The sequence below is a fragment of the Pyxicephalus adspersus genome, chromosome 5, assembly GCF_032062135.1.
Source record: "Pyxicephalus adspersus chromosome 5, UCB_Pads_2.0, whole genome shotgun sequence".
NCBI classification, from domain to species: domain Eukaryota; kingdom Metazoa; phylum Chordata; class Amphibia; order Anura; family Pyxicephalidae; genus Pyxicephalus; species Pyxicephalus adspersus.
This window is the reverse complement of record NC_092862.1, coordinates 53,949,360-54,093,538: the sequence shown is the minus strand read 5'-3', so window position 1 is coordinate 54,093,538 and position 144,179 is coordinate 53,949,360.

Sequence of the window (144,179 nt, the reverse complement as noted above, 5' to 3'; positions counted from 1 at the left end):
CACCCAACACATTGCAACCTAGTCTTTATGCCATACATCCTCCGGAGGCTAAATTCTCTTAAAACAGCTTCTGTAGAAATAAAGTGATAAGAGAAAACATTTTATTTTTTTTAGTTTATTAGATGTTTGAATAAAAAAAAGAAAAAATAGCACAACACATTTATGTTGCAAAAAAAAAAAAAATAGGAACTAAAGTAGTAAACATCATTACGCCTGCTTTAAGATTCATCTGAAAAGCTTCCACACACAGAAAAAGCTCAAAGAGGGGGGGACAAGACGTGCTCACAGCTAATATTACAGTCAAGTCCCAATTTTACCTAAGGGAAAGCAGCTTTATTAAAACTCATGACTGAAATTGCGTGACAGGTGCCAATATCCTCCACCCTGACAGATGTGTCAGTTTGCAAATGCCATTTTCTTGTCAGCAGTCCCTAGATGGAGTTGCTCCCATCACCATTTGTCTCTCTTCCAGCTAGATCACACATGCCCGTCGTTTGCCTCCAAGCTGCGCTACGTTGTTTGATGTGTGGGATCTTCACAATGAGACTTATTAAAAGACAGTCCATTATTTTTATTTAGAGCATTTCCAAAACAAGCAGAGCGCATACAGAGATAATTTTAAGGAAGAAAAAAAAAAACAAGTGGCAGGTCATCTTCAGGCCACTGCAGCTGAGTTTCAAATGCATATGAAAGCTGATTCTCCCTTCATTTTCTTCTTTGTAATAAGCATGATTTGAGTGGCATTTAACCCAGGTATAATGGTTTTTACAGTTTATTGTCTGTATAGTCTCTTATGAGGTGTAATTCATTTCACACTGCTTGGCACATAATTTCAGGCAGATTTCTCGGACTCACTACTGATATATGTTTTTACTCTGCAGTACACTACTGTATGCAGCATCTTGGATTTTTTTGTGTTTGATGCTTTATAGAAACATTTCCAGCTGCAGGTACTCTATTACACCCCAGTGAAAACTGTCTGTCGTATGAGCAGCTAGTGAAGCTGTAACAATTGTCTTTCGATTTTGTTTTCTTTTTCATCTATAGTAAAGAAATGTTGTCGCAATTCCAAAGTGACAACACTGCAGCATTAAGGTGTTATACTGTGGGATGTGAGTGTCTGCAGTAATTATTAACCTACTTCCATGTATTTCCAAGGATGTCTTTTTCATTTAGGCATTCAACTGAGCAGATGCCCATTGCATAAAAATAGACGCCCATCACATCCCCATTTTCCTGTGAGTAAGGTTTAATTTTTGTTAGGGGTTCCAAAGGAACATGTGATCTGATTTGATTGCTGCCAACTTGCTCTTCAATATATTTGGCCATTCTAGACATGTCCAGACTTAATAAAGCAATTGGCTATCCTGGCTAGAATAATACAAGTATATACCTACTGGCACTCCATGCACTACTCATTTATTGGTTGAGGGAAGAAGGATAGTTGTTTCAGGTAAAATCTTTGATACTAAATATGCAGATGCAAAGAAGGTTTTGGCTCTGTTATTTAAATGAAACATGACAAATGGACGGGCACCCCAGGGGGTTGTTTAGTACTTTTCTATGTACCTGGATTACATGGGTATATAATAAATTAAAGTGAGAAAGAGAAGAGATAATTTTGATTTGGTGATATAATTGAAATTACAAATTATTATACACACACAAGCACAATGTACAATTCAACTAATCAGTACAACAACTAATTAAACTACCAGTATGTTTTTGTTGTGCGAAAAAAACCTATTGAAAATCCATTCAGATATCATCTTGGCCAAGATTCAAAACTGGTAAGGCAAACACATAACAATTGGTTCACTCCTGGTTGTATCTAAAGCAAATGTTGATGCACCCTGATGGCTGCCAGACAGTTTACACTGGATACAAATGGCAATGAACCTCTCCATTGTACATACCAATCCACTATATACAATGAAGGTGCTATTAAAGGAAGCTTAAATAATGCTGCTGTTTTGTTCTAACAGAACTAAATATCAGATATCAGGTCCGTTTTGGAATTATCCCAAATCCAAACAAGAACACTATTGCTGTACTACTGTGATAGAGACCTCTATCTAGAATCTACACCAGGTTCATTTATCCAGACTTCTCTAAAGTACAGAAACAAAGATCTAAATTTACATAGGTTAACCACAGTTTAAAAAAAAAAAAAAAACATTATTTTGTGACACTGCTACTGCAGTTACCCCAAGTCTAGACCAAATCAAACAATCCATATAACAATCCCCGGAATGGCTGCAGACGTTACCTCTCTGACATGTTTTGCAATGGTAACTACCCATCCTAATGAGTGGCGTTGGCATACCATTCATTGGACATCAGATTTGCCCCCACTGCAAATAAACCAGTGCTGTGTTAATATGTTGGCAAGCTGGAGTATTCTCTTCAGTCACCATTATATCTGACTGTTGATTTGGCCTGCAAAATTACCCGACTTTGTGTTGAAATTTGTTTTACGGAGAGCTTCTATTAGACGTCTAAGCTAAATTTGCTTTCTGATTGAGTTCGCCTACTATGTTCATGACCTGGAAATTCTACTTTCAACATTGCAAGTCTATCTCTTTAGCATTATTTTGTGCACCAGCAATGTACCAACCTACTATATTGTGCTTGCAGGAGACACGTTCAACGAAAGATACTATAGAACACCTACACAAATTGAAGTACAAAGACGCATTTCACTGTTAGTGCGAGAACTGGCAATCGTGTTACTTAATATATCTGTAATTCATATACACATGGGCCATTTCCCAGAATAGATTTAGCACTAGGTAATGCACCTCTTCTTACTACAATTCAAGTGTGACCAAACTTATATTTTTATCTGATCCCTCTCACACTTAATTTTAATTCACACTTAAAATGTGTCAGGGACACTGTGTAAACACCTAACCTTTTTTGGCTTATTTTTTCCCTAGACAAAACAATTTTAAATCTATGATCCTTTTTTAGACTGTAACATAGTTGGGGCCAATACCAAGTTCATTTGAGACACCCTTGAGGCCTTCCTGAGAGTATATTTCTGAAAAGTTATACAAATTAGGAAGTCTTCTGGTACAAAAGGTGTGGAACTAAACACAGATGTAAAAAAAATCAGAGATACCTTCTTAAGGATACCTACTTCTTCATTATGAAACAACATACAGACCATATGCTAGCTGTGCTTGCTGCCTCTAACTGAGAGTCCAACTAAAATATACCCTATATCTGTGTGACCACATTATTCTGACCTTCCCACCAGATATTCTATTAGAGTTTTTTTTTTCTTTTTAGAAAGGAATCTAAATGCCTCTAAGAACAGAACCATGAATATGAACATCCATTTTTTTATTTTTGCAAACCATCACCATTACCAGTCTATCATTAGAAGACAGGGGCTTTTTATACTCTGATCTCACAATTGCTGAACTAACAGATGCACCCAATGCTTTACCCTCTAACAAGCCTCCTTAAGCAGAAGGACTTCCAGCTGGGGTCTATAAATCATTCTTATCTACCCTACATCCACAACTTTTACATACAATTCAGAAAGTCAAGTACCCTTCCAATCTCCATGTATGAGTCCAGTATTAATGTTATCCCGAAACCAGAACAGTATTGATCTTAAATACAAACACCTACTGACTACTAATATTAAAATATTAGAAAAAAAACTAACAACATGAAGATCCCAAATCAGATCCAAATAGTTACACAAACCAAGTTTGAATCTTTACCAACAGGTAGACAATGATAAACATCAAAAGGGTGTTTCTTCACATACACTCTACGACAAAAAATACAGAAAACAGAGCACTTCTTTCTATTGATGCTGCCAAAGCCTTCAAGACTCTGGAATAAGATATCATGTGGGAGGTACACCACAAACTGGACTGAATTTACAAGATTACCTCAACTTTACAGCTTAGACATACATACTGCGAATTCTAAAATATGAGGGGTCTTCAAAAAGTTTTCTAACTTTTACCTAGGAAATGCTGAAGGTAGGATGAGTAGTGGAGATAATTGGCTGTGTCTGAGAGTGTTATGTGACTGGTCTGTCTGGCAAGCCAGCTGACCATGCAGTTTAGTATAAGACTTTGTAGTGAAGGTGGCACCATGGAGGAACAGGACAACACTTTACCCCACACTGCAGCCCACACATTGGAAACCCTCAGACAATTAAAATAAGAGGTTATGAAACACCCTCCTATAGTCCGGATTTAGCACCATGTATTTTCCAACATTTTCATAATATGATAATGTGAAAGCAATTGTGCATCAGTAGCTACGTTCTCAACGAAAAACATTTTTTTTTGCTGATGACATTAAAAAGTTGGTACAATGCTGGGAAAAATGCATTCCTAAGGAAGGTAACTCTGGACAAAGGATGTCATTTGTTTTTGAAATTCTTAATAAACAGAAATGAAAAAGTGAGGAAACTTGTATTAATATGTGGAATAAGGTAGGATCAGTGGGTTTGAATGAATTTCTTCAGAAGTCATTTGCTATTTGCTAGCAAATGTTTTGAATCCTGGACCAGATCCATTCCAAGTTTGCTGCATCACCCAGTTTCACTGATGAAAGTGTATCATCTTCTGCATTGGAAAGCTTTAATAAATCAGGCCAAGTGACTTTACTTTTCTTGAACCTCACACTCCCCCCTTACAACTTTAGCATCAACATCATGCATGAAACATATAAAGACATGAAGGACTCTCATCTTACACACCAAATTTACTTATTTATAGTTCCATCATATCTAGGAAGCAGGTGCACGCTATTTATAAACAAAATAGCCATTGCGTTTTTGTGCTTTTCAATAACTTTTGTACGTTGTACAATTGTATGCTTCCACATGATGTATTAATAACCATACTGATTGTGTACCTTGTTCTTTCTTATATCTGCCCTTTATTCTATGTGAAAAAAAAGAAAAGTCTCATGATGAAAAAAACAAAAATAATCAACATGCTAGCTTGATAAAAAATAACTTTTCAATTTGTGATGCCATTGTAGACTCAATTTATAAAAGACTTTAGAAGCATGTCTTACAGTGTTACTAGGAGTGCTCCCTGTACATTTTCTGGATAAAATAAGGGCATCTTCTGGGAAGCTTTTGAGTTTTGAGATGACCTACCGAGAGAAAATGACTTTGTATTTAGTGAACTGTTAAAGCACTTTATTAGAAGAATGTCCAAAAGGTGCCTTTTTCTGTGAGGTCTCTTAGCTTGGTATGACAACTATGAATGCCCAGGATACAATCATGTGCAGGACATTCATTCTTTATTGGGCTGCAATGGGTGAGACACTACATATAGTGCCCCACCTGAAAAAGTAATTTTGTGGCGTGAGAAATTGGTAATTGCACCGCAACCTCCCCCGCAAGCCTTATACTCCTTGGCTTTTGAGTCCACAGTTACCACTGATAATATGGACAGTTCATGTAAACCCATGAAAGTATTATTTTTTGTGCTAAAAGGGTACAGTCAAACTCATGCTTTGGGAAATTGTACAATAATTTATTTTAATTATTAAACTATAACGTATATATCAGGTTAGGAAGAAGGACTATGCCCACCCACAATGTATAGTTTTGCATTTCTCAAGTAGTATTCTTTGCAGTTTGTCAACACTGATTTTTTGTTTTTGTACAAATGCTCATATACTAAATCACTTTCTGGTTTTGAGTGGTTATAAGTTGTGGCTTCTTTTTGTAATAGATAAAGTGACATTACAGAATTGTTTTTATTAAACGTATTGTGGTAAGGGAAAAGAAATAAAGCTATTGTGTAATGGCAAATACCCACAACTTCTCCTTCATGCCAAACTTTAATTAATTTAATCCTAATACTACACATTCAGTCACAAGCTTCACTTATTTGAACTATGTCTTTCCTGTAGAAACCCTTCTACTTTATAAAAAATAGTACTCAGTATTTTTCTGAAAACTCTCCTTAACCTACTACCAGCTACATGCACTTTCTGAACTTTCCAGTTTGTAATTTGGAAAATATTTGTGTGTAAAAATGCGAGCGGCAGAAAAGTGAAGCTTCAGTTATCACCTAAATCAGGCAAATGCCGACAGGTAGATGGTTATACAGATTCCCCATTGACTTATTTCCTTGGACACAGATTATTTACAGCTTCTTATATTATGATACATATATATAATGTACAACGTAACCAACTCCATCCCTATTCTTTGGGGGATCTCGTTTGGGGAAGTTGTCAGGTGCCTTATTACAATGTTAGATAGATGCAGACCTGCTATGCATCATACTGCCACTTCTTATAGTTTTTACATAAAGCACAGGAGCTGAGAAAAATACACTGGCAATTTTTGAGGGATAGTAACTTAAAATTCTTTGCTATAGACAGTTCACATACCAAACAATCTTAAATCTCATCATTCTTTAAATGTTTAATACATCTATGAAGGTGATTTTTTCACATTAGTTTTTATGTATACAAATGAAGGAATGATTCACACTGAGGTTCTCTTTACTGAGCAATAGTAGTATTAAAGTATCATCTACTTGCTTGTTATTGTTAATCATTTTTTGATAATTTACCTTATTTAAATACTAGCAGGGTAAAAAGGGAAGCCCATAGTGCCCCCATAGTGCTCACCTTTGTTCTCACAGCTATTTGCTTTTATAAATAGAATCCTGATTGGGTGTTTTGGGTTACACATTTGTTCTGCTTACGCATCATCATTGCTTTTATTATTGCATTAATGCAATATTAGCCTAAATATGTCATTTAAAGCTGCAACAAATTATTGATGTAATCACTGTTTCATAATTACCCTCACTTTACATTTTTTTCACACATTATGCCTTACGTGATGACAGTACTTCTGTATACTGATATGTTTGGCACTAGAGATGGGAAAATAATCTGTTCTTTAGTTCTCCTAATTATTTTAAATATTGGGTCAATAGATTTAAATGTGAAATTAATTTGCAGTTTTTGAATGCCTGCCATTTATGGGAATCTTTTGTAACAGCAAACTCCTACAATTGCCAGTTTTTCAAACAATTTAAGGGTATGGACTATAAGTGTGATGTTTAATTTTTGACATACAGTAAACCTTTAATAGGAGAAAATTGGAGGCTGTGGTGGATAACCTCTAAAAAATACTATTTGCTTGGTGGTATGTCACGGATAGGAATTGTGACAGTTTAAATGAATATGGACAGGAATTATTAAAATTGTAAAAAGAAGAACAATGCAGAGACTCACAGGTAAAATTGAACAGTATAATATTTAATTAAATATTGACTTATAAATGTAATATTGCATTACAAAATAATTAGATAAATTAAAAGAAGTTCCAACCATTTTGATCCAATGACTTGGCTTCTGACCAACATATAGCAAGTTCTGGCAGACACTGCTATCTCTGCTAGGAGTGAAGCAGTCTTTTAAATTTCCTATAACAATGAGACAATAGTCAGTACTTGATCACTGCTATCTGATGATGATCATGGAATAGTCTTTTAAATTTCACAAGAAATAAGACAATGGTCAGTGATTGGCCAGTGCTGACCAATGATTATTCCTAACCAGTGTTTTACCTTACATGTATACCAGGTAAAAGATGTGTTGCATTCCTCTATAGTGACCTCATGTAAGGTATATATATATTGGAAGACATTATTGCAGTAGTGAGACATTAAAGCAGTGTTTCTCATCCAGAGCTCTATAGAACTCTAAGGTTCCTCCAGAAGTTGCTAGGGGTTCCTTGAGTAGTCTGTGACTAAAGTCAGTTCTTCCCACTGGACAACAATGTAAGAGGCATTCTTCCTACTGACCACCACACTGATGTACTGTGAACTGTAGATAAAAAGTAACTATAGAAGGGGTTCCCTAAAGACCTGAAAGTTATTTCAAGGGTTCCCCCATGTTAAAAGCTAGAGAAAAACTGCAATATTGATATCAAACAAAAATGTATCCCATTCATGAATGTAATGCTGATCTGTTCACTTTACTACATAGAAGTACCGTGGCAGAGCACCAGGGTTGGAAAAAGTAAATTATATTTAGAGAAATGTTGTCATTGGTATTTCTAAATAATTCAACCTACAAGCACAATTCCAGAACTGCTTCATCAGAGACAACTAGAATTTGTTAACAAATGAAGGTTAAAAGAAAAGACTAGTGCATTTTGAGGCCGAAAACAGAAATAAGAGGACATCAAAAGTTTTAAAAAAAAATGTTTATGTTCATTTAAACAAAAAGACCCTAATAGGCAGCAATTAATTGATTGAGGTAATAAGTCAAGACTATTACAAAGGTGGAAATAAAAAATGCTGCCCCCATTATCTGCCTTTCATATTACAGATTGGTTATAGGTCCAGTCAATCAGATATACAGTTTCAAAAAATAGTAATAAATATATTTTATTTCCTGGCTCAGGACAAAGCTTCCAAAAGTCCCAGCCCTAGGAAGATATCAGCATATAGAAAGGAAGATGAATACTATACAAAAATGTATCAAGGTTGTATGTTTTTTTGGATATGGTGGTTAAAGCATGGAAACCCCTGCCAGATTTATTCCATCTGTATTCTCTTGTGCAAATTTCCCTTTACTTCCTTTCTCAGAGATACAACAGAAACAATATGAAAATATCTATAAAGTGAGAAAAAAATCCCCGGATAGACTGTTGTTAATAAACAGCTGTCCTTATTAAACTTTTTCACCTAATCTTCTGTTTCAGTGACAACTGCAACATTTTGACTTCCCATCATTTTCTGTCCTGATGACAAGGATTACCAGGAAAAATGTAAATGGGATACAGCTAGCAAAGAAAACCTTGTAAAAATGTTTTAACTGTTCCCTTCTCTGCAAAATATACCGTATTTTTCGGACCATTAGACGCTCCGGACTATAAGACGCACCAGGTTTTCCGCACGGGAAAACAAGAAAAAAAAAATTAATTTGATTTCCCCTGAGATCCAGCGTGCGGCACTTGTGCCCGCCCATGAAGGCGGCGCCGATCGGCATTCATCAAATCAATCGGCGCTGCCTTCATGGGCGGGCACAAGTGCCGCACGCTGGAACACAGGGGAACACAGAGGAGGAACACAGACATTGGCTGCTATCTGCCTCTGTCTGTGTTCCTCCTCTGTGTTTCCCTGAGATCCAGCGTGTGGCACTTGTGCCCGCCCATGAAGGCGGCGCCGATCGGCATTCATCAAATCAATCGGCGCTGCCTTCATGGGCGGGCACAAGTGCCGCACGCTGGAACACAGGGGAACACAGAGGAGGAACACAGACATTGGCTGCTATCTGCCTCTGTCTGTGTTCCTCCTCTGTGTTTCCCTGAGATCCAGCGTGCGGCACTTGTGCCCGCCCATGAAGGCGGCGCCGATCGGCATTCATCAAACCAATCGGCGCCGCCTTCGTGGGCGGGCACAAGTGCCGCACGCTGGGACACAGGAACACAGAGGAGGACACTGGCTGCGGGGACCGGCGGGGATACAGGTAAGTAAAAAAATATGCATTCGGACCATAAGACGCACCCTGATTTTCCCCCCACTTTAGGGGGAAAAAAAGTGCGTCTTATGGTCCGAAAAATATGGTAAGTATGTTACAAATATGCCTTAAGCAATTGAAAGACAAAGGCTTCTTAATATGAACATAAATTCAGGATTAAAATATTTGAGACTAGAATTACAATTGTCACTAAAGTTTGAACATATATATATAGATATAAATATATATAAATCATTAATAGTTTACTATTCATAAAGTCTCTACTATTTATAAAATTAGAGCATTAATGATGGTTGTATATTTCTTTAGTTTTTTAAAACAAGTTTATTCATTTATTTTTTTTCTTATATGCTAGTATTAGCTCAGTGCATGAATTAAGTTTTGTCTGCATATACATAAATCTGGAACAAAAAACCTATTTTCTGGAGCCTTCAAATACGACAAAGAGTGGTTATCATTCCCGTATTCTAATAGAAAAAAAGGCAAAAATCTTCTATTAGTATTTGATAGGTCTAAACTGTTCTCCTGCAGTGTTCTGACATCTCTCTTTCCCTCCTCCCGCCGTCACGCAGTCATTGCTAAGATTCCTAGCTGGCCTTCAATAAGGACAGTATGTGTTGTGTAGCAGCTGCAAAAGGCCTCACAAATGCTGGCTGACGAGAAGTGACAGCTCTGTATATCTCTCACTGGCACTGACAGCTGACAGATGGATACCACTCACACACAGAAAAAAAGCCCCCAGGATGATTCTCTAACATTACTCTCTGTTCATAGGGGCCACATTTGATAGAGTGTTGCTCAGAATAATAAAGCCCTGTCAGATTATTTCAGTGCCAGCCTGTTCAAAATATCCTTATTCTTTTTCACAAACAAGTACACAGCCATATTGTGTAGAATTCTGATCTCTGCACGTACTGAACAATAAGGAAAGATATTAAAAAAAAATCATAAGCTACATTTCATGTGTGCAATAATCGAGTTCTAACAATCATTGCTGGTTCATTGATCCAAGTGATTAACATAAAATGGACAAGAATTCACATTGAAGGAGAGAATGAGAAGGGAAGGAGGCAAAGTAATACATAGAATTAGACAACCAGCTGTTGGATTGGAAAGAAAAAAGCAGACAAAATAAAACAAAAAAACTGAAATACTGCAGCTAATAATTACTGTGTCTTTAGATACGTGCACCTATAATATCTCCAGCAGTTAGCGATTCTTCCATCTTTTAGACAGCTATTTGAGCCTCAAGCTTTTAGACATCTTAGCCATTTTTTACCACTATAGAGATTAAACAATATTATGTTACTAGAAAAGGAAGTGACACCTTTACTAATATTATTATTATTATTATTAAACAGGATTTATATAGAATATATTTACATATATATATAAATATATAATATACATATATATATATATATATATATATGTATATATAATTTTTCCCAATATATTTGCTGATCTATAAAAGAATATTACAAATATAAATCAGTGTGCTGCTATCATTTAGTGATTGGTGTTTCAAATAAAAAAATACACACAGTGGTGAGAAGGAAACTACTTCCAGTCACCTACCACTATCCCTATACTATCCAATGTGTCCTTCCTTCTTGGTAACTAACAAACTTTATATCAAGTCAAAATAAATTTAATTTCAATTTTCCAGCAGTAGGGGGATTTTCAAAATAAAGACATTTCAAAGTAACCCAAAAATGAAATGTTTTAAATCATGCTTTAAAGAGAACATGCAAACACCTTATGGGCTTTATTTATTAAAACTCTCCAAGACTGGAGAAGATAGATTACCATGGGTGAACCTAGGTGATTCAGCAAAACCTATAATAGATTAGGTCCAGGATTTAAAACATTTGCTAACTAAGGGCAAAAGTCTTTTAAGAAATCCATTTCATGTTTGGTGAATCATCCAGGTTCACCCACGATAGTTTATCTTGGAGAGCTTTAATAAATCAGGCCCTTTATGTAAAAAAGACATCCAGGTTCAGAGTTCAGGTGATGCTGGACCCTAGATGGTGGATGCGGGATTTCGGCCAGACCATTTCTAATTGCTGAGGCTAGACCTTGAGTAGGTGATGCCCACCCCACTGGCTAAGGCTGGACATCTGTTTGCTGATTCCTGCTGAATGGCAATGCCGGAGCTGGCTGAAATATGCCTTTGCCTACTGCCACAGGCCTTGTGTGTCCCACTCCTAGAGTTCCAATATTATGTCTCGCAGACTAAGGAATAGTTGACTGACAGCCAGGGCCTGACTTCCACTTAGTAATGATTGCAGACTGCTACAAGCAGTAGTGTCCTGGGCCTACTACAACAGGTCCTGTGTGTCCAATTCCCAGCCAGAGCCCAAATAATAGGTCTCCCAGACTGAGTAATGGCTGGCTGATGGCTCTGACTGCAATTTAACAATGGCTGTACTCCAGCTGCTCTTACTGGTGATGTCCTCTGCCTTTAATCACATCCCAGGTCCCCTGTGTGTCCCACTCTAAGTGAAAGCCCCAATAATATGTCTCCCAAACTAAGTAATTGCTGGCTGACTACCTGACTCACATTTTGTTAGTGGCTGCAGACTACTACTGTTTTTCCAGTGTCTGTGTCTATGGAGCACCCCAAACCATCTCAGGGTGAAGGGGGCACCAATGGCTGTAAAGTAGGGCATGTGCTCAAGTGTGCCCCAAAGTAGTGCTACCCAAGAAAGAACATGGTTACTGATATCATGCCAGAAACATAATGTTGTAATAAATATAAATATAAAATTGTATTTGTAAAATTAATATTGACATTTTAACACAGTCTTTGTATAATACACAAATGGCAAAACCTGGTATAAAACAAGGTAAATAATTTAATGGCACAGGGTGTTAAGAACACTGTATGCTACTCATTAGGCATAGTATTTTCAAGTTATTAAAGAAAGAAACAAACCCAAGCATTACACAGTAAGCACTGCTGAACCCATTAGTATGTGTTCATGCAAAACATTCATTGCACCAGCAGATGCAGTGTGCATTAACTGTGCATTAGGCTGTAGCGGATTGAGAATGGGCCTAATGTTCTTTTTGCAAACTGTAACATGCCAGCAGCTCTTACTACATCTGTTCACAGGCTGAAGATTTCTTCTGTGCTAAGCCAGAACATTTACCCTCATATAGACTCTAATGGAAAGAAATCTGATACAAAAAGTAATTAAAAAACTTAATTAGCCTTATTCCTTAACTGCTACTACTATGAGATTAGTAATAAATTTACTGTAGATAGTTATAAATATACCATAAGATTAACTCACTAACCCCATATCGGTTTCAGACAATCAAATTAAAACTAAAGGCAAAGGGAAGACAAGCACTGAAAGATTATAGTAACACACTAGTAACTAGATTCCCTTTCAACCACAAACCATAGACACTAAATTCAGTATCTCTTGCAATGGGAATCCCATTGCTTACTGAACACACAGAAACATCCTCAGCGTGTACAGCATTATGTACAGAAAAATGTAACAAAAAGTATGCTGAATATTATAAAGTATATGATAAAATATATATATATATTGTAGTTATCTTCTTTGACATCCAGCCATTGTTATTTGTTATTCTGTACATGGGTGCTACCATTGCTTGAACTGACAGATCACCTACCCAAGTAGCCCTAGTTGTCAAAGTGTGAGTGAGGAGCAAACACTCTGGACTGCCTCTAGATACCATAATTATTTCTTTTTGTAAATAAAACATATTGTGATTGACTGAAGTTTAGGCTGTTTATGTAACAAAGTGATTTGTCACCTACCAAGTGAATTTTCACCTAGCTTACTAAATGTAGTAAAAACTTACTTTGCAAAGAATAGATAATAGCTAATCAAAAAAACAAACAAAATAAAATGAATATATATATATATATATATATATATATATATATATATATATTGTTTTCACACAAATAAATGGTTGAAGTTAGTATGGACTTTATCTCATTTGAAAAGAATATTTAATTTTTTTATACAATCTCCAGTATGCTTTTCCCTCAGAGATTTACAAGAATATGAGCCATCATCATATTTTATAGTTTTACTTCTGTTTGTAAAAATAATGTGATGCTGTGGAAAACACTAATTTACTTTTCTGTGCTTTTCTATGCCATATTATATTTTCATGTCATCACTTGTGTGCTCTCTGGTACCATGACAAAGCTGGGGGTTAAGGAGAGAACAGGTCCTGTGGACAAGACATGCATAACTGATGGTTTGTTGACCTTGTATACCGCCTTATTATCACAAATAACTCAAAGTAAAAGATGGGCTACTTCAGATAATATTTGGCGTTTTATTTATATTGATCATCAATCACACTATTATAAAAACACATTTTAATTCAACGCAACCCTTCTGTCTTGCATGTCGCTTTTTTTATTTTGGTTGATTTTTGCACAACATCTATGAAAATCAATAATAACAGACATGCAGCAAATGGTTTGATTTCAAGTGTTCATTTCACAGCGAGAGTGAATGTAATTTTCAAGTTCAATGGTACACACATAAGAGGCTTAAAAGTGATTTTAAGGTAACAGACTAACAAACAGTAAAAGCAGAAAATGTAATATACAGAGAGCTACATATACAGCCAAATGATAGACAAACTTTCTTTATCAGAGTTGATGCCCTGGGGTAAACTGTATGCTACTAAATGAAATGTTTTCTTTTATCAGAGCCACTTTTTTTTCCTGGCACCTGGAATTATTTATTTCATGCCTGAAAGTACAAAACACAGCAGCATGAGTCCTGCGGGATGAGCAAATGTTGCCATGGTCTCCTAACATATTGGCAGCTGATGTGCCATCCTTGTATGCCTGTCATTCAAATATCGCTGCTTGCAGATGCCGCATTAAGCAGCCATAAGTTCATCTTTTTGTTCAGTCCCTCAGTAAAAATACCTTATTTCAATGTAGGTTGTTTTAGTGTTTAAGTTTAAAAACAAAATAGGCACTAAAATTGCTTTACAAAAAGTAAAAAAGTTTCCAACTGTATTAGCAAAGAAAATATGAATGATTATGTTGCCTATACTTACATATGCAGTCTTCACATTTACATAATTACTACAATAAAAAATAGAAGACAAACTTGTTTCAAGGAGATACTACTATTTCTCCAAGAAAGGAACAAAATAACTAAAGACAGCTGTATACTTTATATTTGTATTTATCCAACTATCTATCACTTTGGATTTGTATGTATAGAGACAGCTGTGTATTTATTAATATGTCAAGGGCTTTGTTCTATCATGTGACCTCTCCAAACACTAATGGTTGCTTACTACCTTTTTTGAAATTAGCCTATACATTTAGTTATGGTATCCTTAGTCTTGATAACTACATCACCAGTAAAATGATGCTTGCCTCTCCAGCTCCTGTTTTGGTCCAATAAAAAAATGTACCTATGTGTAAAGTAAGAATAAAGCAAGGTAAAACATCTCACCAGGGCTAAGACATATATCCTGTAGGTTGTACTGGGCTACATTTCCCCCAACATTTTTTTTGTATGTACTTTATATAGTGCCCATATATTACACAGCGCTTTATAGAGTCAAAAGTAATTTCACTAACTGTGAAAGGTGCTGACAATCTAATGCCCCTACTATAGTCATACGTCATTAACACAGTCTAAGGCCAATTTGAAGGGAAGTCAATCTAACTGCATGTTTGTGGGATGTGGTAGGAAACTGGCCCTGAGGAAACCCATTGAAACCCATGCAAATACAGGGAGAAAGAACTGATTCAGCAGTTATAGGGCACTGTAAGTTAAATCCACACAAATCTTCTATTGTGTACACCAGTTAAAATATACATTCTGAGTGTACACACATTTAGTCATAGCAAAAGGTAAGTGATTACATATTACAATGTATATGATCTGTACCCCGCCTCTTCCAATAATACAGGGCAACAGGTAATGGCTGAAATAGAGTGCTTAGGTATATGCTCATGTTCCAGTACATAGGAACCAAAAATTTTTATAGCCTTCTTAGGAACAATCAAATAAAAAAACATGACCTTATTAACAAAAGCCCAAAACAAAACAAACATATAATTCACATAAAAGAAATTAAAAAACAATGGATTTGTTAGCACTATAGCAGTTGATCAGGTATGAAGGACTGAAAATTCAATCCATGTAGCATTCTAGTTTTCAATTTAAAAATCCCAAATATTTTACACTGGAGTAGCTGGCGATGTAAGTCTCCATCCATAACTCAATTGTAAAGTTTGCAAAAAACATTCAATGGAGTCAGCAGAATCATAATGATTGCCATTAACTATTGGATTGTCAGAAAAATAACAAAGTTGGGCCTGCTTTCATGTTTCTCTTGAGCCAGCTTTGATATCCTGTCTGCACCTTCATCACTTCATCAGTTTTAGTTTATTCTGTCAGACATATCATGAGCAAATTGTGAAATCAAATGATCTTTGGCCGCCCTTAGGCTGCCCATGTATGTCACCACCAATAAGAATTATAGTTGTTCCACTGCCAACACTTTCTCATTCTTATGAGCTGTGTCCTCTAACTTTTGATAACTTTGTTTACATTGACAATCTTTATACATCTTCATACTGACTTTGAGGTCCACCTAGTGTAAATTTTAAAATGTCTTTTATCAGTTCTGCTAAAGAGAAAACAGATACTGCGACAAAAGAGTAGTGACTGACATTGATATAGACACATAGAAAGAGTGTTTGCAGTAGTTAGGTAATTGGGAAAATGAGCACTGTTAGTGTTGCAGGAATAAGTAGTGGAATAAGTCACAGTAGTCACTATTGCGATTGGATGCCTTGCTCCAGAGGGCCTGTAAAGCCTTCCACAAGGTAAATGTTTTGACCCCTGTTTAGTCACAGACCAATAGTAGCTCATCTGCAAGTGTACCTTCAGTGGATGCATTGCTGTAAACAGAGCCAGCAGAGGTCTTCTGTTACTAACTTCTACTGGCTTGTGCTGGAGAACGTTAGGAGATCTCCTCTATTGGCTCTGTCTATAGCAATGAGTGTCCGGTTTAATTGTACTCAATTGTGAGCTGGTAGGGGTCTGTGTTGGCAGATGTGAAGGTGGTGGATTATTAATATGAAAGAGGAACTTTGATGTAAATAGGACTTAAATTTGGAGGGGTTATACTTCTGTTCTGATGTAGGGTTTTTAAAATGAAGGGAGACAATATATGAAGGGGGGCTTCTGATGGAAAGAGGGGAATCTGATGTGAAGGGCTGCTCTTGAAGTAAAGGAAGGGCTTTCAGTAGTGGGGGCTCTTATGTGAAGGTTGAGGATTCTAATGTGAAAAGGGTCCGGCAGCTAGGTTAGACAATATAAGAACAGAAAAAGCATATTTTTTTGTCTTGCAATAAAGATAGGAGTAAATTATTTCAGAGAGAATAGCCAGTACTATTATTTATTGGATGAACATTATATAAGCAGCTTAGTTAGGCTGCAATACAAAAGGAAAAGTAGAAGGCAGGTTTGAAATTCCAATAAATGTTGTGTGTGTATGACTTATGGAGAAATAGACACAAACACTTTAAAGTGGATAAAAAGTATGTAAGCAGCTTGGTTAGGTTTAGAAATAAAAAGGGAAAATGAGACAGGTTTTTATCTTTTATTAAAAAATAAGTGTGTTATCTAACAGAAGACGGCCACAAACTTTTAGACGCAAAACAGGATTGATTTTAAATATTATAATTTGGCAGTAGGAATGACCAAAATCGCCAACATAATTTTTTTGAATTTGGAAAGCAGAAATTCCAGAGAAATACAATGGGTAATGGTCAATGTGAAAAACTAAAAAAAACACTATCACAAAAAGTATGGGAAGCTGGGCACTGCCATGGGAAACGTGTCAATGCAAAATAATTGTTCAAAAATGTCATCCAGTAGAGAGAGGGTCTGTTCATGCACATTTACATAAATAACATACCTGGGTGATAAATTAAACATTAAACAAGTGGGGTTCCTGTTAACCAAAATTCAAGATCATTTTCAACCAGACCCTACTGTGTTAGTAGCATAGGGAATTCTGAGTGACACCAGTGACCAGTTCTAATTTATGTTATATCTAAATTTGGTCAAATATGTTTCTCAGGGTTCTAAGACAGAAGGCAAAGAGAATTCTCTTTAAAAAAAATTAGAGCTTACAGTTTTATTTGTTTGAAGAAAGAATGTCATGCGTTCTTCCAGAAGCTGAAGACGCTCATTGGCATAGTGTATGTGATAGGACTACCTCTAGCCAGAATTCAATCTTTTTTTTAACTAGTCTTGCCAGCCCTATTTATGGTTGCTTAAAAAAGACAAAGATGGCCTTAAAAGGAAATTATGAAAATTTAACAAAACATGTAAATCTGTTTAACAAACAGTAAAACAAATATTTAACAAAAAAAATATTGAATGAAAAAAGATGGGAGTGGAAAAATATTAATGTGGCCCTGGGACATGAACTAGAGACGGGGAGCTGTTTTTTGTAACTACTGTGGGCAGATCTCAAAGACAGTTTGCCTAGACTGTGTGATACTTGCATTCATTGAAGGACGAATAGTGGACACCAGCTTTCCTAATGGATGGTGGTTGTGAGAACTGGGACATCTCTCCCCTGGACCAAGACTAACAAAAAAGGGCAAAGAATATGGCAATATAAAATATTCTTCCAAATGTGGTGGTCTCATGTAATCCAATTGGAACAATTTTTGCAGTATCCTTTTCATCTGCCAATATTTTTCTGAATTTTCACTGACATCCCTGTCTATGTTTAAGGAACAATTGTACATAGAAATAAATTAAATGTAACCTAAAAAAAAATACAAATATAAAAATATATATATATAAAAAACAAAATATTGAAAACATGTAAATAAAATGCATTTAAATAAATGTTTCACAATTATAGTTGTGTCTTTAATAGGGGTTCTAATGGTGCAGCCATTTTAGATGATGAGAAACTTGTGGGGTAAGAAAACATCCCAAAGCCTCTCCCATGTGTCCCATACTGACACATAGGAATAAATAGGTACAAAACATTTAGCCTAGGGCATTGCAGATGATCTTATCTATTGCTGTTTCTGGACAAAGGATTAGGAGAATCAGAAGAAGGGTGTACAGGTCACTTTCACAAGAGTAGTAAAAGTAGCTATGTATCATTTTCTCTATCACGGAACAATTAGACTGTTTAGCTACTCGCCCTTCTCTTATTAATTTATTTTGTTTTAATTTCATGTGTATCCATTTTATTTTATTTTCTGCTAGACTAAAAAAAATTGTATTGGGGTTTTGTGGCAAATATGTTAAAGGCTGGAAAAAAAATTGTTCTCCTTTTGTAAAAACCTCTACACCATTTAATAATGTAAAATGCTCAGAGACTTACAATGCAGTTGCTTTCAAATGCGGGAATATTCAGCAAGTAGCACCGGGGTGTTTGTAACAAACATCTAATAGCCTATGGTATCCAACACTTTGAAAGTGGCAATGCTGTATGGTAATGTGTTCGCCACTTGGTGATCATCTTATAAGTGGTGATTAGGTTTAATGTAATGTAAAAACATAAGGCATGTGACCTGCTTCTGGAGACCTGGCCTGAAAAAGATTTGATAATATATACAATAATGTTATAAATTATAATAGAATATTAGAAGGTAAAGTACTAATTTGTTATGGAAACTAGGGAGTAACACAAAACTGAACACTATCTTACTTGCTATAGCTAGACACATGCTTTTCTTATTGAAATTATAAGAAGTTAATATTTTTTATTAAAACTTTTTTTTGTCTTCGACCTTTAACACAACATATATACAGTCATTTTACCAATAAATATTTAATGCTTAACAAAGGGTTCCCAGGGCACTATATGTTATGTAACAGAAAAGCTTCCCCCATACACAACACTGGCTCATGCTAGTTAAGTAAGCAATAAGCTTCTATCAGCAGAGTTATCATGAACGTGTATAGGGGAGATTATGGCTCCTTCTGCTAAATAGGTAGATAAAAGACGGAATGTGTATGTTATACAAGCATATATGATTTACAACACAGGAACATAGAGGGGTCATCTTTAAATGGTTAAATGAGCCCTAAAAAAAAGCTCTCAGGTGCCTTCCTTTATTTTTGTTTTCATTTTTATTTGGAAGATTTTAAAACTTGTTTTACGTAACAGAGGAATAAAATACATTTAAAAGTGACAAAAAATGATTTTTTATATCAGTTTTTATGTAGGTTGAAATTTTTTCTTGTGAGACACATTTCAGTAGAAACAGGGAAAATACATTTTTAACACACCTTCAGCATCAGTCTTTTATTTTCATAGAGCTTATGTCAATTTCCTTTTTCAGTAAACATGGACTGCGCATTTTTAGTATAAACAAATATAAATGGCCAAACAAATAACATCGGACAGTGAATGATCCATTTTCTTTTGTGTTTGATATTGATTACACTTACTGTATTTCACCTGATTTGCCTTTTGCTGTATCAATCTGGTAATTTTCCATCTGATTGAGTGTCTGTAACTTCCTTGTGCAGCAGAGATTGAATAAATCACCAAATGCTGGCATGTTCATTATTTTTAATTTGTACACATTACCCTCTAAGTTTGTATTTGGTGTACAGCATATATATTCATAAAATTCCTGTTGGAAGTGGTAAAGTTTACGTTACTCAAGTCATTTTTAGGATCTAAAGCAATCAAGTGTCAATAAAGAGACCCGTCTTCAGAAGGAACAGACATTTGTTATATCTATATACTTGTTAAAGAGAAAGAAAATGGCTTTTCTATACCTTTCCTGCAGTACAGATAGATAACCATTGTTGTTATATTTGGTTATTGTTGCATTATTGCAAAGTAATTTACTTCATTATTATGATACACACCAGCTAGCTAGTACCCTAGGTACTTTTTCACATGTTTAGATGGCTAGATAAGTCAGAGGACAGAATAATTTCCCCTTCTTTTAGAGAACCAGTAATGCATAGCTATACTACTATTATAGGTGCACCATATTGTACAACCCTTAATAAAATAAGAAAAAACTACAGAAGGTGAAATGGCATTTTTGCAGAATAATACAAAATAAGCATTACGTTTGTTCTTTGAGAATAAAGACAGTTGAATTGAAAACAGGAAAATATGTCAATTGGCAGAGTTGTTTACTATTATTTTTTTTGATGGCAATCACTGTGGGAGTGTATGCTCCAGGTATCATCACCATTTTCCTCTGTTTAAAGATGCTACTGTGCCAATATGCATGCATGGTGACGTTGCCATTTTCAAATGTGAATGGAGTGTCAGGGCATCCTGCTGTTAATTTAAATCCTGAGTATTGCAACTTGACTGGGACAGCTGCCTGCTAAAAGTCCCAAATAGTTATTTTTCATTAGGTGGGCCCTCTTTCGCTATCAGATATTAAATTGGTCAGTTATTTACTGAATCTTTCTCGTTTCTCTTGCTGATGCTGTCCTTCCACTAATCAATTTCTAACAAACTCTAATAGTGTATAGGGGAGGTTGCAGCGCCTCAAAGAATAATGCATTTGTCTAGCAATGGGACCACTTTATTATGGATGAACTTGCCAAAATGAACAGGCTTAAATTTTAGTGCATGAATTAAGAGATCACAGATGATACAGCAGCATAAAAATGGCCATCAGCAAGACACCTATCCAGAGTATCCCTAACTTTCATTTTATTGAGGAAAATCCTGGAGTGAAGTGACTGTGAGTGATAAAAAAGGCAACTACAAGACCAGATGATTAGTAAGTACACCACAAACTACCTAGTAAACCACCTAGAAACAAAAGCCTCCTTTTTCCCTATCCCTAAAATAAACAAAAACCTCAAAATAAGTCCCCCTGAAAAAAAAGAATTGGTAACAGAACCCTATAGTAAGGGAAAACTCGAACTTTATACCTAATTAGAAAGATACAGTTTTTAATAATCCATTATTTGGGCTTTCACCTTAAATTCTTGAATTTTTGTTATGCATAGATATGGGAGAGAAGGGGTGGGAAGAAATTTATATTTTGCAGTGTGTACAGCTCCTGACCTTCTGTATGTCTTGTCACATAAGATATACTCCAAAAAATAAGCTGGCTTCTCTGGTTCATTGAAATTAAGACCCTGATTTATGAAAGCTCTCCAAGGCTCTACCAATTATTTTTCCTGTGTTGTTCCTCCTTACACAAGGAAGAAGTCTAATTTTGATGCAGCTACTAGTTTTGGTACATCTTAGGCCCTGATTTATGAAAGCTCTCCAAGGCTGGAGAGAATACACTTTCAGAAGTGAACTGGGTGATCCAGCAAACCTGGAATGGATCTGGTCCAGGATTCAAAACATTTGCTAGCAAATAGAAAATGATTTTTAAAAATCCATTCCATGTTTTCTGGATCACCCAGTTCACTTCTGAAAGTGTATTCTCTCCAGCCTTGTAGAGCTTTCATAAATCAGGGCCTAAGATGTACCAAAATTAGTAGCTGCATCAAAATTAGACTTCTTCCTTGTGTGAGGAGCAACAACACAGGAAAAATAATTGGTACTAAACTTGTAATCTACCTCATTGGCCATATAAAAACCTGAAACCTTTTACGCCGCTCCCGATGTGCGCAAGTAAAAAAACAGTTGGGGTATTTGGGAACATTTCCCCTCTGGTTTTCCACAAGATAGCAGGGAAATGTTTAAACCAAGGCCAATTTCTTTCCACCACAAACTGAATGAAGATAGCAAATTACAGGAAGTGTTGGCATAGTGCAGTTTGTTCAGCTTTAATAATAACTGATCAGATTTCAGTTTTCATTAGTATGACCAATCTCTGCTGTTGGGAACTGAATTAGAATTGATTGCCAGGGGTTTCTAAATGACCTTGCTCTTTATAAAAAGTTACTGAGCTGTTAAAGTAAACCTGTCAAGCATGATACACTTTTAAAGTTAGTCCTATCTATGAGCAGGCATTACAACGCTGTTATTTTTACCATAAAACCCACTCTTGACCCCTCTAATTTTGGAGCTATTATTCATTCTTCATAACCAAGGTGTTTCCAAAACCAATTAGGGTATCCTCATTGGACAGTGTTGGGTGGATGAGTGCTCATATAGCTTTGACTTTTGAGGAATATTTATTTATGTGATGGGAAATAACATTTACATAAAGACAACTTGGTTTTCAACATATGGTTATTGATGTGTCACATCTTTTGTATTTGTGTAACTGAGAATTACCTGAACTATTTAACAAATATACAGTTGTTTTTTTACTAGGATCCTAGATCTCTGAAAAATAGAGTGTAACTACAATTTGGACAGCTGGGATTTCCAATTAGGCCAAAGTTATCTGCAATAACAACACAAAACTCAAAGAGTTTCAAAGAGACTATACAAAAATCTATATAGGAATACTTTTAAATGCAATCAGACCTTACATTTAAAAAAGTCCATATAAAATTGTTATTTAAATATTTTTTGGGCCATACTGGGTTGATTAGTATTTGGCTTTCTAAATGTTTTATGCCTCCTATTAGGGAGATTTCCCTGTACTTGGATGCCACTGGATCATGTTAAAGGGAATCACCTCCAAAGACAGTTGCCACCAGAAAAAATGTCCGCATAGGAAGACTTCTACTAACCTTTTGTTTTAGTGACAGCTCTAAAATTCGGATTTCCTCATGATATTCTGTCTCAATTACAAAAGCCCCCACAGCTAATAGAAAGGGCCAATATACCTTAAAGGGACATATATATCAATAAAACACAGTTATTACAAGAAATGAGCTGTAAATTTACTTTATGGTCTGACTGCAGGACAAAAAAAGTACTCTAGCAGTGGAGCTACCCCCACAGTGCAAGGGTTAAATGCTCATGTAGTTCTAGGTGGAATGTTGGAGCCTATATTACTTATTTTATTCCTTCACTTTTCTAGGTTCTTACTAATTGGGACTGGTCCCCTTCATCATTTTCCAGACATGGATTTCATCCCCTCAGGAACAGTAGTCCTTTCTTGTGAGGATGCTGGGGGCCTGTTTGTTGTGTCCTCTAGATCTAAAAATATACATTAAACAGAAAGATGATGAAAAATATGAAAACATGGTGGAAAACCCCACTAACTAACCATTTGCAATGATTGTTTTTGTATCAGAATACGTTATAGAGTTATTTTTATGGACTGAATACAATTGTTATTTGATGGTGTCAATCTCTCCAACCACCTGCCATTTGTATAGTTGAGTTTGAGGATGTCTGTTATTATGTTGCCTCTTCCAAGCCAAAGCCCCTATGCCTCCTACATGTTAAACTTTTGATGTCTGACTTGTCACGTCTTATAACCTAGAGCTTATCTGTAAATAGAAATAGTTGAGAAAAATATTTGTCACTTCCACTCTGTTAGGATGATTGATGTCAGCCTAGAAATAATGTGACTCGCTTTTAAACAGATCTTTTTTGTTAACATTGAGTGCAAATGTTGTCATGTCATTTAAATTTTGTAGCTTGTCATACAGCAGTGTATTAGATATTCTGCCTTCATTTCCATTGGACACTGTGAAATTGTATTACCAGTTAAGATATCATTGTTTGTATTTGACAGTACAATACAGAACTGAAGACAAGTAGATGAAAATACAGTCAAAAGCCCTCTCCATACACACTGAAAGGTAAGCATTCTAGAATATAGTAACACCTCTATGGACATAGAATATACTATAAAATAGGAAGAAACACAAAAAAATAATACATTTGGTATGTACTGCATGTCATATTCATAACACTTATAGGACAGCAATTGATCAAAAAACATCAAACAAAATTATTTTGCCCAAAAATCAGCCAGTGTATGAGCACTATGACATGCTGTATATGTAATGCAGTGAGAATATATTGTATGATGCCTATGTATTGTTTCATTCTCTCATACATCAACTTTTTCAATGTGTTTAGCTGTTTGCCTGAAGTTTAGCTTTAGGCTTACAGCATGTTTTTAACACTACAAAACGAATCACCACGTTTCTTTTTACAAAATGTCAAAGGGCTGACTAATAGCCATCCTGTCAATGCAACACATTCTAACTGAAATAGTCCTGTGTTTAATTAAAAAAATGTGCATATATATTTTTTAATTAAATAATTCAGGGAATGCGTTTTGATGTGATTAAAAGCGCAGAACTTTTCACACTTTTTATACGACATGTAAATCTCATAAAACAGGCAACGATTTCCTTTTCATAAATCAGAAAGTTTGTTTATGACAAATTCTTGCAGCTGCATGAGATGGCAACATGGCAGCTTAGCGGGTTATTAATGGGACTGACAGGCCACAAATCATTTGTAGGAATAGTAATTTGTGCTATGTTAAAAAGCAGGAAAAGCTAGAAAATCTGGGGAATTAGAGTAAGAAAACAGGCATTTAAGCCAAAGAAATAAATTCCAACTGTGTGCTTCTCAAAAACATTAGATATTTGTTAGTCGCCAAAACTTGCAATTAATTGATTTTTTATCTTTTTATCAAAATCATTATAGACTATTGTATTTGCTTTTTAATGCAAACTACAAGTCAAACAGAATTTTTGTTGGATCACTTGATTTGATGATTTTTTTGTTAATGTATCTTTTAATTGATTTAAATATTTAACAACTGTGTTGCTACAATATAATATTGTAGCAAAAGCATATAATTAGCAAAACTGTATATATGCATTTATATACACATATGCATTACAATTGTTTGTCACAAAAATCTGAGTTTAATTTTACACACACACACACATATATTTATCTGTATAGGAGGATATATATATATATATATATATATATATATGTAAGAATAACTGGAGTATTGATTATATATTAACTATAGCACTAAATACTATTTAAATCAGGTTAATAATAAATGTGCAGTTTAAATAGCATGACATAAATATGTACAATGATGCAATCAGTTATAATGTAATTAGCAAGCACTTTGAAAAGAATATATTTAAAAGCTATCTATTGACAAAAAACTATTTGTATCCCATGTAGCTAACTTAGGTTAGCTTTGTAATGAGTTATCCTCTTGTTCATATACCATAAGCCAGAATAAGGGGGATATCTGTACCAGGCCCCAGTCAAAAGAGCTTGATTTTTGCAATACTAGAACATTTAGACATGAGGAAGGAAGGCCCAGTATGTTTACCTATAATGGAGCCCAGACATTTCTGATGGTGGTCCTGCCTATATATTCAGGCTATAAGCCACTGTTTATTTCAATTTTTATTTAGAATTTTAATTTTAACTTTTCTGATTTTAAATTTTGCACTTACAAATTTACCAACCAGCAATAGATTTAACAATGGCTTTTGTAACTAAAGTCTTCTCTTCTCTTAATAGGAAATAAATTATATTAATAGCTTAAATTGTACATTTCCCAAATGACAAAAATTAAAAAAAAAAGAATGTAATTTTTCCATAAATAATAGAGAGACTTCTTTAACATTGGCTAAATATATACAACTTCTTGTAGTGGCCCTTTAAGTTTTTGGCAAATTTTATTTGCACATTACTCAAAATGTTCTACTGCTGAAAAAGGAGTACAGTTAGCTACACACTAAGCCCAGTGCTCCCTCTTATCTTTCTCTTGTTTATCATAAAATCTGGTTTTGCTCAGGCAAGTAATACATTGGACAAAGGTTGCATTCACAATCAGACAGAAAATTACATAAATTTCTTTTTAAATAAATAAAAGAATGTAACTGCATTACAACATTGCACTGCCTAAGTGTTCTTCAAGAACACATTTTACAGTCTCTAAAGTAAAAGGTCAGATATCAAATTAACATTTTCTCTTTTTTTCCTAAACAACAATAAGAGCACGTCTATCAAATTGGCAAGTTGACATCTTTTGCAAATACATGTGTCTGAATGAGTGAGCAGCTGTCAGAGCAGCACCTTGTCCGGATGAGAACAAGTTTTCTGAAGAGGACACTTATAAATACCCTTGAAAATTTACATAAATCTTATATCTGGAAATGAAAGCTTATCATTCTTCCATCTATTATCCAGTAACTGTTACTGTGTGTATTGTTACTAGACGTTACCTAATATTACATTGCATGGTTTGAATATTTATCATAGGCATCGTTATTTACCCAGTGACCTAATGGCATTTTAAAAGAAAACTATATCTTGTTTTTAAGTGTGGTAAGTAAGGCACAATACTTTTGATTTTTTTAAAGCTGATGATTAGAATGTTCACCAGCAAAGTTCTAGTATTTCTGGAAAAATAATGGCAATATTAACATTCATGAAATTGGAGACTAGTAAGTACGATTGCCACTTGTTGGAATGATTGTCAACTCATGAATGAACTGGCTGTCATTAATATTTGCTGTTTTTTTTTTTTTTACTGCTACCACTACCTTAATAAAAATCACCACATTTAAATTAAAAGTTAATAAAAAAATAGAGAATAATGAAGGGGCTTTCTGCTAAATGGGTCCCATTGGGTCATTATTGCAATTATCAGGATATAGGTTTGCATTCACCATACTGAAGACAAAGCATGATAAACATTATTTCAGATTCTGGAACCAACCTCATGAGAATGTGTGTGCATACTATGCATCCTAAAGTATTTATTACCCTGAAAAAGTAATAAGTGTACTTTAAAATCATTCCTGACTTATGTATCTGTAATTTTTAATTATTATTTTTTTTTAAGTTTATTGAAAGCTATTTTTCTATACAGAGCAGATCCTGTCAGCCCTCAATCGTAAACAGCCTACATATGTTTCTAACTTGTTAGAAGCCGGTGCTTGTTGTGATCTGTTATGTTTGGATCCTTGAGAAGACATAACTTCACATTATAAGATCAAGTATTAGAGAGGTTTTTTTGCTGATTGGCAGACTGTGGGCAATTGTGTTTCCTTTAACTGTGCTTCTGAAGTGACAACTGAGTTGCATACACAGGAGCCCTGATTTATTAAAGCTCTCCAAGGCTGGAAAAGATACACTTTCATTGGTGAAGCTGGGTGATCCAGCAAACCTGGAATGGATCGGGTCCAGGGTTCAAACCAGTTGCTAGCAAAAAGCAAATGACTTTGAAGAAATACATTCCAGGTTTGCTGGATCACCTAGCTTCACTAATGAAAGTGTATCCTCTCCAGCCTTGGAGAACTTTAATAAAGCAGACCCATGGTTGGAACACCCTAAAGTGGACTATAAATTTGTGATCTCTACACGAAGAAGCTTGGAATCCAGTGTTTGGTCAATTTACACTACTTACATATTTTATTCATTATAATATGAGTTCATTTATCAATAGTATAGTTGAACCAGAAGAGCAGTGATTTGCTATTTTTATTGCTACGCGTGTGAATCTGAAATTTCTCAGACCATTCTTACAATTTGGAAACAAATTTGCTTACCACTACTTTTAGTGGAGCAAGTTTTAAGAACTTATATACCGTATTATGAGAGCAAAAATGAAGCATATATGTATAGGGATTGGTCCATTTAATGCACCATCATAAAGAATTCAAAATGCTGGCTAGTGGTGGAACTTTGCATGTGCACAAACATATATACACTTACTGTATGTGCAATACAATTCAATGTTCTTTGTATTTTATTCTGTGTTAGTTTTGCAATTGATAAAAAATAAAACTTTTTTTTTTACCTTTAATAATGACACAAAAATTAAGTTTTCAGTACAAAGCACGACAAATCTATTTGCAAATGAGAAAAAATGCTTATGTTGTTTAAGTTTTGCACATTTTTAATGCAACAATAAAAAATACATGGAAAACTTTAAATGCTAACATATTCAAAATGAAGGGTCAAAAGGGAATATACCTTATCTAAAAAAAAAAAGTTATTTCTTTTTGGCATATGCATTTGATCTTCATGTGAATGAAATTGTGACAAATATATACTAATTGTTTTATTCTATTTACTCGACAACACTTCCAGATATTTTCAAAATGTGATTTTACGAAGTCAGAGGCTCTTTCTATGTGATGTATAGCAAGTCCCCTCTGTCAGAAATCTCTGGAGCAGGACATAGGAGATGTTTTAGGGTGTGCATTGTGTGCCTGGGTTTCTCAAGTAATTAATGGTAGCAGTGCACACTTAAAGCTGTTTTAGTCCCAAAACTGCTCATGCATTAAAAGGGTAAAAGTGTTGGAAAGTGTATTTTAGAAAGCCACAACTATATGTTGTAAATTTAGACTCAGGAGCTTATATTCTATAGCAACTATTAATAGAAAACTCATGCTATGTACACTGTACCATCATGGGCCCATAGGTAATACTATGAGGATATCAGTTGTCCCTCCCTGATCAGTGTGTCAGAGTATCTGCATGTTTCTTAGTAAATCAGACAAAATATGGATTGACAGCTATAGACAAGATAGATACCAGTGATGTTTGACCCTCACCCAACACAGATTAGTATTGGGAGGCTGTGTGCCTAGAAAATAAAATAAATATTTTTGATTGATTTTAGAGCAACCTGTAACAAACATTTTAAATAGTGCCACTTTAAGGCAAAATATGCATTATTACTATATAAAACATATGTGCTAGAAAAAGAAATGTTTAGTACAGAAAAATAAAAACAGGTCATAAGAGGAAAACGGACAAAAATAGCTGCCTGATGAAAATAGAAGATGTAGGTATGTTTAATGTAATAAGCAGAGTGACTGCAACACATTTATTTTAAAGGTAATGCAAAGTAATTGTATTTCACTGATAATACTGATGTTGAGCCGTAAATCTGATTTATTAAATCTGCTAGTTAGCTGCCATAATTAGCAGCATATGGATTTCATTTTTCCACTTCTGTTATTTTGACTTTAGAAGAAGTTGTGCTGATCGGAATAATGAGTTTGGGTGTTTGTTGTAAAAGTAGTTGCATGTTAAAGTAAACAAGCAGATTGGGTAAAGTACCACTGTCAGCATTGTTGGCAATGAAGCAGTGACAGTATGTCGAGCTCTAATTCTTTTATATTATTCACATTAGTGGGCTCAGCATAAGATCAGAAGAGAAGAGAAAAACAGTTGAAGTCAGTAATGACGGGGGATAAATTCTGTCACAATGCTTTTTAACAGACACCTTTCTAAGTATAGCTTCATTAGAAATTAGATTCCCCAGTCTACTGCCATACTAAATCCTGTGTCTCTTATATTAGATGTAAAGGTAGAATTTACATTTCTTTTAAATGCAAAGCAAGCCTATTGTCATAAATAGCTAACAAATATTAAAAATACTGGGTATATGTTTCTTGCTTTTCTCTTTTTATTCATGTTAAAGGGATCATCTTCACCCAGCTATATATTGGCTTATGGGGCTAGTGGGAAGTCAGAAACACTGTTTTGGAGATATTCTTATTAAATTTGTTAGTTTTTTTCTAAACCAATGTGCACCCTTTTGGATTCTGCAAAATTGTTTTTGAACTTCTAGTTACATGGTTGTAGAGAACTGAATGAGTGGCCAACATAAACTAAAAAATATAAATGGATAACTAGGTAAATGTGTAAAGCTTTACTAGATGTAAGTTATGAACCCAAACCATTGTAGTTTCCCTTTTTTTCTCTCATATTTAATAACTTGTTGCATTATTACCAGTAGTTCCTCCTATACGATGGGGTGCTGGGATGTTCCTGGCTTTGCCCAGAAAGAAGAGAGCCAGAGTTATCAAATAACACATATATTCAACATATTCCCCCCTGAGACTGATGCACTTGGAACAGCGTAGTTGCAGCTTTTCTAGGCCGTTCAAATATCCTTCGGTTGGGCCGCAAACCAGCTCTCAGCAGCATCGTTGATGTCAGAAATGTCCTCAAAACGTTGCCCCTTCAGGTGTTTCCTCAAATTCGGGAACAGATGGCAGTCTAAAGGGGCCAGGTCAGGTGAGTAGGGGGGATGGTGGACAAGTTGGAAACCTAGGGTGTTCAATTTGGCAGCCACAACGTTGTACGTGTGCGCAGGTGCATTGTCCTGCAAAAAAAGGATCCCCTTGCTCAACTTTCCATGGCGTTTTGTCTTAATTACCTTCTTCAGCTGGTCCAGGAGGTTAGCATAATACTGTCCGGTGGTACTAGAGCCCTGAGGTAGGTAGTTCACCAACAGAATACCGTCTTTGTCCCAGAAAACGAGCGCCATTACTTTTTTGGCTGATTTCTGGGTTTGGAACTTCTTCGGCCGCGGGGACCTGCTGTGGTGCCATTCCTTTTGACTGTTGGTTTTGACCTTGGTTTCAGGATCATAGATGTGGAGTCAGGTTTCATCCTCAGTCACTAACATAACCAAAAAAGTCCTGTGCAGCTTCAAAATGGGCCAAAACGGCTTTGGATGCTTCAACTTGTTCCTTCTTCAGATCACTGTTCAAACATTTCGGCACCCACTTCGCTGAAAGCTTGCGCATGTTTAGGATAGTGGTAATAGCAAACCCAACTCCCCCGTGAAATGTCAAGTATCTTTTTTGTGGATATTCGATGGTCCTCATTAATCAGCTCATGGACAGCAATGCAGGTTGCCTGGTCAGTTGAGGTTGGGGGGTGCCCACTGCGGGGCTCATCTTCAACAGTGAAATGCCCAGTCTTGAAACGAGATATCCAGGTTTTGACAGTGCTGTAGGAAGTACATTTCTCCCCCAGTGTTTGTGACATTTCAGTGTGAAAGTCCTTTGCTAATTTTCCCTGGAGAAACAAATTCTTCATGACGCCCTGTAATTTTAGCGGTGCATGCACTGTCTACCGGTGGGCCATCTCTAGTAGACATTTGGTATTTTATCGTGGGCTAAATATAATTACAGTGCGGGCCAGATTTGGCCTGCAGGCGTGAATTTGACACTCCTTTTTTAGAGTGTTTCACATAACTTTCCTCTACTTCTTCAGCAAAATTACAATTGGGTACAATATCGCATAGTGTACATGCTGAAGATTCTTAACTAGTATCAGTAATACCCAGAAAACAACCAACTTATTTGCCCCTTTTCTGCAGTCTGTCTACGTCACCCGATGCACTGCACAGGTGCAAGATCGGGTGACATAGCCTACAGTACATGGGGAAAAGAGTGCCGATCTCACTATGCATGTGTGAGATTGACATTTTTTCCCCATTAAAGAAGAAGAAGCAGACAGAAGCCTCCTGCGATGTATGACTCAATTATCCCAGAAGGGGATGGGCGTTTATGTATGGTTAAAATTTTAGGAAGCAGCACTAGCTACAGCATCTACAAACATCAGAACTGAACGACTACTGGGTATCCAATATGGGCCTGCCTGATGCAAGTGTCTTATGAAAGGTGACTGAAAGCATCGTATACTTGTCTACAGCCAATGTCGACCATCTGACATTTACAAAAATTAACCAGGCTTGGATTGCTAATGACGTCTGTCCCTACTCTGGTGGCATCAATTAGAAAAGGAAATGTTTTAGGAAAATCCTTGTTGTCCTCGTTAAAAATGTTTTAAAGTCTTACACATGGCCTCTTGTCTCAGCTCTGCGGCCCAATTTGTCTGAAAGACTCCTTGAAATTTTCTGATCTTTGAGGATTGTAGTCTATTGCTGTCTAAATGTGGTATCAAGAAAGCCATTTGTGTTTTCATTGATATTCATATGCCCTGCATCATCCCACTTACTGTCATATTTCTACCAGTTGTGCACCTATAGCTGTCTGTGTTCTTTTACAATCATGTTTTAGGGTCTGGTTCGTCTACAGAAGGGTGTTAGTGAAGAGAAGTGAACCATGGTTTCCTGACACTTGTGTATCACCAGGCCAGATAACACAAATATGACCCACAGGTGACAGCCTAGGTTTTTATTTGGTAAGGTGAAGAAAAACAAGAAGATCTGATTTTGAAATAGATACATCTGAATTATCTGAAATATGTATATACAATAATTTCAAAACTATAAATGCAAATACTTTTCAAAATTCCAAAATTCTAAATGATTAAAACGTGTGTATTAGGTAAAAATATGTTTGTAAAAAAAAAAGTTTGAAAAACTTAAATGGCAGTTGACATTTTTATTGGACTTCATACTAATTCTAGGATTGTTGCTCTGCTTACAGTTCAGCTGAATAAATCTGCATCTAGCATGTGGTCCATGAGTCAGAGACTGAAAGCTTTCATCTGAGGTTTCTCATAAAGGTATTTTGCTGTGTGACAGATTCTTGTCAAGAATATTTATGTGTGTTGACCTGGTCCAGGAAATTCTGTTTTCTGCTAAATCTGACAGCTTTCTATACCCAAGACCACTCATATTGTAATGTGTTGCAGCCCTGCATTATGTTTGCCAGCAGATATTCTCTTATTTCAGCACTCCTGATTTAATGGCTATAGTTTTTCATTTTGATTTCATTTTACCATGAAAAAAGGAAATTATTTTTTTCAGTAGAAAGATTAATTTCTTATGTAGATGTATATTTTATAATGATTGAAAATAAACCATCTGACCCTAAATCACTTTCAGCACAAAGGAGCTAAAAAATTATCTCCATGCCCTGTCTCTTTCTGTGTACTTGTAGCCTTTCCGGGAACAAATCATTATTAACTGCAAATTAAATGATTGGAATAAAACAATGTAACTTCATTTGTTCAACATCATTCATAAATGTGATATCATAAAACACTTTACAAGATTGCAAAGTAGAGGAACTGGACAGTATAAAATAAGATGCGTATGAAATTAATAAATTGTACTGACATGTCTTGACAGATAGTTTTATTGCCATATAGAATAGTTAAAAATAAGGACAGAACCACATTATTACAAAATACATCAATCAATTATGGTATGAAAATATTAACTAAAATAATGGAGGAGAAAGTAAAAAATGGCAGTAAATATGCATCATAATTTATTTTATCACAACTGATTAAATGTCATAAATTCAGCTGTAGTTTTATGTTACATTTTTCATGGTATCTTGCTAATACAACCTAAAACTTTACTTAAGTTAGTGTAGGTTTAGTTATAGGTAATAAAGAGGAGTGATAATAATAAAGGTACAGAAATCCATCACACCTTCATGTTCCTAGTTAACTTTTCTTAGATGATTGAAAAATACATTCTGACTGACTACTATGGGATCCTACACATTACTACTGCTCACTGCACTGATACTGTTGTACAATGTTTTACTGCAAAAGCAGGAAATTGCAACCCCACTGAAATAATTTTACCAAAGTAGTTCAACTCTTCTATTGCTTTGTAACAGAAAATATAACAGACATGAATTACATGTGTATTGGGGGAGGCATTGAGAAATCAGCGTGCTGATAAAGCAATTGAGTGACTTGTAATGCACAAAACAGAGATCATGTGCAGATGGGAAGTGTATAAATCCAGCTCTGCATTAACACAACAATATGATATGGCAATCAAATGTTTAATACAATTTTTGTCAATACTGAAAAGCAACTGAAGACAGACATTTATGGACTTTCTTTCAACTTTTTAAGAAGCAACCCATCTTCGGATGCATAGAAACAGATCACTTAAATTACTTTAAATCATAGAACAGATAAGCACAAGTACAAGGGGTTCCCCAATTCTTTTATTTTGTGCAGTCATGGAATTCCCGGCATTTGCTTGTGCTGCTACATATCCTTGGCAAGATCTGAAATGTTTTTCAGTGCACAAACATAGGCCAGTAAAACTGTAGGTGCTCTTACAAAATCAATGGCTTCATTTACACTTTTAAAACAACAGTTTCAGTGAGCCAAATAAAAAAAACTGTGCCTAGATAGTCATTTTCATTGTTGCCTACAACCTTTTAACCTCCCTGGCGGTCTGATTATGACAGCTTTCTGTTTAAATTTCCCGCCCGGTCAAGCCCCCCAGCACACTGCCCTTGCACACCCATAAATCCATAGATAATGAGGAGAACGCGAGGCCAGGGGACACAGATGCCGGGCGAACATCGCTGGAGGACGCCGTGGGCTCGTCGTGACTATGTAAGTCCTTTACAATCCCACCCTAAGTGTAGCTCGGGGTTTCCGCTTTTGGTAATGAAAATTAACCCCACTCGGTAATACTGACAGGGAGGTTAAACAATATGCAAGATAATATCTAATATGTATTTTTACTGATATCTAGGTTTCTATTGAAGGTGTAAGATAGGGCAAGTTTGTCTCCACCATTTTTGTGATGGCATCTGTCTAGTAAATCATTGCCAGCAGGCAAATGGGGAAAGTCATTTATCTTAAACTGGAACAAATATAAATAAAAGTTAGATAATTCTGTATCAACTACATTGGTGGCTTTTGTAAACCACCAGTTAAAAGCCCTATTTTCAAATCTAGTTTTAATACCATTTTTATTTAAGTATATGTGAAAAAAGTTGGCAAAGATCCATAAACATATTTACATTAGATCATGTTAAAAGAGAGAGTTTTGAGCTCATACAATGAAGACATGAAATTGACAAATTCCAACCAAATCATGGATGTTCATGCAAATTTTACTTTATGATACTTACATTAGTTACAAGCCTGTTAAATAATGTAAATATCTGGGCTTCGTAAACCTGTTGTCAAGAAAAATAGCAGGCAAAATTAAAGAGTACTAGGATCTCTTTAAAAGGTAAGAAATATTATTCATTATATATGGACATAAATTGAGTATAAAAATATATCTGATGTTTGATCACCTTTAGATTATGTCTTTACCGAATATATATATTTTTTTCCTTTTAAGAAGTAATTAAAACTCAAAACTTATTAACACAATTACCATAGCGTTATTGATCTTAATTGACGTGTTAGCACAATAACATTTTGAATTTCCTGATCGTTCAGACCAATCTTGAAATCACCATGAACTTTCTTCCATTTTCCCCAAGTATTACAAACCAGTTTTCATATTAAATATTCATTGAAATGTGAAAGTAACTTCAATGGCACTGACGCTCTGCCATGACTAAACATTGCCTGTGATCTGTGAAACATAGCTAAACTAACATATACAATAAATAATAATATTAATATATAAATATTTGACAACATTTACAATGAATATATTCAACATACATTTAACACTAGTGTATACATTTTCAATAATTATCCTTTTTTCCTGGTTCATAAGTTTTATTCCATGTTTACTTTATTGAATATATTAAATGGTAATAGAGGTGCTAGTTTATGTTACCCATGAAAATATTTTATTCCCCAATTCAAATATTTTTTGCAAGCATCATATTTTTGAAACTATTATATAGTGTTCTGATTTTATTCTTATATGTCCTTTCATATTTTACATATTGATTTGATCTATCTACAACCATTAGTAATATTTTATTGCCCTACTGATTAAAGCATAATTCAAAAGTTGGTTTATGGTGATTTTTTATGACAGCTATTGCAACATTCAGTCATTTTTAATAGTAAGAGATTTATTTGATAGCAATTTCTGAAAGTGTTTTGGCACTATGTCAGTAGGCAAATTGATTTGTGGAGAAACTGGGATATATCTACACTAAAGGCCTACCTAATTTTATGATTACCAAAACATAATATAGAACACCAACCTAAAATATAAAAATATTAATATCAAAAATGCAAAATACAAAGACAACTATTTCTTCTATAAAGTTCTTTTCCTTTGATAAGTTAGGGTAAAGTATATAGAAAACTAAATAAAGCAGGAAATTGTTTAAATCTGTTTTTTTCCTGCTGTATTTTATTGGGTAATTACATATTGTCTCATAAACACAAGTGAGAGTTTTTTTTACTAAAGTGAGCCAGAAACCTCCTGAAATGACTGTGCCCTCATTAGCAGTTTTCTTCTCCCCTCCTGTTGTGGTGACAACTCACTTTCCCCACTTTGTTTAGTCGACAGCGCCCAGGACAAAAGGTGAAGGTGAATCTTCCAACAGGGGACAGCAATTTAACCTAACATTTCCCCACTAAAATGGCTTTGGATTTGCTTTAAAGGTAAACACAAATGTGCAGTTATGGATGTGCGAATCTACAAAAACATACTAATGGTTATGGTCCTGTCCTCACCACTAACTGTCATGCTGCAGGCATCATGAAATCATGCATGAGAATCTCAACTCTTGGACTGTCTTGACCTTAAAATATCTACAAAGCTAACTGGCAACACTAACAGCCTTTTTGGGTTCATTGCTTGGAGTTATTAATGTAGTTTCAAAAATCTTGTTTACAATATTTTCTACAGATCTAAAATATAATGAACATTGGACTAATATTTGGTAAGTACTTAATCTTTATATGACAGCCAATATATATTGCAATATTAATTAATATAAATACATGTATAGCCTCTAACTAGTCTAGATGTCTCAATAGTCTCAATAACTATCCAATCAACACCAATCAAACCAAAATTAGTACATAACACCATTTCCTGTTTGATAGGCCAATAAAACAAGCTAAACATAAATATTTTAAAAATAATAAGGACACATAAAAGGCCATGCCAGCTGTGCATTGTGCTATTCTAGGACAAATCTTAGGTCAAAGCAAATGAAGACTTTACTAATCCACAAGAAAAAGGCATTTAATGGTTACCTAACATACCCTTGGGCTTAGTAAATAACCTAAGACTGCTCTAGGATTGCCCAATTATATAGGCCAATTTGTGCTTTTTCTAATTTACAGGAATAAATTAGGGACCCACAATTTGAGTTTAAATTGTTTTAATTCTTCTTGATCAAACATGCCCCCTTTCATATGCATGCAGTCTTTGCAGCAATATGATCATTTAAAGATTGGTGTATTATATTTTCTTCAACTGCCATTTGGTGTGTGCCGGGGGTGGTGCATGTGTATTACAGGTACACCCACACCACTTGATGCTGTGCAAGGGGGAGTTCATGTGCATTTATAGTGAACTCTTCCCCCTTGGTGCAGAGTATGTGCATTATACCCACGCTCCTGGCTGCATCTACATTTTCATATGCCTGTTCTGTACTAGGGTCGCATGTTAAAATCAAGACATAAGGCATCATGGAAAATGGTGCTACAGAGGGGGGAGACCTTTACCAAGGAAAAATGTGTATTGAGCACACAAAAAGTTTGCATTTAGCTCCTCAAGTGTATCCCAAATTAAAATTAGATATAGTACTGGATGTTTTTTACTAATTTAAGTTAAGTAAAATGCAGCAGCAGAAGTGCAAATAGATTTTTTATTAAACTATCCATCATTGTTTCAGTCCCCTAATGTGTTTAGGCTACTGATTTAAGTTTATGACAATTGGAGAACAACATTGCCCTAGGTGGGGTTTCAAAAAACTTGTTTTGGAAAAGGGAGGGGTGGTGGGGGTTGTAGTAATAGTTTACTTATAAATAAAAGTAGATCATAGATAAAATAACACACACTTGGACTGTAAATGTCAGATGATTTATATACTGCTATACAATCATGTTTTTTGTAAATATACTGTTGTATTCATATTTTGTAAATTTTGTAATTTTCCTGAAGAAGCAGCCTTAGTTCAGTGAAATGCGTAGAGTATTCACACAGGAAATAATGATCTGAGAACTGTAATTGTAGTTATTCTTAACAAATTTCTTGATTTTACACTGTATTTATTAAATTCATTTTTTGCTACATATTTTTGAAAATTTGTTACATAATATTGATGCCTAAAAAGTCCCATTATAAGGTTGTTTTGAATTTGAAGAAAATACTGCTTGAAAATTATTCGTTAATATCTGTTGGTGTTAGTTAAAATACTGCAAATAAATTATTTCTGACCAGGGAATGCTAATTGTGCATTGATATCTATGTGCTTGAAGGTAATATTGTGTTTGAGAATCAGAAAATATTTCCATATTTATGTTACTGTTCTGTTTCCCACATCTGATTTGAATGGATATAAGCAAGGCTGAAGAAGAAACGTCTCCCTTAAATATTGCTTTTAGAGCATTAATGCTACAGTAAGCTACATGTGACTAAGGGTCAAATATTCACTGCAAGTTTTTGGATCTGGGAGAAACAGTGATGAAAGCTGTTTGATCTACTTCTACCCAAATGTTAATGTACATGGGGCACTAACAAAACATCCAGATTGATAAAAGCGTTAAAAGCATCCCAAATCAACAAAAAGATGCCACATCCCAATTAATGTGGAGAATACAAGAAGTTCAAAAAATAGGACTTTTGAGGCATCAATGTGTTTTTTGTAACATTTTGTATTCTCCAAATGTATTACATCTGACATCTTAAAGTGTATAAAGCATTGTTACATTCTAACAGTGGTCCTTTTAAAAAATAATTGTCACTTGTGACTTCTCAGTTCTATCCCAGTCGATAAGCAAGACACCTGGACATCTCCAATCTCTCCAGTCTGTGTGTATGTATTTTGCCAGTAATTTACCTTTGATTAGGTATGTTCAGGAGAAGGGAGCCATGGGTAGGATCACAGCACATGCATGGGATATGGGTGGACCTAATGTGCAAGGCTTCATTCTCTGGTACCAGGAGAAGATAAAAAGATGGCTGGCCTCTTCAGGGTCCCAGCTGTTTTTGGAGTGATAGTCAGATGCCAGTGGACACTTTCTGAAACTTTCAACTACTTTAGGTGACTTTAGGGAACAGCAAAATGATAGTGTTTGATAAAGAGAGATACGGATCAGGTCTGCTTTTAGAGGTGTTTATGTAAAATTATGTTGCCTTAGGACCCATAGGTGGGCACTGGCCATTTCATGCTCTGCAACCCAATTATTTTCAAAACAAATTGGGAAAAATTGGGTTAAATTATTAATTCCAATGACAACCATTCTTGAAATTGTGTTAAAGACCACAGTCTTGTCAACACTGCATACAGTTATGTCACATTTAAAGGTGTCAAGGAATCAAACTTCAGTTCCTGAAAGGAAGATACAAATAAATATGAAGTAATGGAAAGGTCAAAGCAGACATAAATGGGACATGCACAAGTAAAATAAAATGGAAATTAGGCAAGGGAAATAATTAGGCTGGTGCAGAAAAACGTAGTAGATGTAGAAATTCTATCATATAGGAAAGCTGTTGTCAGAAATATGTGTATATCACTCAAGGAACCTTTTCCTCTGACCTTTGTCTGTTACTCAGTAGCCTCCAATAGCCCTCTGTGTTGCTGAATATTGTGTAGTAATTCCCAGAATGTTTTCCAGTGATGATGCCATACATCTTTCCTTGAGTACAGTCATATCAATGCTCCCTTGATGGTCATCCTCTGATCCCTCGACAGAATTGTACTTCTCACTGATTTTTGGAAGGCTGTCATGACAGGGTGCATCCACAGGTTCCTTAGAGCATACCTCCGTACCAAAAAGGACACATTAATTTGTAAATATATTCTAAGACACATCATATTCTCTAAAAAAAACTGTTTAGTTCTGTAACTTTCAAAACAGAAAAAAACATTATTTTCTTAGTAGTAAATTAATTAACCGTAATATTACTAATCATTCTGCCTTATGAATAGGCAACTAAATGGCATCTGTTCCACATTCAAAGCCAACTAAGCAGCTTTTGTATTAGTGCAATGATATTTTAATTGTTAACTGCTTTTATTTTGTTGACTCTGGATCATGTTCTGTGTTACAATATCCTTAGGATTATAGAAGGCCGATTATCACTATGCTAATATCTGTGTTTTGAATGGTTCTTCATTCTTTAAACTTAATAAGATAATTATTAGTACAGTTTAGTTGAAAGTGCTGTTCTTTATAGCAACTAGGTATATAATAATTTAGATTTCCAAATGTACATATCCTAAATGTAATATAAACTATTACAACCACTGCAGCCACCACTGCATAAAAAACATGACTGCCTATTTGTATATAGTCCATTCAGGCCTGGGTTATACATTCTGGAATACAGCACACCCTTGCTTTACAGGGTATAGGAGTTGTTATTTTTCTGATGCAAGGTCACTTACCTGTTTCCTCCATGACAGTAAATTGGAATTAGCTCATCTTTCTTTAACATTGCTCTCCCCTCCTATCATAATATTCTTTGCACTACTGTACAGGGGCTGCAATAGGCTGATATCAATTCAAATTTAGGTAGTACACTGCTTACATTTTAACAAACCCATTTATCGAGCTGCTAATGATTTCAGATTTACAATATTCTTGCCTTTTATATCTGTCAGGGGTTCAGCTTTAAGAAAATTTTAGACCTCATTATATTAGTTATCTGTGTAAATATATGTTTTAAAAAAAATAAAATTTAAAACTAGACATGAGTAATTTAAGGAGGAGTTATAGAACTTCCGGGGCTGGAGGCTGCAACAGTGGCTGCGTTTAGGAGAGCTCCATGATCCCCCAACCTACAAAGCAAAAAATGCACTGCAACGGACAAATATCACCCCGCAGGGTAACGTCCTCAGGATATGTATAAATATATCTCACGTACTACTCTGGCAAGAATGGGAAAACAGCAACAGGAAAAAGTCCTGCACGGCACCAAAGTCACCAGAATGTAATGGTGCCACTACCTCGCAGATTACCCGGGACCCTGAGGCCTCTCCTCCTGCGACTCCATGTATGGACTTCACTACTCAACCTTCTCAGCATACTTGTAGTGTCACTGTGCAAGAAGTGTCCAACATTCTCTTAACCTAATTTGAGAAAAGATTTTCTTTAACAGATTGCCTCTAACACCACCAGAATCGCTGATCTTGAACAGCGTATTAGTGACCAGGTGGACAACAGACAGCTATCGCTTCTCAACAGCTCCTCCTTGCTTCACTGCCCGACAAGTGCGAAGACCTGGAGAACAAGCACCGCCGACCCAACCTTCACCTGATTGGCATTCCAGAATCCTACCAACCTGTTGTCCTGGTCCGCTTTATTACTGTGGACATTTCTCAGGCCCTAAAAAAGGATCCTTTCCCTCCAGAGCAATGCACTCAACGTTCTAGACCTCGGGCAGTCATTCTTCCATACAGCAGATAAGGAACTTATCCTCTCAGCTTCTTCCCGCTGGGGATCCCTTGTGGTCCAGGGATACAAGATCCTGATTTTCCAAGACTATTCGGCAGCTATAGCACAGCAACGAAGAGCCTTTTCCCCAGCCTGCAAATACCTTATTGAGCGCATTAGCTGTTTTGCTTTACTTTATCCAGCAAAACTTAGAGTCTCCATCAATGGGGCACCTATGTTCTTTGATGACCCTTCCCTGGCTCTACCTCGCCTTCAGGAGATCTTTGCACCTGACCCGGGTACCTGAACACCATCACCTCGGGCGTAACTTGGATCACATCCCAACTGCTCGATAATGGTTTCTATTTACATTCTTTATTCTGTACACATATGAGGGGTACCTAGGCCATTGTTATGTTGCTGTTGTCTTTTGTTCCTATCCCATACCTGTGCAACTTACCTTCAAATTACGAGCTTGCCCCCCCCCCCCCTTTTACTCTCCCTCCCCGTTTTTTTTAAATTGTATACTTTACATTTTTCATACTCCCACACACAACCTCCCCCCCAATGGTAAATCGGATTCCTCTCCCTACCTACCCCTAGTATGCCACTTGATTTACCAAAGTTGCAAGCCTTCCCTGTATATAGGAAAGTATACTCCCCTCCGCTCTTATCCAACAGTTGAAAAACATTTATAAAAATGATTGGTTCTTTAACCTGACCACCTTGTTCATAACATTGTAATTTTATTATTATGTCTGATTTTCAGGAATCACCTAGTTAGGCTACTCGGCAATATGTAATATAGTGTACCACAACATTTGTCCAACGGTATTACTACTGATGGTATGTACCAGTTGATTTGTCTCTCTGCGTTTGCCTTGCATGTGTTTTTCTGGTAAAGCGCTTTTGATGTGATTTGTGTCTACTGTTTTTTGCCAAAGGTTTGCTTTATCTGACTGTATGTCCTCAGACCACTGGGTGGTCCCTCTCCCCTTTAGGCCTACCAAGGGCCTTGTCCACCCAGGACAGCCAAGTCAGCCCTTTATTGTTTAATGCCAATCGCCCTCACTTTCCTACAACTGGTGTTCATCCCCTTTATGCTACTACTAGAGACACTTCATGTAACACATGTATGTAGCCGTCACTTTTGAATAATTGTGGTATATCAAAAAACTGTTCTTTACTTCAAAACATTTGATTGTTGCCAAATGTTTATTTTGTAATGTTTTTTGTATTGTTTACCTGAGAACTGTTTATACTATATAATATTTTTTATATAAAAGGAGTTATAGTTATCACCATTAGAGAAATGGAAAATAAAATGATGTTTATAAACAAGAATATTATGCGGTTTTATGTAGTGCTATCATTCCTTTAAAGATAAAGTAGTAAAGAAAAATTAAATAATGACAACAAATAATTCTCAACTGCAATGGACAAATCAATCCATCAAAAGAAAACAATTTTGCCATGAAACTTAATCACTAAAGGTCATGTCGAGGAATGAGGAACAGATTAAATTAGCATAGTATTAGATATGGAAAATGATTTCTGTCAAAATCATCTTTACCACAATTATAATATGTTAATTAAGTATTTCATTAAGGAAGCTGATTATGGTTCACAGATGAAATCATGCAGACGAAGACACCTGGAAAGAAGCATGAGAGCCTGAAGCATCATTCACTCATTCCTCACATAAAACTTCTATGCTTTCTTACTATTTCTCAGTCAAATGCATTTTGTTGTATGAGCATGAAACTAGTAGTTGTTCACAGAACTTGCGTGCATTATATGTATTGCAGATGTAGTTTCGATCATGGTCAGGAAGCATTCCATATTGTTCAAATCATATAATAATGCATTCTTCTCATAATTCTCTTTGTAATACCATTTAACACAAAGGGTGATTCATTAACTTTCAGCGCCAGTAGTTTAGGGATGGTACAGAGAGTCCTGGTGACTAGTGTGAAGTCCTACTATGAAGGTCTCAATACGCTATTACACATTATCCTTTCCTGTAACCCTAATTTGTAAATGTCCCTCATGGAAATGTAACCATAAGATAGCAGTAAAGGGATGCCAGTGATGAAATCTACTATGTTAAAAAAAAGAAATCTAATCTGTGGTTGAAAGACTGGCGTGGTCTTCATTTGTTGGTAACCTTAACTCTGTTCACCTAGATTTTGTGTGTTTTGCTATGTCACATGAGTTTATTCTGTATAATGTTCAATCTTCTCATGATCCAAAACATACTGATAGGTTAAGTGGACTGTGTTCATATTACATCTAATTTGGGTATACACAATAGGGTAGCTTCTACTCATTGCCTTGATGGTGGTATTGACTTTGCAAAAAAGCCTTGGAGAATCAAGAGAATTAGGCCAGAAGGGTCACCAACATCACTATTTTGTAAAGCAGGAGGAGAAAAGTCCTGCCTGATGGCAAATATTTAAAGTGGAACTTTAGGTCTTCTTTACATAGAAATGTGTATCCAACATACAATGTACTATACATTATTCATGCTGGATTCAATTAACAAATGTGTGAATCACAAATGAAAGTTCATTTACACATTTTCTAACTGAATTGAATTAAATAACCTTTTTAAACGTGTTTATCCACTCTAGGATTAATTTCAGGTTTGCTGGATCACCCAGCTTCACTGATGAAATTGTATCCTCCTCAGCTTTAGAGAGTTTTAATAAATCAGGCCCATTTGGTCAACTATGGATTCTGTATCATAACAAAGATTCTTTATAGGAATGTAGGACCATATGTTAAAAAGTTGAAGATGAACCATGAATTAATGTTTCAACATTGAACATGATAGTGATCTAAAGTCAGGAATGGTTTTAGGAAAAAGAGGGCCCTTGACAAACATGAAATAGTGATCCTAAATGCACAGTATTCCAGCTCACTGCACCCATACCATTCTATCAATTAGGGCACTGAAGAAGATGCACTTTCTGAAAAACATTTGCAAAGAATGGCCTAAAGTGTGTCTAGCAAATGGAAAGTTATTTACTGGTCTTGTCAAAGACCTGATTGAAATGTAATGTAATTTGTGGGGGAACTTAAGTCGGGCCTTTCATGCAAAGGAAATCACAAACATTTTGAAACTAAAGGAGTTTTGTGTGAAGTAGTGTTAACATATGTAACTGAAAGAATATTGAAGGATGGTAGCCAGTTATACAAAAGATCTTCAAGAAGCAATGTCTGCTCAGGGGAGCACATTCAAGCACAAATCTCTAATACAGCTAATGATATTATAGAACAAAATTATTATTTGGTGAGCAAAATTGAAAAACAAAATTTTCTTTTCTTAAATGACTGTATAACATCCTTATCCATAGCTATCATTTGAATAAGGATCTCATTTTTTCCTGTTCAAATTTGTTCCAAAAAATCAGCAATTTCCATGGAATTTCCACAAAAAAACTGTCATGCACATGTGGTGGTCTGTGATGCTTCTGTACTTCCCTGATAAGGAATAGCCACAAATCCAGGATGTTTGTACTATTTTATAACACTAGCATGAAGCAAAAAAAAAATGTCATTTGTGATCAGACATGCATTAGTAAGTAACACCATTTCAATTGTTAAAACACCTTTGGGGCTCAAAGATCTGGAGTAGCATGAGGGGTAAAGGGAGGGGAATGGGAAGATGGCTAGAACAGAAAGGCCTGCAAATAAACCCCAACTAAACAGTACCTAACAATGCAACATTGGCCAAAAAAAGAGGGCCTCCATTTTTCTTTTGTGTCTCTGTCAATAGAACCTATAGAGGTAGAGGACCATAGAGGAGTAGGAAAAAGTAGCTCCCTCCAAAATTACCTCTGCATAGATTTCACCAAAATCATTAACCATTACTGGATGGCCACAAATTGTGAACCACTCTACAAGGCCCAAATTCCAGAACTCCAACATTCCAAAAGGAAGCCTACATGCATCACTATAAGCCATTGCATGCATTTAGACTGTTTCTACTGCCAAGACAAGTAAGCAGCAACAAAAGGTCCACAACCAACAAGTTGCAAACGCTTTTAGGAAGCAACAGGCTGGCCTATTCACAGCCATTACCCACAGGCAATGCTTGGATACAGTGGTTAATGAATATGTCAGCTCAACCTTGCATACCTCCAACCTCAGAACTAATTACACCAATAGACTGCATGTCCAAGAGCTTAACATACACAAGACGTGGTTGTTATGCAAGTGTCCTATCAGATAGGATGTTCATCACAGCTTAGGTAAGTCACTGAAAGGTGTATTCACCACCTGTCCACAGCCAATGTCAATGGCCTGACTTGATAAAATAATTCTAGGAATAGATCTCTGATGACTTCCACCCCACTCTATCCCCGGCATGATACTGATTAACTGCAGCATGCTGCCTAGTTTTATGCATGATGGAGCATTTATTTGCTCAAATAAGAAGACACACTCTACTCTCTATCTGGTGGTGGTGCTGCTTCTGCTGCTTTCACTGCTTCCTCATATTATTAGCAATGATTCTGATTGCTAAATTACTGGTACAGTGTTACCCATCAATTCTAGGGCTCCTAGCAGAGCCTTCCTCTCCTTTTTCCAACCAACCACCTACAGTGGCTACAGTGACACAAGCTTCATATGAAGTACATTTATGCTTTTAGCTTGGCATTGAATAGTGTGGGCTCACACACATGAGGTCAAATGATGCAGGAAGTCAACTAACTGAGAAGAAGTATGTCAGTTTTAGATGGAGAGAACTTTAAAACATGCTAGATTGAAAATGAGCAAAAAACGCTCTTTATTTCAATTTTTACATTTACGTTACTTATTTGAATTAATTATTTAAATTGATTTATTGTTTAATTAATTATTTTTTAACTGGAATTCCGCTTTAAAAAAAGGGGTCAAGATGTTAACCGACAGAATAGGTTGTCATTAAAAGTGATTTAACTAGCAGGTATTGCTGCTGAATTCTGATTTGCCTATGTACATTAGCTATAAACAATTGAAATTTCAAGTACGTTGGGAAACTTACAATCTCAAGGTATTAAACATTGTTTCAACTTTTTTTTAAATGCCTATAAACATGGTGGGTATAATTAAGAGTGGCAAGCATACAGTATGCAATGTATTGTGTATGTATCATGTCACACGAGAAGGTAATTGTATAGTATAACATGTTAATATTGAAAGAGATCCCAAAAAATTTGTTCGGGCAAGCATTACACATTTCTTGCACCTGATATACCAATGCTACAGAATTCAAGCAGGACGTTACTATCACCTCTTTATTCACTAGGACAATCGGAATTTTGTGGGGACTTTAATTTTTGGTCTTTCCAATAGCATCATAAACAGTTGATTTTATGTTACATTTATGATTGTAATAAAAAAATGTATTATACACATTTACTGTATACACCTATTTTTTGTCTTAAAAATGTAATTAGAAAAACAATCTCAGTTTATCCTTGGTCTTAACTTGTCACAGTGCAAATCACATATAAGTAGCACCTATACTCACTCTTCTCTAAACCTAGGGTTTGACAGACTAGAGACATTGGAGACAAGTGCTGTTACTAAAGAGTTTGTTAAATACTTAACAGAGGATGCAGCACCATCTACTGATGGCCAAGAATAATGCACACACCATAATTAAAAAGGTGACCATAATTACCAACTTAAAAGTACAAAATATTTTAACCTGTAAAGACAGGAAAACAAAGATATGCAGATCGGTCTCACATCATTTTATTTTTTCCCATTTAAATAAATGTTTTAAAAATACCACACCGTGGATGTATTTTTTATGTTAATTTCATTGGCATTTCAGTTGATTATTATTCTGAATGTTAGCAGTCTGTGAATTTTGTGCTCAAGGTTTATATTCGAGTCTGTATTCTCTCTGATAAAAAAAGGAATCAAAGTTGATATTCAGATCAGGTTATGTTCAAGTATATACAGTAATAGGTATTAAGGAAAGGTGAAAAAAATACACTAGGCTCACTTTACTGAGTTGACATTTTAACATTTTTTATCCTTGTGAACTGAGCCTGTTATGTACAGTAATTTGCAGCGATCAATGAGAATCTGCAATTATTAATCTCACTCAGCTAAAATATTTTTGGGTTCCTGAAAAGCCACTATAATCGTCATGGGTGTTATGTGTAATACTAAACTACTGACAGACAGTCTATGCATGGTTTCTTTTGGTTACAATGAAGCACTATTCTTTGTACTGTGATATTAATTAAAGTCCACGTGTTTATAATTTCCTGTAAAGGACAGGTATGAAAGCTTATTAAAAAAGTATTGAGCTCCAGATTTATCTTGAGTGTCAGGAGGTATTACAAATGATGATCTCTTTCCAAGTTCATAAGGCAGCTAGTGCATAAGACATTCCTGTTTTTGGAAGTGCCATCCATGTACAACCTTAGCAGACATACCAAGAAGAGTGTTTCTTCTACAACTCAGAAAGAGATAATTACTTTTTCAAAATATTTCTTATTAAAATGCCCTTGTTCTAAAAGATTTTTCCACACAGAATAATTCACTGTGAATTAAGTAAAAGTGTCAAGGAGGACTCAGTGTACAGCTATCCTCTCATTTTGTGACAGTCATTAATGTAATAATTAATCTCTGTCATTTAACTGTATTACATTTTGTAAGGAGGAAATTGAAGATAGATCTATTTCAGACTAATTCATATTGCACTTTAGTACGTGAGAGCAGGGTGAATCAAATGTCATTTCTTCCCTCAGTAAATTTCATTCCGTCACTTCATAATGAACAAGATGTTTTCTTTTGAGGGGGGAATGTCTTCAGTGGGGAAAACATGCTCATTAGGAAATCTTATTTTTAAAATGCAGAATTTTACCTATACAAAATTATTCCAACTATAACATTTCTTTTATCAAATTAGTCAAAGTACAAGCATACAGTACATTTTGCACGTTAACTATCATTAATACATTATTACAATTAATGGAAAATGTACCCTTCACCATTTTAAGGTGCATCAAAGATACAGATAAGATAGTTATCAAAGATATGGTTAACCATACAATTACATAACTATCTTTTTCAACCTAAAACTAATATTCACTTATTGATGAGCATTGATGAATTAGGCCACCACCTGGCTTTTAATGTTTGTTAAAAACAAAGACATCTATCTGCCTGGTCTGCCTTAGATTGCTATAAAGATCCAAAATTTGACCTGATACATTTTCTTTATTATACAAGAAATATTCAGCAAAACCCATGAGCCCCTTTATTAGGGCCCACGCAAGGTCCGGAGTTCTGGTGTGGAAATATTGATTTTGCTTTAAGAGCCACTAGCCAACACAATCTACCCCATTAAAATTATTTTCTTATTGGACTTATTTTATAAGACAAAAAGCAAAGAGATTCACAGTTACACACAGCAACCAATCAACTGTCAGCTTTCATTGTTCTCACTGTGAATAATTGATCATTGCTGCACATAATGATTGCTGTTTGCATTCCATCATTAATGAGCCTGTAAATGACTTAGTTCTGCACCACTTCAAGAAAAGGATGGATCTCATCAGCTGTTATCCGAAGCATATATATTTCTGTTTGTTATTTGATTTTTCATCAGTTTACCATAGTATATTAGAATATTATCCGACAAGGCAAAGTTTTTACTAGGTATGTTTTGCATAATGTTATACGTACATTTTTAGTAATGAATTAACAGAGCATACATGACATTAATGCTATAGTATACAGTGCTGGGACTAGGTCTGTTTTAAAATAAGTAAAAGTATATCATTTTCATGTAGCTTCTCTAGATAACATACACATACATAAACATTTTACAGACCTTCAATTATACAAACTTAACACTGTCTTCTGTTTTAACTTAGAACAAATCAGCTACATAGTTTTAATGTTTCTCATTCCTGTTTCGGGCAATGAACACTCTAGTAGATCATTGACTTTCTACACTTGAGTATTGTATGATTATTGTAGTGTGAAAATGAAATGAAACCTACAAAACAATTGTGTTTTTCCCCAAAGTATATTCTCCATGCTACAGATGTGATTTTATGGAGGTTGGATTTTTTTTTCTGTCTTGTTCATGTTTCACAAAGTCAGCATATTGATTCTCAATTTAAATGCAGGAGTGGAGTACTGAAATTGTGTAGTTTAGAGTGTTTATGTAGAATTCACAAGTAGTGCCCTGTCTAATAAATGAAAAAAGATTAGATTCCATTAAATAAAAATCCTTTGCATTTTTAGTTTAACAGAAAAAATGGTATTTAAATGCTTTGGTCTCTATGTTCCATTCGTCGGATATTGGAAGCTTGTTATCCTTTCGCACTGGACAATACAACAGCATGTCTGTTTCTTCCCTCTTTTTTCAAATCAAAGATCAAAGGCTACATTTGTAAAGCAAATAGTTGGAGAGCTACATTCGGGTTTGATGAAAACCCACTACAGCCTCTTGGGAGATATTACCTTCCTCATTATTCCACTGATTGGCCTTATTTCATCCAAGGATTACTGCACATTCTACTGACGGCTGATGAGCAGCTTCATGAATATACAAAATAATCCAGCGGCACTGGGCCAGCACTGATTATTATTGTGAAACTCAGAGGAGCTGCTGGAGACTGCTGAACTCTTCCTTGCCATTCTCCATCTGATTTTACCACAAGGAACCTTATTAGACTATTTTTCACATCTGTAGGAAAAAAGGAAAGAAGAAGAAAGAAGGCAGAGATAGTAGAAAGAGAATGAATCTAGTTAAAAATGATCAGGGAATTCTGGGTACCAGATGTTTTTTGCTTAATTTTGCAAAATGACTTTTATTAGATTACGCTAAGTACTTACTAACTACAGTTAAAGTGCTTTTCATGGAGCCTGATGGGAATGCTGTCCTAAATAGCCTTTTATTTTTAACAACCCTCTGTTTCTGTGTCTCTGTATACATGTTCATTTTGTATAAATTCTATGTCACTGGTTTCATATTTTAGTTAATCTTGAAACAAAGAAATCATTAGCCACTGAGGTATAAACTTTTTACCATTTTCCAAAGGGAAACAAACTAGTTGGTGGATCAAAGTACTCATACAGGCATGTTTGGGAAGACACTGGAAGAGCACCTTGAAGATTGCACTAAACCATACCCACCGACTGGATATCTCTGGCTTGAGGTTAGTCCAGTTAACAGGTATGGGTTACTGCCATTGGTCTGCAGATTTCATAAAAATGTTTCAAATTCTTTTTTTGAGGAACTAATAGCAGACACAACAGTGTGCATTATATGTTCTCCGTTGCAAAAACAATTAGTATTTTCAAGTAATTAAATACTATGAGTGATGGGTAAAGGACAAGTTTGTGTTAAAGAGGACCTTTCAATGAGTGATTATGTAAGCTGCTATATGTAACCTGGTTCATACCAGGTCTCAACCATGTCTGGTTGGTGTTCTGATCCCCTGCCTTAATAGCTTCAGAATTTTTAAAATGATTTCAGCAATGGCAGGTTACAAAATTTCTTAGTTGCAGGAACAATACCCATTCTAGCCATCCTATTCCAAAAATCAATATGCAGCTTTTTTTTTGGCACAATTATTTTCTGTGTACAATGGGCAGTTAAATACCTGTATAGGACTACCTCCCAATGTTCAGCAGACATGCATGAAGTCATGCAAATCTTTGATGGTTCTTTGTGCAGGTGCTATACAGCAATGAACAGGATTGTGGCTGAAGGATAAAGAAACACAGCTCAGAACAGGCTGTGATGGTCTGTTTGGCATCTAGGGTGAGGGTTACGAGGATTTCATTTATCAGGGATAGGTAGGTTGGGGTATTTCACCTTCAAAAAAATCTTTTCATTAAACATTTGAAGAATAAACTTGTCAGTGTCTTAAATGTATAAAAAAATGCAGGAGATGGAATAATATTTATCTTTTTTCAAAAAACCTGCAGATACAAAAGCAAATTTCCTTTAATTATGACAATATCTGAACAATATCATTGACAGCATTGAAAAGAAATTCCACTCATCTGTATATTTTGGCAGGTCTAGGTCTGATTTTGTGTGATATATTTGTTTTAATATTCATTGTCAGCCGTGGATATAGTGCTGCATTGATGGGCTCCAGGCTGTATTTGTTTCATGTGTCCCCAATGACTCCTCCCCATATAATGGGATCATACATTTAAAAAAAAAAAATTAGCAACCAAGAATAGGAATAAGAGGTATATGAAAAAGTACTTTATCAGATATTATGAGAAGGCACGTCACAGGTTTCATAAAGCAGCTTAAGTCACATAAAGTTGAAATATTGTCTGGCAAAACATACAACTTCTCAATGTATTGAATAGAGTCAATGAGAATGGCAAACAGCAGTGCAGAGTGCCATGCATTGTGTTATAATGCACAGAAACTGCATTGCAACTGCATTCCCTTAATATTAACAATCCATTATAAGCATATTTTCTGCTCTCTGTACCTGTAGATAAAACAAAAAATATCTTTGCAGCAGGAGAGCTTAGTGTGGCACCCTTCTGGTCAGTGCATACTGCAGGTGATAGTGAAGGCATGCAATTTTAACAAATTTTGATACTTATATTTAAATTTGATTCTGTTCCTAGAAGTGGCATTGGTATAGCAAATAAATTAGAGCAGAGGAAATATTTTGACTGGCATTCAAGTTATTTATTATAGGCTACACCTCCAAAAGGTAGATATCATATTATACCATATGGTACCCATTTCAGTGTCCCTCTTTTTACAACAACACTGAAGCCACATAACTGTCATGTTATTCAATTATGGGAAACATATGGAAAAGTATGGTAATAGTAGGCCTACCTCTGACTTCTCTGATTGTTCTGCTCTAAGTTCCAAATGTCTTGCACTGTGAAGGAAAGAATAGCTTTGGGTGCACTTGTGCTATTGGCTCTGGTAAATTTAATTGTACTTTAAAATGTCCAAATATATTGCATCCAGTTATTAAACTGATTAATATTCACTTATATTATCTTAAATTTGAACATTTAGCTGGAAAGGTATATATATATATATATATATATATATATATATATATATATATAGTAGCGGTAACTGCATTTCCTGACCAAGGTCCTGATCTGAAAAAGTAGATCATTTTGCCTCTTTCTTCTGTTCTAGCAAGGTTTGGTGTAAGATTTGATAAAGATTTGAAGCCACTTTTGTGCTTCTAACTGTTGTCCTTGCTGAAAAGAAAGGTGTATCTGGGGAATTGAAGTTTAAGACTCTCCCTGCCTAATTTGTTTTCTATATGTCCCTGTTTTCCAAACGATTCCTGTTGGTTTTTGACAACATTTTATTATTGAAGGATACAAAACTAAAGCTATCAAAGAGCAGAAACTACACCATACAATGTGTCCTGTCAGTTATAGGGGGCCACAAACCTTCTTTGTACCTCAAAATCTCTGCAGTGAATACTTCCAGAGAAATGCAATTCATGTGACAGATAGCAAGAGAGGACATGTTCTTACTACTACATCCTCAGGTCCCTACATCTACCCATTCCTGAGATATTAGGGTTCGCAGAAGGTAAGTGGCAGCTATGCATGACAGGGTAGCATGATACGGCAAAAATAGTTTTCATATCTTGTGATGGCACCATAGTGATGTATTGTTATGGGGCATTATCCACAAGAGTCCCCCACTTGCAGTTACATTTTTTTCTTCTTACAGAGAAATTTGGGTTCATAGAGAGTAAGGGGATAGCTATGTGTGAAAGGGTAGCATGATATGATGGGTATTAAATTTTTTTTTTTTGGGGGGGGGGGGGGGGCAAAAGGTTTTTCCTACTGGCTCCCACATTTCCAGTTGCCAACATCCCTCTGTTCAGAGAAATTGAAGGTCACTGAAGGTAAGTGGCTAGCTATGTGAAACAGGGACCCTACCAGCCAGGATTTTTACTTGTGACCCCATATCTGGCAACTTGTTACATTTAGGGAGCTGCAATTTGGCTTAGTAACAGATCTCAGAGTCCCGTGTGTTCCCTGACAATATCACATTTATATGATAATCTGTGTAGAAGGGATGAAGGTTTTTACATGGGGATAATGACAGCTCCATGGACAAAGAAAAAGCTCTCATGCTTATGCTGCTGAGATTATCTCACAAAACAAGGTGGGCAGGCCTATAGTAGACGCCCACTCTCAAGGAGCTAGCAATGAGCATGCTCAGGAAGCTCCCTCTCCTGGCATTACAATCTCATAGAGAAACATAGGAGATGTGTGCGTCCCCCTCTCCCACAAGACAACGAGCAGAGAGAGAATGAGCAGAGGGCCGAAGGTTGGGCACCCTTGCCCTACACCATCAGATATTTCTCCTTTCTTTATAGAGGAAGACTTTGCACCATATACATATATCTTGCGTTGCACTCCTGATGAAGCAGATATAAACAGTCAATAAAAAAGTGTTGGGTTTTAGCCTCAAGGCACATGACTACATGTACATTATGTGATTTTAATATTTCTTTTTGAAGTTTTAAATATGTTTAAATAGATCCCATATTCTGTTTTTCACTGGTTTTGTATCTATGTATGTTTAAGGGTTGTGGCATCGTAAAGGTTAGTGTAGAGAAGTTTTTTTTTTGTGTACATGTTTTTTTTGTGTATAAAAAAAAGCTTCAAAAGGCTGTATATAAAAAAAAATTCAAAGCATGTTCACATTTTCTCTTTTAATAATAAAAATAAATACTATTGTTATATATATATATATATATATATAAAATTATATAAAATATCATATTTTTGTTGATTTTGTTTTTACCTTATATTCCAAGAGAATAAATAGCTTGTCTGACTGGTGTCACTGTGACTTGAGACTCATTGTTAAAAGAGGATGTTAGAGATTTTATACCGCTGACAATATTTTTTTTCTTCTTCTTGCAGCAAGCCGATGATAAACTAACCAGCACTTCATTTTAAATAAGACTTCAGCAGTGAACTAGCCCAGCACAGTAATTTAATGAATCTACATTTCATGAGTGAAGTGATAAAGATGAAACATTTTAAAATAACGAAAAGGTAGATACACCAAAGAAAAAATCTGATGAAACATTAAATGAATGTAGTGTAGCACATTATGTCTGCTTCTGCACATCCAAAAAGCGCAATGAACTAAAACATTGCATTAAGCCACGAATCGAGCTAAAAATTAAATTGTCTTGACGAAATCTGGAGTAGAGGTTTATGAAGTAAGGAAGCTGATTTGGACATTTAATCTCATTCTCTTTACCTTGTAAATGTACATTTTAAAACAACTAAAAGGATGTACCAAAAAGTGAAGAAATTATTCTGTCTCCATACATCCAACTCTTCTAGCTGCAAATATAAAAATATTTGAAAGTGATTTAAATTACTTTAATTGGATACATTTTTAGTGCAAGTTTGAAGAATGCTAAGGACTGAGTTCTTTGAAAAGAGACTCATAACCCAATAGGAAAGACAGCTTCATGAATGTAATGCAGCTCAACTAATCAATAAACAGAGACAAGCAGTTCATAGACTAATGCATATAGATGGTGATTATAAATGAGATGCTTGCCAGAAAATACATTTCCAAGCACAAGTGCTATTATTTTAAGCTGTCCATTTAATATAGTGTATCTTCAAATCTCAAACTGTGTAATTGGTCAACATACATCTTTAAAAATAACTGGAGGCTTGATATTTATTAAGAAATGTAATACACATATTGTACAAGTGAATTCATTACAGCTACTTATATTGGTACTATGGACTTGAATGCAAGGGGTAGTAAAATAGGGCCATATGCAAAACATTTTGTGGATAAGTAATGAGTAATATATCTGACCCGTATTTGTGTTATCAATTCTTTGGTTGTAATTTGGACATAAACTTCTGGTGGCAAAAAATAAGTGGTAGCAGTTTACTGCATGTGGCATCAAGGATTTTGAAAATGCATCTTGTTTTTTTTTTTTCAGTTGTAACACAAGTCAAGACATCTGAATACCTTCTAAATGGCCTATTTTTTAAATAACAAAAAGCGTTTCTTCTTCTTAAAAGTGAGAAGAGTCAAGAGGTAATCAAGATAAGAGAACTAGTGATTCAATATTGGAGAACCAGTAAATGGCAACTGGTGGAACTGAGCACAGCAGGGATCTATTTCCATCCACTGCAGTATAAACAGAAACATTTCAGCAGAATGCCAGCTTCATTTAAATTACTATTTACTGACCTACACCAAAAATATATTGGATCATAAAAGAATTAGGATTAGTTATAAAACTGATGACATTTATTTACTTTTCATTTTAAATTATGTTTACCTTAACAAACAGAGTTTTTGATTCATTTTGCTCTTTCACTATGAACTAACTAGTTATGCTACTTTATTGCTCCCCAACCAACCCTACTACATAAAAGATAAGATGCCCAAATTAATCATTTTGATAAATTGTGAAGCCAACTGTACATGGGCTATATATTCATAAATTGGAGAGACATATGGCTGCAGTGTCTAGATCTGGACATCCTAGGTAAAAGGGATCCATTTTAGTTGTTTGATACACTCAGGATACGTTTGTGTGTAAACAGGCATGCAGCTAAATACACACATGTAAATTATAGATTTTTACCTGCTTTGCTTTGTGTACCTACCACCTGGTGGCAAAAAAAGATATTTGATATGTGCCTCTGAAGGCACCAAGTAGCAGATCTAAACACTGGCCTACTTGCCTACTTATTAGGGCAATGAATGAGCAAAAAGATTCTTTTATGGTTATTTGTGACACCTTGGTCATAGATCTATGATCACATCTGTGGTTTTGGTTCTGTTCCTGGATTGTCCTTTGGATTCCACACATCTGCCTGTCCTATTTCCATGTGAAATATTTCTTTGATGGTTTTAACCTTTGCCCAAGTCATACCTGCTAGACTTCTCCAGTTTTTCCTGAGGTTTGTTCCATCACCTGTAACCCTTTGGACAAACCAAACCTCAAAGCATCATGCAATAAAACATTTACCATCTCGCAGTTCTTGATCAACACCATAGGCTTCAGTGTCAGTGACTTATGTTTATTGGTTTACTGTACTTGACATATATTGACTTATTTAGGTGTTCATAGTGCTCATGGCTTATTGCAGAAATCCATGGGAACTTTAAAGAGGAACTAAACTGAAAACTGTGGGGGAAAAAAAGAATACACTTACTTTCAATCCCGCAGGGAAGTCTGATCCATCCGGGGGGGTCCTGCATCGGGTCCCACGTCGTCCTGGCAACCGCCCCAAAGCCGGAGCTCCGGGCGCCGCCAACTCTTTTCTTTTTTCTGGTCTTCATCCTATGTCACTCAACCCAGTGACAAGTGATGGTTTTAAATTGTACTAGTTTACATATATATGCAGCATGTGCATTGGTAAAAAAAATGCTTCACCCATTAATTAACAATTCAATGACTTTTGCATACAAGGAATGGTAAGCAATGATGAAACACATCAAAAATGCACCACAAAATTTATTGCACTGTAATCACATAAATTTAAATACAGTTTAGGATTTTTTTGCAATGTTAGATGTTCTTTGTTGGAAAGTAAATATACATATATATATATATATATATATATATATATAGGCAGCTTTATATTATTAAATGAACATAAAACACTGGTCTAAAGCAAAACTTTAATTTCACCCTTGGAAAATAAATATATATATATATATATATATATATATATATATATATATATATATATATATATATATATATATATATTAAGGATATTAAATGTTAGCATTTATCTAGGTAAAGATAAATGGTTAACAGGGAAAGAAATACTTGTGATTATTAAGTGAAGGAAAAAAAAATGCACCGTAGCGTGCTCCTGTTCATCCTAGTTTAATGATTGTCATGTTGATTATTGACCTTTGCAACATAATTCTGCCCTTCAATGTTTTTCATTCATGATGAAAAAAATCCAGGTTTGGCATTTGTCATCCTCATAAATTTGCAGAATAAAAATATGTTTTATTGATTTTGACTAAACATTCATTTTCTCTAGATATAAAAGGAGCCACCTGTCTTTAGGTTTTTAAACATCATAAAACCAGGGTGAATGAAGGTTACAAATAATATAACAAAATCAGAAAATGTTTGTTATATGATAATGTCATTTTTCCTTTTTATCTTTCATTGTTTTAATTTACACATGTCAGTTATTTTTGCCTTTCTTCTAAATCTACTGTATAAAAAAATATAATAGCTAGCAACACTGCTTCCAATAACATGTTGAAAATGAAGTGATGTTATTATGATATCAATTATAAGATGTGACAATGGTTATCTTTCATTGTAGATATGACACAAGCTATACCCACTCAGGAGTAAATCCATGAAAATGTGAAATCCTTTTAATTGCTGCACAGTCAGTGAATATATACTATGATTCCCAGTTCACTCTGCATAGTGGTAACCCAGCATCATATAATGAACTGCACGTGCACTTCAGTGTTTTATGAAGCAAAGATTGTGAACAAGTAGGTAAGATTATTTTATAATTTTCTAGCCCCTTCTGCAATAGTAACCCTGCCTGCTCACATTTCCTATAGTCCTATCTTTACACCGGATCACCATTTTTAAAAAAAAAGTCAGCAAGAAATACCATATTGTTTGTTGGAAGACAATTGCCTACACCTTTATCATAACAAACTTTTAGAAAACAGAGGCACAAGTTTTATAAAAATTTTGCCCTTGAAAATGCTCCTAATATCAATATGATTTGTACCAGCCACATATTTTAATAGCGCAGTGACCTATAATGTCATCCACTCAGTAGGGGCCTAAACTTTGATCAATTCAATGAGTGTCAAATATGAGTTGTTCTAGTTTTCATTACTCCAACATGTCGGACTGCCACACTGCCACGCTCTAATAATATTAACCCTAGAACATCAGATATGTCATCACATCAACAAGGGTAATCTGCTGTAGTTTTCTATGTGATTCTGTGTAACTTCCATGTCATACTTTTGGGATTGAAGCATTAGTGAGTGCACAAAAAGAATGGTGCATGGGCCAGCAAAAACACAGATCAACATTCTGTAGACCTAAATTAGGGACATTTAAAAGATTCAGTTACATGCAAGCAAGCAGAAAAGACAAGGTGGATGTCAGAGTACAAAAATTACTGGAATAGATATGTATAAAAATACGTAAAATTAAAAATGTTCAAATTTGATGAGAGTTGCTGCCTTAAGAATTAGGCTGTTGTTTGTATTTTCCTTAATATGAAACAAGATTAAAGAACATCAAGGTCATCTCTTTTCAATGTGTAAAATGATTACGGAACCCTTCCAGTTGTTGTCTCAATGAATTGCTCATAGAACAGAAAAAAATGTAACCCATAATTAAACCCAGGGTGTGAATTCCCAGAGGGCTGTACACAAATCCAACTCATACTGACTAACTGTAGCAAAGCACATTGAGTTCTCTATGAATACATTCTCCTGGCAGCTGTATGCAAAAAGCTGTCGTCTGAATTCTGACTTTTTATTTTTTTTGACAGTATGTTTTAGCTTCAGGTGGAAGTGTAAGAAACCCAGTTAAGTAGGTTTTCTGATTATTTGAAGCAGTCAGTATTCATTATTCTCTGGATAGAATACTGAATGTGAAAAAGGACATGCAGACAAATGAAGGATGAGACAAATGCCTTAGTAATGTGTCTATACATAGCCATGCATCAGGTAGTTCTTGAACACATAATGGGTAAAGCTGTGGTATAAATGGCAGAAAACTGAAAGCAGAACATGCATCCTTGTAACAAATAAAGCATAATGTTAGCTACTTACATGTGTCTGCATTTTGATTTTTTTTTTTTGATGCATTGATTTATAAGAAAGGCTAAGTATGCATATTACATTTTAACATTTTAAGTCTGCTTGCATCAGTTACATTTCTGAGCATTCAGATACTATACACCATACTAACCATTTAACAAATGGAATGATCATATCTGTATATTTTGGAAATAATGCATTTCCTTCCATTACTTATGGACCCATTCCTTTTATTGATTTGGTTTCAGCTGAATCATGGAGGCTCAGCGTCACAAATGGACCTTACCACAGTTTTCTGTTTCTGTTCTTCCCACCAGCCATGATCTGCTGGCATTGCAAAGAGCAGCACACACACCTAGAATGGGTCTAAAATAAGAAATAAATAATTAAATAATAAAAAAGGTTCTATTCAAAAATGAATTAGCATTTTGATCTGGGGGAACCGGGGAAGGCAAAATATATGCAGATTAAAATCCAGCTATACCAATCTGTTTAAAATACTGTATTTTTAAATACTGTACTTCTCTTTGTTTGCATTAAAGTGCTTAACATGTCTTTTGTTTTAGTGCTGCTAAATCACATTTGCTACACTGATAGTTATTTCTGGAAGCTAGAATGAATGTGTTGTTCTACACCAAAGGGTGTCAATATTAACAGACTGATGCAATACTTTATACTTCCATCTTTCTTAAAAGATATTGCTTTTAAACTTGTTTGTATCTTACAAAATCAGAGTGAACAATGTCCACTTATGATACTGATTACATGCAGACACTATTTTATTATTTATAAAGAGTAAATTTTTAATTGTGCTCATGGCTGTGAGATTTGATTCAACTTTGCTTCTGTCAATGTTATAAATATGTACTTCCAAATAATGCAAAGAAAGCAAGACAAATAAAACCCTACAGTATAGTAGCTGCTTACATGGAAACAGCCATTCCTCCCACATTCCTGACCCTAAAGATTTTATGAACTGACTTGAACATTTAATATTATTTTGTTATGACAGTGTGGGGGACTGCCCTTTTCTATCTGCTAGCTGAGTTGTAACTTTGTAAATTGCAAATAAAGTTGTTGAAGTGTTTCCTGCCCCTGATAGTGGCCTTAGAAACCCCACCAAGATATAAGGAAATGCTGGAAGTACAGGGACAGAGATGAGAACATGTGTTCAGCCAGGGTAGGTGCCTGCATCCCTTCCAGAACACACTGGCCCTGATTCATCAATAAAATCAGCGCTCGCTGGAAGCGCGAACGTACGCGTGACCAGCGAGCGCGGTTTCCCGCGGTCCGGAGTCGAGTGCGCTCGTACACACGCCTCCTCACTGCCAGACGGATTCCTGCCTTGATAATAATGAGCAATAGGGGGCGCGAATCTGCCAATTAAGGCGATTAGAGAGATTATTACCCTCTGTATTAATGGGGTATATGTGATATCTGATATCAGAGATTATTTCTCACTGTATTAATGGGGTATATGTGATATTTGTTATCAGAGATCATTACCCTTTGTATTAATGGGGTATATGTGATATCTGTTATCAGACATCACTTTGGGAAATCCCTACTGTCAGTGTATCAGCTACATACACAAATATATATTGGCTCTGCCCTTTCAGTTATCTGCAACCTCTGTCTAGTTACATCTAGCATAGATTAGGCATCCGATGGCCCATAGGTAGCAGAGGTCCGGTTGCATTGGCAGATTAGTGTGATTGCTAGGGTCTAAGTGGTAGTGCAGATAGATTGTTCCTGAACTCCAGAGACTTTGCCTGCATCCCTGCAATCCAGGATCACGGCATACACTGCCCAATTGTGGGTTGGAGGATCTTCTTGCTGCTGTTTTCAAGATCATCTCATCAGGACATCTTTACTACAATCAACTCCAGAGGCCTCTGCAACTCATCCTGACACTGATCATTACTGGAGGTATTTGTGGTTATAGACTGTATATATACCCGGGTATATCTGTGCACAATTCTCCTCAGGACTCTGCTATGTGCTTGATATGTGTACTTATTGATGTTTATGGATTGTAAATATTGTTATTACTGTTTTGAGATATAAAGCTTACAAATACTTCAACATGTGTGTTCATTTACCTGCAATGGTTAATGTTGTATGCTAGGTGTAGTGGTTCCTCGGGTCCTGTTTTATATTACTGGTATTATTTCTGGTTAATGTCCCAGGAAGGGAGCCCCCTCTGCTAACAGAGACCCTGTCCTGGGTGGAGGCACTGCCAACTTTATTAGTATCCCTACTCTTCCACATAGCGAAGGCTCAGGATCCTCTCTGTTATCTACAGGTTAGCACCATAGCCTGGTTTGTGAGGGTCATTTACATGACCCCCCCCCCTCCAATAACAGGGCCACAATAGTAAAGAAAAGCAGTATGAAAACTTTAGTCATTTGTAACGTCTTTATTAGCAGTCATATCATATATGCAAATACACTGAACGTATGGAACTGTGTTGTTGGAATTTGAGCATGCAACTATATTAAGGACCATTTGAAAGTATAGAAAAACATTTCAGTCAGCTAAACCGCTTCTGTTTTACAACTTTTTACCTCCATATTTATATCTGGGGAGAAGCCATAGAAATTGCAAACCACACACTAATGTTTTCATTAAGACTCAGTAAAACTTTTTTTTTTTCTAGGACAAACAGACATCCAAGTCCCAAGGCCATTCTAGTAGGGGCTCTCTTCTTTGACACATTCACCCTGCAATGGGCTTTATCATAAAGACAAGGGGAGGTTACAGCAGGGACTCTTTATGTGACATGAGCGATAATGATCATTATCATTAAAATAGTATTCAATAGAACTGCAATGTCACAAGAGCATATTAAGACAAAAACAGGCTCCTTTACATCAGAGAGGTGAAGTCCCTAATGGGGCTTGAAAATATATTTGTAATGGAGCAGAACAGCTTTACTGATTCTTTCTGAGATCATTGTTGTGCAGTTAATTCCCCCAGTGGATCCAAATGGGTGTGTGAATGGTTTCCAGCTTAATGTCTGCACCTGTGGCCTGGGGACACAGACAAACTTCTAACTATAGCACCTAATTATAATAATATATATAAAATCGGCAATTGCCCTAACTATTTCTGGCTAAAGCGCCAGGGCCAGACTGATTTACCTTAGCATATTACAAAAAGAATTTCGGCACTCTTGGCCTCATTTAGTGGACAAATGCCATATCACAGGGCCATATGCTAACACATGACACTCTCTCTGCACAAATTTTGGTCAAATTGAAACCTGAGAAAGATCCACAGTTCCGCTCTAGCTACCGTCCCATCTCCCTATTGAATTGAGATTTGAAACTATTTGCAGCTATATTGGCCCATAGATTAACACCCATTGTGAATAAAATAACCTACCCTGATCAAAGTGGATTCCTTCCGCTCCGCGAGGGTAGAGATAACTCAATCAGGACTCTAAACATTATTGAATATGCACAATCTCAGGATGTTCCATTAATGCTTTTCTCCACGGATGCAGAAAATGCATTTGATCAGGTGAATTTGGCTTTCCTCTGCACCACACTACAACATCTGGGGCTTCCTGAGAGTTTCCAACAGTGGATTCAGGCATTGTACTCAACACGAACTGCACAAATTAGAATTAATGGAGAAGTGTCTGACTCCGTTTCCATTATGAATGGAATGAGACAGGGTTGCCCCATTTTCTTTATTCTCACAATGGAACCATTCCTACGCCATGTACATTTTAATGTGAATATAAATAAGGTATCACTAAAGTGACTGTAGAACATAAGATTGCTGTTTACGCGGATGACCTACTTTTTCATCTGTCATCTCCAATCACAACTATCCCAAATTTGCTTAAAGAGCTTCAATGTTATATGGAGTTGTCCAACTATAAAATTCATCTCCAGAAGCTTTAAATGTTGCCCTTCCGCAAAGAGTACAGGGGTTGATATCCCTGAACATCCCCTTTAAGTGGGCGACTTTCTCGATGAAATATTCAGGCACCCAAATCTCTGCTCAACTAACAAGGATAGTGGACCTTAACTTCATCCTGCTTCTTAATAAAATGTGGATGACCCTCCAAAAATGGAGGCCGCAGATGTTCACTTGGTTTGTTATGTGTATTATTCATTAAAATTAATGTAATGCCATGACTTTTATATCTATTACAAGTGCTGCCTATAAAAAAATGCTTATAAATTGGAATTTACCAAATTAGATTAGATAGAATAAGACCCTGCGTTTGCCCACACACATGGGGGAATGACTTTTCCTGACCCTGTTTTGTACCATAGCGCAGTACATGTAGCCAGATTAATAGACTGGTACACAAACAGTCAAAATTATAGGTACAACTAGAAAATGAGATTTCAAAGGTCCCAACTGAAAAGCTTTCTTGGGCACCTACTGCTGTTAAAACGGAAGCGCTTAAACATCCTTTCCTAGGACCCACTTTATCAGTGGTCTCAAAATACTTTGGGTCACATAACGGTAATGCTTTCCTATCTCAGTTGTCCCTGGTACTGGGACACGCTGACTTTCCCTCTGGAACTACAGACCTAATCTTTCTCACATGGCACCTTAAAGGTGTATTCTGAGCTAGACACTTCATCTGAAATGGGTCCTCTTTTTTGGACCTACAAACTGAATATGAGTTGCCGGTACTGAATGTCAGGTGCCCCATCCAACTTACCTATTTTCTTAGATCTCTCCCACAACCTTCACAGTTTGCACGTCCACTTCTACCATTGTAATCGCTTTGTGATTCCCAAACAACTATCAGGGGCACACTAACCTATGCCTATAAAAGTTTCATCTAAAAAAGGATTGATGTTACTCTGCCTTTTGTGGCAAAGTGGGAAGCAGATCTGGGTTTGTCAGCGAGAGATGAAGCCTTATTTTGGCCATAAAGCCTCCATTTGTAACAAGTACCAAGAAATAATTTAAAATTGATCACCAGATGGTATAGGATGCAAACAAAACTGGCTAAAATATATCCCCATACAGATACAACCTGTTAGAGATGTAAACCAGCTCCTGTTACTCTATTACATATTTTCTGGGACTGTCCTCAGCATTACAACACTTCAACTCACATCAGTGGTCATACGGAAGAAGCCTGAGTTGGCTCTCCTAAACATGTCCACCATGACGAGGAAGCAATACAAACACTTTCTTTAGCGGCATCTACTAAATGCCACAAAAGCGTGTATATCATCATGCTGGAAAAGTGAAACACCTCCAATGGTCAGTCAGTGGCTAGGGAGAGTGGCGTATATATACCACATGGAGGATATGATATCCACTGGTACTGGTAACACAGAAAAATGTACCCGTACCTGGTTTTACTGGATCCAGTCAGTCTTCTGACTTTATTGCCTAAAGGTAAGCAGAATGGGATAAAATTGAGTTGGGTTTGAGTTGGAAGGATATCAGATTTTTTTTTTAAAATGGTCAAGATTTTGAGCTCAAGCTGGTAGTTGTTGACAGCAGTATGCTATACTGGTAATTGACAGGTAAAATGTGAAGTGCTTATTCTTTTTTTTTTTAAATAAAATTAAAAAAGAAAAAAACTGTGTGGAGTACCCCAAATGGCAAAACTAGACCATTTTGGGACTTTGCTGGATAAAGAATGGGTGGCAGCAAGCATGTGTGCCCCCATTATAGCTATAAAAGGTCCTCTGAAACCTGGATTGACAAGGGAAGGAAGGGCACAAAAAGTGTGTAGCCTCCTTACTTTTGGCAAAATCAGATCACCATCTGCCCCTTTTGCATGGGTCATGAATATCAAAAGTGTAGATTTAGTTGAAGATGTATCCCGCATTGCTCCCTTGCTTACTGCTGCACACCAATTGGGGTTCTTCTCCTCAATGCTGAATAAATGGGCAGAATTGTTTATTGTTTTTAGCCAATCCAGCTGGTGGACTTTGACTGCTGTAAATGCCCGTTGGTTAGATTGACTGAGCCTATGCTATACCTGTGAATGATATATATATGCACGGGGTAAAATATCTGAACCTAGGAATTGAGCTTGGATCACTCAAATTCCATGTTTTAATCCAAGCCGGAATAGCTAAAATTTTGGTTGGAATCAACTCTAATCTAAGCTATTCAACCACTATTAGTGCCTACCTACACCACAAAACCTACTTTAAAGTAATGATAATAATTTATTATTATAAACACACAGATACAAGAAACAAAAAATATAATAACCTACAAACAACCTAGTAAAAATGCATGTAAGGTAAAAAAAAAAAAAACAATATATGACATGGCAACAGCAAAAGGAATGTAAATGGATAATGGGGACAGTGAGTGGGGTCAAGAAAGAGAAGCAATGTAATGTTACTAGTAGATAACAGGTCAAAAGCTGGACAAGTCAGGTAAACATTAAGTGATAAAATAGCCCAGCATACAGATCAGGTTCAGAGATGCACACATTCAGTCATAGGAACCTCAGTTCCAACTGCAGGAAGGTTACTGACATGTTAGTAATAGGATATTAACTTATATATTATACTATATATTACCTATACTATATTTATTAACTTGTATATTATACTATATATTATACTTTTTATATAATATACTATAGTGCTTGTTTTTGCAAATAGGAATTAGTGCAATATTCCATTATATTTTCAGCAATTTAACAGTTTCATGATCAAGGAATCTAACCAAAATTGTTCTCTGATTTGGTCTTGTGGCACTGCAAAGAAAATTGTAGAAAAAAAAACAAGTAATGTAAAGTACTTTACAAAATCCAGATTGCTTTCAGCTATGACTTACTATTTGGATAAGTCCAGGCACTCCACTTTCCATCAATGGCTAAGGTATGTGTGCACTACAATTGGCTCTCATCATCTGACACCTTTTGATCACTTTCAAATTGATTGATATTTTGGATTTTGATGTTTATGATCAATACTGTTAAAAAACACTCTCTATCATTATTCTACCTTCTCACAGTTTATTTAGTGAGTTCTGTTTACTATACAGCTCATTGATAAAGCATTATAATAATAATAATTCATTATAATAAAAACACTTTAATTCAGTTAAATAAAAACATATAAATAAATACCAGAAATTCAGGCTTTTTTAATTTTCCTCATGTATTATTTGCATTAAAATTTTGCATTTGCAAAAGTAAAAACTATTTTGGGTTTATTTATGTATTTATTTTAATCACATCATGCATGATCATGATCATAAACATTCGTGCATTGATTTTTTTAGAGTGTTTTTCAAGTGTTTTCAGACAATGTAAAATATATTCTAAATAAAAATTTAGAACAGATCTATGCATAGAATAGTCACACTTTTTACTGGCTTTATCTTGGAGCAATGGGGTAGAGCAATCATGTGGGAAAATCAATTTCCCTGAGATTGGTCAGCTGGGGGCATATGTTGTGGTTTTATACTGTCATGGACACAAGACTGTTCCTGATTCTGATCCAAACATATTAGGATAAATCATGCTACCATCAACTAATGTCTAAAGAATACCTTTACAAGCACTTTAAAATTTATGAACATATATACTAGAGTATATTGGTATCTGCAGTTAAAATTTTAATTGAATCAATTAAAATAAAAGTTAATTCTTCAGTATCACCTTATTTATTACAACACATGTGTGAAAACATGACTGCATGAATAAATGAAATGTCTTTTTTTTTTTGTTAGCTCACAGTACCTGCATTGAAAGCACTTTAAATATTGTCTTTTGTATATCAAGTGCAATGGAGTTGAAATGACACTGTAGCATACATTACTTACTGCAGTATGTGCCATGATACAATTTTCTTTAACACTCCAGGGAGTGTTATATTGCTTAATGCTGCCAGAGAAGAAAAGCTGTTCTAATTTTCCAGACCTCGCCAAATAGGTGCATAAGCAAGCTGTTGGATCATTGATGCAATGGGTTTACACAGCACACACATGCAATGCTTTTAACTGCCTTAGTTAACTTGTTGGCAAGCTTTGCCATATATGTGTTGATATTAAAATGAGGGCAATAAGATTCTGCATTCGCAATGAAGAGAAGTATCCTGGTGAAACTAAAGGAATAATTGATACATGTTGATAAAAAATATATATTCAACTACAAATTAAATATTCAACTAGAAAATTGCAAATGTTCGTGCTGCTTTTCTTCCCAGTGGCAAAAAATTTGATGTAATAATTTCAGTAGTGGTGTATATTTTTTATGATACTTTTTCATCTGTGTGCACAGACTGGAAATAAGTTAAATTGTATTGCCCGAATTTTGTTCTTGTGGTAGACTCTGTTATTTTATCCCTACTTTCTGTCTGTTAAGGTTCTTATTCATCCAGGTCATGGTATGTCTAGTAGTGGTAAGCCAACAATGCAGATTTCCTGACAGCAATGAAGGGATTATGCAATACTACACTGTGGATCCAAACGTTATGCATCTTGAATAGGGTGGTTGTGGAACTTTGCAACTTTTCCATCCTGTTTTTTGGTTCAATATATTTTTAATAAATACCTTTTTACGTAACAATAACACAAAAAAGAAAGTATAAAAATATACAAAGGTACAAACATGGTATATCCATGTAAGACAGATCAATATGATCAATATTCCATACAGTTTTTAGACGACTGCTAACATCAACATCTGCGTTATCACATTCTATACTGGAATATTTCCTTGCACCTAGATAGGTAGTCTTTTCTAAGTGAAACTTCACAACATTCACTTAACTAAGTGAATGATCCCTTGCAGAGTGATAATCCACTTTGCTGAGTGAACAGCATAAACTTCATATATTACATATTTCATAGAAAATAACACCATGCTTCTGTGAATTCTTGATCTTACTAGAGAATGTTTTGAAGAAAGCAGTGTATACATAGTAACTCTAGTGACATATATCGTTCTTGATATTCTTTACCAGTTAACTGAACTAAACTCATCATAGCCACCATATATGTTAATGATTCTCTTTGCATTCTGTTTCTGAACAAATATAAGAAAACTATTATGCTGTTTTATTTTGGCAGTAAAATTAACATTCCATTTTAACATCACTATCAAGTTGATATTGTATGGGCATGCAAAGTGCATTGACTATGGACTTATAGACTATTGTTTGATCAGTAAAAGGAAACGTTTTAGTTATGTAGAACAAAGGGATGACTATATCCTTAGCTCCCAGCTTTCAATGTAATGGGATCTTCAAATACAATAACTATTGTAGCACAAAAATATATATATATTTTTTGCATATTTTAATTGTACGTAGTGAACCAGTTTGTCTGCTTGCAAAAATAACTATATTTTTTTAACATATTATTAAATGCAATAACCCAACACTTCTGTATTGGTCTATTTTGGGTTTCCTTGCAGACGGGTCCCTTCTTTGGTGTATTTATGCAGGTTTTGTTTTTTTATTTTTTCACTATTAAAAAGGCTTTATTGACTCAAACAAGTAAAAAGGTAATAAAAGCAATTTACAAAGGTTTCAAGAACCCAAATATAGGGAGAGTTATACAAAAATGCCAACAGGAAACTTCCATATAAAATCAATGTTACATCATACAGGGTGTGAAAGCACAATAATTTTAACACATAATAAAAGAAGACAAAAGGTAGACTAAAGTATATGTAGAAAAAGAAGGATAAGATAAAAAAATGTTAGTAGAAAAAGAGGGAAGCAGTGTAAGCAGATCATGAACCATATTTATACTATAACTTAAGCAGTAGGGATTTTGTAATCATCAGAAAATTTAAAGATAACCCACAAAGACCAGGTGCAGTAGAATTTATTGCGAGAATATAATGCAACAGCTCTGGCTTCTTTTGTCGAAGGAACAGATGTTTTCTTCCAGAAAAAAAGGTCTTGAACATTTGCTGCATTCAAATGTTGTATAAAGAGAGTCAATTTATACCTTTTCAAAGGAGTAGTACTAGTAGTAGTAGTGTAGTAGGTGGAGAAAATATAAGGGATAAATATTGTTATACGTTCACTAAATTGAATTACCTTCTGCCAAAATGATGAGATTAGGTGGCATTCACACCAGATAGGAATCAAGGAACCTTATTCCTGCAAACAACACCAGCACTGGTCTAAGGTTCCAGGAAACCATCTATGGAGCCTATCAGGTGTAGCATATCAGTGGGCCAGTAATTTGTAGGAAGTTTCCTGGATTCTAGAGCAATGGAACACTTAAGTGCTAAAATTCAAGCATCATCCTATCAGTCATCAGTAATAGGAACACCCGGAGAAGGTTCCCACTCTGATTTAAAAAAAAACAGGGCCTTTTTCTCTAAGGCCTAAGGGAAATTTATAGACAATGGAGATGGCATGTTGGACTAGAGATCCTTCTATTTACAGTTCCTCAAAATTGTAACACTTGCATGAGGTACTAATAAAATCCTTTATCTGAAGATCAGGCCATAAATGAAAGGACTCCCTTTCGGTCACATCAATGAAAGACTTCCTGTTCCTAAGACTATGTACACACATGCAATAATTGTCATTGGAAAGGATCTTTCTCAATCCTTTCCAATGACTAGCGACTGCACGATGCATGAACAAGTGCTGTACATAAAGCACTGTTCTGCTTTATGGAGAGAAAGTGGGGGAACGATGGAGTGGCACCCCGCTGCACTCTTTCTCCCTTCACTTCCATTACGATAGTTCGTCGGTCATTTAGATGATGGACGACAAGCCCTGTACACACGCAAGATTCTCGTCTGTGATCAGCCCTAAGCCGATTCAGACGAGAACCATTGCATGTGTGTAGCTAGCCTTGGACTTCCTTAGACAAGGAAATCATGTACTTTAGGGGTAAAGTATGTCTTCCAAAACCCCGAAAAAGCTGTCTCCATGCCCGGTGTTAAGGTTGCCATACCTTACAGAGGGGTGAATAATCCTGGTGAGGAAGCTATTTTAAAAGAGGCATCGACAATATAGAATGTGGAAACAGTAGGTTCCACAGTCAGAGGGAAAACTATGGAATGGAATCCAAGGGGACCAATTTAAAGCTATTTGAAAAGGCTTCCTAATGGATCTACTTTGTTACCTTTTTAAGCATGCCAGTCTAAGATTCTTGCTAGCTCTGTTGCTTAATAAAATAATTTAGGATTGAGAAAACGTAATCCCTAGATGATTAAGAGGGAGTGATTTTGAGGATGTCTGTAGACCCATTGAGTAATAGAGATTGGATGGTGCTGAAAAAAAGTTTTGGGCAAAAAAATGAGTAATGTTTGAAATAGATATAAAAAGGGATAATGAACAATGTTAATTTTAACAATGGATCCTACAAACCAGGAGAAGTGTTTCATATGCCACTAAGCAAGGTCTAATTTACCAGTTTTTCATGTTTTAAAATTGTTGTATATGATTTTCTTTACTACTTACATCAAATCTTGATGTTACACAAGATAACAATCAAAATATGCACTACACAAAATTCAAAAAATTCAAAATGCAGAGAGCGTCAAAGATTTTCTAAATAACAGCAGTACAATACAGCAGATGCTGTTTACATTCTCTCTCTAATTGAATCTTTATAAATAGCCTTTAAATCAGGCAAGGGAAGGATAGATTCCTCTTTTGACACTTTCAGTTTCTTGTTTAAATTCAGGGGCTAATGGATGCTTATAAATATGTGAAAAGGAGAACATGAACATGAATATGCAATATCTCATTTTTACATGGTTAAAAAATGGCAAATATTTTAAAAATTTTATTAGCTCTGACCATTATAAGTAAAAATAAAGAGAAAATATGTACAAAACCACTACATATAAATTATATAAATGTTTTGCAGAAAAACATCAGAAATTTTCTGTATGTCTTAAACGTGACAAAGTTATACAGCGTATTAAATCAGTATGCTTAACTGTGGCTTACTAATCAAACATTAGCGTTAAAGTATTAAACTAATGCTGTATTATGTTATGAATAAACATGTTTAAAAACATCTGCATGACTTCACTTAACAATCACTTTTATCACTTTTTCTTTACACTGAAAGCCATTCTTGTTTTATTACTAAATGTTACCTTCCAAATATTTGTGTAAGAATAAAAAGTACATATGCAAATATATAGTTCACGGGACCCGTTTAAAATTAGTTGCACAAAATAGTCATATATTGGTAAATACAGTATGTGTGTGCATATATATATATATATATACATAATTTATATTATTTTCAGATAAAATAAAAAATAACACCATAAGGCTTAAACATACCTTTTTTTTTCTTACTACAACGCCTTTGTGCATAATTCCAACTCAAACATATTCACATTATTAACTTTCATAAGTTTATTAGTCTCAATGCTAATGAAATCATTCATCCTTTGCAAATGCACATGGCTCCCTAATGAAACTTCACTGGATGGATCAGCAGTTAAGTGAGAACATCCAACTGTTTATATAATACAGTATCCTACACTATATTATATGAAAAGGACACGCAAGACATCTTATTAGCTTGAAATATCAGAAAGGAATATTAAAGGAAACATACAGTATTATCATTTTTAGTTTTTAACCTTGAAGTTGATTGAACTCCATGATTCGGTTAGGGCTGAACTCAAGGGGGGATAATATAATTATACACATAATAACAAAACACAACGACGCTCGTTGGAAGAATTTTGTTGTTTTATTGTATTTTGCTTACATGTAACAATATAAAGGAGGTAAAGTTAAAAATTACCAAATTATACCATTGACAGTATTTCCCAGTATAAGTGACAGAACCATTCGTACCAACCGCCACAGATCACTCTGGCTCAGTGTGCACTCTCATAAACCATGTAGCATTACACTTACAAATATATATTACACCAAACCCCAACCACACGAGCTTGAGCTTCCATGAACTCAGTGATCACTAGTTGTATTTGTTTTCCAGTATTCCAACAATTCTTTAGAATCAGATATTCACACATATTCAAAACTTTATTCACACATATTCAAACTTGATTTTCATTGGCATCGTCAAGGACCTGCCATTGCAATGACAATACCTTATAACAAGAAGAAAAAAGAAAACTGACATCAAGTCAACAAAATTAAACTTTCATGCTATGTCATAATGACTATAGGAAAGAATGTTTTTTTTTTTGGGCAAGATATTCTTTGTTCGATGCTTCACCTAAATGGCACCTTCTTTAATAGGCTCTAGGTTCATAGGCCATACCCCCATAAATTCACATTCCCGGATCAGCTCTTTTCAACCTCCCACTCTCTTTTCTAGCCCTCCCCAATCAGGTCACCCTTCTCCTATGCTGCACCCATCCAGGTGTCCAGGTCAACAGCAAAAAAAAAAATAATTAATAATTTTACCTACCAAAGAGTTATTTGTACTGATAAAATGTGTAATGATTTGTAGTTATCAATATGTTTATGTATGTTTTTAACTGCAAGCAGAGTCAGTACCAGCTTGCCTGCACACTGTATTAGTGTTTAGAGATAAACTGGATACATTAATTATCTGTTAAAATAGGTTGGTTCATTTTGATTAAAATAAACACACCATCAGCATGACTAGTAAGACTTTACCAAACTATGGCAGACTTGCCAGTTTTAGGAGTTAGTATAAGAGCTGCAAATAATTCATATACATCCAAATAGTATTAGAATTGTAAACAGAGTGCAACTGCAAAAAATGGCCCCTATTGTGTTTATATGTGTAAAATTAGTAGAGAAAGTTTGGAAATGCCCTCAAATCTTCCACCCAACAAATTTTCAGATAATAGCTTGTTATTGTTTTTAGCCAATACACAAGCAGAATCATTTACATTATATATTAGGCATATTGTCACATATTACATTTATAGTATATAATAGTTTGATCACAGTTTATAAGAAGAATATGAAAAAATAATGATGAAATGTCTGCATAGAGCAAAACTGTAAAATAAAGAACCTCTGTCCTTTACTTACAGCTTTCAAGCTGCATACATGTCTATGGCTGTTTTTGCTCTGAAGCTGATCAACTGTCCTCCCACAAGTGTTTAATGTGGCTGGCCATTCATCACCAATAAAACATTGCCCCTAGACAAGGACATAGCTGACTACAGAAAATGTACAGTACTTTATCTTTCTTCATACGAAAGTAAAGCATTTTATCTACCAATATCAGGTTCAGCAGCAGTGCAGGGAAATCTCTTTAAACTAGGATCAGAAAAGTAAGCATTACATTATTAGAGCTGAGTATAGTACGATGATTCAAATACATTTAAGGGTCAACAAAAACAACAATAAAACAAGAATGTTTCTTTGGAAATAAAATTATTACTATATTATATATATTTTTTTTTTCTTGCAGGAACACAAACCGTGGCTTTTTTTTATCTGTGAATAAAAAAACACATTCTATCCAAGAAAACATCATTTTTTAAATATAAAAACCTTTGTATCATAAAAATATACTAGCAGAAAAAGTCAAGAATATGCAAACACATCTCTGAGGCAGTTACCTTAAAGTTTTTTAAGTTTCATTCTCCCAAGCCATCATTTAAACAGATATGGTAAATTATATTATGCATAGTGTCCCCTACTGATTTGACAGCCTTTGATCGGAGAAAGGTACAGAAACTACAGGTAGGTACTTTGTGGTAGGGTATACAAATAGGTAAATATTCCTTCACAATGTAATTCAACTTTTCTTGAGAAAAAAAAACAATTCCCTTTTTCTGATCTTTCTACATTGCAAGGATTTTAACCAAGTTTATTATCTGCCTTTTTCTGTCTTGAAGAAAAAGCTGTTTCTCTTACTATTTCCTTTGCAAATTGATTTGGGAATTGGTGGGTCTGGTTCATCTATAACCACCTTTAGTGTTCTGATGAGAAAAGTTGCGGTATTTGTATTCTTTTAAAAGTGTTTAACCATAGGGGAGTGAAACTCCTATTGCCTAAAATATAAAATGCGCAATCCCAGCTTTTGCGTGTACCAGGCATAAATGAGTGTGCTTGTATATCATCCTGGCCTGGCCAATCAAGTTGGCCCAAGATCATCTCTGGAAGGAAGAAGAGAAGGAAGATGGTGGTGCCCTGCGCTTTAAATCAGAAACTTCAGTAGAAAAAAAATTACACTTACCTTTTAAGGTGAAAAGCCACCAATCCCTCCACAATCCTAGTTTCGTAGGTCATGGACTGTCCCTTTTGCCTTCTTCTTTCCAGGGTGGACTAGACACTGGGTGCTGCCATCTTCATCTTTCTTCTTCTTTTGTTCTTCTTATGTCAAATAACTTGCACTGCACAGGGGCTTTTTTTTACATTTCAGGAAAGCCCCCTCTGCACATGCCCACGGTGGTGAAGATGGAAGGGGAGGGGTCCTCCCCCTCCAATTAAAAAAAAAAGAGTTTAAATAAAACAGGATTTTTCATAATATAAATGTGCATTTGCATTTGCATTGAACTGTATTACAACCACATAGTAGGCCCACACACCTGGGTATACCAGTTTATTTGCTTAGTTGTTTAATCTGCTATCTTATTATAGGGAGAAATTCTTACTGTAATTATATATCAGCTAAAGGATGCAGATAACCGTTATTTGCAAGTCAGCTTGGTCTCGAGTACATCTTAATCTATTCATCTCAGCTGGCAAAAAAAAGGTGGGGTGCATATGACTGATTGACCCAAGTCAATGACATGCCTTGTTTATTCTACATACCAGGATGTTGTACAAAGAGGTAAGGCTAGAATCTTTTAAAGGTGAATAATAACATTTTATTTTTCACTTAAATAGGAATCTGCCACCTAATTGTTCAGATTAGATTAAGTGATGAATTAGATAATTGTTTGTGGAATTGTGAGAAAATTCTTTAAAACATAGCACCAGTCTGCTGCTACAAACAAATATTTCACCTGAAAGAAAACACTGGATAAAAGGAGAGAGTAGAGAGATCTAGAAAAGAATGTAATATGGTAAGTGACTTGTGCATGGAGTTCAGCTTTATCTATTTCCCTTAGGGCACTCCCACTGTCAGGTGTGATCCTTGGCCACCATTTGCCTACAGAATTACTTTATTCAACATGTCCTAGAATGCCCCAAGTCTTTCACAGCACTAACAACACCCTTGATTGTTAATAAAGCAAATTGAGAAATGATGGCTTCTTCATGGACAACTTCTCTTTCCCCCCTGTGAACTAATATATTTATTTACTTGCCCCATTCCCATGGTACTGAAACTTTAGAACAGAATTCGTACTTACAAGGGCTGTATTGAGCCTCAACCATAAAGACAAAAGCTAGGAACTTTATTTTCTATACATTTTCAATATATTATTCATGAAGCAGAATGCAACTTTCAGTTCTTTCTTTTAAGGCCTTTATACCCTTTTAAGAGTACCAAACAGATATGAAAACAAATAGTAATTGTAACCTACATCAGCTACAATATTTTCTTTGTTTAAGAGCTACAATCACTGTTAGTATCTGACATTAGTTTTTTATAATAACAAATTGATTAATTTTTAATAGTAAAATAATACATTTTTATAGAGGTGCATTTATTCATCCAAAGAACAGCTCAGGAGGAAAGAGAGAGAGAGACTTTGAATTAAGGACAGTTTAGTGGTAGGTTGGTTGCCATAGCTTAGAAGTAAAGAAAATATTGTAGTCACCATTTGCTATACAGGTAAATGCTATCACATTAGCTATTTACATTGCATCCTTTATACTATATTTGACTTTAACCTATTTTAATACATAAACTAAAATGTCTAGAGGGATTCCAGGGTTCAGAATTTCTTTTTCTACAATCAATGGACTGATTTTATGATAATAGCAGGTAGGTTCTATGATTTAGCAGTCTGCCTAAGGAAGTTTACAGAAAGTAGCCTGTCATTTATCCAAAAACCTGAATAAAGATTTTTCAGTGATTTATACACTAGCAATGGAAAAACCTGATTTAAATAGAATAAATTATTTTACATCAAAATTCAAGTTTAATTTTAGTTACACATATGATAGATCATTTTAAGGTATACGTGGGGCCAAAAAACATTACATTTACATTACGCAGAACATTAATTTAGGTAGTACATCTGCATTACTAGCACATTTCTCCATGTTGCACTCCTCCAAAAAAAAAAAAAAACAAAAGAAAAACCAAAAGAGCAGAAACATATGCATTATTTTCTGCTGTAAATGTTATGAACTCCAATTTTTGTTGTGGGCTGACAACCTACAGCATATTTGTAGAATAATGTCTGTCCTGCCAAGTTGCCCTTTGCTAAACTACTGAATCACACCCCTTCTCTTCATTTTAACAAGTAATCCCAACATAAAAACTGTGTGTGTGTGTGTGGGGGGGGGGTTACTCATGTTTCATGGGTTCTTGGGATAGACAGCCTAGACAGTACACCAGACAGTCCTGAATTTCTCACTAGACCAATAGGTTTTTTTATTAAACATATACAATAAACAACGCTTAATTGTAAATTTCACAGATCAAGCAGAAGTTAATTTAGTTGGAGTTTGGTGGTCTCTGGGGACAGGTAGGGGTGAATTTCGGAGATGTTGGGGAGGTGAAAGTGATAGGACCTGGAAATGTTCTGAATATGGGGGAGAAATGAGAGGGTAGAATCAAAGGTGAGGTCAAGACAACGTGCCTGGGGGGAGGGACAAATAACAGTGTTGTTAACAGTTAGAAATATGTCAGGGGGAGATTTGGAGTTTTAGGGGGGGGTGATGATGAGTTCTGTTTTATCCAGGTTGAGTTTCAGGAATCGGTCAGACATCCATGATGAGATGGCTGACAGGCAGCATGAGACCTTATCCAGGACTGAGGGAGACAGGTCAGGGGTGGCCAGATAAATTTGAGTGTCATCAGCATACAGATGGTACTGTAAGCCAAAGGAGGACATGAGACTACCGAGAGAGGAGGTGTACAGAGAAAAGAGAACCGGTCCAAGGACTGACCCTTGGGGAACACCAACAGGGAGGAGAGTCGGTGAGGAGGAGTTACCATTGAAAGAAACTTGAAAGGAGCGGTCAGACAGATAGGAAGCAAACCAAGAGAGAGCAGTGTCACTGATACCAATGGAGTGCATGATTTGTATTAGAAGGGGGTGATCAACAGTATCAAAAGCAGAGGAAAGATCAAGGAGAAGAAGGAGGGAAAAGTTGCCTTGAGTCTTAGCTCTGATGAGGTCATTGGCCACTTTAGTAAGGGCTGTTTCAGTGGAATGGGCAGCTCTAAAACCAGACTGGAGGGGGTCAAGGAGAGAGTTGGTGCTCAGGTAATGGGTGAGTCTTTTGTAGACAAAGCGTTCAATAAGAACTAATTGTGAAACCTTGTTTGCCACTGGTCAAAATAATTTCTATAGAGATTTTGCACTCTATTTAATGATATCCATACAACTAATTAAAGATTAAAGTGACTTTACACAGGCATGTTCAAAAAAAATATATATTTTTTCCGCTTGTCAATTCTTCTATAGCATGGTTTACCATAGTATAGTGAGATGACTATATTAGAAGAACAAATTTAAAGTTCCACTTCCAACAAACATGTGTATTATACAGAAAATACATTATTAGAAAGTGATTCACTTGCAAAAATAATTTGTATTTTTTTTATATTTCTGTCCATCAAGGTTTTAACATTTACACAGCTTTTCTACTTGCAGGGCAAGAGACCTGGTTTTCCTCTGCTGCCACTAACACAGTTTGCGCCCCCCCCCCCCCCCCTTTAAGTCTGAAAATGACAGGACAGTGAAAGAAGGAGCAGAAGGATCCTTATAGGCCTTAAACTGCTTTTTCATCCTTTTCTTCTTAGTCATGATGTACAGTTAACTGCAAGGTGAACTTTAGGTACATACACTGCTTATATTTAATCTTTTTACCAAACACATTTGTAGAAATAGTTTATAAAATATAATGGTAAAGCCTAGGCTTGTTTTCCTTATACAGAAAAGCAATCCTGGATCTATTCTTATAGCTAGCAGATTTATTTGATAAGCAGTACAAAAATCAGCAATAGTAACAGTAACTGTATTTTTATTTTTTTTAATTTGAATCCAATATTATACAGTCTATTCTCAATTATTAGGGAAGTGGCTTCCCAAACCTGAAAGTCCTGAGATGAACAGTAAAGTGTTCTGTATTCTATTATACCAATGTCAAAGCATGATAAGACAATTACTGTGGTGAGAATAAAGACAGAGGTGATAGAAGTGTTTAATTCTTACTGGCCGTCATAGTCTCCTGACTTGTCTCTCAGTGAACATCAATTGAAATTGATTGATCAAATGCTTTGCATCTGCCAAGCTGTCATTCAAGCCAAAGGGGATTTGGATGAAGATAATAATAAAACTGAAGAACAGCTTTGCCAAAATGACTTTGTGATTTAGTTTATTTGAGCTGCTGTAGCCTTAAGCATCATGGTTGGATGAAATCATATAGAGCAATCACTGGAGATTACTGAAAGACTATAAAACAACTACAGCAATTTCAAATAATTGACTGTACAAAGAATAAGAAGACCCACCTATGATATTCCAAATAAGGAGTTTAATAAAATGCTAAGACTCTTCTTCAGTAGTTTGAATTATTTCTTTGTTTGTTTTTTTAAATAAAAAAAAGTGAATGTCCACCCCACCCTAGCCCTAAAGAACACTTTTGACCCAACATACACTCTGTCTAACATCAACTTTACTGAAAACCTTTACTAAAAAAAGTCAGCTAGATCCCTAGTGTATCTAACAAATACCACACAGCTGGCCCTTATATTTCATTGGTTATACTGGTTTTACTTCTGTTCCATCAGTCCACTAATCTGATAGGCTGAACCATTTGGCCATTATTGTCCATACATGCAAGACATGCTTGTGCACTAGATGTAAGAAACTGTATTTTCCCTAAACGTGATTATATAGTTGAAGTCAAGTAGAGCTTCATCTCATTTACTAAGCTAGGTGAAACATCCCTTGCAAAGTTATGATGCACTTTATGTGAACAAGCCATATTCCTGTGGAAAATCAACACAATTGTTTCATCCTTTGCATGGGTTGGGAATGCTTACAAGCTTGGAACTGGCTACTAGTCAAGGACATTGTCCCACACCCCTATTTTCACCTATTTTTGTGTTAAAAAATGAATGCCATGGACTAATTGCAATTGGCTTCAAATCAGATAGTTTGCTAAGGTCATTAAGCTAAAAGAGCACATTTAGGAACAAAGGACCAATCTAGGAGTAAAGAACACTGGTAGTGAAGGAGAACATGTTTGTGAAAGGAGGTACTAGCTGTAGTATAAGAAAGGGAGAAATAACAGGAGATGGATGGATATGTTATATAGTATAATTCTCCATCTGTGATACTTTTTATGGATTTTACGGAAGACAAATTTCTGATCTGCGTACAACCTACTGTATATGAAATTATTTCATCAGCAAATTAAGAAATTACTTTCTTATATCACTTCTTTATTCTTGGTATGTTCAAATTGCAAAGTCATATATATTTCAAGTGAAACAAAAATATATTACTTTACTTTTTGTATAGTAAAAATGCTGAGCTTCACAATGCATTGGGCTGTTTTAAATAATCATACAATAATTACAATTGCTGATAAACAGAAACAATTTATTGTAAACAAAACAAAAATAAGACTAATCCAAAGACTGTAAAGGAGTTCTAGGGTAACTATTTGTAAAGGAGAGAGTATTGATTTTCTTTTTGATACATAGTGCACATTATCTCTCATGAAAAGCAGTAATGCATCTATAAACAGATTTATTGGTGCTGGAAGGAAAAAAAAGTGTTATTTTACTTCAATGGCATTTAATTTTTCTTTTCGTTTAGTATGAAGATAGAACAGACAGACAGATAGACCTTCCAGACAGAGTTTGATTAAGTTGCAACCCTGGCTATTATTGAAGAATAGAATGCAAATGAGAAAAATGTTTCACTTTTGGCTGAGGTCAGGGAAAAAGAAGTTGAAAGACATTATGTGAAAGCTTCAGAAACTGACAGGTCTTGATAGAAAGAGAACAATCAGTAAAGAATGACAAATTATTAAAATTAAAAAAAAAAATTCAGCTATCCGTCATATAGCAAGGCATTCTATCAGTTGCAAGTAGCAGAGTCGGTTTAACAATTCTAATGCATCACGTATTACAAATCTTGGATTTATGGAATAGCTACAAAACCTGCAGTGCTTTAGGAATATAAAATTCTCAGTGTTAGTCAGGAGTGGAAAGTGGTTTTCAACCTCTTCAAAAGTCAAGCCTGGACATTTGAGAAGGCTACTGAAAGCTTAAGGAAAAGCCTAGGATATCAGGACTGTTTGGGTCATTACAATTTTTCTAAATGCACTTGGTTTTACTGCATATTGCTGTCAGGTCACCACTAATTATTCTGGCCGGGGGGGGGGGGGGGGAGTTAAGGAATACCACATTATTAAAACTGCAAAAAACATTGTGTAAGGTACACACTAATCCTGTACATCAATATATTGTCTGATACACCCCCATGCTATCAGATGGAAAACCAACGTATACCTTCTTTATGGCTAAAAACCATGACAGTAACAGGTATTTTTGGACTTGGGAAAAAATGGGTGTTAGTTTATCTAAATAGATTCATAGCAAAGAAAAGAATGATATTTTTTTCATACTAATTTTTTATTGGTCACTGGTGTTTATGCTAATTTTTCTACTGGCATAAACTTAAGCCTAAAGTAAAAATTTCAGAACAAAAGCCATATTTGGTTGTTCTCATACATGTTTCAATATAAGCTAGACATGACATCCCTGATGCCATGTCCTGTGGTACCACACAAGTCAACGGCGGGAACCACAATACATCACAGGGGACTAGGAAAAGATGTAATTATAAATGATAGCAACAATAACTCTACCGAATATCTTGTAAAATAATAACCCCCAGGATCAGTGTTTATCAATCTTTAATACATGAGGGAACCCCTTGAAATAACGTTCATGTCTTCAGGGAACCCCTGCTATAATTCCTAAATCCACAACTCACATTACATTGCCCTGTTATTATAACTATTTGGAATATATGTTTATAACTTGCATTATAATATTTTAAATAAACTTCTATAATATCCATCACATAAGTAATTTGACTAAAAGCAGAAGTTTATTCCAACTCATATTCAAATTATGAGTAATAATTTCGATTTCATATGGCACCAAATGAGAATGAAAAGTGTGTTCTTTATCTAAATTCAACTATGAATGTGTTTGGATAAAATATTTCCAATGATGGGGACACAGTAAAAGTGGCCGAGAGTTAGGTTGCACCACCTTTTTGGTTGCAGTTATATAAAAATATAAAAAATAAAAATATGCAATATTTTATGTTTACCCGGTTTAACTAATGCATACAGGATTTTTCTTTCACAGTATATATGGTAAAATGTGAAAAAGTGATCACAAAGATAAAGTTATATTTGCAGACACAACATAGTGAGTTTCTGACAATACTAAACAAACATAACACATGTGGACTTAACAAGACACTTATTAGGTATTGAGGCGCCTAAAGGGTGAAAGAAATTTATTATATGAATATCTGCAAAATGTTGTGTTCTTTACACTATTCTCTTTACACTCTAGAGACTACAATATGTAGAAGTCCCATGAATTCAGCTTTTTTGTGATAAACCCACCAAGCCTGGCATCAATAATCAATTCATGGTGAAAGTCACATCTTCATTGTTTCAGTGTTTGGACAAACAACTGATTTATTATTTGTAAAACATCTAACAATTAGATATTTGACTAATGGCAGATGTACAAATGAAATTGATTAAACATGAATTGCATGTTTGTTTACATGTCACATTAAAGCCATGTGCCATTTGGGAATATATTTTCAACATGGTCAATGATTACTGTTACTATATAGTAAGAGAAGTTATTATTTTTATCAGCTCGGGGTCTTAACTATAAAAACTAGAGGAACTGAAGGAAAACTATTATCTGAGTCGTGGCCCATTGCTACCAATTAGATGTTACAAGGATAAAAGCTTTAATCTGAGTAATTGATATGACAAACACATCCATTTTATTTTTCACTGGTTTTATACACTAGGCCCAATTGCAAGTTTCCTGAAACGGCATGTTGGAAGTGCACTGAGCAGAGACAAGGATTAATGTAGAATGAAGATTTATTTAGTACACTTTCACTGAAGACAGTAGATGAACAGCAGCAATCACCAGCCACAATACAAATTCCGGCAACAACAAACTGCTGCCCACCTTCATTATAAAGCAGGTGAGAACAGCTAGAGTATTCTTCAAACATCTCCTGTACTGGGTCCCAATACATCCTAAAGCATTCTAGATTGAAATAAAATACTGTAAGTTTGCTCTGGCAAAAGTAAATGAGAAAAAAAAATACACTACATCGCCTCTCTACGCCAACACTCACTGACTTTAAAGCTACGTACCCATGTCAAATATTATTCACCCGAGATGAATGGTCATGCTATTTGTCATGTAGAAAATCTGTCATGTGTACAGGGGTCCCCCAACATTGTTGGTCATCCCCATGGTAGATAGATGAACATTTGATCGGGAACAAATGCTGATCACTTATATGGAGGGAAGCACAGGGGGACGTCATTCACTTGTCATCCCCCTTCCCCTCTTCATAGAACAGAACATTCATTCATCTGTCACTGTCACTGTCATTCATGAAAGATTGTTTCTAGTGACAATCGTCCGATGTCCAATGGATATCTGTAGTTTATTACACCGAGAATACAAGATTAGGAACTATATATTTGGTAATGACAATAAAGTACACACAAGTAAGGAACTTACTGTTTATTCAGGCTTTGTCACATTGCTTACCCTATATATTGGTAGACCAAGAGAAGACAACTTTGTAGGGTAAAATCTTGGGGTCGATAGGACATTTGTTATTTCAAGGTTTAAAGAAAAGAAAAAACATGCATCTACGCCATTTATTTAAACACTAGATACTCCACTGCTGATCAGGTTCCAAAAAATGTAATTCGCTGGTAATGCTGCTGCTAAAATATAAGTAGGATTGGGAGACCCTCCCAACATTTATAGATTCACATTAGGTTATTGAAGCATTTTGACTAGAGGTGATCTACATGTGAATAGTCATTGAGTTATGGTGTACATTCACTTTAATGTTGTGTCTTCTGTAAATTTCTGGCTTTCTGATATGTCAGAACATTCACCTACCCCTTTTCTGCTATATGTCAGGCATAATACTCACATAAACATTGACATATAAATAAAATATTTCCATTTTTATTTAAATCATTTAAAGTTTTGTCCATTTAAAAGAAAAATTATTTTTGTCATGGTTCCAAAGCTAACACAGAATTATCACCAGAAGATTTGCACACATCTCATGGTTTACATTATTGGAATCAACATGACACTTGCAGTTTTCATATTCTTAAAACAAAGAAAAAACACTCCAACATTACTTGACTCATCAGGAGGAATGTATGGGTGCTATTGTTCACAAATCATCATTATCTATTATCAACATGGGTTATTTCAAAGATTGCCCCACAAAGCCTCAAAATAATAGCATCCAATAAAGGGCAGCACGGTGGCTCATAGGTAGCACTCTTGCCTTTGCAGCGCTAGGTCCCAGATTCAAATCTCGGTCAGAACACTGCATGGAGTTTGCAGGTTCTCCCCGTGTCTGCCTGGGTTTCCTCTGGGTACTCCAGTTTCCTCCCACATCCCAAAAACATGCAGTGAGGTTAATTGGCTTCCCTCTAAAATTGGCCTTAGACTGTATAAATGACATTGGACCATAGTAGGGACATTAGATTGTTAGCCCCTTTGAGGGACAGTTAGTGACACAACTATGCACTTTGTACAGCGCTGTGTAATATGATGGCGCTATATAAATACAGTGTAATATTAATGGTATCCAATAGTGCCTAACATCATATGTTGAAATAATCAAGGCTGGAAAGACTTTATCAATTCCAACATATGAGTTGTTATGCAGCCTCTATATATATTTAAAAAAAAAACATTATATTTGGTAAAATTGTGTAGATTTGCTCTTTGAAGGATTTCAGGTTTCCTATGCTTAAAATTAATTAGCTAATACCATTCTGCTCTCCATTCACAACTATGGTTTTCCCACTTCCATTGAAAGTAAATTACACCCCTCCAGCATTCACCAAATTTAAAATATGTGCTCTAATTTTCTTTTTACTACTAAATCATATGCATGTTTCTATTATATAATAAAGTGCAAACAAATAAATGTCCTAGTTATAATTTCTGATAAATTTGTGTCCGCTTAGTTTAATTAACATGAGCTAAGTTTTCAGTTTCCCTTAGCAGATACCATTGAAAGGTATGCTTATATGGCCCTCCACCGATTTAAAAGTTTGAAGACAAGTTACTAATTACCGAATATCTCCTTGCAGTCATTCCAAAGTGCTAATTTCACAAACTAAAGTTTCATGTCTGTTTTAATGGAAACTTGAAGACAGTGAATTTCTCACAAAAATCACCTGCATTGATTTTCTCTGCTTGATTGAATATGTGGGCAAAGAAGACTTACAGGTCTATTGTTCTTTGTTTGGCACTGCTATCTGTTTACTAAAAACTATTCTTATAAGGGAAAAAGGATAGTTTGCCAAAGTGAAAATATGTAATACAAAATTGCACTACCTATTTATTCGCTCCCATTTCATTTTGACTAAGATTCCTGAAAAAGTCAAATGTCTTCCAGAAATATAAAGATATTGAGCCATCCAAAGGTAATAATGAACATTAAACGAGTAGGGCTATATCTAGTATTTTTTAGCTGTTCCATGCCTTTAGCTTGGTGACCTAATTATACTGGTAGTGCTATTCAAATAGTGTTACCTCTTATAATGGTACTGTCAGGAGGTTTCAATTTGAACATGCTTCATGCACCAAAAAGACATTTATTTTTAAAGTTACCAGTGCAGCTCAACTTTCTAATGTATTCAATCAAGCCTCTGGTGACAAAGATATTATGTCAGCTTGGCAAAATATATAAAAATAACTTTATCTACTCTCTCTTTATAATTTTAAAAGTTAAGAAATTTTAGCCAGCTGATAATTGCATTGTGTCTGCTCTAGGATGACTAAATACTAAATTGATTTTATTATTATTATTAACATCAAAAGGAGGAGACATGAGAAGCAGGGAAAGCTTTGTATAGGATCACTTAGACGTTTCATTTTGTGTAAAATTACACTCCCTGTCCACAGAAAACAATATGAGAGGGATATGACTTAACCTGTTTGTTCATTGTAGCTCAGTGGCCATGAAGACCAGCAGATACTGGACAGTAGAAAATAATGACAGCAAGCTTTGCTTAGAGATTCACCATGACAAATGCATGCATGTTCTGCTTAAATGCAAGATGGTTTGCTAAGGGGTGCTAAGGGCTTATGTTTTCCTGCAACTCCTACTGTTTAAAGGTGATTTCTACTTTCCACAGTAACAAACACCACATATGCTAATGCTTGTTTAAATGCTAGATCCATCACACTGCATATCACATGTTGTCATAGTTGTCCAATAGAAAAGCATACTCTGCAAATCTCAAAATGCAACTCTAAATGCAGTTGGTTTCCTAAACCAAAAGATGTTTTTTAACCCAAGATACATATAAACCATATATAATGGGGAAGTCTAGTTGTTAGGTCAGTTTTGGATTTCCACTTCCAAGAACACAACAAACTGATACTATGTGGCCAGGAGATGCAAACCTTTCTATGTTCAACCATCTTTGCACATGACAGTGGGCATGGCACAAATCATAAAACAGCAACTGCACAGTTGAAAGCAGATTATCACTTTCAGGAACTACAGCTCCATCAGCCACAGCCATGTGCAGCCTTTGGCAACAAATAGTTACCATCGGTAAAATAAATGGGAGTTGCCGGAACCCACAGTTGAGCCTGTGGCAGAATGCTGAGGCTCACAGTGGGTCTAAAGTGGCCTTTGGTGAGTCCAATCACAATCCTTGGTTCAAACTAATAAAATTACCCTAGGTATAACAGGTCAGGGAATTACGTGTGTACATGAGTTTATACCAGATAAAATTGGTTGAGTGCCAAGCCTTAAACGTCCCAACAATTGGACTAAGTAGTATAATTAATAGGATAATGAAAACGGGAAAGAGGAAGAGCAGGCTTTTATAGGCACAACAAAAAAATGGTTATTAAACATAGGTTTAGAACTATGGAGATCATTTACAAACTTGTATGAATAATCAGGGTCAAACAGTGAGTCTTATCTGACGCGTTTCGCCTAAGAAGGCTTCCTCAGGGAATTTTTTGAGACAGATAGACCCACACTATATAAGTTAAAAACATATTAGTCACCTTTTTGTATTCAATCAATTAAGCAAAGCTAACAAAATAAAGCTAATTTTAAAAGTTCCAATCTAGTAGTTTATCAGAACTAGATACAATGTAGATACTATATACTCTAAAAATAAAGCTTCTTAGTAGTATATTAAACATAAAGATATACAGTATAAACAATCAAGGTTTTGCTGTGTGCTTATCCGAGTGGGTACAGATATGAAGTATATAGCATAAGCATAAAAAACATCAGAAACCAAATAAATAATTTTTTGTCTATTGAAAGATGTATGGCTTTCAAATATTTTTGAATATATATAAAGAAATATTGTTTCCAGATTAAATCAATATAGATCGAAATGTAAATAAGATGGTAAAAAATTGACTTACAATTTTGTGGCTGATATTTCATTTCACCAAACTGCTATGAACATAATGAACTTGCACTGGTTGTGTTACAATACTTGCTAGTCCAAAAGGAAAAGAAGTAAAAAGGTAGGTGGTGTTATAGAGGTCATTTAAGTTTGAGACAGGTAAGTAGTATAAGGATAATTCTTACTTGAAAATCTTAAATGCAAATAATACCTTGTGAATAAATAACTAACAATACCTTGTGAAATACCTGCATATGTTATGTTTTTATATCAAGGTTTACCCATGTACCTTTTTAGATATCATTTTTTAATTAAAATAATAAAGTAAATATTCTTTTAGATATTAATCCTTTTTTTTTCTTTTGTTGTGCTTATAAAAAGTCTGCTCTTCCTCTTTCCCCTTTCCTTATCCTATTGATAATCAAAATAACCCTCTTCTATCAAATATCACAACATGAAAAAATGTTTTAGGACCTTAGGGTTGCTTTATTCAGACACAAGTTATACTATTGTGGGTCACGCCTTGATGAAGGGAGATACAAGCTTGTAAAATATCAACTTATTCCTGGTGCATAGATTTACAATGGCTTGGCAATTTACCAGTCATTTATGATATAACTTAGTAAGTTCCACTTAATTGAGCTGCGAGTCACTGAGTCTTCTAGACACTGACTATTGCTCTATTGAAAGGTCCCTTAAACACAAACTACTCCATGCAATCTTCCAAAAAATAGAATTCAGTAACAGGTTGTCACACCAGCAATTGAAATATCAGTTTTGATTGCAGTTCATAACAAAATCTGCTTATTGATCACAATTGATTCTGGTTGGTTATGTACCTGTTATTTACAATGCCAGACAGTTACAGTTCACAATGCCTAATAAAATAAAACAACGTTGTAAAATATTCCTCTTTTAGGTCTATTGTACGAGAAAATAAAATCCATTTGCTTTTTTCATATAGTGCAAAACAATCAATAAACACGTATAACTGAATAAACCCCCAACACGCATAACTGAATGTACTTTACCAGTGCATTACATGCATTACACATATTAACTCCTTTCCAAGTTACTGCCTTCTTGTTTACTATGAGTAATAGTGGTGCATGCAGGAATGTTAGTGCAGTCAGACATTACAGTTATACACAGCTTGTTAACTTGACTGATGGTTCTACAGCTGCTCCAAACATGAGCCATGACAACAGTGCAGTAATAATGTGAGATTCATATTTAGTATGTCCTCTTGCTAAGCTGCCTCATATTTTTGTTACATCTGTATTCACTTTTGGAAAGAAAAAAAAAACAATGTTATGCTACAAAATGAGTGGTCACAACTTTGCTAATCTTAAATTCAGAAAGTACATGAAGATTTGCAAGGGGATAAGGTGAATTGGCCTTCTAGACTTTACTCTAAGCCAGCAAATAAACTCTGTGTGAACCTAGAGTAAATACATTAATAAATTGCTCCTAGCTAGGAATAAAACAGGACTCAATTTGTTATCAGCTGTAGTAGAAAACCACTTGTTAAAACTGACAGATAGCTCAGCTGGTAACACAGTAAGATGTACTCTAGAGCAGTTAATGGTTTACTCATAAACAAAAATGCTACATACACATTCAGGCATTATATATTAAATAGCGGCTGTGTAATTTTTATTCTCCGTTGCATTTAAATAAAAAGAAAAAGGGAATGTAAAGATCATTAATAAAGTGTCAATTTTATGACCTTGTTAGAATCATTTTCATTTGTCAGGTTCAAATACTATCATTTCAGATGTCAAATGGCTTTGTGTAGAGTGAAATGTCCACATGAAAAGTGATGAGTGATGTGTTATGAGAAGCTTTTGATAGCTAATGTGAGAACTGATGAGCAATGAGTGCGAAAGCCTGAGTGTTCCAAAGTAACTTCTAATATCTCATATTTTTATTTACTTTATACATTACAGAAAAATGGTTCAGTCTGCAACAAAACCAGCTACTTTCAGGTGGCTATCATATGTTTTCATAAGCAGTCTACCTGCTAGAGAGTAAATGTGTGTGAATTTGTGCACATAAATACACAAATACATAAAACTATGTTGTTAAAAACCATCTGTGTTACTTATGTTTTGTAAAGAAGTCATGTAAGTTTATTACACATGAAGACATTCAAAATACTACATTCAAATGGGTTTCCATGCTTTAATTAACATTATATCAAATATGACCTGCCATTGTTAATGAAAAATGAAAAATTGGGAATTTTAATAGGGAAAGTATAGGTTGTTTTACTTTGTGTGTTACTTTTACTTTATTTAATTATTTTATCATATTAAATGCTGAGATTATCAATGAGAAGCACAAATGCAATGTAAGGAAGCATATACAATGTAAAAGGTTAAACTCAGAATCCCTCCCCCCCAAAAAAGCCTTTATTGAGAATCCATATGACCAGACAGATAGTAGAACACACTTAAGGTCTTATCAGACTTTATTCATAGCTATGGAACGGAAGCATTGCTTTAAGTGAATCAGGTAATACATATTTGGCAGTCTGTGCAGGTGAATATTCCAGGTGCACATTTTTAAAATGGAAGTCATTGATTCAGCACCTGGAAATATTTGCGGAATGTCAGATTCTCTGCTTTATAAATAGACCGTATAATCTTCAGTTGAAAAAAAAGAACAATGCAATTTATGACATTCATTTATTAAAGAAGAAGAAACAAGACTGTGAACTTAGCTAAGTGAATGTTTATTTAGCTTAGTAAATAAGTAATTGGCTTGGCTAATCGCAGTTAATGTAACTTCACCTTACCCATAGAGTATAACAAACAATAACATTGCTTATTGGATTGTCTCTGTATACTTTGCAATCCACCCCATATTTTAGCAGTACAAAACAAGAAACAGAACTTGCAGCAGTAAATGCAATGTATGATCATCTATATCCTCTGATCCTCTATACATACCTTATATTTTTGCAATACCAGTAATGCTATTTACAGTACAAAGAGGATTATATGCTAATTCACTTGAGAATATAAACTCACTAAAGAGGTGGAAGATTGAAAATACCCCCCTGATTTAGCGCATGGTTGCAAACAAAGAGAGCATAATCAGATTTGACTCTGGATATCAATATTAACAACAGAAAGACAAAGGAATTTGGGATCAAATGTTCTTTAATATTTGCACATGCAGAACTAATCTGCAAAACATGTTGAAATAACAATGAGCATTGTACATTTGTTCAAGATATGACATTTGTAGAGATTCCATAATTTCATTATTTTTATGTTAAAAAATATTTCTTTTCCTTACTTTGATTTGTATTTTGATGCTAAAGAATCATACCTTTACAGCACTAGGCTATCCAGTTTTTGCTACAAGGGATCTGGTGTGACAGAGAATACCATCTCTTTTAATGAATGGGTATAGGAACACTTTTAAGAATATATGATCGTTGTGCAAAGTATGTGTTAAGCATTTTCCATGCATTTTTTTGTCCTCCCATTCATCCTTTCAGAAGCTGCTCTTGCTTCAAAAAGTAATGGATGTGAATGATGCCTTTACTGTGCTTGTTGACTAGGAATGGTCTTAAATACTTTTTGGTACATACATCTGAACAATACACATGAAAGCCTTATAATTATTCAATTGAAACTAAACCCTGTGATACTCACCTCCACCTGTTCTGTTGCAGAGTGCCGCCATCTTCTTCCTTCTTTTCTTCCTTTCCTGATCTTTGTTCATCTTGATTGGCAAAGCAGGGATGGAGTATGTCCTGAGAAGGGGCTCAGGAGTTCATTTAGCACTAGCAATAGCAGAGGAAGGAGATTGTCAGGTATCCTTAGAGTGATCAAGCAGGTAAGAATGCTTGCTGCAGAAGGGAATTTGCCTGTCCCATTTTGCAATTAGGACCTGCCTGATCCCAAATTTTAAAGTGAAACTTTTATTCCACTCTACAGGAAAGACTGACTTAACAACATTTAGGTGTTAAATTTCAGCTGAGATTATTGTGACAATAAACTTTGAATGGTGATATTTATTTGCAAAGAGGAGCAATCCATTATTCCCGTCTTTCCTAATATTTAACTACCATAATGAGCAGAAACAGCTCTTAATAAATATGTGTCTCATAAATACTTCAAGACTGCTTACACTCATTTCATCCTTTTTGTTCAGATGAAATAAACAACAACTTTTCACTTATTCTGCTTTTCTTTTGACTGTATTTTTCATGGTATGTATAGTAATATATAGTCACTAACCACAGCCAGTGGTGGTTGCATTTGTTTTTCAGTTTTTTTTTTATCATTTATCATCACTTGTTGAACCTGCCAGTCACACATATTCTGACTTTCTTAATAAATATCACATTGAAACCATATTTCCTGCAGTCATTTTACCCATAAATGATCACAATAGCGTAAGCAAATGTAACAACATCAAAGTCACACTCAGCATTTATAGGCAGGCGTGTGATATCTGCAATTCATGAATGCAAATTGTACTCTGCTATACTTTAGTATAATTAAGACATACAGCAACACAGATCTGTATGGAACAGCACAGTTGAATGACATTTTTCTACCAAATAAGCTAATGTTAAGTTGATTGTGACATATTCAGACAATTTGAAACTATAATGTTACATAATTGTGACATGCTGATGGATTTGCCAACATTTAATACTCTTTACTACTCTTGTACTTTGCAATAAAAATAGATCCTGATGCAATGCAAAATCTTAAGCTCTTAATTTTTTTTCTTGTTTTTTGTGTCCCATTGGGAAGATTTTCCATGATTTTCTATTACCCCCTGCCCTGGAAAAAAACAAAAGGAAGTTAGAAGAAATCTCTCCAGAAGGAAGTCAGCCCTCCCATAAATGTTGTTACAGAGAGCCTGTATTTTAAAGCTTTCCAAGACTGGAGAAGTTAGACTAACATGGGGGAACCTGAGTGATCCAGCAAACCAGGAATGGATTTTGTCCAGGAGAGCTCTAATAAATCAGACCCAGAGTGTCCCCCAGGAAAAAATCCCTACAATTTCTGTGTGCTTTCTATTCTAAAGACATCAGGGAACAAGAGAAGCTGAAAGGTTACGGGCCTTTTCATACATGTTATGGAAGTGTCTAGTTGGAAGATTGCATTCTTCCAAAAGCAACTTCATGGTGAAAAGCAACTTGCCATTTTAAGAAACCTTGCTGTAATCTGACGCATTTGCATGCAAAAATTGGACTCCAACCATTCCCATTCACTTGAATAGAAGAGGTTGAGACCGCAACTACGTTTTTGGAAAAATGCTGTGGTCTGAAATTGACCAAAATCTTCACGGACACAAAAAGCGTTAAAAACATAGACAGAGGTTCTTACCTGTCCTATAATAAATGAATTGTTTTTACATATAAAGCATACAATCACAACCTAGTTTTCATTATCCTTTCCAAGACAGCAACTGCAATCAGAACACATTTTACTTGCTTAAAAATTCTGCCCAGACAGGGTATAGATCTTCCTAAACCCGTATTTTCATAAAGCCAACACGGTTTCAACAATTCTATAAATGTGAAGATGTGGAATGCATGCAGTAAAATTATAAATGCTGCAATCTCTTTGTTTTGACTTACAGAGCAGCGCTTTAATAAGCCCATTAGTACATTAACGTCTATGTATCCACTCAAGCCTTACGTCCTTTATTTAAACATATTTGGTTGCCTTGTCTGCACAGATCAAAGGATTAGAGCAAGGCTTCTTCAATTCGCCAAGGCTAAAATGTTCAAGACTGAAGGCTTTAATGTCCAGGCTTCGAATTGAAACAGATTGAACTGCAGACAGGTGTCTCATAGAGTAAGAGTGACACCACATTTTGGAAGAATGGCAGGAAACTAAGATAAAGCAAAGGAAATTGTATGCCATATGAAAAAAAAAGACATCTGGTTACCTTTTTTTCCTCTCCTAAGTGAGAAAGAAAATCCTGTTTCCTCCAATAGTGTACTGAAGCTTTATCCTGACAGAAACATCACGTCTGTTTCTGCCCTTGTCAACACATCTCACTGTCCACGATCACTCATCATCTCCAGACAGACAGCAGTGAAAGAGATCATCAATTGCCAATGCAATTTTGCAGATACACTTCATAAATTTTAATTACATTCTGACTGAAAATGAATGGTCAGAAAATATAAAACATCTGCCATCCAGATCATTTACATTTTTCATACAATAAATCACCAACAACATCCACAACAATGGATTAAATCATGTGGAGTCTAGTAGGTCAAGAAAGCAGAATAGAAACCCATAGTGTGATTACTGTTTGGCCTGAAGCCATCACACAGTGTATCAAAAAGAGAAGGAAAAAAAAAGCCCACTAAAGAACTGGCAGCCATTTTATTCCTGCAACCATAAATAAAAATGTACTCGTTTCAGTCAGAGGATAGTAATTGATCTATTACCCCATCAACACAAAAATATGAACATGTTTAAATAAAGGCATATCTTGACAATTATGACTGGAAAAAGTAGTCATTTATCACAAGTTTGGCTTGTTTATCTTTTGTTGAGGTCATCTGTTTCATTTTAAAAAATCAATTTTTATTAGCATCATAGACATAAATGCACTATTTTAACACTTAACATATTTTCATTGTTAAAGATTATATGATGTAATTGTCTTTTAACACCGAGTATGTTAGTGTTTGTTAGACTTAACCCTTAAAAAGCCTTTTTACTCTTACGGGAAAGTAATTGACCCAGCCGCAGGGACAAAAGGTAAATCAATGTGCAACCTTGTTATCTAAATAAATGTCAGATTGAAAAGCAACTGAAAACAGGCATAAATATACAACAGGGAAAACATTAAAGAAACATAATCGTAGAAATGACTGTAGCAAGTTCCATTTTGGTACTTAGTGACATTAACCACTTAGTGACATCAACACATCACTTTATTGCAGCCTTTCTATACCTTTTTAACACGGGGCAACCCCTTGAAATTACTTGCATGTCCTAAGGAACCCCTGCAATAATTACTATATCCACAGCTCACTGTACACAAACATGGTGGTCAGAAGGCCTCTTACATTGCTGGCCAGTGAGAAGAACGTCACAGATAGCTAAAAAGACCACTGGGGGCCACTTAAACTGAGAGGCACAGATTGTTCATTGCACAAGAAAGCCCTAGCAAACTCTGGAGGAACCCTGGTTTAGAAACATTGCTTTATTGTCTATTTCATGATCTAAAACAAAATGAAATGGGTAAGTAGCGACTAAACCATTGGTTGTGGTTAGGTGGGGGGTATAAGGTTTACAGCAACCCTTTTAGTACTAAGTAATAAGTGGAGAGATTAGAAAGGCGGACGTGCCAGTGTGAACATGAGATGTAATTTTTTTTGGCAACCATAGTATAAACCTGTGACATCAGAGGAACTCAAGATCCTCTGGTGGCAACTGATGCCTACAAATACATTGCCATTGGTTATAATTAGCAATTCACTAGGCTAAAAATGACAAAACCTGGCCTACACCTTTGTGCAAAGCAATGCTGTAAATATCCACATCTTTACCTTATTTTTTTTTAACTATGCTACAATCAAAATGCAATTTACAAAAGTCAATAATAGGACATTTTACAAAGATGAACCTTTTGCATGTTTGCGTTTTAGCTAATCTTTAGAGCTGTTATTCACATTCATGGGTGTACTGTATTTGAAATACAAAGTAGCCATCATTCACTCATGTGATGATTTTCATGAAAAATTCCTTTTATTATTGTCACAAGGGTGATAGTAATTTTTTTATGCTCTGTTATTATTTGTACTAAGAGCAGAAGCTGCTGTAATGTTGTAATCAGCCCGGATAAGATTATTTATTAATGAGCTGGTTTCTTTATATGCAGATTTTCTATGCAAATGTGAATTATTTAAAAGATGCAGCCCTGTAGGTTTCAGCCATCAACTGCCAATGAATTATATGCTTTGTTATTGTTTTAGTGATGTTTTAAAATAATGAAAAATAAAGTGATCTTCATATATAGGGAGTAATTTGAAGAAAGTAAGTTGCAAAGTTATGGCATTATGTTTTAGTATTGCAATGAATAATCTTTGCAAACCTATAGTTGTAGCATTTGGAAAAGGGATTGTACAATATATCAGATATACTCTCTCATATACATTGTATATTTATTAACAACACAAAGAAGGTTTTGGATTTATGACATGCATTTTAAAGCAGGCCCTTTTTAGCTTTAAGCAAACTATTTATAAACATATTTACCCTAGTTAAAATTAAAAAGAATTACACGGGTCAACATGTCATTTTCATCAGGTGATGGTGTGGAGAGAACTGCGAGACCATCTAACCGACTGCTTTTTCAGCAAATGGTGTAACTGTGGGTAATGATTGAGAATGCCTCTGGCATTCTCGCGAAAATTTCCTCAAACTTCCAATGGTTCAGCGAAATTTCGGCGAACCGATTTCGCGAAACCATCGGAAGAGGAAATTAAAACAGGAGGATCTCAGGGGATTGCACACTCTTCTCAATGGTTGCAGCTGTGGCTGCATTTATTGGGAAGATGCCCGGCAAAGGAGAACCTTGGAGAACCCTGGGAATCCACCTGTTTGCGATCCCCCAGGCACTAGAGGTTATTTAACCTCTTGTGCTCGGGGATCGCAGAGGATTTCCAGGGCTACATCAATCCTCCAGTTCGGCTAGAGTTTGACCTCTCTGCGAATCGGAAGGCCCAATTTGCCACGGGATCTAACTTAATATTCTCGCTGGCCCATCCCTAGTAACTGTAACTCACTACAGAAAACAAAATCATAACTTGACAACGTTCTTCACTAGTGATGGCTCACTGTGCTACTGTCATGATATAAATGCACTCTTTAACAGTTTGTCACAAGAGCATGTTCCATCTGAATGGCGTATCTTCATTGAGTCCTCTAAAAGAAGCTTGAAAGCAGTCTTACTGCATAATGGTAATTCCAAACCAAGTTTACCGATTGGCCATTCTGTTAACCTGAAGGAGTCCTATGACAACATGAAGTTACTACTTGAAGCAATCCAGTATAAAACACACCAGTGGAACTTCTATGGGGATCTGAAGGCTTGCAGATGGGAATGCAAGGAGGAAATATTGCTGTCTCCTATGTCTGTGGAACAGCTGATCTACGGGAGCCCATTATGTCAAGCATGATTGGCTACCGAGAAATACCTATAAGCCCGGAACAAGCAGTGTCAAGTTTCTGCCTCTGGTTGATCTGCATAAAATATTTCTGCCACCTCTCCATATCAAGTTAGGCTTGATGAAGAACCTTGTAAAGCCCATGGGAAAATCAAACTCCATGGGTTTTCAGTACCTTGTTGAGAAGTGTCCAAACATAAGAGCTGCAAAAATGAAGGCAGGGATATCTATAGGGCCACAGATCAAGTCTGTTTTGCAGGATGATATTTTCAAACAATCTCTCTTAGCAGCTGAGCTAGAAGCTTGGGATGCATTCAAGTGGCTGTGTGAAAATTTCCTGGGCAACCATAAGTCTCCTGCATACAAGGAAGGAGTTCAGAATCTGCTTGATTCATACCAGAAACTGGGTTGTTGCATGTCATTAAAAATACATTTCTTTCACTCACATTTAGAATTCTTCCCGGAAAATCTTGGTACAGTGAGTGACAAACAAGGAAAAAGTTTTCACCAGGACATTCAGGTAATGGAACACCGCCATCAAGGTTTCTGGAATGAAAGTATGATGGCTGACTACTGCTGGATGCTGTACTGCGACAATCCAGACAAAAAGTACACAAGAAAATCATACTCTAAGCATTTCTGAAGAAACAATGGTTCCTGACGGACACTGGTCAGTAGATCTATACCACAGTGTGCCTTATTTTACTTGACACTGAAGATGTAATAACATTCACTTCAATGGTGCTTACGTTCTAGTACAAAAAACATGCACGTACAATGTTACCTATAATAGTACTCTTAACTCAGGAACTGTACATGTTAGGGAAAAACCGAAAACAGATCTGAAATCTGCTCGAAAAAATGATTTAGAAAAGTTTGCTGTGATTTCTGATGATTATCAAAGCTAATTTTGTTTTTGACCTGTGTTATTTATCTCTGTTCTGGACCAGGTTCCAGTGGGCTGCTATGGACAGGTTAAGTGGCTTTACTGTCAAGCCAGGCTCCATGCCTTAAAGGGTCTGGTTTTATTGTTAGTGGGGACCCCATCATTATTTTTCAACTTTTGTTTGAATTAAGAAATAAACAAACACTACATCTTACAAGGAACATACAACCATGGTATGACTGTTTTGTTTAAATACATTGTTTTTTCTGCAGCTGCAACTGTCCCCCAGGCCAAATGCAATAGATTACATTCTATCTGAGTCAAATTTGTAAATGAATAAAAGTGTCACATTTTAGGAGATTATGGTAATTGACTCCAGACATTTTTTAAATGGGACTAGTTTCCACAGGTAGGGGCCAACTCCTGGTTCCTCTGCACTTCCCCCCAAAAAGTTTGATGACAGGGTAAAATTAACTTATATATTCAAGTTTAAATTTATGCATGTGTGTGTTAACCTAAAATTGCATTTTAAAAAGAATCTCAGTTTTAACTTGGGGGACACCTTGTGGCAAATAAAGGCTGTTTGTAACATAATATTACCAACTAAACGAAACAACCCAATTACAATAACAACCTTCAAAAAGGGGGGAAACAAAAAAAAGGCACAACCCATGTAATTTTACCCCTTTTAGGTAAATGCTTTTAATTTATTATACATTTATAATAATTTTACTGGCGGACATATTTTGTGCTCTAGGTTCATATTTAAGTAAATGTAATTTTCCTGTTTTGGCAGGTAAAAGTAGGTACCTTTACTTACATTTGGATCGGTTTATATTTGAATATATCTATTGACCTAAAAAGTTGTCAGTCAGCTTTCAAAAGTTTTTGTGGAGGATTTAGAAAGCTATTTTGTTTTGTAAAAATCTGTCTTTAGAAGTGGCTTGCAGGTACATTTTTATTTTTCCATGCACACACAGAAATTTTTGTGGTTGTGAAAATCTTGTGTTAACTTAACAAAGCAGTCCCCCTTTGTAATTTAGTGATTAATTGTGCCAGATCATTAAACAACCATCACAGACGATAGCTTATGCTTTCTAATGAGGTGGATGCAGAAATGGGCCCCTTCCCTCACTACAGAACAGATATACTATTGAGCAGCCTGTTTGTACAATGCCTGTTTGTTCCTACTGCCACCAGAAATGATTACCAAAGATGATTTGGGTTGGCAATGGTTGAGAATCTATAAAGGGCTTTAGACTTAGTTATTAGGATTGAGACTGACTGAGCACTATCTATTTGCAAAACCTACCATGTCAAAACATATTTGGCACGCATTAGGTTTCCATCTTTAGTCATTAATCAAATGTATCCCAAAGGGACAATACTTGAGGACTTAACATAACCATGGAAACATTTCAGATTTCAAATTCCTCAGGGGACAGTTATTCTTAAAATACAATATAGACAGTAAGGATATTTGTCACAAAGATATATTAGCAAAAAATGAGAAAAGATCACTCCTTTATGAGGATGGCCAAAACATGATACTGATTTAATTACTTTTACCACTCACTGTAGTCATCAGTATAAGCACTTTATATCTATCTGACAACATCACTGGCAAGTGATATGTCAGTCTACAGTTCTTAAACGTCTGCTGTCCCCTACTGCAAATGGCAGCTGCCAACACGCATCGCAACCTGATTGCAAAATTTCCCTTTAGATTTACCAGCAGCTATATACTCTATTCTGGTATCCTAAGTGAGTCTAAAAATTTTGCCTGGAAGTATAACATTTTATGTCCTAAGATGCTTTAATGTTATGACTAAAAGTTGCCTAACCAAAGCCTAGAAGGGCAGGGATTCAACTAAACTTTCAGAACCAGTTGATGATCCATATATAGTCTAGGCTTAAAACACATGGGACTCCAGAGGTACTAAAGGATTGATCTGAAGATAAATACAGGTGCTTGCAGGCAGTACTAAGATCCTTTGATATTATGCATACAGTGGTCATTTTATTAGACTTCAAGGGGAACATTTTAATTCAAGGAATTCCTTTAAATAATATGCTTGAAAATGTCTAAAACTGTGTGTTGTGGTCTTTTTGTTTAGAAAAACAAAAGGCGGGATTCTCCCTAAAGTACTGCCAGACCTTTATCAAGGCATTTGTGTCCAACAAAGGGGTGCATTAAATGTGTGTGCCCTTTTCAGTACTAAACCAGGCTAATGCATGCATTGGGGGGTCCCAATGTAGAAAGACAAGAAAACTTCCCCACATTAGGCCCCTTCAAAAAAATGTGGGGTTTTGTTGGGGAGCTTACAGTGAAATCTGGACGGGTTCAAGGTTTCTGCCCTCACCGGGGGAATAAGTATAAGTAAGGGATATATTATTACCCCTTACCCGTTTTCACAAAGCGTTAAATGTAAATGGCAATTGCATATTCATTACTGCGATAAAGGGCACAGAAACACATTCTTACCGACTCTAAACACAAAGTTTATTTGTGTCCCCAGAAGTAAATACATGTGAATCACATTGTAAATGCAATGCCAATTATGGTGATTTAACACTTGGTGATATTTAGCCATTGCAGACCCGTCACTAAATGACAGATCCCCTGTGCTGTGATAATAGTGCAGGGAATCCTGATTGATGTCAGTGACTAATAATCAGCATTTTTAATGACACATGGTAACACAGAATTGTTAGATGGAACTGGTAGAAACTGCAATTCTGTAGAAAAATGCCCCATGTTGGAATTAAAAGGCACTTCTGTGGAAATTTTGCATCAATGCTGAAACATACTTTGCACCACAAAATGATTCTGTAGCAATTGGCAGCTAATTTCTAGCATTCTGTTTAAAAATCTTCTAAGAATGAACAATTAGGGTTCTGAGCAGATGCTGTTTACTTATTAGTCTTTTCTCTTTTTTGTTTCTGCTTATACAAATGGACTTGAGATAAACAAGAGATAGGTGCTTTCATGAGAACCATTGATTTTTATGTACTTATGAAGTACTGTGCATTTGAATGATGTCCCTGCAGAGATGGAGGACAGTAGGATATGTTTTACATTCCTACCTTTCTGTGACAGCATTGATTTCTAGAAGCCTGTCAAGTATAAAGCACCAAGGTATTGTAGGGAAATTAGTTGCTTTCATGCACACTTTTATCCAGTCTTCATTTCTGAAAAGGGGTTGTTTCTCAAAGGGCATTCATAGAGGTCTGTGCATAGGTATTTTTTATAATGGTCAGCAAATTAATGCCATGGCATCTACTATTCACGCAGCAGGTAGGGCTCTCATTTCAGTTCATCTTGTATTCCTATTTCGTCTCATTTTTACCAATTAATAGATATACAGAGCTCAATAGCAAAAAGCACAAGTTTACAGCTGTAAGGTAACTTTCCAAGGAAGAGAACTTCCTGACAAAGTTTGCCAAAGTGAGCCTCAAGGTAAGATCTGCTGTGCTGCATCTTTACCCAACCCACTGCTTTGGGATGTCTTTGTCAGGTTTTTATGTTTATTGGTAAAATAAACACGTTAAAATAGTATTTTAAGCACTAATTACAAACTTATACACCTAAAGAAATACTATGAACACAAAATCACTATAGAATCTCAATAGTCATGGATATTAAAAAAACGGCTGCAGATATACAGGCCTAGCAGTGTGTCTTATTACAATTAAATGCCAGCAATTTCTGACAAGCAAATTCTCAACACTTCCAGGTAGTGTTAGAACTTTAGCATGGAGGAATCCCTTGAAATAACTTTCAAGTCTTCTGGGAACCCCAACTGTAAATATTATATTCATAGCTAACATTACGTTAGAGTGGTGGTCAGTGAACAAGAATGCCACCCTAACAAATAGCCAAAGAGATCATTAGTGTCACCTAGTCTGAGAGGCACAAGTTACTAATTACTTTAGAAACCCCTAGCACCCTCGCACCCTCTGGAGGAACCCTGATTGACAAACATTGTTTTAGACGGACATCTTCCCAGCAATCAACTCTGCAATACAAAGAACCACTGTACTGTAGATGTTCACTAGTAAAAGTGGAAGTAAAAGTAGGTTCCTCAGGGTATGCCTAATGTCCCGGCTACGTACTATCAACCCAGGGCTTCTCAGGATTACAGAAAATGGTCCAAAAAAAGGAACATTTCTAGTGGGTTCTAGTTCTATGGGTCTTGTGGATGCCAGCAGTCACGGGGGAAGGGCCAGACTGGTTTGAACTAATAGAAATGCAACAGTAACTCAAATTACCACTTGTTACAATAGGATATGTTCGAGGCAAGCAACACTGAGTACTTTGGGCTGAATGCAAAAAGTGCATCAGAAGTTCCCAACACAGGAGCAAAAAAGACATAGGAGTATGATAGGATGGGTGACAAATACATATATTTGATTTTTCATTGAACAGATAAGGGCAATATTTAAACACAAGGTGATAATGCCTGCTCCTTTCCTTACAGAACAACAACATCTGTCAGAATATGTAGTTCTATGTAGTAGTACCTCTAGTACATGGAACTGTAGAAATAGTTTTAATACAGATTTTAGAGCTTCTGATGACTACATCCAGCAGGATTGTCACAAAGCTCAAATCATCTCAAACAGGTTTCTTGAATACGACAGTGAGTTCACTTTACTCAAATGGCCTCCACGGTACCCAGAACTCAATAGAGCACCTTTGGGATGTGGTGGAACGGGAGATTAACATAATGGTTGTGCAGCCAACCAATCTGCAGCAACGTCATGATGGTAATATGTTATTATGAACCAAAATACATGGGGAATGTTTATAGCACTTTGTCAAATCTATACCACAAACAATCATGGAAGTTTGGCAAAGGGGGGTTCAACACGGTATCATAGAGGCCTTACTAGGATAGGTGACAAGTATATATATACATTATTTTTAATAGTTCCTTGAACAGACGTCTTTCAATTATTTGAGCACAGGGTGGCAATGTCTCTTTATTTCCTTATACAGCTGCAAGATCTACCAGAACATGTAGTCCAAAGCCATTCACATAGTCAGTCCACTGGATATATTGCAAGGCATCACAAGTTTATGCGTTTCACAAAAATTTGCTAATCTTAAGATAAAGTTTTTTGCTAAATCAGGTGTATTCCTATGTACAATTTTTAATGAGTCTGGGGTTCAGCTGTATAGAGATCTAAATAGGAATGAAAAAGGAGTGTACCAGTTAGAAACAGTTTTAGTTTTAATACAGATTTCACTTCTCAAGTAATTATGGAATCATTTGGTATTCAGTGCGATAACACCAATCATAATGAACTCATTTGGAATTCATATGGCTGTCATATGCACTTCCCATGGAATTCCATTGTGGTTTAGAGCTAGTTAATGCTAATAGTAATGGACACTTAAAAGAAAGTGTCGCTATATAGGGTCAGTAAGATCAGAATATTTGGTTTGTTCAAGAAAAAAAACTCATGCTTTTCTAATATTTTTTAAAATAGAATGATTGCTCCCCTGCAAGTATAGTAGCTCGTGTCCATAGTTCACAAATCTTGTCTTATTAATTTTAGGTTTAATGGAATTATAAAGTGGTTTAATCCTTGGTGTAATAGAATTATGACATTTTACTTAATAAAGCCACTCTGTAATATTTTCACTAAAATTGTAATTAGTGAGGATGTACAGCCTTTTATTGTTATTACAGGTATATTATTTTGCAGTACGGCCCAGCAAGACTAAGCTGTAAAGTAGAAAATTGCATTTATTTCCTTTACGATCAGATATTCAGCTTGTCTTGAAATTTATGTTACAAAGTCTTCAGGTGTTATAATTCTTAAACTGTTTTCTCATATGACAACCGTTATATAATTCCTTTGCTATTTGTAAAATTGTAGCATATCTTGTCTTTGGTATAACAATAAAATTGTATTATTTTTTTTTATCCAGATCTGGATAGAACATTGTCAGGCACACAGTTCTTCTAAAACATGGTGAGAGTATATTTATAATCCAGTAAAACTAATGCTTACCAAACATTCACTACAGGTGAATCTTTCAGATGTCTGTAATAATATAGATAGTGGTTGAGTCGCCCCAAGTGGATGATTGCTTTCAATCCAATGTTGAGAAACAATACTTCTTCCTAGTCTTTGGTGCTCTAAAAATGGAGATAGGGGTAATGCGGTAAGATTTAGGATATGCTCAGATATGCACCAGGAACAGTGGTTCCCATACAGCTGCTCATCTGCCTGCACTGCTTTGCTCAGTTGACAGTGGGGGAGCATTGAGTGCTACTGAACCGTTCATTGCTGTCCCGATTTATTCTCTAGAAGCTGCTACGAGTGAGACTCAATGTAATATCCCACCTGAAGTAGAGGTTGAGAGGTGGTAAGAAGTAGTAACCACACTGTAACCTCACAGCTAGTCTGAACAGCGCTGCGTAATATGTTGGCGCTATATAAATCCTGTTTAATAATAATAATAATAACATAGCCTTATATGAGATACACTATATGAGAACTTCATTAGGCGAGGTAATCCTGCATAGAATACTGGGGGATGTCACTGACCAAGTTTGGTCAATAAATTACCATAGAATTACCATAATATCTCCTAATATTAGGACAAAAGTACTTTGAACAAGGAGGAAGCTTTGCAGCTCCCCTTGCAAGGTAATATCCTAATGTTGAAATACATGCTTTCTGGTGTAATACAGAAAAGTACGCTCTTGCTACCTTTCTATTCCTGGCACCCCCAAGCTGCATTCATGAATAAGGCACCTTTCAGATTTGTCGTTGCAAACCACTGTGGTGTAACCCTGCGATTGTTATGTCAACCTCAGTTCAACATCAACCACACACTATAGTTGAGAGCAGATGAAGTTGCGGTTGGGTGCAGTTCAATATTTTCAGGAAGTTGATGGATCTTACTCAGCGCTCCTGCAGCAACCATAACCCATTTGAACCACTTTCCAACCAATGTAAGCTGCAAGTCAATGGAAGTGGCTGGCTCAAAAGTGGTCAGGAGAAACCTGTAGCTTTCAGCAACCACTGCCGCAGTCCTCTGTAACTACATGCACCAAACAGTTCTCAACCTCTCCCATTAGGTTTAATGAAATAGAGACCAGTTAGGCCTATGGGAGACCACTATAGGTCTAAACTTAGCCTAAGGGTCTGGTTGGAAAATTAGTGTGAAGCATTTCCATTATTTTTCTGTTTTTTGTTTTAATTATTAAAAAAATACATACAGATGTTTCTTTATATGTTTTAAAAGCCTATACACAAAAACATTTAAAGAAAAATAACCCCAAATCCTTACAGTTTTCTGTTAACAGGCCGTGTCATGGATTTAACGCACTGAAACATTTTTTTCTCTGCTTGTCTAACAAGACGAAACTTCAAAAAGAGCCAGAAAAATGTAGCTGTCAGAAGGAACATTGATTTCTTTGTGAAACATTACTGACTTTTATACTTTAACCCTGTGAAAACTCAAACCTGTGGCAGCTTGAAAATAATATTCCTTAGAAGGGGGGCAACTTATAAAAAGTTTAAAGTGATTTTTTTTTTAATCAGTGAGCGTTTAACACAAAAAGTTTACCTATGTGAAAAGCCGTTCTTCTTTCTTTCAAAACCTATTATTCCAAACAGTAATCATCATCACCGTGAGCAGTAAAGAATTTAAATTGTCATGTTACTGTAAGCCAAGAGTACATTCAGCAAGCTTAAAAATAACCTGTCTACAGGTTTATCACAGGGAAAGTATCAAGTGCTGCACAGAAGCATTGAAGCAGAAAAATGTACATTGTCTACGCTGAGCCACAAAGCCTCACACTTTATGTAAGAAACTCAATATTCTCTTGAGGTCTGTCCCATAGGCCCAGAAACCCTGAAATGAATAACTAGATACTGAGTTTCAAGGTAATACCCTGAGGTTAGAGAAGCATAGTTTATTTTCTGTAAAAAAATATATGACAATTGATAACAAGGAAAGAAAGACAATCCACTGTGACTCTATGTTTCAAAATTGCTTATAAAATAACACAATACATATTGATCTATATATAATAAAAGTAAAATAATTGTTCTTTGATATCTGTTGTGATGCTAGATGCACACCCATTGGGTGCATTTGTGCTCAGATTGCTGTCACTTCCAACAAGAAGTCTGGATTGACGGCACAGCCTCAGAATTTATAGTGACCATCCTATGCAAAATATATATATTTATTAACTACTCAGTTTTTTGTGGTGTTGAATTGTATTGCTTATGTCACATTATTGTGAGTAATATTGGAGCCACACAAGACTATGTGAAACATAATACAATAAGATGTAGTATAACGCACATCAAATCTTCTATACTGCGTGAAGAGCTCAACTTTTTTTTTTATCCCAATTTCCTATTTGTAACTTTCATTTTTTTACTTTGCATACTTTTTAAAATGCACCACATTACTTATGAGAAATAAATGTGGATGCTTTGAAAGGCTGCCCCTTTTTTATAGATATTTGTTTTATTTGCATTTATTTTTTGAATGCATGTTTTTTAAGTGATTTTTGAATAATTTGTGTAAAATCCAACATACAGATTGTGCAGCATTATGCATGAACACAACCATTTTACTATTTTTGATTGGAGTAGGGAAGGGCTAGAACCTCTTTTGGGTTTTTTATTGCATTTTGTGCTTGTGATAGATTTTCTTTCAATTTTGCATTACCAAAATGTATTCATTAAAATAAAGTCTTTTTTTCACCCTTTTTTTGATCCCAAGATAATATTTCACTGAAGCAGGAAATGAGGGGTTTTATTCCTATATAGAATACATAGAATAAAAAAAATGTCCTGCTTCAGTTTTCGAGGGCTAAGATCCACACATGTTAGTATTCCATTTTACAGCGGTAGATTTAGTACTTAAAATTTAGTGAATTTAGTATTTAAAAATCCTGGCGTGTATGTGACCCTCGAGGACTGAAGTTGGATACCCCATTGATAAAAACTGAAGTCTAAAGACTTTGTCTGCTTGTGGCTGCATTACTGTTTAGTCAATGAGGTTCGGGGTCTGTTCTGAGCAAAGAGGGTCAATGTTGTGTTTAAAGGTAAGGATCTGACACGTAAATGCACATACTCATACGCTTTTTCTTGTTTTACCACTATTTTATTCAGCAGAATAAAAAGAAATACCGGGTACTTTTAGGTGTAATTCACTCACTGCCCTAGAGTTTAAAGGAGAGTTCTTCGCCCTGTATACCCTTACAGTGCCAATTTGGAATCACATGTTCTCATGCAGACTGGATGAAAAATGTTTTTGTTTCTGCAATAGAAAGTACAGGTTTACATTAGGATTTAGAGCATATTTACAATTATCTGGAGCTTTAATGGAATTAAGGCAATACATGTTTTGTTGAGCTCATGTGCATTGCATTGCTCCAGTGCACAGCAACGGATATACATAACACACGTGGCCCTTTTTTCCACAACTTACAATGTTTGGGTTGTGGTGTGCAGCAGTGAGTTGTAAATCGGCCGCTACTGTGCAATGCATTGGGGTGCTTTGACACAAAAAAGGGTGCGTTTACATGGATTGCGGTAACATGCAGTACTGCATTGTAAAAGCCTGAATTGGCCCTTAAACCTACTGGGTCTTGAGGGTTTTTTATGATGAGGTACAGTGTTAGGCACTTAGTGAGTAATCCTCTTTTTATGGTTTCCTTCTAAACAACATAATATGTTTTGATGTGTTGTAAGCCTTTTATTAGGTTTTTTCATAGCACAGACATAGTAAAATCTACAGCAGTTATTAACTCTCAGTATAATAAAGGCTACTGTGCCAGAAATCTTTTCTACCAAACAGCAGTTTGATTTTCGTTGAACCAAATCTATTTATTTTAATAAATAGCATTATTCAGTGAAAATGAGAAATTAGGATATAGCAAATTAAAATTCAGTGATAATGTACTCTTCACTAAAGGAACAAGAGGGAATACAAAACTTGTAAGAAAGGTAGCTTTTCAAACTAATAATTGAATGCATGTTCAAGAATTCATGTTAAATATTTGTGGCTGTCATTTACCACCACCATCCTGCTGACAGGGCTCCACAATTTTCCTTTCATGCAGTTAATGAGATCATAAAATGTTTTTTTATGACAACATTGAATATTTATCCTAGCACATTTAACAAATCAAGAGAGATCTCAAAAAGGAAATTTGCAGAAATAACTAAATGCTACCTTTATAGATGAAATCGGGGCATTTTTTATTCCTATGCTATTTGGCAATGTTTCTAAGAAATGGTTGGAGGGCATTGAAAAGAATTGAAAGAGAGAACATGTAAAAGACAAGTCTCAGGGTAACAATCCAATAAGCGCACTCAAAAAAACACCTTCTGAGTCTTTGCCCACTGTTTACAATTCTCTAAACATTTAAAGCTTTACCTAACCTAGTACCACTTAAAGAAAATCTGAAAACTGTATACTTTAGGTCAATTTCATTTCAAGTAGATATGTCAGGTTTAAGTAACTCCAGGCATGCTGAAATACGTGCCGACTTCTTACTCCTCTAAAAGCATCCAACGCTGGGTCTGCCAGCTGGAACTAAACATTTGGTCATTTAGGAGTAAAATAAATATGCTATGTTCCACCCAAAGAAATATCTTAAATTACAAGTTTCTTGCACAACAGTCTGATTAAGTACTAAATCCAATTACTATGCAATACACAAACTATACAGTAAACCAGAGGTCCCTAACCATCGGGCCATAGACTGCTGCCGGTTCGTGGCCTGTAATTTGGGGGCCATTGATGACAGAAGGCAGGAGCACAGACAGTGGGAGCACCAGTGACCCTCCTTACACTGCTAGTGACAGTATGCTGACAGGAGGCAAGAGCTGCTGAGAATGGAAGAGCAATGTAGTTGTTGTGATATCCATAAACCCCCCTCAGGGCCTTGGCAAAACTTTATTCAATGTTACCAGGCCATGCTGTCAGATAGGTTGGTGACCACTGCATTAAACATTTAACTTATTTTACATTCCATGACTTCTGTGAGCCAGGTCCTCATTCCATTGTGTATCACATGCAGTTCTTCCAAAACTTTGCAGATCACTGTTGGAAGGCTTTAGCAACAGTGCTGTCAGTGTAGAAATCAGTGAGCAGGACTGAGTGTGGCCAGGTCAGCACTAAATTCAGAAGCAGTGCAGCATAGGCAGCACACCATTGCATGAAATTAAATTAGGTGGACTTTACTGGCAGAATCTACAGGTATTTGTGGACCTATGTTGGGTGGAGGAGAAAAAGAAAGAGGGAGAGAAATCTGTAAGGACAGATGCACCTGTAATTAAGTTTTGCAGTATATATATATATATATATATATATATATATATATGTGTGTTGCCAAATTCTGAGGATATTTGGCATCCCACACCTCAGTTTAATTTTGAAAGGGGGTTAGAGGGCCTAGATAAAGCTGTAAATTAGTTTTGTGCTGTATATTTGCAGCTTTTTATGGGAGGGATGGGTGGGAAGGAATGGGTGGTCCAGGCCCTCTATCCCGCTTCCAGGCCGGAAATTGGTAACGACACTGAAGCACCTGGCCATTGATAAAATGGTGCAAGCCTTTGATACATGGGAAAGTTGCATTCTGAGGCCAGGATGCTTAGGTGGACTGGCTTCGTGTCGCCTGCATGCTTGGGGAGCCCAGAAAGCCTCTCAAAGTTTTGGTCTTTGGGACCAATACCTCTGAAGGGAGCATCAGAGGGATAGAACCAAGAGGCTCTTAATTTGTGTTTTTTTTATGTCATGCCAAGATGACGCTGATCCCTGCGAGGGAAAAAAACAGAAGATTGATTGTTGTTTTGATGTTTTTTGTGAATAAAAGTGGGCAGAGCGCCCTAAAATTTAACTAAAATCTGGAATACCTCTCTTTAGTGAGTGTGTTTGAAGCTAATCTCCCACAATATATACACACTTTTTATATGAAACACACACATATATATATATATATATATATATATATATAATGTATGGCTATGATCCTTGTAATTTATATGTCAGCCTCCATTTGTGCAACAAAGCTGTAAGAAGAGGAATACGTTTAAACAATTTGCCTGCCTTTGAAGGGTGGGATGTGGAAGGAGCATAGTAGCATGCAGAATGTATAAGGAAGAGTGAAGCATTATAGGTTTAATATTAGAATATCCAGAAATTAATAAATTGGCTAACATAGGTACTGGTTTGTTGCGGCAAGCATAAAAGTTACATTTGGACTAATTGATTTGTATCATACTTTGTGATCTAAAAGTAGGTTTAATTCGTTGGTAGGCTGTACTTGTAAGTAAAGAATGAAGGGTGTTGTTTCCAGGCACTTTTCTTACTCTGACACAGTGTTTCTCAACCAGGGTTTTTGTGGAATCACCCAAGTTCACAGATGAATTTATTAATGTTCCCAAGACTGGGGAAGACATACCTTCATGGAAGAACCTGGGTGATCCAGCAAAATTGGAATGGATTTGTTAAAAATATTTTGCTATTATTTGGAGAACGTTTTCAATAATGAAACAGATTCTTGCCTGGGTTGCTGGATCACAGATAATCTTCCATAATTTTCTATGTTCTACAGTCTTGGAGAGCTTTAATTAATCAGGCACAATATGTTCATCTGTAGTGAAGAATATTAGCTGAAAGACTTTTTACACTTGTTAGTAGAGTTTATAGCTCGGACATTGTAAGAGAGGATGGTAAACTGTGGAGAAGCTATCAAGCAACTCTGGAAAAAGAGGTTAAATGAAACCCATGTCTGACACACCATGATCGTTTACAAAGGTACTGAAAGGGACTATGAGGCCTGAGGATGAGAATATAAAACGCTGCTGGGAAGGGCCACGGTGGGGAATGAAAAAAGTAATAAAGAAAAGTCCACAGTAGAGAAGAAAATAATCATTTCAAAATCTGTTGAAGCAGTCAGCTATCTTGTGATGTAGCAAAACCATATGTTGCTATGAGATATAAACTAGTGGATTTAAATGGAAGCGGTAAAAAAAAATTATATTTTTATAAATGGAGACTCATTAGATGTATGAACAAATGTGTGAAGTGCGTAATCAGCAGTATTGATGTGATCCGAAAAGTTTCTGTAAACATTGCAACCTGCATTTGCATTATTAATGCCATCTGCAGACATATATTTTTCTAAGGTATGTCCCAAATCTAAGGCAAGGTGCCAGCCTCCAGGAGCTGCCCAGGATCACTTGATCCCAAAGAAAGTCTGAAGTCATAAAGTGAACCCATGCTCATGGTACACATCACTTCTACTCATATGTACGTAGACCTGGTATTGCCTTATCTAAACGTACAATGTGTCCCTTTCCGAATTAATTTCACTCTGCATCAGTGGCTTAACTTACCTTGAATTAATAGCTATGACCTATGTCCCTCTTTTTAGTTAGTTACGATATTGGCCACTGAGGATCTCTCATTGATTAGAGTTAATGCAACTGGTGGACAGAAAGTCAGGCACCAAAAACAAAGTAAAACCAAACCAAAGGATGACAAATACAAATGTTGTTGAATAATAAATGTCATGGCAGGTACCATAGCAGACTTTACTTTTAAAATTTAACCTGGAATTTAGTTTAATATAATTTCCTTAACACTAAGCTTATCATAAACAACAAACTAACTAATAAAGCAGTTGGCTTTCTTTACCCTGTAATCGGAGAAGCCAAGCCAAATGCTTGCAAGTCTGTGCTGACAAGAAAATATTTTATCCCAGTGGCTTAACTACCAGAACTTTCTACTGCACAACATACACCAACCATTCCCAACAATAATTGGAATCCATCCAACCATATATTTCAGTAGGTGTTGGACTAGGTCAATAAATTGAAAAAAGGTCATCCTTGAAATATAAGGCACATTTTTGCCCTTCTTTGGGTTTTCGTAATTCATTTAATTAGTACCCATGAAAAACAAAACAGGTGAAGGCCATTATGGTAAACTACTATTAAAAATCTTCTACAAAGCATTCAGTCTATTTGTTCCATGAGACGTGGTGGTTTTATGGTTCATCTATTATTATGTACCCATAGTCAATTAATTTTATATTTGTTGCACTATACAATGCATGTCTCCAGCAAATGTCCTTTATCAGCACATTTAGAATTTGCTAATTAAATAAAAAGTGACATTATTTTGTTTTGGAAGAAAAATAACTTCTCTTCCAGCTATCACTTATCATTTGTAAATATGGTGTAACTAAAACTTTAAATAACCTTTCTGAACTGGCTTAGTCTGCTTTATTGTGACTGCCTAGCATTTCTCAGGCAACTCTTTCTAATTTGGTCTTCGTTTATAAAGAATAATGTAGTAACCTTTAGAATAAAATATGATGACTGTAAGACTACAACCTGCTTTTTTTGCAATTTATTTTAGTATCAAGTGAACAAAAAACTGTAAACTTATTTTTGGATAACTGAATATGTTCATAAATAACACTACCCCTTTATATATAAATAATTGTTATGGTAGAAAAATGTACTTAACAGGTACTTCATACTTGTAAAAGACAAAATATTTCCCGTATATATATATATATATATATATAGTCATATTTTGCAATATATAGTCATATTCTAGCCATTATTTGCCAACATACTGACTTATTAAAATAGTATTTGTAATCTTGCTAATGAAAATCACTGGAATTCATATACCATAACATATTACTAAAGAAATAGGATTGTCACTAAAGATCAGCATTGATTACTCGATAAATATAAGGAAATGTAAATTGACCTCTAAGTAAACAGTTTGATTCATTTGGCTCACCAAAAAGATTTAAAAAATTATTTAGTCAAGTTTGCCAGACAATATAGTTAGGTCAATGACCCCATTTCCCCACTGCAGTTAACCATGACAATTTGGTCACCAGTAAACCCCATCCTGCTGATTGGACAATAAAGGAGCAGAAGCACTATGATGAATTCAACTCTCTGTGCTCCTCTTCTGCAGGCATATTCTCCTAGCCTGAATTCTACAGAGCAGGTTGGCATAAAAGGGTAATTCAGATATTCATGGTAGGTATACATGTGGTGGTATGTATTGTATTCTTTCACTACTTCTTGGAGTTTAACTTTAAATGCTGTTTGTAATTATGGAACTGCACAATGTTTTTTTTTTTCTTTGCAACAACTTTTTATTAAGTTTAACAAACAGGATAAAACATCAAGAAAAAAATAATAACAAAAAAGAGCACAGTTAAAAACAACATATTAAAAACATTCACAAATCCTATATACGCAAACCCCACAGTATAGGTCATGGTGTCATGTGGCAAAAGGGTCACAAAGAGTGCAGGAGAAGTGTGTAGAAGAGAAGCCAGGACAAAGAGGACGGGATGGTTCAGAAACATAAGCATGACAACCAGGGGTGGGTATTCTTAGGAGAGTATGATCAATGTTGGAATTTAGGGAGAGAATCAGTAAGAATAGCTCTCAGGTTCTTGTTCACCATAGTTAGACTAAAGCTCCTTGACTTAACTTGACTGTTTCCCCAACACCTTGGTGATGATTTGTTTGCTGCAGTGAAAGCATGCTTAAGGAAACAGAACATAGTACAGTCATTAAGCTTTGTATTAAGAAGTAATTCAATAGTGGATTTAGGTTAACACAGGCCAAGGATGGTGTAGATGATATGGTTTGTTCTAGAACAAAAACATGTTAGTTTTGGCCAAGCCTAATAACTATGCATACAAGTACCTGCCAAGCCAGCACCCCTTGGGAGAATATTTTGGTACAGCCTTAGCTATTTACGTAGGAGATTGTGAGACAAATGCGCAGAAAAAGGTATTTTGTGAGAAAGCCAACTAAAGTCAAAGTTTGTTTGGTTGAGATGGTAAGTGGAGGACAGCAAGGAAATTTTCAACATTTGGGATTTGACATTATTAACATAACAAGGTCTGATACAGAGGTGAACCTAATTAGGGGGAAAGATCAAAGAGATGGGCAGGAGCAGAAAGATATTATCTGGTAATCGACATATCGACATGGGGTTTGTTATATAGGGACCTAACCCATGAAATATATTAAGTGCCAAAACCCCATCTATCTAAAATCTAGAACATAAATTGCCAGGACTAATGTCCTAATGTCCAAGTAGAATAGAAAGGAAGCAAGCTTATGAAATTTACCAAGCTGAATAAGATGAAGGTAACAAACATTATTACTATCTTGGCAGGCAAATACAAATCCAACCTAGTCCTTAGGAATTAAAGAAGAGGGAGACAAAAGTTAAGAGAAGTAACAAAGATTTTCACTAAGATTTTAGCCTTCATAAGAATAAGTGAAATAAGTAAAACATTGTTCAAATCAGGTATAAGTAAGGTTTGAATCTCCATAAAGAATTATTTGGCGTTAAGAGTTTGAAAAAAATGAAACTAAAAAAATAAGATTGGAAAGGTAATTGGTCTGTATTAGCATAAATGGTAAGATACTATTGTAACATCTTTTTCATGTAAAGAGCCAGATAATATTAAGTGTTGGATCTTTAATTTTATGAGAGCAAAGAAATGTATACAACAATTTGAATAAGGACTCCCATTTGATGGGTAGCTGCATTAGCCAAATATAACTTAGGCGATGATAAGAAAAGGGAACTGGGAAGAGTTTGTGGTGGAAAGATAGGTCTCCTGGGAAAGAAAATGAGACTAGATAGAAAAAGATTTTAGGGTCAGCAGATCACATCTGTGTTAAATACAGTTAATACAGTACCCAAAACAGTACTGAAACCTAATGTAGAAATTGGTAGGCAGGTCAATATAATTAGACTGAAACTAAAAACGGGTCAAAGCGTCCATTAATTTCAATAAAGGCATGTTTATTGTTTGCCCGTGTTTATAAATGCTTGAAAAGTAAACACAGTTAAAACGCGGGAAACCGTGGCAGAGACGTTTTCCAGCGGTTTAGGGGCAAGCATTAAAACGCTAGTAGAAGTGCATAAAACCGCATACAAACACGGTAGGAACATTCACATGCTTTTTTAAAACTGTCTGTGTAGACCCAGCTTTAAGGTAAAGAGAATCTCAACAAAATGTAATTGTGTAGGTGATTAACCATCCAGTGTGGAGATGTCCGTACTTTAAGCCAAATAACAAGGAGTGGTAGTCCAGTATTGACTCGAGGATACAAAAGCTCTATTTATTATTTATTCTCTCTACAGTTCGCACATAAAATTTGTTTCTTTCCTGTTCATTTTGTATTGTGACAGCTATGCACCTTTGAAAATCGGCCACTAGTTTGCATAACAAATTATTGTTTTATTAGGAGACCTGCACTAAAATACGACCATAGAATTCACCATCAGCGAATTTCAGAGAAATCAGCTTGGGGAATAATTTATGAATTGATCTCAAAGAGTACAATAAATAGACATCCAGATAGTGGGGTAGCAAATCTGGTTTTCCAGATTTGAAGATGTGGTTTAGGGTTTTTGTGCTTTGGAACTTTAGACAGAGACAAATCTCATAGAATGGCTTGTGAAATTCAGATCTATAATAGGCCCAGAGAGGGCTCATAGCCACAGAATGGCCCTACAGTTTCTGTTCTCTGTATCTTCTATCTTATTGAGCAAAAAAGCATTATCTGCTTTACAGGGAACAAGGTCCTGCTATTGACTTTCAGGTTCACCCTAGATGTGATCCTAATTACACTCCGGCTCAGCTGAAGGTTTCAACCAAACAGTCTCCAAGTCAGGCGGTTCTGCTTGATCTTGCCTTTTGTATCAGTTTTGACCATGGTCTTCAGTGGTACCAGGGAGAGTCAAAAGGGAGTAGACTATAAGCATTGTATTGGCTATGACAGTGAGAATTTATTTCCTGATGGTGTGAAGTGATACTAGGAAGCAACCATCCAACACACATTTATACAGGTTGTCCCCGGGTTTAAATAGGAGATTGGGACTGTAGGTTTGTTCCTAAGCTGAATTTGTATGTAGGTCGGAACAGATACATTATTTTAATAAATTCAATTAGGATAAATGTTTGATTCAACATATTCTGAGACAGCATGGGTTAATCACAAACAAAGCAAAAACAAAATATTTATGGAGACTAGACATTCATTAACTTCTGGAGCAAGCTGTGCTTTGATATGCAAAAAAACAAAAAAAACAAATGCAGAGTTTGTCTTGGTCATTAAAGAGTTACAAGAGACTGCAGAAAGACCGCCCCCCCCCCCCTCCCCAAGATCACCCACAACCCCAGCTATGTTTAGCAAAAGATTTCTTCTGCAAGTCATGCAAACTGCCCCCTTCAAGCCTCTGTTCTGCACAGGAGCGAGCAGGGAAGCCCCATTCATATCTAGGAGACCTTTGTAAGTCGGATGTCCTTAACCTGAGGACTACCTGTAGTATTCCTTTATTAAATATTAATCCAGGTGAAGCAGTATCCACCAATGCATTTATCAGGTACAATAATAGCAATAGAAAATGTAGCCAAATAATAATATTTTCATTATTTATGAATTTAGTCTTTAGAATCTTTTACACTAAATTATTACAAAATGCATGTCAGCATTACAAACTTTATAATGCATGACATGCCAAAAACAAAATGTTCAATATGTTCCTTTGTCAGCTATGTACAATGGATGAACATACGCGGTAAAATCCCCTTACGAACAGAAATAACATGGGCTAGCAAACCAATAAACTACCTTATTATATTAAAGCCCCTTATGTTTATTGTAGGACCCTAATTCCAAAAAATAATGTATATGCAGATTTATGTAAATAAAAGATTGGAGCAGATGATGAACATTTGTGTTTATAGATTTTTCTGCAACATAAAATTTTGAAACCAGTAAAATATATACTGAAAAGAAAATGTGTACAATAATGCATTTCTGTTGTATGGAGTTGTTTGTGTCATTCTATGAAAAATAAAGCTTACAAGATTTTATGACAGCCAGAGAGTCACTCAAATTAAAGCATTCAAGACATAAATAGTATATTTTTCTATTTGATTACAGTGTTTCTCTTGACTTCTCAGAAAGGGATAATATATTTCATTGCATTGTTTGCATCATTATAAGATACAGCTATCTATGGAGTCCTTTGAAGTTATAAAAAAATTATTCTTCAAAATATTTCAGATGTTGTTGAAATTGTCAACTGTATTCTTTCACAGTGGGGTGTGGTTAAGTACTGCTGTCTAAATAAATGCTGCTTTCATTTTTTCTGAACAGACTAGAGAAAGTAGGTACAATAAAAACCATTTATTGACCACAAGTGATACAGTAATTTAAAATTGACCAACAGTAGGACAATTTTAATGAGCATTAAGCTTGAGTCTGCTGGGGCTCATAATATTCGAGGTGGGGTGCCCATAAGAAGACTCAGGCATTTTGGATGTCTTATTAGGAATATTCAATTACAATTTAGGTTAAACTTTATTTTCAATGACATGACCACTACTTTAGGTAAGTAAAAAAAGGAATTTAGATTTTTTTTTCCAATGTCATTAATGATTAAGATAGGGTGGTACGAGTGGATGATCCCAAAGACCAGCTTTAAATTGAAGGTAATAAAGAATCAAAAAAAGCTATTCTGATTCATGTGTGCTTGAACATTCTAGGTTTGTGTTATGTCACCCTACCCTAACTGTTTCTATTTTAGGCAATGAGTCCTTAGGTATAAAAAAATGATTTCATTGAAACCAGATCACAGGATGGTAGAATATCTAATATACAGTAAATGCAGAAAGGGACAGTTCTTTTTTACAACATAAAACAACTTTTATTAGGTCCTCGAATAATAAAACCACCAAATAGCTTCTTAGGGACTCCAGAATGATGGCTACTGTATCACTCAATTTTTCAATTATTTGATATTTTGTAACGTACAACAGAAAATTTGCAAGAACACACAAAACTCTAAGAAGGGTGTGGACAGTGCTGGGCAAAATTCCACATAGATTTCACCACTTGTGTTCTCAAAAAATCCAAGGAGACAGCCGGAGACAACTCAATACAGTGCTTCACACATATAAAACCATACAGCTAGCTGAAGTTTTGCACGGCTTACTAGACCAGGTAACCAATGTTCATTTTCTAACAATCAATCCATTTTCATATAAAATTTTTTTGCATGATGGAGATGGGAAGAAATAGTTCAAAATGTTCTGAAAGAGATTCATTTGACTAATGACTTTGCTACTTAGGTTTTTTATGATCCCTGCTGTCCCTAAAGACAGAACATGACGATAAGTGACAGTAAATACAGACTTAAGGAAGCTAGTAAAAGTGATCTTGCAGCTAAAAGCTTTTTCATATTAACAAAATAGAAAAAGGGTTTACATTTTCATAGAATTTCCTTAAAACATACATTAACCTTTTGAAAACTTTTTGGTCTAGAGGTGGAGTGAAATAAACATTTTTAATGAGGAACGCTTAGATAATTCTTCATTGTTTTGGCACTCAATTGCAACACTTCTCCATGGGGAGAATATTTCATTTATAGCACATTATAAAAACAAAAAAGATGTCCAATTAGAAAAGTTGAAAAATGAGTTTAAATATGCTTTGATTAAAAAGTTCCAACATGTAAATTATGCCAAATATGTAGAACTGAGAAAATAACTTTTGTTTTTTCCTTATAGTTCACAATCAGAAACTTTGGTCTGCCAGTACTGCCAACTTTTTGAGATTTATAAACACAATTGTTGAAATGAGTCACTGACCATTCAACACGGACAGATCATTTGTAAGTGCATTAATTTGCACAATCCATATCTATATACGTCTAATAGCTCCCTGGATTTTTGCAGCTCTTACAAATAGGTCTGTGCAAGCAGTTCAAATTTACCTTTCAAACAAAACTTTTTCACTTTAGGATAGTTGCAAAGGACAAGGGTTTAGGCTTTGATTTAGGAGAAAAGGGCTGTAACCTCTACAGAAAAACTTTTTTGAAGCAAAAATGTGGAATAGGCTTCATCAAGATTTACCTATACTAAATGGGGCCTTGAAATGTGCAGACACTGGTGTACGGACCAGTCTCATCCATACACCGTATGAGTCTCATATATTTTTAACCCAGGTAACTAAAGGAGTATAAGCTTAGCAAAGAAATTTTTCATTTAGCTGTACTGGCTTAGATCATACAGTGACATGCATGCAAAACAAAAACAAGTAAAAAGGGTTAATTAAGACATGAAATTACCATCTTCTCTGGAACCATTTATTAAAAATAGACACAACTTTACCAAATTTCTTTAAAAAGCATTTAGAGCTTTGGTGCAGCCAACAAGAAAGGCTAGCAGTAATAAAATATTCAATAAAGTTCAATATTCCCTAATATTCATATGGTTCTAACATACATTCTAACATTGTACTCAGACTTCAGCCAGCACATGTTAGGATTACTACTATGAGTTTTTCCCTATTTTTCATAATTAAATTAGAAAATTATGAATAATGATGAAGTACTTTATGAAGAAAAACTTGATTTTTACATTTTCTAATTGAATCCAATAAGAAAATTGTATAACTTTTGGATAAAAGTTGGGTAAATCTTTAAATGAGTAAACTATTTATAAACAGACCCCTAAGTGTAACTTTTAAATTTTGAAAACCAGAACAGAGCAAATAATACTAATTGCCTGTTGATTGACTACCTGCTTAGTCAGATTGGAGACTGCATTGAATCAAGTAACTGTGCAATATCCACCTACTAAAACTTCCTTCCAGCTGGATGTGTACCTATTCGAGGATTTCAAACTAGTTTCAATCTATAAATTATGTATATGAAGTGCTACTTTGATTTCAGTCTTGAAACCCCAGCAATAAACCCCATCATTCCCAAAGCTCTTTTTGAATCATTGTGGTTTTAGCTGCACCAAAGGATTGTGACCACTTGGACATGGTTATTATAATAATAAACAGAGAATATTCTGTACTTCACCATTATTGTTTATATAACACTGACATATTAGCCAATGTTTTACAGAGTCCATAGTTATGTCACCAACTATGGGCCTGAAGGCTGGAAAGGATACACTTTCATCAATGAACCTGGGTGATCCAGCAAACATGCAGTATATTTCTTCATTTGCTAGCAAATTTTTTGATTCCTGGACAAGATCCATTCCAGATTGGATCCCCCAGCTTCACTGATGAAAATATATCCTCTCCAGTTTTATTAAATTAGGCCCCATATATCAGAGGTGCTCACAATTCAATATCCTGGCCATAGTCCAATGCTCCTATTATATTCTAGGGCCAGTTTACTATGGAAGGCGACCCCCCCCCCCCCCCCCCATACTTACTAGTAAGTTTTCACTATGCTAGCAGAAACCAGAGCAACCAAATAAAATCTATGCAATGACAGAAATAATATACAATCTCTGTGTAAATAATGGCCCACTGTAGATAGGATTTGAACCTGGAACCCTTGTGCAGAAAATGAAAAAGAGTAAGTCAGTTTTCCACATGCCATCCATCAGCTTGCCAAACAGAAATATTTAAAACACAGTATGGATAGGCATAACCAGATTTTCACTTAGATGTGATAGGATGCACTAAAAAAAATCTCATAGCAGTCACAAACCTAATAGTCTATTGTCAGATTTGCGATTTCTCAAGAAAACTGTAAGATTTGAGAATATTTTTTTAACTTGTGATGACAATTTATGAAAGATAATTCAAGAAATAGGGATAACAGAACTTTTCAATTGGGAAGAAGACAATTATAATACATTTGTTTTATTAAAAAAGCAACATGAACAACTATTACATTTCTGTATTTTGTACATTTAAAAGACAGTAAATTGAAACAATATTAACACAAGGCAAACTAGATACCAGAAGTTACAGTTCAGGAGGATAAATAATAGACCCGTTGTAAATACAGGACGAAGGTACTAGTATGACTTTTCTAAAGGTAGTACTGTTCTAAAGGTGATATTAGCTGGGACTTTTAGTGTGTCCCACTGATTTTTGATATTTCTGTTTCTCCTGATGCAGCATCAATAAAAATATCAAAAATCAGTGTTACACACTAAAAGTCACAGCTAATATTATAGCAAGAAAATGTCAATTATGAAACATCCAGTGGATAAAGGAAGCAGCCAGGCTACGCTATAATTAAAACCCCACTTTTAGTTGGACCCACCCAGCCTTATTGTTTATAAAAATATTATTTTCAGTTTTAAATAGATTTGGGGAAAGTAAATACTTCTATCAGTATTGTTGTTTATACCTGTCGTAGAAATTTTACCTTCCTTTCCTGTGACAGCACGACAGGAAAGGAGGATTGGTGGTCACTGGATCAGAGGAAAACGTACAGTAAAATCACCTGCTAGAGCCTCTAACTGTTCCCTATTTTACTTAGAACGATTTGCTTTTTTGTGCTTTATGTCCCCACTAGAAAATATTAGGAACTCATTGCACTCAGGTGCACTCTTCCAAACAATTTCCTTAAGCACATTAGTTTGTATATCTATCTATCTATCTATCTATCTATCTATCTATCTATCTATCTATCTACATATTGTGTTGCGATTGGAAAATCCATATTTTTGGCTTCCAGTGGGTGGGGCTATTGTAAAGAAAAATATAACAGCTACGATAATATTAATAACACAATACTAACAAAGAGGGAATCAAATTAAACTATCACATTACTCTAATAAATCTTTGAGCTGTCAAAAGCATTAGTTTGTAAATATATATTCTGTTTGTGATTGGATAATTCCTATTTTTGGCCTCCAGTGGGTGGGGCTATTGTAAAGTGCAATAGAACAGCTATAATACTTTAAAAACACTAAAGCTAACAAAAAATAAATGGGATTGAGTAATCACATTACTATAATGTCTGGGCTGTTTATGGCTCGAGCATAGTGTCACTGATCATAGCAAACTATGACATTACATTCTTGACGTATACATCCCTACAATATAAACACAAACATTATAACGTGTAAGCAATCTCCCAATAAAATCAGTAAGCTATGTATAAAAAGCCTTGGGGAGCACAGTGATTTACATATCAATCAAGATTTTTCCTTAAATGGTTTTGTTAAATGGTAATATATGCCAACGTACTCCACGTACTGGAAAGTGTATGTAATTGTAACTTAGGTTGACTGCTAAAATATCCTTTGACCAGAGCAACCTTTCCTTTATAGTTATTATAAATATATAATTGTAGGCAGCCACTGGCAAAACTATTAGACTCTATAGATAATAGATCAGTGATTTAGAACATTAGTGAAGGAATTAGGGCTGTATGCAAGTTAGATTATGCAGCTTGTTGTTGATTTATGCAGAGCAACGACCATTTGCTTCCATTCTCCACTGCAGTCATCTCTCCTGCACAGTAATTCCCAATGTTCCCTTTTCAAAGCCCTTGATACTCAGTTAGCCCCAAGGTATAATGTTTGATAATATAACTACTGCTCCTGTCACTGTGCTTTGTATAAATGCATTATGTGTGGCCCAGAATGGTGAAGATTTATGTACGGGTATGGAAAATAAAAATCAGCATTGATTAAAAGCCCCGGATAGACCATCCAATACCGCCCAAAGAACATCAGTTATTTTGCATTTTGACGTGGCGATTGATAACTCATAAATGCAAGCTGGAATGACAAATGTGGATGGAAACTGCCTTTGACAAAAACGATAACAGTATCAGTCTCATGGGGCGATGAAGGTATAAACAGGAGCTGTTTAAAATATTTAATCATTTTATGAAGGCTGCAAGATGTTGTTTGACCCTGAAGGAGTGTGAATGTCACATGGATCAGAAATTGCAAAGTCTTTGAAGTGAAATAAAAAAAATGGTGTTATTATAGATCCGTCTTGACATCCTATCATTTTTGTGTAGGATTAAAAATATGTATACAAAGCTCCAGATAAAGGACTTCAACAAAAAATGTCTTGGTTGGGAAAATAAAAAGGAAAAAAAAAGAACAGACAAGCTGTTGTGATTTTTTTTCCTTATTATTCGATATCCCAAAGGGCCCTTTTGTTCCTCAGGAAATGATCCAACAGCCAATGGATAAAAATAAGTTGCTGTGTTGTTACACTGAAGGCTGCATTATATTGTTAGCAAAAAGTTGTTAGATCTTTTAGCATTTTCAACTCTAAAAAAAATAAACTGTGTCTATATCACACTCCCCCTACCCTTCTTCTTTTTTATATCAATGATTAGTCTGCTTTGAGTTTCCAAGACTTTATTTTCTCACGTAAATCAGGCTAGAAAATTTAGCAAGCTATGTGACACTGTGGTATTAAGCAATTTGGTTTAAGCCAAAACTTGTTTTTTATTTTTCAATTAGTGAATGATTGAAAGACCAGTAATGTATTTATTTTATTTTTTATTTCTATCTATGTGCACAATATGGAGATTTCTGTTCACATCCTGTCTCAGAGACAGGAGAGATTGCCTTTGGGTCCTGGAGACAATGGCTACTGGAAAAAAAAGACAGCTTTATTTTTTGAAGTACGGTCACAACAGCAGTACAAACTTTTTGTTTCATATTAGGTTCTCCTATTTTTTTATTTACACTGTTCATACGATCTTGCAGCATCAAGAACTGTTGCTTAGAATATTTAGAAAAATGCTGAATACCAACAACAATCAGAGGACAGCAAGGGTTGTGGAAGTGATGAAAAGTATAAATAGTCAGCTATGACAATCACAAAATGCTTTTGGAATAGTCATTTGAGTTGCTTTTCATATGTCACAGTGAGAGGACATCTACCAACCATGCAAGGAGTCCTGGTGGGTTATAGAGTATATCATGTAAAAAAGGTTGTATTGAGGCAGAATTATAATTACAGAATTGTTCTTACTCATAAGTTGTTGTGTTGGTGGTAGGTTTTAGTTACAAGACTGATATAATAATCCTTATTTAAACTATGTTATAAAAATAATTGTGATTGGCCTGCCAGTTATCAGTACATGGGGTTTGTTGGGGTTTGACCTGAAATGAACCTGCAGCAGGTAATGAATTATTGCAAGCATTTCCCATGTGTGCAAAGTCTAGTATTGTCCTTATTTGCTTTGGAACGTCAAGGGACCCTCTAAACACATCCTATGAACATGAATAATGTGCTGCAAACCCAATTACCTATTGGAAACCTTTCAGAGAAAGAAACTGAGGCTGGTATTGCTGACATCTTTCTAAAATTGCTATTTACCTGGTGGGCACATTACCCAGTGACTTCAATACTTTGAGTCTTTAAAGTGTATGTAAATGTCACTTTTTTTTTCCTTTTTGAGTGCTAAAATACAATTAAAAGCATTTTGCCAAAAATCTTGTAAGCTGATAACTTTGTGTGCTCTCTGCCTGTGCTAAATGTTGTCTCCAAGAGCTACAGAGCCATGTACCCCTTCGTTAGAGGCAAATATTTTTAATATTATTATTTATAATAACAGCATTCCATCTAGGACAGTGTGTGGGAGAATCATCTGCTGAATACAAAACCTAATCACAGAGCATTATTACTCTAATGCTACCACATTTAGGCCAAGTGTACACAGACTGTTACCCAACTGAGCATGTAAATGCCCATGTTTGAAATTCCCATGCATTGGTCCAGTCCACACCAGGGTGTTTTCTTGATGAGCTCTAAATCCTGCAGCATTTGGAATATTTGAAAATGTCCATAAATGCTCAAAAACGTTTAAAACGCCTGCATTAACATGGCAGGGCATTTTGGAGTATTTGGGAGGACTTTTTCCCTATTCTAACTTCTTTTTTCCCATATCTTGTTTTAAAACACCTTTATAAATGAGGAAAACTCATACATAAGCTGTATGGGCTTTTATAAGCTTTTAAAAAAAAGTCAGTGTAGACTTTTAGCCTTTAATGCTCAAAAACATGCCCTGGTGTAGACTAGCCAATTGCAACGCATGGGAGTTTTAAACATGGGCATTTAAACATTCAGGTTAAATGCTGGGGAAACACCCCATGCAGACTAAGCAAAAATTTCCTCGAACTTCCAATGGTTCTGCGAAATTTCGGCAAATCTATTTTACGAAACCATCGGAAGAGGAATTTAAAACAGGAACATTTTTTAATTAAACATACCATACAATTAGGATGTTTTCCTGTGGTGAGGGGATACCTCTTTGTTTTAAATATGACCTTCAATCTCATAGAGTTTTCATAGCCTGCCATGATCATGTAATGCATCTGAGGGCCTGAGAGCAAATGGATAGATCTCACTTTACCTACAATGTTATGTTCAAATTCAGAGATATTATTGGACACCAAAGTGTACGTAGATACCGCAGAAGTAGTTTAAAATGGAACATTAGGATTTGACCTTTTAACTCTGGTCCAAATCTGTGTATGCTATTTGCTTAGTCATCACATTCATAAATAACAAAAGCTGACCATTGTATATTTGCATACTTAAATGTAGCATTTCCAGCGTTTGTTTGAGTACATAGCAGGGAGCATGGCCTTTTGCTCTATATGCTGAGATAGTTTTACATTCCCTAACAGTAGGAATCTTTACATATTCAATATAAAAACCCTTAACTCTGCCATGAAGTTATATTTATTTGCATGTCCTGTGGGAGCTGATACCTTCATTTGCTCACAATGTCACAGATGCTTGGTTCCTGTTTGTATACGGGTGTATGCCACCTCCTTTCAATAGTCATTTGCATGTTTCATTGATTTTAGAAAAGTTTATATAATTTAGATCACAATGTGTCTTTCTCTAGATATCCTCAGAGGCTATGGAAACAACAGGGGTAATTCCATTGCCCATATTGGAAGTCGCACTATCACTTTTGTTTTGATTGTGAAATAGGTAAATTGAAATAGCACTGCTATCACAGTCATTTTCAGGGCTTGTTTAGTGATTTATTATTGCCTAGATGTTTATTGAAGCTTTCAACTTCCCAATGGACTGAACTAAACTAATAGTTTTACACATGCATGGTATAATAGCCCCAGTCCTTCCTGTGTTTTTCATTATATTTGTTTTGTACTGCGATAGTTATCTTTTAATCCTGTATACATTTAGAATCCAGTGATTGATCTACACTGGGAAAGGAAATATTTGTCTTTATACCTATTTAATGCTATATTTTTCCTGTTTAACACCAAAAGTCCACACAATTCCCTATGTAATATTTTTTTGTGCAGAAGTCATCAGGCATTGAAGAATAATAGCAAACACTAGAAACCCTGTTTTAAGATTTGTAATTATGTTGATAGCTATGGAGGAGAAATCAGGAAAATTGTACACTGACCTTTGAACTTTCATTGTAAAAAATACAATACATATTTCAAAGACAAACACCAATGATTTAGTTGGAATAACCAAAATATATTACTATACCCTGTCTTATGTATGAACTGGTATGTAGCATGAACAGTGGCTGTTTGTAATAAAATACAAGGTCTCTTCTTCAAAACATTCAAACTTTTGATTTCCAAGGGTCACTTATTAGCACAGGTATCTAATTAGTTGCTCTCTGTCAATAGCTTACATCTTTGTGACATTATTATGGTTATTTAGATTGATTGTTTGATTTTGATGTCATTTTGTTGTGTTGTCATCATAAGGGTCTCACTATCCCTAAAGGTTTATCTTTTTTTTTAATGCATTTACCAGAATGTCTGAATTAGTGACTAGCAAAGAATTTGTTTGGCCATGTAAGTAGAGGTCATGTATCAGGCCAAGCCTCTCATCTATCTGTGGCCCGATCAGGCATTAAGAGATCCACTGGAGGGGTCAATTTTGTTAAAATATTTTCTTTTTGAGCCTTTAGCTTTTTATTATATTTGAGGCTTCTGCTGCTTTCTTTATAGCTTACATTCTTGGCTTCCTTGGATTCTTTTGTCCATCCTGGTCTTCATGTCCTACTGAAGCTTTTACTCCTACAATTCATGGTTTAGCAATGCCTTGTGGATTACTTCAGAGGCTGCAACTTGTGCACATTTGCTCTGTTTTTACCATACCTTTGCTCATCTTACTCCTTAGCATTAAGTCATAACAGTAAGCTTTTTGTTTTGATCAGGTTTTAGTTTTTGATCAAGCGCAGATAATATTGCACTTTTCAGTGTTTTAAATATACTGGCATTCATATCCTGATTTCATACTCTGATACCACTGGCATGGTTACATTGACATTAAAACGTCTACTTCAGGAAGGGGCTGCTACAAGAACACTAGCTTTTATATAAATAATAGTGAACACAATTCATGCATCCCGTGAGGATGTTGGCTGTTCCTTCGGCGCAGAAGGGGCACTTTCTTCACTAAGGGGAAAGAGATACTGATGCGCTCTTTTTTTCCCCCTTTACAGTAGGCTACATCACCTGATCTCGCGCCTGCGCAGGTGATGTAGCTAGAAGATCGAAGAAGCAGACAAAAGTTGGAGGTGCCCGGTGCTTCCTCTTTGCTGGGACAAAGAAAAACTATGGGACAGCATGGGACCGTCCCATCACTTTAATTCTGCTTTAAGTTACTCTGTATTTCAGTCACCCTGTGTGCTTCAGTGGCACCTGTGCTCCAGAGATGCCATACTGCAGTAATCTTTTGTATTCCAATGATTCTGTTCAACAGTGACATTTTTGTGCTTTAGTTACTCTGTGCTCCAGCAATCTGTGTGCTTTAATGACCATTCATTTAGTAAAATTGAGAAATGTATTTCTGCTGAAAATTCTTTTAGGTTTTTAGTGAAATTGTATTTCAAAAAATAAATGTATTAACTTGGCTCACTACTAGCCTTTATGCAATAAATGGGGGTTTACCTAATGTTATTAGGTTATCAGTGTGGATATAAATGCTTCTGCATGTTTTCTGACACCCATTGGAACATTAAAAGGGGCTTGGATAAACAATGAATCGTCTTTTACATCACAAAAGTATCTAGTAGTAGTAAATGACATTCAACCAGACTTGAACTTGTAACATTGAAGAGATTTTGCAGCTTTACAAGCTGTTTCATCAGACTATTTGTTTAGGTGGTTCCTGTAATCGGTGAATGGTACATTCAACTGGACTTGTAATGTTGAGGATGTTTCACAGCTTGGAAAGCTACTTCTTCAGTTTTTAGAACTGATGAAGCTGATTTTAAGACAAGTAATTCATTAACTTCATTAATACTACTTCTACTTCATTGGATGGTGGTGTATGTATGTGGTCATTGCACTTTTTTTTAAATCAAGCGAACTCAAAGTTAAGAATTCATTTGTTACCAACCATCTGTCCTTGAAAATATGTTTTGTTGAAAATCAACTGCATTATAAAATTTAGGTGCAAGAACAATGTTTGTTGTTATAATAAATTACTCATCAAAAGCACTGTAAACCATTAGATATAATAAAAATTAGACATATACTATGTAGCTCTACAGTCCCTGAATAAAACTTTATTAGTACTGTATCCTCTGCAGAATCTTACTTCTGGTATGAAACCCCAATCTGTGCTCCTTGTCTTGTCTTGTGCTAAACTTGGATTTAGCCTTGCTGTATAAATTTGCCCTGCTGCTCGCCAATTTTACACTATTGTGTCAACTGTGTTCCTTTATGTTTAGCCTGTATTCTTTGTCTTTAGTCCACGTCAGCCATTATTACCTTATTGAAATGTCCTGCTTCAAGCAATTTTTACATTTCTGTAGCATCTGCACACTCTTAATTTTTAATAAGAGCTTGAAAGGTATTGGTCAGTGGCAGGACAGTTTTGCATCTGCAAGAATAAATACAACCATGGCGAACTACTGCCTAATTCCTATCTGCCATCTAAAGTGCATCTCTTACTGTATGATGGTAAAATGTGTTGCTGCTGAAGATATCTGAAATTTAACTGAAATGAATCATATTGGGATGCTGATACTGTATGTAGGCCAAGCTAACAGTCAAAGAAAAAAATATTTCCACAACCAAATTTGTGGTTCATCATGTGATGAAGATGAAACCTTTCTGTAACAACACAGACAGCTCACTCAAACATGATTTTTAATAGATTTGTGTATTTTCAATATTGGCATTAAAGCTTTATGCTAAAATTTTCTCAAAGCTAGAGCTTCCCCATGGTAGTTCTCTTTCCACATGTCCCCATGTCATTACCCAAATTCCCAAGCCTTTCGGAACAATAGTATTCTTATTATACCTACAAATGGACAAAATTTACAAACATTTAATCCCCACCCCCATATACATCTTTGGTATTGTCTCTTAGGTTTGAACCCATCACATCTGACAGGCACATCATGAATAATCCATGAACTCTTTCACAAGCAATTTAACCTGTAAATCCAGGTCTCAATTCATGTCACAGCATGATAACCTACCATGAAGTTCCCATTAATGAGGTTATATTGAGCCAATTGAGATTTTTTTAAATTGCAAACTAGAGACTTGGTGATTTGGTGGACCAGGCCTGAAACTTTCAGTCATTGGGTATGCTGTTTTGTAGTACATCAGAAGAAAAACATGCCGTTTATGAGCATGGAATGTTGAATGATACAATGTTGATGTGTTACACTGCAGTTTAGGTCAATGATGATAATAATAGCATCAATGCCACATATTTAAACACAAGAAAATGTATTTTCAGCTACTGTCTACTAATGTTGTACACCAAAATAAATTCAATTCTGCACTCAAAATGAGTAAGCTTTTTGCAATAGTTTTAAACAAACCCCCAAAGATGGGTTTCACATCTTTATTTAGGAAGACTATGGAGGCATAGTTAGACATTTGAATGCTAAGGAACTTTTCATAAGGAGTTCTCTTTTGTAAAAGCTAACTTTGATCAAATCAGGCACATAATTAATGAAATTTTAAAATTACGCTTTAAAGGCTAATACATTCAATTGCTGCTTAACATGCTTTCTCTTTTTTTGTTTGAAGTTCATTTAGAAACAATCTTTAGCTGAAAGCTTGGCTGGCCCGTTTTCTTTACCATTCTTTCTGCCATTGATGACTGTTTCCACTTTGACCAAGCTATGATGGTGCCGTAGGGTCAAATCTCTTAAAGTGGAGCTAAACCTTGTATAAATTCACCTGTCGTTATTCCGCCTTGAGTGCTGCCATCCTTCTTGTCTTCTTTGTTTACAATTTTGATTCACCGAGATGGAATGACATAACTCCCATGCAGGTGCACAACAGTTCATTCAGTCCCGGCAGCTGCAGAGGAAGTTGTGATGTGCCCCCTGGAAATTGTATGCAGAGTTGACTGATTTGGTCAGGTAAGTGAGCTATCAGGAAGGTGAGCATGTTTTATTGCGGAAAGGACATAGCCTGTCCATTTCAGCAAAAAAAAACCTGCCTGATTATAAATTTATAATTTTTGGTAAACTTTATTTCCACTTTAAAGATGCTGATTCACTCCTTTAAACCCACATAAAAAACAGTTTTTGAAATTAAAACATATACAGCATGCAGTATTCTCTTTCCACAGCATGTTAAAAATTACACCTGAAACCACCAGGGTACACAGAGGCATATTACCTATGCAGGGCGAAATCTTTAGTTGGGCACATATGGAGCTTGGGATGCATGTATTGGTATTATAGATGGGCATGTCAATCACCAGAAATGTGCACAAACAGTAGACAATGTTTCCACTAAATTGGTCTGATCTGGTGCAAACTCCTATTTTGAAAAATTGATTTGCTAATCACTGGTGGCGACAGATAGATGTGGAATTCCAGTAGCCAGCAATTGTAGATATATTCATTGTAGCCTCACCTATGCTTATGAGTTCAATAAAGAGAAAATACGCTCAAACCTACAAAGATTTATTCTTTCCTATTATAATTGAATGCCATCCTATAAATTAAACAAAATAGTTTTCAACATTTCAAAACAATTAAATTGCATTGTAAATGATTCCCCTTTCAAGTGAGTGGATGCTGTTTTACATGCTGTGTCACACAATCTTTTAAAGCTCTTGATGCACAGTAAGCTACAGAAAATACACTTATCATGTAAGAGAATAATTAAACTGAAGACATGCTCAGATTAATCATACGCTAACATTTTTATTGTGTTAATGCATTAAAGCACAACTATTGTTTCCCTTTATTGATATCAGTACAATAGTTTCAATCTATAGTTAATTAAAAAGCCTTTAGTAAATTCTTTATTTTATTGTAAAGTATCACCCAAAAGATACTCCAAGTCTAATGAATACAATTTACCACTTTTATGTGATATTCTACCTAACATATATTTTAGTCCAAAGTAAAAACTGCCTAAAACTATTAGGAATACAGTCTGTAGCCAGGATTCTGGGGCATGGGAGGGGGTGAGGTTACAAAGGGTCTTGTACGAAGACCCTCACTAGGCAAATTATGATTACCAGTTTACTTTACACCTTGATAAACTTGGAGACTAAACTTTAGTAATGAGCATTGGTCAATATGCAGATGCCTTACCTTCCACAGATGCTATTTAATGGGTGTTTATATAATAAGTGAAATATCAAAGCTTGGCTCCAACCTCTTAGGCTAAAAATCTCTTTGTAGCCATTTCATTTTTCTCCCTTAAAACTCCCATGTCTACATTGTACCAAGTCTCTGGCTTGCACTTCTTGTCCTTTGGAAGTGTCTAATCCAGTGCCCCATAGCTATGGGGTTCATGTACAACTGTTTGGGTGAGCTTTACCTAGATCAATTTTTTTCAGACAGTTTTTTCTTGACCTTTTAAACATAGGGGAACCCTTGAAATAACTTTCAGCTCCTCAGGGAACCCATGCTATAACTACTATATTCACACCTCACAGTACATTAGCATGGTGGTTAGTGTGAATAATCTAACTTACATTTCTGAAGAAGAATCCCATTCCTACAGATCATTACAAAAATTATTGGTGTCAGTTAAACTGACCTGAGCATCAAAGATTGTTTATTGCTCATGGAACCCCTAGTCACCTCAGAAGGATCCCTGGTTGAGAAACACTGCTCAAGACTTTGGACTTTAGCAAAAGAGTCTTCCAAAATGTTCCTTGGCATGTTATTTAAAGTTTCATCCAACCCACTAATGACAAACGTATTAGCTTCTGACTGGCCACAAGAACAGAGAATTAACCAGCATTGTATCTCCATACAGAGTCTGGCAGATAATGTAACAACCACAACTCCAGGGAACAGCAGAAAATACAACAAACATAAAGCAAGACATAGGAAATATGTTTATAAAATATTTTAGATGTTGCAGTAGTTTATTAGAACTGAGTATATTTGACATATAACTTGTCTACTAAACCCCTCTGATACAGTCTATTTCTCAGCATCTCCCCAAAAGTTATTATAATTTTAAATAGTGGAACTTTAGTTGCAACTATTTTTAACTTTTATACTACAACACGGTGGCTCAGGGGTTAGCACTCCGGCCTTTGCAGCACTAGGTCCCAGGTTCAATCGCCAGCCAGGACATTTTCTGCATGGAGTTTGCAGGTTCTCCCCGTGTCTGCGTGGGTTTCCTCCGGGTACTCCGGTTTCCTCCCACATCCCAAAAACATGCAGTTAGGTTAATTGGCTTCTCCCTAACAATTGACCTTAGACTACATTAATGACATATGACAATGGTAGGGACATTAGATTGTGAGCTCCTTTGAGGGACAGTTAGTGACACGACTATGGACTATGTACAGCGCTGCGTAATATGATGGCGCTATATAAATACTGAATAATAAAATACATGCATTTTGTAGTAAACCAGTCCATCACTGATAACTGTTGTAGCTTTAGCTTATATGTTTTAGCAATTTACTTGCTTACAACAAATAAATAAGAAAAGGTAGAGAGTTTCAATCTGGATTATACCATATTAGTATATTAATTTAGATGTGCAAATCAAGCAAAATTGTCTTTATAAAGGTACAAATAGTCTAATAAATGGAACATCCAACATGTCTGTATTCTAGCTGTATGTTTAACCGTTTACTTTTTAATTCTATGCTTGTACACAGTGAGGCGGAATTACAATATTTTTTTGGCTGAATTTTTATAAATAGCAAAATATGAAAGCATATATTTGTGATGTTTTCTCCCTATTTCAAATAAATAAGAATACCAAATGATGAATTAAAAAAGGATAATATCAAGTATGTAGCCCTGTGTTTTGCATATTTTGGCTTTAATATATATGGATTTGTATTGGTCTGCCAGGTTAGATGCTCCACCGCTTGGTTAACTGCAGTAGAACTTGAGCTGCCATGTTTGCTACCATAATAATTGTATTTTTTTAATGAAAATGGACAGTATGGATAAGACAAGATTTATATTTTAAACACAGATATTTTTTATATGTTGTTCCTAGGGTAAAACAAATCAAATATCTGTGCAAAAAAGGATACCATTAATTGTATCAAAATAATTTTTACATTATTATTATTACATTGCACTACATGGTTACCATTTATGCGCAGGTATTTTTCCTTTGTATACCCAACAGAAGATCATTCATTTAAATCATTAGAATTAGGTATGTAGGATGAAAAGGTATACTAAAAACGCATTTTTACCATTTTGATAGCATCACTATGTGCTTGCCTTGCATAGGTATTTTACCTTTTGCATACGTATCTGAAAACTTAGAACATTGCAATAAGTGTATGTAGGATGAACAAATATATTTAAAAATTGCTTTATTGAATTGTAGCAACTAATATCAATATGCACCTCTGCAATGTTTAAAAAACATACTTTTTAATAGCAAACAACCTCCTGCAAAGTCAACTCCTTTTCTGAAAGTCATAGCTATTTTATAATCTCTGAGTCATTAGATAACAGATAGAACTCCACACTTAGTGGTTTCAAATGTTTATGGTCTGCAATTCATTCTTAATGAGCTCTCTCCATGTCTTTATTCTTCTTCACACCCTCCTGCTGGGAAATGTCTTACTCTGCCTTGGCTTTTGTTAATGATTCCACAATCATTTCAGAGTCATTTCTTCTGCCTCATGTGATTCTGACACTGCAGAAGAGCCAGGCTCTGCAGCCTCACAGTTGGAAATATAACCTTTAATGTATTAATTTCTCTTGCTCAAAACAATTTAACCTCTGTCTTGGTTTTGTGATTGCTAAGTGTTCCAATTAAATGGCTCTTTCATTTTTTGTCCTGGAGGGCCTGATCTTACCACTATTATGTTTAACATATCCTACCTAGTAAATGATGAGCACTCCAGGGCCCCTCAAGTATTCTTCTTCCATATCAATCTATTATCTATCTCAGGAGTGTCTGTCATGCTTCCGAAACAAAAACAGGCTTAATTAAAGCATTCTAAACACCGCATCGTAAGTGAGGAAGTATACAATTATGAACAAGGAAATGGCATGGCAGGGAAGTGATTGCTTTTCATTTTCAATGGCAGTAAGCAGTTTCTTATTTGAAATGTTAAAGCTTCCACATCAGAGTGAAAACGATGTCAAGAGTGTGAAAATTCATCATGCAGACATAAAATTATGCTGTTGTCATATGTTCTTTGCCGACAGCTCATGCATCGTACTGTAAACTTTTCTAATAAGCCTTAAATATTTTGAAAAATTGGCTATGAATTATGAACGTACTTGCTAATCCTCTGACACGATGGCACGGCTAGGAGGGAGAATATGCTGCTTATTTTTAGCCATAAATTCAAGAAAAATTCAGACATACTAAAAAGAAAAATCCACTATTCACATGTTCACATTGCATAGTTTAAACCAGAGCAGCCTAAGTCATCGATATGAGTCCGTATATACCTCATAATATCAAACAGCAGCTGGTTTTAATTGTAAATTGTTTAGTTGTTAATTGTAAATATCTAATCAAGCAATAACATGGATGCAACTCAATGCATTTCAGCATGTAGACACTGTCAAGAGGACCTGATAAATTTCAAACCAGACCTGGCAACAAAGTAGGGGGTGGTGTGGGTCTCCTTCTGTCACCCAACTGTACATACAGAGTTCTTTCTACCCCACCCTCTCTCATTTTCACTTCATTTGAAGTCCACTCTGTGCGACTCTTTAGCCCCTTACCCCTCATTGTTGCTGTGGTCTACTGCCCCCCTGGCCCAGTATCACAATTTATGGATAACTTTGCATCCTGGCTCCCTCACATTCTTTCCCATGACCTGCCCACCATCATCCTTGGTGATTTTAATGTTGCACTGGATGAGCCCAACCTTCCCTCCTCAGCCAAACTGCTCTCCATTACCTCCTCATCTACTAGATTGTAAGCTCTTCGGGGCAGGGTCCTCTCCTCCTGTATCACTGTCTGTATTAGTCTGTCATTTGCAATCCCTATTTATTGTACAGCGCTGCGTAATATGTTGGCGCTATATAAATCCTGTTTATTAATAATAATAATAATAATAAACCAAGCATCACAATAGAAAAGAAAGGTGAATTAGGTGACTTGGAATATGGCATGGTTGTTGGTGACAGGCAGGCTGGTGTTAGTATTCCAGAAACTGCTGATCTGCTAAATGTTCCCAAACAAACAACTTTATAGTATACAGATAATAGTCTGAAAATAAGGAAAAATCCAGGGAATAGAAATTTCTATGATTGAAAATGTTTTGTTATGCCAGAATAGATTGGCAAGACTGGTTTGAGCTGATAGAAAGGCAACAGTAATTCAAATAACCAGTTGATATATCTGATGTATGCAGAAGAGCTTCACCAAATGCATGTGTTGAACCTTGAAGAAGATGAGCTATAACAGCAGGAGACCCCACTAGATACCACTCCTGTCAGCTAAATACAGGTGTCTGCAGGTACAATTTGCACAGGCTCACCAAAATTGAAGATTGAAAATGGATACTTTGTCTATTGAGTCTAGTTTATTGTTGCAACATTTACATGGTTGGGTCAGAATTTGGCATTAACAACATGCAAGCATGGATCCATTCAGCCCTGTTTCAATAATTCAGGTGGATGATGGTGGTCTAATTGTATAGGGTATAGTCTCTTGATATACTTTGAGCCCTTTAGTACCAGCTGCTAAATGTTACAGCCCACCTTAGCAATGTTACTGACCATGTCCGCCCCTTTAAGCCCTCAGCGTACATATCTTCAGATGGCAACTTCCAGCATGATAACACATGTCACAAAGCTCAAATCATTTCAAACAGGTTTCCTAAACATGACAATGAGTTCACTGTACACATTTGGCCTCCACAGTCACCAGATCTCAATTCAGTGTCAAAATGGAAGATTCATATCATGGATATCCAGTTGACAAATCTAGAGGAATTACATTATGCTGTTATTGCAATATGAACCCAAATTCTTAGGAATGTTTCCAGTACTTTGTAGATATTATGCCAAAAAGAATTAGAGCAGTTCGGAAGGCAAAAGATTGTCCAAGCTGGTACTAGGAAGGTCCACTCTATAACATGCCTGGTGAGTGTGTGTTGCATATGGCTATCACTATATATCACATATGAACTAATAAAAAGGTTTATGGTACATTCATACAATGCAGGAACTCCAAATAGTTTTGGTAGAGGATGATTTAGTTAAAAGTTATGCTTTGGTTGATCTTCTGTTCTTCATTTTTCTTATCTATACATTTTAGAGCCTTTTTGTCAGATAATTTTAGACTGTAATCTTTTTGTGATAACAAAACCAATCCAGTTCTTTTTCCTGTTTGTGTTCCTATTGGGGAGATGAACCTTCCTTCCTTTTCCTTTAGTACAGGTGACTTGGTGTCTGTCCAACCTCTAATTTCTTGTCCTAGTGACTGTACGTGAAAAAAATCTGCTCATCACAGACCGAAACACAGACCTGACCGAAATATCAGCTCTTTTCCAGCCACCCTGGCTAACCAGAATCCAAAAAGGCAGAAATTGATACTGTCCTGGGGGGGTTGGAGTTTTTTTTACCTAGTAGGCAAAAAGCCTAAAACATCACTGTTTTTGGTATGGAATCATGGAAACAGGTGTTGAGACCTTCACAAATGTTTCAAATTAAAAAATATCTGTCCTTCGTATTTAAAATATAGAAACACATACTATGCATTAAATTCTACCCCTTGACATAATATATATTTTTAATACATTTTATTGTGCTTATTTATTTGCAGGGCTAGGGTTGGGAATTTGGGGTTGTGCCTACGGGTTTAGGAAATGGCTATCAACTATTTTTAAGGGAAGGGATCTGGTTAATTACAGGAATGTGTTTCCAGTGCAAATTTGTAATTGGTTAACTAAACAATTAATTTGTTTATTTTTCAGAACAATTGTTCTCATTTTTACATTTAGATTATTAGAGTTTAGTGTTGAAGGGGAACTTAAATATTTTGGGCCAGTTTTGGGAATAAGGAAAACAGTTAATTTTAAAAGTGAGATAGGTTAAAATTGATGGATAGATTATGGTGATTTTTAAGTTTTAATGTTTGCTGGTCCTCTGGCAAAAGACATATCAGTCTCGATAAGGGCCTGTCCCTTGACACTGCGCTAACATGGCAGGAAGGTTGACATGAAAAGAGTACAGCTCAATACATGGGCCAAACACTAAAAAAGTGTCCAAAAAGGAGTCATGTAAAGGGCCAAGGACTGGCAGCAATATTGCCTGTTGTGTCTGTTTAAAACAGAATGACTTTTTTTGCCCCCATTGTGCTTTTTTTCAGGTACATGATACAAGAATGACCATAAGAGTAACTAAAACTTCTTCTAACCCTCAAAAACCACTGAATGGTTTCTGCATTACATTTTTGTCTGTTGTTTGTTCTCCACATACGCCCTCATAATCTAATACATTTTGATTCCTAATTTTGCAGATTATTAAATTTGTATTCTACTAATACAAAATAACTTAATTTATGTCCTGTAAGTATATAGTTAGAAGACCATATTTGTATTTTTCCTGTTTTTTTACAGATTGTGGGTTTTTCCTTTCACTTTATTTTAGCACTGTAAAAAGAATTGCAAGATGTTCTAAATAACATTTTGTGAATTTACTGTTTGCTAAACAAAACATGGAATGGAGGTCGCCTTTGCATCATTAATCTTTCAGGGAAAAAAAAACTAGTAAAGGAAGTTTTTCAAGATCATCTCATCCTTCACAATTGAAAAGATGTCTTGTCCTAATCCCTTAATCAATCTAATAGTATGACAAGAGGTCGTATAGTCACATCTAAAATACAGTAGAAAACACATTTATCTGCCTAATCACTTTATAGTGAGTAAAACATTATAATTACCTTGTAGTCAGTGTTCAGTGCAAGTTTACAATGTAAACGGCTTGAATGTTGCAATGTTGAAAGTAGCAACAAGAAATTTGAAACCTAAAAATAACTAATTTAAAGTCGATCCATGGAGTTGTGTTTTGTTCTGAGTGGATGGTTACCTTTTTAAAGCATAACATAATAAAAAAAGTAATTTACATTCAGTCAATCCATGCACAGACTCCATCCAGGGCGCGTCGTTCAGTCCAGTGCCGCCATCTTCCTTTTTTTTCTTGTGGGTTCTTCCTGATATCTCTCAATTTCACATGGCACAGGTGCAAGATTGGGATACATGTCTTACACAAATCCAACAACAATACTTTGGAACTCATCAGTACATTGGAGGGAAACCCCCTGATTATGCATACCCAATCTTGAGCATGGACAGAAGGAGCAGCCTACAACCCCTTGGGATATGTGATGCAAGTATCCTAGGAGGCTACAGGTAGGTCTGCTTTAAAAGAACAACGACTTTTACCACCTTAATTTCTACTTTTTGTATTCTTTACATGGAGCTTTGTGACACCACTCTTCCTTTTTTAAGTGGGAGGGTAGTAGGTATATGTAGATGCAGCTGATCTAATTTCACAGGGTATTGTGGTGGGAGTAGCTATAGTATAAACACTCCAACTATTTTGTGGTCCCTCAGGGGATGTAATTGTGTTGACTATTGTGTTTTCTGATGCCGCTCGGGATCTTTTTACTACTCTCTTCTCATGGACTCATTACCAGTCAGCTGTGGATAAGTGGTAGATGATTGGAAAAAAGTCCCAAAGCATTGTGCACTGGAATAGCATTATGCTGCTATGCAAAAAATATCAAGATACTGAAATGAAGACAATTTAATTCCCTATGCTAGTTTTATATAAAATTCCTGGTAATGCACAATGTTACCTTTTTACTTGCAGCCTTCACTCACAGGAACATGCAGCAGAGAACACCCCTTACAAAGTAAGCACCAATCCTCAGAGGATAGGCAAACAAAAATTGGGTTTTATTATTTTTAAAGAAATACACAACTGCATCAAATTGCTTTAGTATACCTGGCTGGAATTCGATTTGAAATAAAACTTAAAACCAAGTGAAAGAACTTTTTAATTTATATATTTGATTTCATTTATTACTTTTTATTAGAGGATGTGAAAAAAATGTTATGCATAACTTCAAACAACACAAAAGAAGAATTTCTATAATTGGCATAATAATTAATTACAGAAAAACAGAGCATAAAGCGCCCAACAGTCAAGCTACACATTCATTTCCTAAACATTGGGCCTGATTTATTAAAGCTCTCCAAGGCTGGAGAGGATACACTTTCATTAGTAAAGCTGGGTGATACAGCAAACTTGGAATGGATCTGGTACAGTATTGAAAAAATGTACTAATAAATAGAAAATGACTTTTATGAAATCCATTCCAGATTTGCTGGATCACCCAGCTTCACTGATGAATGTGTATCCTCTCCAGTATTGGAGAGCCTTTTTAAATCAGGGCCATTAGGTTAAAACAAAAGGCGGGCTATTTGTTAAATAATATATTTGATGGAAAGAATATACATGCACTGGATGTGTGTACTATATATACAATTACCTTCAAACTGACATGTTTCAGTCGGGCAATAGAGCTTTTAACACCAACAAGAAAAAAGGCACGAAAAACAGACTTTTTTCATTTTATGAAATATTAAAACCAAAGTTTTACATGTAAATTTAAGTTGTCAGTAAAAAATGAGTTTGTAAGTAAATGATACTGCATGTACGAAATTCTCAAATCACTTATTTTAGGTAATGTACAATTATGCTTCTCAAAATGAATACTGAGCTCATTTTGGGCATTTTAGTTAATTACCAGGATTTTGACATCTATCACATAAAATATGGGCAACAATTGCGCTGCTTAAAAGTAAGCAGCACCTCCATTTAAACTGGTGTTTGCAAATGCTTAATTTCCGTTATTGAGTAAGCTTTTTGTGGTCTGAAATTAGCAGTGATCAGTAATGAAGCAAATTTGTCATGTAAATCATAATCTGTTTAATGTAATGGGCAATGCTAGTACATTTCAAAGAACTGGAAATGATAGGTTTCTTGTTGGTCATACTAAAGCTAAATTGCAGGTGAAAAAAATATTTTCTAGCATTGCCTTGGAACTTTTTAATTATGTCAGCTGGTACATGGATATGCAATCAGATAGAGGTTTTGGGTCCTTCATCATAAATGCCTACAATTACAAGCACCAAAACAAAACATATATCTTATGAAATCCACATACCTCATTTAACTATACTGTACACACATGGGTGAGTTAACATTGGGACACATATTCCTTTTCAGTACAGTGCATTGGTCCAAAATTATGTTTAAGGTATAGAAAACAACTTTACAAACTAGCTACAAGTGACGATAGTAAAGCAATAACACCTGGTAAAGTATAATTAATGCCACCCCAGGGTTCAATTGTAATTTTAGATACAGGAAAGAAGGAAAGGAAAGCTGAGGTTTATTGGCAAAATAAGCTTATATTGTAATAGGTTGTCACAAAAAAAAATCTAGTAAAATGATAACTAGTAATATAATGTATTATATACTTATCATTTTACTAGTTCTTTTTCAATAATGGTATTTTTTGTTTCTAATATTATACCTGTATATTCATATTATTCACTGTTTATCGTAGCTATTGGTCTCCAAAATCCCCTGAGGAAGCCCTATGGGGCGAAACGAGTCGGGAAAGAAACGTTGTACTTCCACTCATTGAACCCTCTAACATCATATATTCAGGAAATCAAATTGCCTAGTTCATTGGTCTAATTATACCCATGATGTAAACGGGTCAAGACCTATTCTACTTTTGTATATCTTATAATTGTTTGTGACAATTTATTACAATTCAAGCTAAAAAAAAACAGCTTTCCTTCTCTTCTTTCCTGTATGTATATTTACAACTTTACAAAGTAGGCAATTAATAATTTTACAGCAGAATGTGATTCACTATTGTAGGAATTATTAAAAATATATTTTTTATTTTTAATTTAGAAATAAACTTGACAGGTCCATTAATATCCAAATAGGATCCGGATGATTAGTTCCAGATTTGGCTTCACTCTACCTCCTTGCTCCTAGTTTTATTCACTGAAAACAACAACAAGCGAACTGCCCATTGGGTGGAAGTCCTGTCATTATTTTCATGTGTCCAGCCAATCCAGCAAGAGGGTAGCTGTGGATAACTGTCCTCAGCTGACAGCTAGATTTGCTAAACAAAGCATCACAGCAGCCATCTATGGAAGGAATGGATGTTTAGGACCTCCAGGAGCTCCAGGCAGAAAATATAAATGGAAGGCTAAACAAGTATTTGCTATTACATAAATAAAACTAAAATACAAGGGAGTTAGTATGGGCTAAGTATTGTAAGTAAATGATGCTCCTTTAGCCTTCCTTAGTTTTAAGGTTTACATACAGCTTAACTTTTTAAAGCCTTTATTTGAATTGATATTTTATTTCAAGAATATTTATTTTATTTTCTCCTAGTAAGAATTCTATTTCTTTTTCCCTAAATAGACAAAGCAACCAAAATCTCACTTTAGGTAAACCAGTCACAAGCAATTTTTAACGTCCCTCTAAATATGGGACTTGCCTGTATGTTATGTTGATTTTGATTCTGAATTTTAGACTTTTTTTTACCCCAAAGTCAGTACATTTTAAGAAACTATAACCCTTCACAGTTATAGTATTTGTAAATTATCTATTTCATACACAATACTACACTAATCCAGAAAATAATGTACATGCACAAGATTTATAACTCTTGCAATAATGTAGCCAATTTATTTAAATAGGATTCTCAACGCACTAACATGCACAAACTTTGGGCATGCACTACTTGTAGCAACAGAATGCACAGTAGTGCATTACTGTACATTGCAGCATAATGCAATGCAGGTGAGTTGGGGTTGCTATCTACAAAATGGGGCACCAACTCTATTTACCTGTTCTGACTTACATACAAATTCAACTTAAGAACAAACCTACAGTCCCTATCTCGTATGTAACCCGGGGACTATCTGATTTTTGCAAGGTTTTATTAAGTAACCTAAATGGCATTTATTAAAACCAAGCAACACCACTCTTACTTGTTTTTGATGACTAACTTTCCATAATTTATTTATTTTTTTCAGGTTCACTTTATCTACTTACACAAGTCCTCAAATGCGGGTCCTCAAATGCAGTCAAATTTTTTTCTTTTTGAACTTTAAATACTAAAAAAAACAGTCATTTATTTATATATTGAAATTGATCACAACTAGTAGGTGGTTGCCTCTTGTTTTATCTTTTTAACTGGTTTTCAGGATCTTTCTCCGTCAGGTTTTTTCTTCTCTAAACTTTCTGTTTAGTGAGAGTAAAGTGAGCGTTATTTCTTTTTCAGCACAATGTACATCATTTTTTTAAATAAATATGTTAGCTACCAGAAAATTGTATTTCTCTTCAATGTAAAAAAAATCTGTATTGACTGTAAAATGATATTTAAAAGACTTTAAATTTGCATCATTTATGTTTTAAGTGTTTAATAAATCTTTGGCATGAACAATACAAGAAACAAAAGAGAAACCATTTCAGAAGTGTTAAGACTATTAACCTTTAAACAGATGGATAATTCCAAACAGCCCTGTAAAATTAATAGAGCATAGAGTGCAGGTCTCTAAACTTCAATGAATACGTTTCATAGTTCGACTTAAAGCTTTTTTTCCTTTTCTTGGCCATTCGGACTTTCAATGAGCATATAGAATATAAGTTATCTAAGCTTTTAACTTCATGCAGATTTTTGTTTTTGTATTGTGTTTTTTTTAGAAAAACTGTGAATTTACATCTTAAAAGACATATACAAATGGGTTTTAATCAACACTCTGTTTACAATATGGAAAATAAGTCTGTTTTAAAATAAACAAGTCAATCATATCTGGTCCCAGTCAGATTGAAAGTAAAATCCGGGTTTTTTCACCTATGTTTTTGGAACTTTGGGAAGATGGGTACTATGGACCATACATGGTGGTCCTGTTCCGTCGTCCAGAGATTCTGGGCAGATGTATTTCAATTAATATCCTCAGTACTTAATATCAATTTGTTGGCTAGCCCTAAAAGTGCACTGTTTAGTATGATTAAACCCTTTTTCTCCAAACCAACCAAAAAAGTAATTCACTATATGCTTCTAGCGGCAAGGACAACCACTGCAATGTCCTGGAAGTCTACAGATATCACACCTTCAGTTATAAGGGGAAAACTTTTTTAGATCATGATCAACAACAAACTTTCCTGTGGTATTAAAAAAACACTTGATGTGTTTGAAAAAGTCTGGACTGGACAAACTTTTAGTAACAACTAATCTGGGATAATGAAATGAGGACTATCCCCTCCCCCTCTTCCTTATGTTCCCTCTGTTAATAACCCTACTTATTTTGGTAGATTTTGATTCTGATTGTATTGTCATATGGCCCCCCCGATTGAGGGAATTGTGTCTTTCTTTAAAAAAATATTGAAAACAAAAAAAAAGTAAGTTTTTGGATTTTTTGGGGGGGAGTTCATTCTCCAAAAGAATCCTTCTCTGACCATTTCTTCCCTTTAAGATCCCCAACCAATTAGGCAGATTCCAGTGGTTCATCAGAATGATAACAAGCAGCATTATATCAAAAGTGGCTTAGTAAAATTAGGATCTATTGCCAACAAAGTAAAACTATTGTAACAGGGCAGCACGGACACTAAAAAGGTTGCAAAATACCTAAAGAAATAAAGATTTGCTGTCTTATAAAAAATAATTAAGGGGTGGCTAAGCAATGTCTTGAAAAATTAAAAAATGCAACACATGCTGAGCTGTTCATGTAAGCTGGACTGTGATTAGGCAGATAAGAATAGTTATTGCAAAGGGGACATCGCCGGTCCCTATCTGCAATAACCACCTGCCTGAAACACAAATTTGCAAAGTGGGACTTTAGATCCACTTTATGTTGTATGTGGTATTATGAAACCTTTTTTGCTGAGTAGTCACTGAATAGGGTGATGGTTACTTGGGATTATTAGGAAATTCAACTTTTCACATATATTAAAGGCTTTCAAATTAGCATAATGGTGGATGTAGTTTTGGAGACAGGGAAGTTTTATTATCCGTATTTATATAGTGCCGACATATTACGCAGTGCTTTACAAAGCCCATGGTCATGTCACTAGCTGTCCCTCAAATGGGCTCACAATCTAATGTCCCTACCATAGTAATATGTCGTTAACACAGCCTAAGGTCAATTTGAGGGGGGAAGCCAAATAACTTCATGTTTTTGGAATGTGGGAGGGGTACCCCGAGGAAACCCATGCAAACACGGAGAGAACCTGCAAACTCCAAGCGGATATTGTCCTAGCTGAAATTCGAACCTGGGACCTAGCATTGCAAAGGTCAGAGTGCTAACCTCTGAGCCACTGTGTTGCCCAGTATAATATATATATATATATATATATATATATATATACAGTAAATATATATATATATATATATATATATATATAAATTTTACAAAAAGATAGGAGGCACCTACTTAGATATTGCACAATGGGCTGTGTGACCTAAGACTTGCTTCCATTATTGCACAATTTGTCATTATTCTTTTTTTCACATAAAGCGTAAACATACATGGATGTACAGACTACTCACATCAATGCTTGTTTCAGTGGCCCTAACAATCAAATTTCCATACTGCAGTAATGCAATTACATGCAAACCAGAGCCAATTTAGCCAGAAGCCACTTGTCACCTGCCAGTCACAAGCTTCTTTGCTGTTTTCCCATTTTTTTTATGCTCATATATTTGCGTAGTTTGTTTTTATTTGGCAGGTGGGCTAAAACTGGAATAATGTGAATGTACATGCATTTTTACTGTTTATTAAATCCAACCCTTAGTACGCTGAGCAGATCAGTTAAGCTTGGTCTGCAAAGCTGCCAACAATATTTTACATATCAAAAGCATTGTTGTATTTATGTTTATT